This window comes from Amblyomma americanum, chromosome 1 (genome assembly GCF_052857255.1).
Source record: "Amblyomma americanum isolate KBUSLIRL-KWMA chromosome 1, ASM5285725v1, whole genome shotgun sequence".
In the NCBI taxonomy this organism is placed as follows: Eukaryota; Metazoa; Arthropoda; class Arachnida; order Ixodida; family Ixodidae; genus Amblyomma; species Amblyomma americanum.
In genome coordinates this window covers 398,144,178-398,288,356 of record NC_135497.1, presented here as the reverse complement: position 1 = coordinate 398,288,356, position 144,179 = coordinate 398,144,178, and the positions used below count along the sequence as shown (strand labels likewise).

At 47.6% G+C, this 144,179-nt stretch overlaps 2 protein-coding genes and 1 pseudogene across 3 annotated transcripts; 1 reads left to right on the top strand and 2 right to left on the bottom strand.

Moving 5' to 3' along the window:
• Nucleotides 1–44,609: 44,609 nt before the first annotated feature.
• Nucleotides 44,610–56,207, bottom strand: LOC144123559 (uncharacterized; annotated as a pseudogene).
• A 5,019-nt stretch (nucleotides 56,208–61,226) lies between these two features.
• LOC144102137 (anaphase-promoting complex subunit 10-like) lies at nucleotides 61,227–127,906 on the top strand. Of its 2 annotated transcripts, XM_077635451.1 has the most exons (5): nucleotides 61,227–61,242; nucleotides 61,304–61,449; nucleotides 118,150–118,256; nucleotides 118,344–118,506; nucleotides 127,534–127,906. In XM_077635451.1, the coding sequence occupies exons 3-5, from the start codon at nucleotides 118,154–118,156 to the stop codon at nucleotides 127,817–127,819; spliced, it is 552 nt and encodes a 183-aa protein (XP_077491577.1). In that variant the 5' UTR covers nucleotides 61,227–61,242; nucleotides 61,304–61,449; nucleotides 118,150–118,153; the 3' UTR covers nucleotides 127,820–127,906. The 2 variants fall into 2 exon arrangements, with proteins under 2 accessions (XP_077491577.1, XP_077491571.1); XM_077635445.1 differs by lacking the exons at nucleotides 61,227–61,242; nucleotides 61,304–61,449 and adding an exon at nucleotides 117,706–117,800.
• Nucleotides 85,433–94,478, bottom strand: LOC144123549 (uncharacterized; the record flags this gene model as incomplete). Its single annotated transcript, XM_077656369.1, has 6 exons — nucleotides 94,461–94,478; nucleotides 93,927–94,292; nucleotides 93,690–93,854; nucleotides 93,195–93,374; nucleotides 86,133–86,305; nucleotides 85,433–85,574 (listed from the first exon to the last, which is right to left on the bottom strand). Coding segments are annotated over exons 1-6 (1,044 nt in total), but the record flags the coding sequence as incomplete, so codon positions are not given.
• Nucleotides 127,907–144,179: the final 16,273 nt, after the last annotated feature.

Genomic DNA, 144,179 nt, shown 5'->3' with positions numbered 1-144,179 from the left:
CCTTGTGCCATAGCATCATTTTTTTATTCCTTGTAAGCTCTGCAGTGCCGGATGCTTCACACTGTTCATTTTCTTCCAGTTATGTAATTTAGGCTCTGCCAATTGTGGAAGCCTCCTATACTCTTTTATTTTCCATTCCTTTCAAATGTTTACCTGCAGCTGTGGCAGGTGCACAAGGTGCAATTTCTAGTGGTTGTTTTCTTTCATTGCAATATGTGGGGCAAAGTTGTTCTGAAGTGACTGTAGTTATGAAGGGCATCATAATATGGGTATTCTGGATACATTTTGAACACTTCGATTTTGTGCCTGTTAAATTTGTTCGCATGTTCCTGAGTCGTTTTTTTCGCATTACTTTTCCTGCGTTTCCGTACAGTGTCCATTGTGTGCATTGTAACATATTCTATGCTCAATAGACCCGAAGAAAAATGAGGCTTGCCAGCATTCGTCCAAAGTCACTTCTTAACTGGTGTTGAATGGTTGGTTTGGTTTATGGGGGTTTAACGTCCCAAAGCGACCCTGGCTATGAGAGACGCCGTAGTGAAGGGATCCGGAAATTTCGACCACCTGGGGTTCTTTAACGTGCACTGACATCGCACAGTACGCGGGCCTCTAGAATTTTGCCTTCATCGAAATTCGACCGCCGCAGCCGGGATCGAACCCGCGTCTTTCGGGCCAGCAGCCGAGCGCCATAACCACTCAGCCACCGCGGCGGCTAGGTGTTGAATGCAGACAAAAAAAAAAATTGGGAGACGCTTGAGCTCCGCCTTTAAAGGTATGATGCAACAATGTTAATGGCTCTCGTTTGTGGGTCCCTTTACAACTTCAAACGCAGCCATGTTGGCATCATCGTTTGTGATACTCGTGTGTCTAGTACACGTAACATGGTTTATTAGTCCAGTAAAATCTACGAAGAGCAGTCTTGTGTAGCACTTGCTGTGCATTCCACGAGTTATGTAATGTGTTTCAGCAAAGTGCAAACCAGGGCGACATCGGACCTACAAATATGCACAACATGCCAAACCTGTGATTATTAGCATTCAAGCTGGCAGTCAAGATGAAGCTTTTTTTAAGGGCAAACAGCGCGTAAGACAGACGGCAAGCAAAGAAAACATAGGACGAGCGCTCATCCTGTGTTTCATCTGATTTCCGGCTATGTCGTTCGCACTGTTCGCCTTAAAAATGTACAGCCAACTCGCCCGTTTGGCCACAGTGTAAGATACAACTGTTCTTGTGCAATCTCTGCGCAGCACTCGACAAGGCATATGCAAATCACTGTTGATGCTGCATGCTTTTGTTTCCCTGCTGTGTGTTATATTTGGGAAACTGGTATGAACAGCTGTGGCGAAAAAAATTATTGTGACCAATGAATAAACGTGGTGCAAAAACAAACGCTTTACTGGTGCCTAGCAGTCTCCACACCACACTTTTTCCTCGTGCACATTCATCAAACACATAGTGACTGCAAGCAACTGTTTGCCTAAATGGGCAGATCAACGTAAGCAACGGCGAAAGACGGTGTACGAGGATGCATTTCACTTGTTGGACGAGCTGTTTCGGCGTGTATTTTGACTTGAGAAGGAGAAAGTGCAGGAGCTCTGCGGCAAGCTTGCTGATGCACTGAAAGGCATACTGGTGACCACTGTCGGTGGAGGAGCAGTTGGTTTGTGCACTTCATATCTTGCCACTAGAGGCTTTCAAGCACACGTAAGAAAAAGTAATTTACAAATGCTGGATACTGGCTACCAGTGGCCAAGGGCATCATATCACACAGGGGCTCACGCACTAACACAGGGCAATGGCACTGCCCTTAGCAAGAGTGGGTGCGACAACTCGCCATGCCAGCACGGTGAGTCATTGCAGCCACAGCTGCCAGATTGTGTAGGGCTTACTGCCGGTGGTGCTGCTGTTACCGCTGCTGCTGCCGCTGCTGCTGTCGCTGCACCATCTGCAGGTGTGCTAGCCTCTGCGGACGGGTTGTGCCAATGATACGGTCTCGCATTGCTATACCACGCAGGTAGGTCATGCGGGATCCTGTCCTCGCCAAGTACCGGGCAAGAGGAGGTGGCCCATTGTCAGGGTCATCAGTAGTGTCGTCTTCGTCTCTACCCAGGGCTTCTTCAAGACAGATGTTGTGCAACGCAGCACGCGCTGCAATGATAACAACGCCCGCTCCGGCTCGTAGTGGAGTGTCCGGTACCTTTGAAGGCACCGGAAGTGGCTTTTGAGAACTCCAATGCAGCGTTCCACAACACATCGCATTGAGGCATGTGCTGCGTTGTACTGCCCTTCTGCAGTGTTTGCACCAGGATGCCCTGACACTGGTGTGAGCAGCCACGGCTCCAGTGGATATCCACTGTCTCCTGCACGACCAAAATTTGCAGTGAAGTGTGTTGTTGCCTATGTAATAAATGATTCATACCAAGCAGCTCAAAACCAGTATGCTGAACCAGAATTCATAGGCATGCAGAAGATTCATGACTAAGGGGTACCTCTGTAAGCACAGCCTTCTAGGTTAATGATGTACTGTGATATCCTACACGACAATAACGATATGCACACCTCTTTTGCCTTGGTGTTTTACGCTTGAAATACGATTCACTTGATAACAATGTTTCTTGTACCTCTGCACCAGCCGTAACAGTAAATACACCAAAATAAATACGATAAATCATACTGTTGCATGTTATATATGTCATAACCCGCCTCATTTTGGTATGAGCCGCTGCTGCAGCTTAATACGTGCTTTCGAAGTGGCCCGATGATCAATAGGCTGCTTATCCAGAAGAAACTCTCCATCCTCTAGCAGCCCGTGCTCCACCTTCCGACGCAGCCGTGAGTAGCGCCAAGAAAAGGCATCGTGACAAGACCCCGGGCAGCGAGGGTCGACCGCAAGAATCTTCATGTTTGCATTGCAGATCTGCGAGAAACACAGGCAGACAATCTTGGACGTGAACTTCCATTGTCGAGGTCGCGGCTTTCGATCCCATGCGGTCAGAAAACCAGTCTACTCACGATCATGGTGTTCATCGCGTAGTATCCTTTGCGGCTCCAGAATGCTGCCCGGTTTCCTGGGTCTCCCCGCGGCTCTTTTATGGCAATCAGCGTGCCGTCGACGCAGCCGACGACGCCGTGGATGGTGCCGCGGGGAAGGAAGGTCGCCTTCGCTGCCGCCTTTTCATCGGGGTGCACTGGAAACCGCACCCATCCCTACTGTGCGCGGACTTTGCAGATGGCCTCAGCCACACGCTGCACGCACTTGCTGAGCGTCGGTTGTGCGAGGCCGACGGTCTGCTCGTTGCCGACGCACACTTGAAAGCCCCCGGAGGCAAAAAAAAAACGGAGAGTGCACAGCACCTGCCGCCGCACCGACAAAGCGCTCGTCCGTACGCCTCGCAGTTCGTCTGCAAGTTCGCCGAACAACCACTCCACTTTCTTCTTATCGAGTTGAAATAACCGACGGAACAGCTCGTCCGGCAAGTCATACGCGTCCTCGTACACCGTCCTTCGTCGTTGCTGGCGCCAACGTTACCGCCTCCGCCACCAATAAATAGCAGACGCCGCCGCTGCCATTTTCCCTCTAAAACTCTTTAGACCGACTCTTCGCGGTCGCAAAAAACAGTCTAAAACCGCTGGTATAATTAGGTGTGCAACGTCATGCGTTTTTTCTTGTCCGCGACGCCATTGCAGCTTCCCGTGACGCAACTTTTCAAAATGGCGCCGGCGACCAATAGGAGCGGGCATTTTAGAGAGCGCTCAATTGTAGAGCGGTCGGAGCGAGTTCCGTAATCCGGGCCCAGGAGAGCATTTTGTTTTCTTTTCTTGTAACAGATAAAGGCATGCTCTGCTTACAGAATGTCATTCAATAACTTGCTCTGCTGAGCCTTTAGTTGAATACCCTCTTGGTAGGCTCCACGTAGTTACCGGGGTAAGGACGCAAGAAATCTTGCCTCAGCTGAAAAGCTTCATCCCCGACGAAGACGTGTGGCGCAACTATTTGGGTCTTTTGAAGGCGTGCTCATGCTGGCAAGTTCACAGCGTTGTGGGAGAGGTTTTTTCCAAACGTGCACTCCTTAAAGATGCCTCCATCGCTGTGTCGCCCACGAGCGCCAACGTGCAGCATCAAAAACCTGCAGTTTGCGTCAACTATAGCCATATGCACAATAGAGAATGTGCCCTGAAAAATGCATAACACAACATACGCATCGACAAACCCTGCATTCGTTACAGAGTCTGGACAAGTTATAATAATAACTAACTGCACTGAATGAACCGTACCTTATAGTTGAAAAATTGCTACTGGAAAGCGGTGGCGCTGTTAATTGTACATGCTTCCCGTCACTTGCACCAACACAGTTGGGAAAATTCCAGCGCCTGCCAAAATCATCCGCAGTGTCTTGCCATCGCTCGGGCCCTGGCTCCTAGATAGCAGAGAAAAAAAAGATTTGTGGAGGATCTAGTTTTGTATGCTAATGAAATGCCATAACTCGTTTTACTTTTCACACTATTTCATTTCAGTCACTAGAAAACTTTTCATGTGGCTCTTTAGAATGGCAGATTGAACTCAGCTTTCCGGAATGGATCATATATGCAATATTTTCTATTTAAGCTCCACAACAACGGGCACCAATAAAATATGCCAAGCAGCGCTCACTGGAACATACAGTAGATCCAAATACTTCAAGATAATTCTGCAAGTGTCATGGTTCACCTTTCTGCATGTCGATGGCACAACTCTAAACACCATGGCCACCTGTTTGATGGCCATTCCTGAGGAAAGGTACCTGCATACAATGAAAAATTATAATGTGCATAAGAACATAGGTGTTGTCACAAGCGCTGCAAGTACCTGAGAGTAATGGCTAGCCTTTCTTCAGATCAGAGAGGCTCCGTGCAAAGGTACTGGTGTTCCAAATCCCTTTGGATGAATCTATGCAGCTCATCGAACAGCTGCGGGGTCATTCTGTAGTATTTGAAGAACATCTGCGGGTCCGTCTTCATGAGTTTATACTGAAATCACGACAGAAAACAAAAGTAAACATGGCTTGACAATACACGAGTCAGGAAGAGGTACTGCTTGGCTTTCTAGGACTAAAAAGCAAGCAATTCAGGCGTTGAGTCTGATTAGACGCATTGTTCCTAAAACAGGCGGAGCCAGCTCTCAGGTTGCACGACAGTTGGTGCATGCGGGCGGTTGTGCAACCGCGCCTCGTTTACCAAGCCCAATTCCAGGATTTGACGAGGACTCAGTGGGATTATCTAGAAGCTTTTAATCGGGAGGCAATGAGGGTAATCAGTTACCTTCCCCGCATTACCCCGATCGTGGCGTTCCAAGAACATGCGCAGCTGAATACACTAGATGAGCTGGTGCAGCAACGACGAGATGCTCGCAGCCTAAAGTCAAGCCTTACACACACAACGCGTGCACTCAGGGCATATGCTTCATCGCACTCCATTCTACAGCCGCCCCCGCCAGTTCTTCTCTGGCGTTTTGTGCAGCTCAGCTACAACAAGCCAACTGATCTACGGCGGCCATCATCTATCCGCGCGGCATCGTCGTTTCGCGACCGAATTACAGAGCAAGACGCCAATCTGCCGCATGGCTCCATTGTTATGTACGTTTGCGCAAGCACCCAGACCTGCGAAACAACAACGGCAGTTTGCTGTCCTTGCCAGCCTTCTCTGAACAAAACGTCAAGGTTTCGCCTCTCAGAACCTCCTTCCTCCTTCTGTGAGGAGATACTTGCGGTTCCGGAGGCACTTTGCTCTGTGGCCGCCGTTCCCATGCTACCCACGGCCTGAATTGTCATTCGCACCGACGCCCTTCACGTCACACGCCTACTACGAAGAGTCAGTCGAACACAAGAAATCTTCCAAGACACCCATCGTCTAGCGGCACGCATCCCGCAGCAAATCCGTATTGATTGGGTCCCGCGTGACCTCCTGAGCGCGCAAAGCCGCGCAGATTCTGCGACCCGCCTTTCGACCCCAACCTCGTCTTTGCTTCGAGTCCTCACTCTGGATGACACCACCCTCCTTTTAACAAGAAAGGAACACATCTGGCTCCGCACACGTGCTCTAATCCCTCCGTTTGCAGTAGTCCTCCCCGTGGTCTTAACCGCGCAGAGGAGGTTGCGCTTCGGAGGATACGGGTCGGGGTTGCCCTAACTCCATCTGTGACACGCAAGTGGCCACATTTCAAAGATTTATATCCCCGCCCCGGGTGTCCAGCCTGCAAGATCAGAGTCTCTGAGGCGGATATCCACCACCTGTTGTGGGACTGCCCGGCGCTGAAGCCGGCGAGAATTCAGCACCTGGAGGAATGGGTCTCTCACCTGACCATCCGGACTCCTATATTGCCTGGACACAGGGTTCATATCATCGTTCAGTTCTTGATTTCATCAGATTAGCCCACCTTCTTTCATTTGTTTAGGCATCTCACCCATCTCTCACTTCATAGTTTTTACGCCCTGAGGCAATAAACATCGCTTCAAAAAAAGTAAACTTAATGCCCGTTTTTCTAAGGGTTGTACAGTTTCCCTTCACTACAAGCAAAACTTTTCCTTCCCTATTCTAGTTGTCAGTAGTGTGGTATCGGGAGCGGTGCGCAGCAAACACGTGAACACGTGGTGCTTGTTAAATAATAAACGCATTCCCGGAGAATCCTGAGCTCCCGACTGCGTTTCATGGCCCATGCGGAACGGAGGCGGAGGTTTACGTGACTGATTGTACTATGACGCTTGCGCGGCAATATTTCTTGATATACGTGGGACGACATCAGAATGGAATCGCTCAGGATGATGAACTAAAAGGACCCTTATTTAGAGCACAACCGCGGGCCACACGAGGCTACAATCGCATTTTTTAGGCCGACTTAAATGTAATCAACCTATGTTCACGACGTCCAGCTGGTACCCGGACCGTACAATTAATTGAAAACATGCTGCAAGAGCTGCCTGCTCTATGATGTTCTCCGAACAGTTGAAAATTTGATGCTCATGGCACGCGAAAGCAGGCAAAGGTAAATTTGTTTAGGCGGAGATATTCGCTATTTGAGGATTCCACCTGCACCGGAGCATATTGCGCGAGAAGCAGAAGAGAGGTCAATCGGTCAACCGCTAGCAATATTCAAAACGTACTTACCGAGGTGTGGTACTCGCCGTCCTTTTTTCGCGCCTCCCAAACGGGATGAGCCCAGAATCTCCTTTTTCTGCTCCTCTTCTCTTCAAGTTCTCTCATCTTCATGAGGAGTAGCTTCTTCTTCAGCTGAACTAGGCGACGGAGTACCCCTATGCAGAGACGAGTCTAAAGAGTAGCGAAAGGCTCAACCACAGGTCAAACAAAAACGAAGTCGACAGGACGAAGTATGAGCCCAAGAGCGGCTCGCATCTGTAACTCATTTACCTCGTCTGCACAGTGTAGCCATCCAAAGTGCGCGCTCCGCTTAAACTAGCACAAAAATACCGAGACATTCTAATAAGTTGCTAAAGTCAATCGTAAACAATTCTTTATAACGTTTCTTTTGTGTTTAGTTGCTATAAGCAAAGAAGAATGGTTTCTAAATCTCATTTGTTTATTTTCTTCTGGTGAAAATATTTTCATCTTGTCTGGCCACACTGAGGCGGCGTCCGCTGGTTCTTCGCTCCATGTATCCGCAACCAGCCAACTCTCTTCGCCGCGCAACCGCGGCACTTTCTGCCGCGCGTTTTTCGTAAACAAAATCGTCGCATGTATCCCGCCCATTAGGCTTGGCGTCGGGTCGTCGCTACGCCGGATTAAATGCCAACTCCAAGGGCCCTTTCTCGGCGTACGCGCCCAGCGTCGCCGCTCTTGGCGTACGCCGGAACAACGGGCGTCGAAAAGGGGGATGCATCTCCTTGTTCCTGATGATGGCTTCCGGGGAACCTGAAAGAGCTTCAAGCCATGAAGAAAAGTCACAGAGAGCCCCGCAATCTTCCGATTGTTATAAACCGGACCCCTCTTCCAACGGCGCATACACGAGTGCCCGTGCGCTGACGCCGATATCCAGCGCGGACTGATATCGGCGCCTCGCCGAGGCTCGCTGGAGGTTTCGGCACTGCGCATGCGCAGACCGGTTTTGGCGTACGCCAAGAGCGCCGACGCTGGGCGCGTACGCCCAGAAAGGGCCCTTGGAGTTGGCGCTTTAGGGAAGAACCTGCCTATTACACCGCGCGGCCTGCAGAGCGACTCGGCGCGGTCCTCCGAAGGGGAGCGAGGGGGCGTCAGAAACTGACGCTGTGGGACCTTCTCTCTCTTTCTCTCATCTCTTTTTGTTTTGTTTCCTTTGGCGAGAAGAGCAAGCGGCTTGAACACTCTGGTGGGAGATGTGGACGTGTTCGGAAGCTCTCGCGTCAACTCCCATTCTTTGTACATAACCTGTGAAAGCATATTACCTCCATGTAAATAAATGTAAATAAGCCCAATCCTTGCTGCTCTCAACAGCCCTAATCGTTTTCCCGCGCTTCGACGGAGAAATACAAAACTTCTAAAACACCAAGAAGTCACGAACATTCGTTCAACTCTCGCCAGCACTATACTCGCGGACATATTTTTGTGGCTGAGCAGTGGAAGCTAAGTGGGCGAGGCGGAAGGCTTTCGCAAGCGTGCGCTTATTACGCTGTCCCGAGGGAGAGAGATAGGTGTTTCAGATGGAGGTGCGTGCCCGTAGCTTCCGCAGCATAGCCACAAAAAGCTGTCCGCGAGTCGTCCACGTGCGCTGCAGTTTCAGTCGCGCAAGTGGCGCCATCTGGGAGGCGCAGCGGGAAAAAAGCGGCTGTTCCGATCAGACGCCGCCGCGGCAGCCGACGCTGTGCTCCTCTGACCTCGTCGTGACTCTTCGCAAGAACAAGCTGAAAATGTCCCATAAAACCCCCACCTCGTTCACTGTTCCGTTTATGGCCATCCCACACCTGAATTCAGGTACACTGCTTTTTATTTGGGCTGCGCATTTGTCATGTTTTTTCCGGGACTGCGCAGTCACAGCACGACCTATCGCATGAATTGAGCGCAGGGGAAGCAAAAAGAACCACCGAGCTGTAAATTCAGATGGAACTTTTAGAGTGAGACTGTTTTGCACACATGCCTAACTCGACGCATCAGGGCAAGTCTTCAGACATGACCCGCGTTAATGAGCGAACGCGACGTCTGTCCAGCCTGCTGAAACACTTTCCTTTGACCTGCTGACTGTTTCTATCACCGCTTCCTGCTGTTCTTAGCGTTTGCTTCTGGGAAGTTTATCCTGCCGTAGACGCACGCCACTAGTAGCAAAGCTCATAGCAACATTGCTTTCTTGCTTGCTTGCTAGGCGTTTGATCTGAATTCCCACAAGAACTAACAGAAAACGACCTTTGAAACAGGCATGTCGATTTACTGTTGCCTCGATAGGCGCCATAATAGCTGCAAAAATACCGTCGGGAAGCAGTTAAAGATTATGTTTTATCGTTTTTTCCTGGAAATCATACGTTTGCAAAACGAACAGCGCTGCCGAGAGCAGTACGGCGTGCAGGGTAAACAGGCCAGCGTGGAGAAGCGATAGAGAAAATTGTCAAGTGAGAGCTGTCTACACAAAAAGTAAACAAATCTGCGCCGCACGCACGAGTCTTTTTCACTGTCAGAGAGAGAGAGAGAGAGAGAGAAATCTTTATTTGGGTGCTTTCAAGGGCTTGGCGTCTCGAGGCCTCCGTCGTCTTCACTGCGCTGGCGACTTGAGGCCTCTTCTTAAGCAAGGTTGGGCCCCTATTCCAGGGCTCCAATGAGCCTAGCTACCTTACTTGCGTGCTGCACTAAAGCCCTTTGGGCCGTGAGCTCGCAGCTGGTGAGCCGACTCTCCCATTGCTCCGCACTCGAGTTATTGTGTTGGTGGAATGTTTGGTTTCGTTTACATTCCCATGTGATGTGGTAGAGTGTGGGTGTGGCCTCGCACCAGGGGCAGGTATCTCTGTACTGCGTCGGGTACATTTTTTTTAGGATGTATAAATTTGGGAAGGAGTTTGCAGTCTGCGCCAAAACGTTGCTTCCTCTTTCGTCACGGCTTTATGCGGTGGGGGGTATTTAGCTCTCGTCCCCCTGTGTAGGTTTAGGATGTCTGTATATCCTCCCTCACATGCGTGTGGGCGATACTCCGGGGCATGCGACAGCCCGGCTCGGAACGTGGTTTCTCGAGCTAGGCTGTCTGCCCTTTCGTTTCCCTCTATGCCTGCATGGGCCGGAATCCAGATTAACTTGTGTGCAATGCCTCTCCTGGCGAGCTTGACCCCGCCGAGGATTTTTAGGGCGGTTCTGCTTATCCTGCCCCTTGTGTAATTCCTGCACGCCTCCTTTGAGTCTGATAGGATGTTTAGAGGCCTGCCTGTTCAGTAACCTTCTGCTGCCGCCAGCGCCACGGCAATTTCCTCGGCCTCTGCGGTACTGGCGATTTTCACCGTCGCGCATGTGATTATGTTTCCTGTGCAATCTACCACCACCACTGTGGCCTCGCGGTCCTCTCCTCGCGGGTATGTGGCGGCATCCGTGTATACCGCATTGCTCAGTCGCGCTAGTGTGTTTTCCACATTTTCAGCCCGCGCCTGCCTCCTGCGCTCGTGGAGGTTAGGGTCCGTGTTATTGGGTAGCGGCCTAACGTTTATTGTTTTTCTTAGGTTGTCGGGTACGTCTGCGTATCTGTCTGCGTATCCGCTCGTATCTCTTCCCAACCTAGTCAGGAGCGCTCTCCCTGCAGCAGTGCTTCTGAGTCTGATCTGCGTTTCGAGCAAGGCTTCCGCCAGTTCGCTGAAGGTGTTGCTGATGCCTAGTTGGAGCAACCTCTCGTTCGACGTGTTTTTTGGCAGATGAAGGGCCGTCTTGTAGGCTTTCCTGAGTATCTTATCCGCCTGTTCCCTCTCTCCCTTGGTCATCGGGTGGTATGGTAGTGAGTAGATGACTCGGCTGACGACCAGGCTGCCTACGAGTTCCTTCTTTCATGCTGTATCTTTTTTGGGAAACCAACCGACCAGACAGGGAAACAGCGTCAGTCCAGACACGTGTCCCGACCTAACCCTTATCAGGGGCGCCAAGCAGGCAAAGTGGGAAAACCTCGAGAACCTAGGCAGCGACCACCACATTATAAGAGTCAGCACGGTGGCAGACAACGTCAAGAGGAAGATTGGCATAGCTCGGCTAACGGATTGGGACGCCTTTAGGGTGCACTGCCGGCAAATGAAGGGCGACATTACTTCGATAGAAGAGTGGAGCCAACAACTCAGACAGATCCAGGAAATGTACACGCAAGAAGTCGACTGAACCGAACAAACACTGGAGGTGGACAAGCGACTCCTCAAGCTATGGGAGGCTAGACGCGGGCTCACCAAAAGATGGAAGAGACAAAAGCTAAACAAGAAACTCCGAAAGAAAATAGCGGACATCACTAAACAAACGGAGGAATACGCGACGCAGCTGGCCAGAAAAGGGTGGCAACAGTTTAGCAACTCGCTAAACGGTACCCTCAGCACGGCCAAAACGTGGCCCATCCTCAAGGCCCTAATGGACCCCAGCAAGAACAAATCGAAGAGCGGCAAATCGATCCAAAGACTGGTCCACCAGTACGAGGGCTCTGACGAGCAGCTCCTGAAAGAAGTCCGAGAAAAGTGCTACGGGAAAGATCAAATCGAAAGCTACGAAGGGGAATACCTCGGCGAGGAAAATCCGAACATGGACAAACCCATCACGAGTGAGGAAGTTACCGAGGCCGTGAGAGCGGCCACGAAGAACACGGCGGCGGGAGCGGACAAGATTCGAACCTCGCTCATAAGAAATTTAAGCGACGAGGCCATCGATAAGCTGACATCGTACCTCAACACGCTTTGGCAAGAGGGGAAGGTCCCGGCGGAATGGAAACCCGCCGTTGTGGTCATGATACTCAAGCCGGGCAACAAACTACAAATCGAGAACCTCAGGCCAATTTCGCTCACGTCGTGCCTGGGAAAACTGTACGAGAGAGTAGTCACCAAAAGAATCCAGCAACACCTGGAGAACGGATGATGGTACTCCGACAGCATGTACGGCTTCAGGGCGAACCTCTCGACGCAGGACGTCCTCCTACAAATAAAAGAAGAGGTACTCGACACAATGCCTAAGGCGGGCGAAAAATTGTGATGGCGCTCGACATCAAAGGCGCCTTCGACAACGTCAGCCACGCTGCCATAATGGAAGACCTCAACAACACCAACTGTGGAAGGAAAGTACACGACTACGTCAAGGACTTCCTAACCAATAGAATGGCTACGGTAGGGCTGGGGGAGCTGAGAAGCGACACCTTCACCACCCCGTGCAAAGACACACCCCAAGGCTCCGTAATATTCCCCGTGCTGTTTAACGTGGCGATGATCGGCCTGGCAAAAAGACCCGGTGAGATTCAGGGCATCCAACACGCGATGTACGCGGACGACGTCGCGGTATTGGTCACCCGAGGATCGTTAGGAGAAAAGCAAGAGAGGCTCCAAGAGGCGGCGAGCTGCATCGAAAAATACACCAGAGAACCAACAGACGGTGAAGAAACGAGCCAGAAAAGAATTAAGCTCACCTCAAACCTGAGCCTGCACATAACTGGAAGGTGTCCGCGGACATTGCTGCACAGAAAGGTTCACTGCACGCATCATAAACAGGATTAGGGTCGCAGAACCTGCGACCGCGCACCAAACCGTTGTTTTTAAAAACGCGTCAACTTTTCCGTTCGTCCGAAAGCTACATCATCACGCGCTGATGATGTTAATTAAGCCGGTCATGCATGCTGTTCTTTCCGGAGACTGCGCTCAAGCGCGACCCCGCCGTCATTTGGACCGAGTGAGCGAGAAAGCAAAAGAACGGCGGTGGTGACCGAACCTGCTGGTGGATACCGACGACGCTTGCAGAGCGATGTTGTAGTAGCACATATGCCTTACCCGGCCTCTCAGGGCAGATCTTCAGATGCGACCCATGTTACTAAGAAAGTGTGTGGTCTGCCCGCCCCGCAAAAATTTTTTTGCAACACCTTTCCAATGGCTGTTTGGGTGCCAACTCCTCAAACGAAGCGCTGTCAGCAGAAGCGCTCGGGACAAGAAACGCACTCAACGCGCCGGCGTACAAAAAGCGCGCCTGGCCGAGAACGGGCTGTGACTTGCATTGCTTTGCTTTTAGTTTATTTTGCAACACAAACACGGTGTATGAGAATGAGCATGCGACGAAAACATAAAAGCGGAAGGAAGAAGCCCTGTTCTAACGCGCTGACGCTGTCGGGAAGCACGCATTTCACGGCTCCTTCCGCTGCCTCACACAACAGCGGACAGCCGCTTTCCGCGGTGGCGCCACTTGTTCTGGAGCAGTGGCGCCAGCCTACCAGCGCACGTGGCGGTAAGGAAAAAAAGGCGTCGCCATTGCATGCATGAACAAAAATATGGTTTGGATTATGGGGGTTTAACGTCCCAAAGCGACTCAGGCAAACAAATATAGAGTCTTCAACATTTCCGCGTTTCCTACATATGAAGGCATCTAATTAAGCCTGCCATAACACTATATGTACTTGAAAAAATGGTTTTCTCACTGCTCCGGCCACCAAAGTTAGTAGAACCACCTTCAGTTTAAAAGTTGGCAGTGTTGCGTGGCTTCGCCGCGGCACTCAAACCAGGCAACCGCATTCCGGCGCGTTGTCGCGCCGCTGCAGGTGTTTCAACTGCGAACGTTCTACGAGGCAACGTTTCTTCAGTGTCGTCTAGTAGCGCTGCCACTCGGCGTCTGCAGGAGAGAGCGATCAAACACATCACTGCATATTGTCACCGACAAACGTAGCAGGACGCGGGAAGCATAACCGTTTACTGGGGCGAGGCTTGCCGAACAACCACGCACATTCGAGAGAGACGTTCGGCCAGGCGCTGGGAGACAGGTTCGGCCACCAGGTGGCGCCGGCAGAATGTCAGCGCTGTGGCATTGCCCCCCTCTCTTCCAAGAGGCATCGACTCGATGCCGCACACGAGGGGGAAAATATACGTAAGACTTCGCGCGTGGAAAGGGGCTAACGGGAGTAATACGGCTTCATTCGCGCCACGTGTACAACTTCGGACGTCAGTTGTCGAGACGACCGGACAGTTCCTTGAGAGAGCACCTCGTAGGTCACCGCGCTGAGGCGGCGTAACACCTGGTATGGACCAAAGTAACGGCGAAGAAGCTTCTCAGACCGCCTTCGCAAACGGATCAGACTCCATACCTAGACTTGGCCACCTGGTGTTTAAATCACCTCCCCGCGGCGGAGGTTGTAGCGCTCGGCGTCGCGTTGTTGTTGGCACCGGATTCGCTGTCGAGCAACTTGGCGAGCGGCTTCGGCGTCACGAACGAATTGTTCAGCGTCCACGACAGAAGAGGGAGTAGGATCCGGAAGAAGCATGGCGTCCAGCATGGTCAAGGCTTCGCGACCGTGCACCAAATGGAACGGAGTTAAGCGTGTCGTTTCGTGGAGCGCAGTGTTGTACGCGAACGTGATGTAAGGCAGTATCCGGTCCCATTTCGCATGGTCATTGCCGACATGCATAGAAAGCATATCGGCAATTGTCTTGTTAAGCTGCTCAGTCAGTCCGTTTGTTTGCGGATGGTAAGCTGTAGTCTTGCGATGGCTGGTGCCACTGAGTCGAAGTACCTCGCTCGTAAGTGCCGACGTAAACGCGGTGCCCTTGTCAGTTAATACGACTGTTGGGGCTCCGTGACGAAGCACAATGTTGTGAATGAAAAAATGGGCAACTTCGGCGGCGGTGCCACGGGGAAGGGCCTTGGTCTCACAGTAACGCCTAAGATAGTCAGTGGCAGCAGCAATATACCTGTTACCCATGGAAGACGCCGGAAATGGGCCGAGTAAGTCTATGCCGACCTGTTGAAATGGGAGGCGCGGGGGATCGATAGGCTGCAAGAGCCCCGCTGGTTTAGTCGGCGGCGTCTTCCGGCGCTGGCACTCACGACAGGTTCGCACGTAGCGGTCGACAGCCGCAGCAAGCCTGGGCCAGTAGTACTTGGGGCGCATGCACGCTAACGTGCGGGAAAACTAAAGGTGGCCTGAGGGAAGGTCGTCGTGGCACGCACGCAGAACTTCGTCACGAAGCGTTGTAGGCACTACAAGCAGATAGACAGTGTTGTTGGGCCATAGTTCTTTTTGTAGAGGACACCATCGCGCAAGCAAAACGATGCCAGTCCGCGCTTGAAGAGTCGAGGTGGTGATGGAGCGGTTCCTTCGAGGTACTCGATGAGGGTCAGCATTTCGGAGTTGTCCATCTGTTGGCGGGCAAGGGTGGATGTGGCGACAGCACCGAGAAAAGCGGAATCGTAGTCGGACTCGTCCGTGGGGCTGGGAATAGGAGCGCGGGAGATACAGTAAGCATCACTGGCCGGACGTGTTCACGATGGTGACATCAAATTCTTGTAACCGAAGGCTCCATCAAGCAAGCCGCCCCGAGGGATCTTTCAGGTTCGCCAGCCAACACGGTGAATGATGGTCGCTCACGACCCGAAACGGGCGGCCATACAAGTACGGTCGAAATTTCGAAACTACCCACAGCACAGCCAGACATTCCTTTTCCGTGGTGGAATAATTGACTTCGGAACGGGAAAAAGTGCGACTGGCGTAAGCAATCACGCGTTCTAGACCATCTTGCCGCTGAACAAGGACCGCACCGAGACCAACGTTACTGGCATCAGTTTGCAGTTCCGTGTCGGCCTCTTCGTCGAAGTGACCAAGCACAGGCGCACATTCGAGACGGGACTTGAGTTCTGTGAAGGTTCTTTCCAGGTCCTGGCCCCTGAAAAAGGGTTCAGCGTCTTTCGTCAAGCGGATCAGAGGCTCTGCTAGCTTGGAGAAATTGCCAACAATCCGGCGCTAGTACTCGCAGAGGCCAAAAAAACGACGCAGGTTCCGTTTGTCGGTTGGCTTAGGAAAGGCAGTTACGGCGGCCGTCTTTTCTGGGTCTGGACTAACACCTCGAGCGCTGACAATATGACCAAGAAACTTTAACTCATGAAACAAAGTGACATTTATCTGGCTTGAGAGAGAGACCAGCGGAACCTATGGCCTCGAAAACAGCACGCAAACGTTTCAGGTGCTCATTGAACGTGTCAGAAAAGTTCATGACATCGTCGAGATATACGAGGCACGACTGCCACGTCAGGCCAGACAGCACGGTGTCCATCATTCGTTGGAATGTGGCAGGGGCCGAGCACAAGCCAAAAGGGAGCACCTTAAACTCGTACGAACCGTCAGTAGTAATAAAGGTGGTCTTCTCCCGGTCGCGTTCGTCGACCTCTATTTGCCAATCCACTGCGGAGGTCAAGGGGAGAAAAGTAGGTGGCATTGCGCAGGCGGTCTAGGGAGTCATCAATGCGTGGCAGAGGCTACAAATCCTTTTTCGTGACGTTATTGAGGCCTCTGTAATCCACGCAGAACCTGAGGGTGCCATAGTTCTTCGTGACGAGGACAACAGGCGATACCCAGGGGCTCGTGGACGGTTGTATGACGTCGTCCTGGAGCATTTGTGTAACTTGATGGCGGATGGCGTCACGTTCTTGTGAAGACACGCGACAAGGGTGCTGGCATATTCGTCTTTGGTCGTCAGCAACGATAATTCGGTGCTTGGTAAGCGGCGTCTGTCGCACCTTGGAAGTTTTTGCAAAACAGTCCCGGAAGGATGAGATGAGGTTTTCCACGCAGCGTTTCTGACTGGCGAAGAGGTGCGGGTTTACGTCGGTCGGAAAGGCTGTAGCCGTTGCATCGTCGATGTCTGACGTGGTGGACAAAGAGCACTGCCTGGAACACTCTCCAAGCTCGTAAAAATAAGCGATGACCGCTGTCTTCGTTAAATGCTGTGGTTCATGGATAAAGTTGGTGACTAAGATGTCAGTGCGATTGTTGGCAAGTTCTACTATAGGGCTCGAGCGGCACAAACTTGCCGAGTGAGTAGCAGTGACACGTTCGCTTCAGTGATGACAAAAGTGCCGGTTCTGTCATTACACTCGACTGTTGACGAACTTGCTGGCTCGCGAAGGGATTGTTATGTGGTCGTCACATACGCGCAACATTACCCTGCTGGGCTCGGTGTTGGTGTCGACGGCTCGCTGGCGGAAAAAGATACCATGAGCTCTGAAGGTCGATGACCGCACCATACTCTTGAAAAAAATCCCAAAATGAGATCTTTCGAACAGTCACGTAATACGGCAAATGAGCCAGTGAAAGTAAGACCGCGGATCTGGAGGCGACAGGTGCACACGCCGATCGGCGTCACTACATGGCCACCGGCGGTGCGGATCACGGTACCACACCAAGCCGTCAGAACATTACGGAGGGTTGTGGCGAGCTGCCTGGTCATCACAGAAAAATCAGCGCCGGTATCGACGAGTGCGGTCGCTTCATGACTGTCGGTGGTTACTAAAATTTCAGCAGCAACTAATCGTTCGCAGCACGTCGGATCGGGTCGTCGCCGCTCGGGCCGTCGCGTCAAATCGTCGGGTGGAGGCTGTTGACTCTGTGCAGTGGCGGCGGTCCTACCCCCGGAGGACGCCGTCTTCAGTTTTTCCGGCGAGGTGACGTGCCTCTGAACTGACCAGAGGAGGAGGGCCGACTGGGCGAAGCAAAGCGCCTCGGGGACGGCGATCGCAATTTGCGCCGCTGCAAGGTCAGGGGCAGCACCTGAGTGGCCAGGTAGTCCTCTATGTCCTGCGGCCTTTCACCATAGCGCGGTCGAGGTGCGTCCAGTGGGAATCCTCTGAAACCCATCCGCCGGTACGGGAAATTCCACAGAATATGGTCGGGTTCCCCGCAGTGGTAGCAGAGCGGGTGATTGTTGGATGTTCGCCATACGTGCGCTTTGTTGAAAGGAGGGCACAGGTCCTGCTGCTGCTCGACGGGACGCAGGTAACGATGTGGTGGTCGTGGTTCGGCAACGGGGCGAAACGCTTGCGGCGCGGGGGCAGGTCGGCGCAGGGCATCGCTGTAGGACATCACGTGCGGCTCCGATAGTAGTGCTGGTGGTGACTGCACCGCTCGCCGAATTTCGTCACTGATCACTGATGCAGCAGTTTGATTAAGGGTCGTTCTCATTGTATCCACGTTGGCCGAAGCGAAGGGGTACCACCGTTCGAAACTGGGCCTTCGCCCGCGAGGGGCGCAGCGGAGTTTGTGGAGCTTCTCCCAAGCGGACACCCCCAAAGCAAGCCGGGCGCCAGGCCGGGGGCCGCTCGTACCCATTTTTACCGGTGGGTGTCCGGCGGTGGGTTTCGAACCAACCACCTCCCGCAGCCGTGACGGGCACCCAACCCACTGGGCCACGGCTATGAATCGCGAAGGTATGCTTGCCTACGGAGCATCCAAGTGGAGGTGTCGCAATTCTTCGCGAACAGTGCTCCGCAAAAGCTCTCTCAGCGCCTCATCCCCGGGGCCTGGAAAGGACGTGCAGTAGTGAGCGTCTGCTACATTTGCCTCGCGGCCATGTTGGGAACTCCGTTCCTGCAATGAACGTTCCATGCTCGTAGCTTCATTGACGAAGGCGTCGACGATTCTGGGAGGATCGCGCATGAGGCCAGCAAACAGCTTCTCCTTTATCCCACTCATAAGGTGCCGCAGCTTTGTTGCTTCGGGCATGGCCGGGTCGGCCCGATTGAAGATGCGGGTCATGAACTCAATAAACATGGCCACGCTCTCGTTGGACTGCTGTGACCTGGAGCGAAGTGCAATTTCAGCATTTTCCTTTCGCTCGTTCGAGCTGAATGTGGCGAGCAGATAACGGCGAAAACTGCCGAGTTAGAAAAGAATGCCTCGTGGTTCTCGAACCACGTTGATACGGGTCCTATTTGGACCCAAGATATTAAACTTATTTTTGGAAACATTTGGGTATGTGCCATCTTTTGATAGGCTAACAACAACAACAACAACAGCTTCCGCTCGTCGTGCCATTGGTTGAACGCAGCAACACGGTCAAAACTGGCCAGCCAATCTTCAACATCCTCTAACCGGTCGCCGTGGAAGGATGGTGGCACCCGAGGTGCGAGAAGGACGAATGGCAGGGCACTGTCGGAGTACTAACCTTTCTGGCTGCCAGTGGTGGAAGTCATAGGTCGCACAGGCCTTGTCGGTGGCTCAAACTCGGGTTGCAGGCCTCGCAGGCGACGGCTGGCTTAGTGGACAGGTGTGACGTCTACGCGTCGGGGAGAAGCGTTAAGGATTTTGACGGGGTCAGGGTACATGGCATGGTACCCAGCACGGCTTCACGAAATGTCACCGACAAACGTAGCAGGACGCGGGAAGCACAACCGTTTACTGGGGCAATGCTTGCCGAACAACCGCGCACATTCGAGAGAAAGAAGACGTTCGGCCACGCGCTGGGAGACAGGTTCGGCCGCCAGGTGGCACCGGCGGAATGTCAGCAATGTGGCAATATGAAATAGCATCTCCACCCAATGGACCACCGATGTCCAAAGAATTCGCGAACAACGTCCACTGCTGGATATTCGGATGTGTGATGTACATCGAGTCTGATCTTGAATAGGAACTGCGGACATCCCTGAGACCATCCCGTGCAAAAAAGAATGTCAAAATGAACGTCCCACGTACGTCCATGGAGGACATTCCAACGTCCTTCGAACGACTGAATTATAATAGATTTTAAGTTACCAGAGAGGTTCATGGAACGTCCAAACCCGCATTTAACGTGCTAATCACATCCGCTAGTCACTAAGCGAAACAAGGAAAAAATGCACAATTCTGCTAGGCTACACGTGATCCGGAACTCCGTCTACGTGGGATTGCGCTATTCCTCAACTAGGCACTTCAATATTGGACAAGTCGCACGTGTGTGCTTTCCACTTTCATGTGCACGACTTCCTGAAAACGTGCACTCACATCGTCATTAGGAAGAAGGTGGAAATCTAAACGGGCAGCACTTGATTTCGAGCAATATATAGGAAACTCGTTTCAAGCGATGTGGTGCACACAGCTGGCTTTTTGAAATGAGCTGTTCCACACATACGCTATCTCCTAAAGCAATTGTGCGATTTAATAGCCTGAATGCGCGATGCAGAGGCGACGCCACGCAACATTGCCGAGTTTCTAAACTGACGGCGTCCTTCATGGAATGAGTTGCTTTGGGCCATTAAGTCCAATAAATTAATAAAGAAGCCACAATGCTGTCTCACTCTGTCCTGGCGTTTAACAAGCGTTTTGTTTCGTAATGAGAACCCCCGATCGCCATGTGGCTCGGGCGATGATGAATATCGTGCGAAAACGGCTCCCCCTCTTGCTTTCCCTGCTGCAAAAGCTGTCAAGCAAGTCAACGACCCATCCCTTCCTTGGCCGCCTGCCGATGATGACGCGCATCACGTGATCAGTAGGAGCGCATTGGCCTTCAACTCTAGTGGGCGTTGTTACCACCCTCAACAACAGCTGGGTCACGGAAACTGAGTTGCTGAATTTTTTTATATCATGCATCCCATGTAATCCTCACGCAATTTGCAAACATGGTTGGCACCGCCTGGTCATTGTCGAGCCAGGAGTGGGAAACTTCCATATACACCATTGTCCACCAAATATACAAATATCAGAGCCAATGAAGCCAACTATAGCGCTATATACCCAGCTAGCACAGAAACATCACGATAATGCTGCATTTTTGCGATTGTCAAATGTAACAATCAACGTGCTTAATGTCTTTTTTTCTATTGTTATTGTAATGTAATATATAAATGATAGAAAAAGCTTCTCCGAACATTAATGAAACATGTAAAGAACATAATTGTAACATAAATTTAACATTCTCGAAAATGGTGAAGTAGCCCTGCACAAGCATGCAGGCTTGCCAGTTGTTCTGGCACACAAATTACGACGCTTTGCAAGAGCCAGCAATGAGGGCGACACTTCAGTTCCACTATCCAGCACAACATGCAACTCCTATACTTATTCACCTCCTAACGGGTAATATGGAGTCAAGCTTTTTCCCCGTCACTGAAGGATGTCCCATGAATGATTGTGGCGATTGAGTAATAACCAAAGTTTTCTGACACAATAATGTGCCTCTGCATGCAGTCTATGGCGCGCACTATCTAAGAGATGTGGTTGTGAAGTGCTGCTAGTTGATAAACATGTTTACTGCGAAAACAGCGGGAAAATGTGTGAAAATTTGTGTTGGAAATATATTTGGAATGTTTTTCTATAGTTAGGACTGGAACATTACAATAAAGTTTCGAAGATTATATTCAAACACTGTTTCTTTACAGCGTTAAAAACTGGTTTCTAATTAACCCACGTTATAAGTAAATTTTAAGGATAATGTAACATTACTACACGAAGCTAACACTTCTTAACATTGACAACAAAAGACTTCACAAGAAAACAGTTTTTAAGAATTTTTATGCTTTTCACCCTCCTGTGCCCTAAAATAGTGTTATTTGAGGGCTGTAATACAAAGACGTGATAGGTTTTTGTCCCATTCTAATAGTTCTCAAAAACCCAAATAATTTACAATGTGAAGACCCTCAGTTTGTTCCCTGGGAAGTTTCCCTTAGCAGGTAACCAAGCATTTATGATATGTATTGTCAATCTGCTTCATGTGTTCTGTGCTGCAGGTGCCTATGGCATATGCTGGGTGGTCATTAAACAGCAGTCGTGAAGGGCGGCGTGCTGTACACTTTTTCAGAGTTATATGTAGATTTTTGCTATTTGTGTACTTTGCGAATACCTGTTTACATCTCAAATGCAGCTGACGACATTTTTTACACAGCTTTCTTTTGTATTTGCTACACTTCTTGCAACTGCATTTTGTCTTACCTGCCTTTTAGATGATCTGCTCAACACTTCTTCCCTGCCTTTCACAGATGTCCATTAATTCCCTTTATGCCCCTTTAATCTTTGTTGTTCAACCCTGAACTGTTTTTTTTCTCACCAAAAACATGGCCATGTAAGCACAACTCTCCACTCAGTTTCCGTGCAGTACCCTATTGAAAAATCTCGTATATATGTGTAAAATGTGTCTAATATATAAGCAATTATTGAATATGTGTCCACATATATGCTCGTATGTATACGTGCTCGTATGGCATACACGTTCCTCTCCACGTATGGCGAAACACATATATATGTGTGATATGTGCCTCATATATACGCTATTGGATATGTGTCACACCCGTCCCTCGTATATACGAGGGTCACGTAACCTTCGTACGGATACGAGGGCCTCGTCATGGGGATACAATGGCCTTGCAACACGTACTCTGGTGTACAGTTAATAGCTCTGAATGTGTAGGCTACCTTAATGAACTTGCAACCCTTCAGTGCAGCAAATGCTGCATCCCAGCACTAAATACCCGGCTGCAGTTAATGAAGTAATTTTTATTGCTGCCTTTACTTTATCATTTTTATCCGACTACAGTCATTGAGTACAGGGGCAGGTGCAGGCGATGATTACTTGATGTTCCTCAGCATGTCCACCAGGTAGCAATTCAACTGCTCTCCACATTTTCTCATCCTCGGCAGCTCATGCAGCTTTGATGTATGCATCAAATACATCTGAAAGAGTATTAATCATGACAAAATTGAAGACATGCAGGTGCTGTAAAATAAAGGTATTTAAGTCACGCACATTTAAATAAACGAATGCCTTTGTCAGTCAGGAAATGTACCTAAATAAAAGAGGCTTACTGCCCACAGCTGCTAGTTTTTCTGAACTCATCCGAGGCTTCTGGATGGCACCAGCCTTAAGGAATTGCCGGCATACTGAGCCGGTGATGTTCGTTCCCCGAACGCGCTTTCCCCCTAAGGCTCTTCGGGGAAGGAGCATCACCAGGAAGGAGCTTCACTTTTGTGGGGAACCCCACAAAAGTTTTGTGGCGTCCTTGCAAAACAGGAAGTCTCGGCCTTGGGAAAGAAGCCAGCGCCACCGCTCTGCACTGACAATTTCCGCTCCCGAGGTGGATCTTCAATAAAACAGCTGAACATATGCTTTGTATAAAGCCCTATAACAGATTGGGGAGAAAAGTATTTGCCACATTAAAACTGCTAAAATCCTATTCCTCAGGACTCCTATATGTAACATTAAGAAAATGGCAGTTTTCCTTGCAAACGCTACTAATGATAAAACTTGACACATCGCTCTCTTCTTCGGAGTGAGCAGCACGATGGGCCACCAGGTCACGTTTATGTGCAATCATATAAGCTGCCTTTGACAACATAGATGAGCCTTTTTATCTTTACTTCAGGCTCCACTGCACCCTGGCAACAGTAATGCTGCCAAATATTCGGAAGCACAGAACTAACAGATGAAAGATTGTGAATATTTAAAACACAGCAATTAAATCTTAGCACAAGAGGCTGTGCTAATTAGAACATGAAAGGTGAAAGGTTGTGGTCATGGCTTAGTGATCTAAGAGTTCATTAAGCAAAGCTGCCCTGAGCTGTCACAGGTTCAAATTGTGCCTGGGGCTCCTGTGCAGGCAATATTTTTCCACTCCACGCCATTTGGATGGAAAATTCCACGTGTCCGAGAGGTGTGCACTGATCCTCAGCCCTAAACGTTTTCACAGTTTCTAGATTGTTTGCCTGCAGTAACCAAGAACGAGAGCTAAAAGCATTTCAAGCTTACAAAATAGTTCTAAATATGAGAAGCCATCGTACCTGGCCATTGACCTCAGCAAGAGCACCTGGATTCCATGGCGCAGCAGGACTCATGCTAGTGGAAGCCTGGAAAGTGTGCAAAGTGTTCGCATTTGCAACAAGAGTAATGTACAGTGTCGGTGAAGTCTTAAGGCCAAAGGCTTTTCGCTTCAGCCGCATAACAGTGCCATTACGGCAATATTAAACACCAAGTGACCTTGAAATGCTAGCAGGTTTCTTCTTGCGATACAGAAGCTTCCTGCTTGACAACAGCTTCGAATGATCCGCTACATGAATTATTCTAGGAACATTGATATCACTGCAGCTGAATGCTGTAGCCTTAAGACTTTTGACTAAGACTGTACACGGTACATTAAAGGGACAGTGAGGAGAACTCAATCAAATTTCTTTTGTAAGCAAAATCTGATAGTTCAGCATTTCATGGCTTTGTTGCCGCTTGTCCGGGAGCGAAAGATGCATTTATTTCAAAGAAATTTGGATTCGAAATTGAAAAAGTTTTTCCCGCCACTCCGATTCAAACTCGGGAACTCTTATGACATCACGGCGCACTCTTGTGACGTTACAGGACGCAGTGACGTGACACGTGACGTAAACGCAGACTCCGTGATCTCTCGCGGCTAGGGGTGCGGTATAGCAGCAGCCAAAATGAAAGCTACCGCCGCCACACGTTGAAGGCATCTATCGGGGGTCGCTACGATTGCGTAATTTACAAGGCAACCTCAATTTCTCATCAGTGTCCCTTAATGCGCGTTTTTATAGCCTGGCGTAACGCGTGCGCGCGCTCTGCACTCCAACGTCACGTCTGCGAAAGCGAGACCCTCTATACTCCAACTGCGCTTGACCGGTGACGTGTTCGGCGCCTTAGGCGCACTCTGACCGCACTGGCGGAGACTTGGAGCATGTCTCTATTTCGCGCCGAGTGCGCCAGCTGTGAAGGCCAGACCAGACCGATTCGGTTCCGCGGCGAGGTGCGCATTGTGACATCATTCAATAGCTTCGGCAGTTGGGCGGTGCTGTTCTTTTCGAGCGCGCGGCTAATTTAATCCATTCACAGTACACATCTGAAGGTACATGTAAGTGGGCGAGAGAGCCCGATCCAGTAGACCCCGTACCGCCGGAAACGCGCGGAAGCCGTTGAAGCGTGGGCGTTACTTTCAAGCCGCCAACTTTAAACGCAAGCGCCCTTGAGCACTCATCCATGTTTTGTGCAAAAAATAAAATAAATAACCTGGCCCTTGCAACCATGGGAGACCTCGATGCCGCCTGCGGCAACGTGCAACCGCGCCGTTCAAGGAATCGCAATCCGTTCGACCCTAAGCCCCGGCCAGCCTCCAATGGGCGCGACTCACCGACCTTGTCCTGGCCCCTTGTGACTCCCCGCACTGGGGTTATGATATTTAATTTGCAATGGCTGCTCACGGCGGAAGAGGGAAACAACCCGCCGGCACCTAACCTAACCGTGCTCCCTCAAAAGCATCACACGCTCTGTGGGGCTGAGGTCGCTGAAATGCAGGCCGGAGCTTTTGCGAGAACTTCGTCGTCAGGTTCGGGAACGGGATCGATCATAACGCAGGCAAGACGCCAGTGCAAACGTAAACGAAGCGACAGCAGCGACCCCCGATAGATGCCTTCAACGTGCGGCGGCAGTAGCTTTCATTTCGGCTGCTAGACCATACCGCTAGCCGCGCGAAATCACGTCTGCGCTTACGTCACTGCGTCCTGTAACGTCATAAGAGTGCGCCGTGATGTCATAAAGGTCCCGAGTTTGAATCGAAGTGGCAAGAAAAACGTTTCCAACTTTGAATCCAAATTTTTTTGAAATAATTGCATCTTTCACTCCCGGACAGGCGGCAACAAAGTTTTGAAATGCCGAACTATAAGATTTTGCTAACGAAAATAATTTGATAGAGTTTTCCTAACTGCCCCTTTAACAGAGCCTGCGCTTATTCGCTAACCAACGTATTCGGTGGCGACATCTATGCGCGCCACTGAAACCCCCCGCCCACTCACTGAATAAAAAAAAAAAACCTATGCCGAGACTCGGAATCGAAACAGGGCCATTGTTGTTTGAGGCGGAGACTCTACCACTCCGCCACGATGGCTCAAGATTTAACCATGAATAAAGGCGAATCTAGTGAATGCACTCTTGTGATGCAGAAGTCTCCGCGCTTTCGCTACGTATATGCTGGCCTAACAGAGCTAGGCCATCAGCATATTTTTCTTAACTGCCTTGTACCTTGTCTCCCGTCTCTAACAAACAATTTTCGTTAAGTAGTTTGAAGTTGACTGGCACAGCCGGGAATGTTTCGCCGGGCGAGCGTGCGAAGACAAAAAGTGATCTTTATACTGCGAACTGCCTTGTACAATCACCGACGATCGTGCCATCATGGTTTTTCATCTACCACGGCAATCATCTGACCAGCCTTAACAGGCTTCTTCAAAGGTTAACTAGCACTTGAAGCGGCACTTGGATTTCCTCTGCTGTTCGGCACTTGTAAATCGAGGTGCATCAAAAACAAAACCACGGGGCACGCAAAGCTCATAGACGCGAAGCGCCATAACAAATCGAAACTCTCCTGGCGGCATGTGGCACCGCAAAGCATTGATTTTCTTTGGTTCCAACATTCAGGTTGTCTTGTCTGTCTTCCTGGCGTGATAAAAGTGCGCTATCGGTTTTAAAACAAAACTTACTTCTATATTGGACCGCACAACCTTATTTTGTCAGCCTCAGAGATTCGCAGCTTCCATGTAAAATGGAACATTCCTTTAAGGTGGCGTTTCTTGTCCTATGACGTCATCACGCTTGTACTTGCGAGATTGCCCTGTGGCGACGATAGCTGTATTTTGGTCCTTGCTATTTTATATTTCACAAGAGCTTTGTATTTCAGTAAGAGTGGCGTTTTTGTGATCAGGAGTTTATATTCTATCGATACAAGCCAACTTCAATTTCTCCTCAGTGTTCCTTTATTTGGCATCTCCAGGGGATTTTAAAGCACTTTGAGTTTACTATCACATTACAATTCTTGAACCTTGTCTCAGTTGCAAGAAATAATTCAACAACTAGAACACAAATAAAAACTGCATTTCGACCACAATGCCTTCGCTAAGCAAAGCTGCTCTGAGCTGCCACAGGTTAAAATTGTGCCTAGGGCTGCTCTGCAGGCAATTTTTTTTCTGCTTCATATCATTTGGACGGAAAATTTCCCATTTCCGAGAGGTGTGCAGTGATGCTCATTCCCATGTTTCCAGTTTCTAAATTGTTTGCCTGCATTTTTCAAGGATGAGAGCTAAAAGCATTTCAAGCTTCCAAAATCATTCTTGTAAGAACGACAATTGGGCTTTGATGCCCCAGTGCCCCGTGCTGAAGAAGGAGCAAAACACAAGCGGTAGACGAGGCTGACAAAGTCCAGTTTGGCGCACAGGAACGCTTGGCTACCCAAAGATTGCGGCGGTCGACACTTCTTGTTAGCACGGCGCACCCAGCCCCTCCACAAGTGCAAAGACGCAAATCAAACAAGTGCGGACGGCCACAATCTTTGTTAGCACAGCGCACCCCGGTAGCCAAGCGTTACTGAGCACCAAACTGAACTTTGGCAGCCTCGTCTTCCGTCAGTGTTTTGCTCCTTCGTCAGCACTGGCCGATGGGGCATCAAAGCCCACTTGTCTGTCTTGCATTCTAAATATGCGACACCTTCATACATGGCTGCTGACCTCAGCAAGATATCCGGGTTCTGAGGTGCAGCAGGATCCATGCTAGTGGAAGACTGCAAAGTATGAAAAGTGTTCACATTTGCTACAAAAGACTAATGTACAAGGTAAATTAAAGGGCAACCTCAGAGGATTTTCAAACATATTCAGTTTACTATCACATTACACTTCTTGAGCATAGTCAGAGTCCCGAGAAATAATTTTTCCAAATAAGGAGCAAAGAAATAATGAAATACCATTAACTAGAACACAAAAAATCTTCATTTCAATCAACAGATAAAAATAAGATGTTAAAGGGCTTGACTGGTAACACTGGTAATCCACATTCTGTAATGCACCAACTAGCTTTAAAGGAGTATAAACACCCATCTTTTGGGTGTGTGTTTTTGCTTTTTAATGAGGCATCAGGCATTATTATACATGGATTATCTTGTGGTATTCTCCTATTCTCAACAGTATAGCAAGAGAACAGCAGTTCACTATTGGTAGCGAGGTAAGGGAAGTGGTAAAGGAATACATCTATTTAAGGTAGGTATCAATAGTGACAACTGATCCGGATCAGGAGGGAATAACTAAAAGGATAAGATTACGATAGAGCGCATATGGCGGGGTTTCTCAGGTCATGAATGGCAGTTTACCAGTATTCCTCAAGAGAAAAGTGTACAACAGCTGTTTCTTACCAGTACCCACCTATGGGGCAGAAACGTGGAGGCTAACAAAAAGGGTTCAGCTTAATTTGAGGAAAACGCAGTGAGCCACGGAAAGAAAAATGATAGGCGTAACGTTAAAGCAGTATAACACCTTCCGTTTGGGTGCGTGTTTTCTTGTTTGTAATGATGCATAAGGCATTATTATACATAGAGTAGCAGCTAGTAATCTCTTTCGACCGCTTAATAATTTACAATAGCATTTCTTTTTCGTCCAGTTTCGGCTTCAACACTTGAACAAGGACAGTGACGTCAATGTGTGCTTACACGTCATGAGACATGAAAAAACAGCATTATAATCACTGCTTGCACATTAGTTGTCATTCCGGCAATCGAGGAAGGCTGATTTCAGAACTGCAGTAAATTAGAACAATCAAGCAGCGATTCTATGGACATTTTTCCATGGCTTACGTGAAGGAAAAGCCCTCTTTGACGTCAGAATCATCGTTCGGTTGTTCCGAAACTGAAACAGCATGACAGGAAAAAACAATTATAAATTATTTAGCGGTCGTAGGCAAACATCACATGGTGATTCATGCATAGTAGCGTCTTCTGCATCATCGAAGAAAAGAAAACATGCCTCCAAAATTAGGTGTCTACACTCCTTTAAAAGACCGGAAGCAGGAAGAGTGGTTGAGGGAACACACGCGGGTTAATGACATCCTAGCCAAAATCAAGAGGAAGAAATTGGCTTGAGCGGAGCATGTAATGCGAAGGTAAGATAGCTGTTGGTCCTTAAGGGACTCGAAGAGAAAGAAAGCATAGCAGGGGGCGGCAGAAGGTTAGGTGGGCGTATGAAATTAAGAAGTTTGCAGGCATTAGGTGGGAGCAGCTGGCAAGAGATGGTTAATTGGAGAGACATGGGAGAGGCCTTCACTCTGCAGTGGGTGTAATCAGGCTGATGATGATGGAGGTTCTCTAATGACTGCTAAATATTATCTATAATCGAATTTCTTTCTCGCGCTGTTTCAGTTTCAAGAGCTGAACGGGGATTATGACGTCAAAGTGAGCTTATAGGTCATGCGAGGCATGAAAAACTGGAATATAATCGGTGCTGCTACATTTGTCATTCCAACTATTGAGGAAGGCTGGCTTCAGCACTGTAGTGAATTAAAACGATCAAGTAGCAATTATATCGCATTTTTTCCATGCTTCACGTTACATATAATCTTCCTGATGTCACAGTCTTCACTCGGCTGTTGAAACCGAGACAGCATGACAGAAAAATTCGATTATAAATTATTTATAGGTCCCAGGCAAACACCACATGATGATTCATTCATAGTGGTGTCTTCTGAATCATTGTAGAGAAGAAAACATGCCATCAAAATTAGGTGTCTATATATCTTCAAATTATCATTTGGATTTTTCAAATTGCCGCGCTTGGAGAGCCTGGTCGCTGCCAGAAAATTCACTCCTGACAGGAAGGTGCATCATGCTCACATGAACTGGTCGCCGCCAGTACCAGCCTGCTGGCAATCATGGTGCCAAGGCCGTTCATGGATCACAGAAGGCGAGTGCCCTCTGCTGCTTTGCGTGCTGTTGCGTCTCATTGCTCGCATGCGTACGGTAGAAATCTGATCCTTGGGAGCGAAAGAAAGGACGTTAGTTATTCAGGGCAGCCACAGACTCATGCCCTCAGATGCATACATCGGCGGCAACAACACAAGTATATGTCCTTCAGTGCGTTGTGTGCTGTCGTGAAGTCTGCATGTAAGCTTCGAGATATCCTCAAAAGCATATGTGACGGGCAGTCGCACTCTAAAGACTTGCATTTGACACCACATAGGAGGGTTAATTGGACAGCGTTAATTGGAAAGACATGGGAGAGGCTTTTGCCCTGTGGGTGTAGTGAGGCTGATTATGATGAGGAGGAAGAGGGAAAACTGCGCATGCACTGCTCAAACAACATGCTGTAGTCTCAGATTATTGCATATTTGTTAACTACACACTAATTACTTGGGCGCCAATGATCGACCCTGCCTATACTGACTCTGCTGTGTTAGTTGCAATTTCTGTTTGTGAACTAATTCCTGTGGGCTGTAAGCAGAAAACAATCAGGATATGTTCCGCTCAACTGTAGTCTGCCGCCCTCCATCTGTTAATATTGCTGCCAGTAAGTAATGCACGCATAATTTTGACCAGCGTGCATATCAGCTGGCTGAACATTTTTCTGAAGTGCATGTACACGCACAAATTTAGCTGCACGTCGTGTCTGTATGCTATCGCATTTACTGCAGCGCTAGCACTCGAATGAAAGGTATTACAATATGGCCTTGCATGTCGGCCCCGCAATGTGTGTGCAGGCATGATGATCCACACTGGGAAATTTTTCTTTTTGATGAGTCAACTGCAAGGTGAAGTATGCATACGGTATTTCTCAGGTATTTTAAGCACTTGTGGCAGAAGACCCGAGCACCAAGCTTTATGGCAACGACCGAATCGGCACACGCAAGGTTAAGCTTCATCTTCAGCTGTCAAATGAAAATGACCTCCGTGGAGAATAAAAATTTTGAACAACAAATTTGGCTCAGCACACATGCACGCCAGCCGGCAGCCACTACTTAAAGGGCCCCGACCACTCTCTGGCTGAAAATGTCCTCTTCCAAGGTTTTTGTGAGACACCGTCCCCGGAACACACAACCGCAAACAATTCTTTAATAAAATACATTCTATTGGAGTTACATATATGGCAAACCAGCTACTTTTCCATACTCCTCTCCTTCCATTCCCTCTCAGTGGTTTTTCTCCTTTCCGCTTGGTCTACTAGATTTAGCCCTTCATCCCTGCTTGTTCTGTGTGGCTGCCGTTCCGTTTACAAGAGTAGAAAGCACCCCTTTTGTTTGAAAGTCAAATGGGGAGCTTTCGGTGGCGTCCGCGTTGGGCCTGTTATGAACGGAATGCACACCAGCCGAAGATGATTAAGTTGCAGATCCCATCGACAGGGATGACCACGGTGGCGCAGCAACAGCAGTGGCAATTTCGACAGCGTCATCAGGTGGCCGACGACTGCACAAAAAGAAAGAATGACTAGCTGGGAAGGAGCCTGTTCTTTCCACGCTCGGCTCGATGCAAATGACCTTCCCCCTCGGACTGGTTCCCTGCAAGAAGCGACCGACGATGGACAGATGACGGGAAGAGGGAAACGGTGACTTCCAGTAATTAATCGTGTCTTGACAAAAGCCGCCCCGACCGGAGAGAACCCACCGCAGTTGTAGCCCACAGTGCGGCACCGGTTTTTTCGATAGACACGCGCCGCTTGCAATACGGTTGCACCACGGTGCGATAGAGCAGCGGACCTGTGAATCCCCCTCACCCATTCCCACGAGTGCCTCCGCTTGCTAAGTGCTCTGTGCAAGTTTTCTCATCGTTGAGAAATGTGCCACATGTTGTATTGACCCCCGGCTGGTGAATGGGCGGAGCCTTAGGGTAACTAACAAGCGTCCTCTTTAACAAGGCTCATCCAGTTGGCTCAAAGCTATTACCTTTTTCATTTTTGACTGTTTGCTCTTTTCTAAATTATGTAAATGAGTTTCTTCAAAGTGCCAGTAAGTGTTCGCAGAAGTGTTCGCAGACTGCACCGCTCTACATCGAATTTTATTAAAGAACTGATAAACATCATCAACAATTGTAATGTGTTTGAAAGAAATCAGAATACGTTTAACTCATCACAAATTTTTTGTTTTATGGGTGTCGTTGATTCCAGCATTAAGTAGTCTGTGCGACAATGCATTTAGAAGGTCATGCGATCATTCACAGGGCCCTATTCGTAGTGCGTTGTAATAGCCTGCCACGCTGGTCGCTTTTTCTGGATCCGCTCTGATCCCCGATAATATAAAAGAGCGAAGCCAGCAGTCACCGAAACTGAGGTTGCGGATTGGCGCGTGGGTACCGCATTTCAATGGATGATGAAACGCAAGTATGCCTAAGGGCTGTGCAATGTGCGTGCATGTTAAAGACCCCTCGTGAATAATAATTATCAGAGGCCCTATCCGTGTCTCACGTGGCCCGATTCGCTTTGGTAAGCCGCATAACCGAAGAATAGCAGGGCTTATAAATTTCCAGCAATACATATATTTAACCAGCATCATGGCACTGAGAAAACAAGCCACCGAGTTGCAAGCCGAATATAAGAGAACGGGCTGCAATGAGAGAAGTGCGCTGTCCCGCAACGCCGTATCAGTGGGCTCGCTACAAAGCTCTCTTTTGCTGAAGGCAGCCTGGCTGCTCCCCCAAACAATAAATATTTTCATGCGGTTCTCTAGTGTCCTACGCAATCTTTTATAATGGTAGCATTTAAGCAATATATCTATACTACAATTCAAAGATCCGCTACAAAGCTCTCTGTTGCTCAAGGCAGCCTGGCTGCTTTAATTATTTTAGACACACACAGACAGAGACGCCTGTCTGGCTCCGAAGTATGCTACTATGTAATCTACATATTGCGACTGGTAAGCGTGCGAGTGGCAGTAGCAGAGACATCTGCAGTAAAACTTCGCTCAGTACATACATATATCTGTGCAACTGTTGTTGCTGGCTCAGACTTTTCAAAGTCCATCGCAGTGATTTTTCTCTTCGACATCATCTGAATAAGCTCCGCTTTTGTTACTGGAACACAATAAATGAGAGATAAAATAATGAAAGCGACAGCAAAAACAGGGCAAGCTACGGAAACGGATCAGTTAGTGTGTCGCGTTCATTGCTTTCCAAAAATCATATGATGCGAAAAATTAGCAGATCTGAACACAGCCGATTTCTCCCTGCCTCATGCAATTACTTGAATTCGTGAAAAAATCACGAAATATATTATTTCGCTCAGACTGACGCTTACGTCGAGACCTGCTACAACGCGACCACGCAGTTTTTCCCTTCTTTGGGAAGCGTGCGCTGGGCTGCTGTGCGCTCGGATCGCAAGCACAGAGGAAGTGGTATCGTTAGCGTTCTGTAAGTGCTCACAACAGTAAAAAAGCATGTGCGTCGACTTTATGTGAAACGCCACCAAGCTTTGCTAAAAGCGTTATGCTTGACTGTACACGCATCACACGTTTGGCACTTCTGAAATCTGACCACGTAGCGAAGTAACTGCAAAACTCACCTCAAGCTCCATTACTTGGGCGGAATAGAATGCCTTCTCATCTTTTCCGCCGCACCAGTAGACGTCCTTTTTTTCACCAGGTCGCTAACGCCAGTCGGTGAGGCATAATGGAAAGGTGTAGCACAAAGGAAACAAGGACGACATAGAGACGTGTACGATAGCTTTTGCGCCGTCGGTCGAAGTATTTCACGTACGCATAGCTCGCCGCAGCTGACGAACTCATAGTGGAAGTGTCACATGTGGCTGCAAAACACACAATCTAATAACTGTAACAACCACACACACCGACACAGTGCTGAGTGATGACGCAAACGTTGGGCGCAAACGACGGCAGACTTGGATTGGCTTGGCGACGCGGACAGCACAGGGCGCTGCATACGATGATGGTGGTGACCTTTTCGTTACAGACCAGAATAATAAATTCGTTTTATTCGGTCAGTTTCGTCTGTTTATTTCCTGCGGCAGAACTTGCGTCTCCGACCGTGATCGCAGCCTCCTCGTGCAGCGCATCCGGCAATCCGGTTGACTGCTGATTGACCGCGTGTAGTAGCAGACGACGCCTGGCTCTACACGCCATGAAATACTTATATTTGAAAAGTTGCAAATACTACTTTGAAGGGGAAATAGCTATGGGCGCCGTGCCAAGCCGTGCCACAGAGCGTTGGTCCAACATAAGCAGAACCAGCTGCAGAACCAACTAGCCCGTCAAATCGGTCTTTCACCTGTGACTGCCCATGGAGTGTGAATAGGGTGGCTTAGTGTAACTCCATGGGCTCTATCATGTATGAGCTTTATGGTACCGCTGTAACCTAAATGTCTGAAGTGTTCTGCGATTTTTGATCGCCACTGCTTTACACAAAGTAGTCGCTATGTGACAAATCGCCTTCGGTTTCGGTTTCATAGCTGGAAGCTTTAGTGGCGCGCGGTGCCTGATTGTGCTGTGCGCTTTTTACTTAGTGCTTTAAGCAGAAAATTTTGTGTGGCTTACGACAAACAGGAAGCACCTATAAAATCTGGGCCTAGTCGTCCGACGACGCTAGAACAATTTCAGTTTCAGTTTCGAAATATAAAAGCTCCTGTTGCGCAGCTCATGATCACAAATAAAGCTGGGCCCTTCCCTGTTCTCTGCGCTGTAAACAGCAACTTCTGTGTTATCTACTATAAAATGAACACTTCTTTTAGAACTCCTTTAAATGCAGCAAGTGCTTGAAAAGTCTGTAATTGCTGCAAAAAAGTATTTTCTGGCATGGTGCGTGGTATATATCATAAGTACTGTATTGCCACTGACCTGAAATCAGCGACTTAGGACCAGCAGAGGGGGAAATATAGATTGCAAAATAGGTAAATTGATGCACTGAAAAAATTTATGTTAAGAAATCAGAAGTGTGCAAGGTACGAGGAGGAAGAGGCTCACAAAAATAATCTGCTAGTGTGCGCTATAACAAGGAACTGTGTAGCTAACCGCGCCCTCGATCGAGGTGCTTCGATCGAGGTGATCGAGGAGTTCTATAATTTTAGTTTCGCAGGGTTCTCTGGCACACCGCTGTCGCGTCCGGGTCGTAATGGCAGCGGGTGAAGGTTTGGGCTATACTCGAGACAATTAGTATAGCCAGGGACTCCGGAACTCTTTTTTTTTAGCGGGAGGGCAGGACTTCGAGCTTATTTTGTTATTTATTTTTTAATGCTCATTTACATCATAAATTTTATATATATATTTTCAATGTTCAAAGCTCTATGCAAAGTATCACGTTGCGGTGACGACACTCCAGCTGTCAGGAAGACAACGAAAAGGCTTCCAAAATTAACTGTTTAAGGGGCTGACTCACGCCCACTAAGAACTGAATTACTCGGCGGCTGCAATAGGCTTAATTATGCGTGCTCGGCGGTCATCGACCTGAATTCCATGCAGTTCTTGGTCGTGCTGAACTTAAAGCTGGCAAGGAACCTTCGAGATAAAGAACCAAAAGCAGGAAGAATCTGGAAAAATGTGGAATCATTTGCACGTGGCCTTGATCAACGGCATAAGTCTGGTCGCACCTCGCATTCCAAAACAAAATGATAAAGCCGCGTGCCGGAGGTTCTGAGTGCGAACGAACAAACGGTGCAAAGATTCATGGCAATATAAAATTAATTGAAACGACGAGCTTATAGGTGGGAAGCTGTACGCACGAGGAGTGATCAATTCCATTAAAAAAGCCTGTGCATAGTTTGTTTAAATTCTGCTTATCATGATCATGTACACGGTCAGGTAGATATATAGTCGATCGAATTATGTAGGGACATGACCGTTTTAGGTTACTCATATACGAAATGCTTTACAACTGGCTACTAAGCCAAGCAGTTCATGCAGCCCCACTGTGCTTTGAATTAAAAGAGTCCTAGAACTAATATATGTTTCAATTTTCAGAAATCTGATCCAAGTAGAAGCAAATGGAGATTGGGGGGGTCGCTTCCCCCCCTGAAAAATGTGGGGGGGGGGGGGGGAGGCGGCCCCCCTTTTGCCACCCCCTGTTCCGTGGTTCTTGAGTATAGCCCACCTGAACTCGGGTAGGCGGCCCTATAGATACGTGATCGGCCCGCTGGAGTGGGTATAGCTCGCATATTGTGTATCTGATATTGGTTGCAAAGCCGATGTCTATTGGTAAACAAGTTTAAAATGTCCGAGGTGTTCTGAGAGATGTTCGATCTGACGAAGCATCCGGTCAGGAAAGATCTTTGAAGGCAGTTCGCAGTGTATACCGGATTGTTTTTTTTCCGAATATATAGCTTTCGTCGAACTTTAGGAGCTTTTTGGAATTCTTTTATTGACATATCTAAAATAAACCCTTCATTTCTGCAAGAAAAAAAAAACACACACGGGTAGGCGGCCCTATAGATACGTGATCGGCCCGCTGGAGTGGGTATATCTCGCATATTGTATATCTGATATTGGTCGCAAAGCCGATGTCTATTGGTAAACAAGTTTGAAACATCCGAGGTGTCCTGAGAGATGTTCGATCCGACGAAGCATTCGGTCAGGAAAGACTTTTGAAGGCAATTCGCAGTGCATATCGGATTGTTTTTTTTTCGAGTATATAGCTTTCGTCGAACTATAGGAACTTTTTGGAATTCTTTTATTGACATATCTCAAATAAACCCTTCATTTCTGCAAGAAAAAAACACACACGGGTAGGCGGCCCTATAGAAGCGTGATCGGCCCGCTGGAGTGGGTATAGCTGACATGCTGCATGTGACTTCAGGGGTTCCTCAAGGCAGTGTCTTGGGACCCCTGTTATTTTTAATCTATGTAAATGACCTAGTGGATATTGTTGAAAAGGATGTAGAGGTGAGGCTGTTTGCCGATGATTGTATAGTTTTTAAAGAGGTAGTAGGTGATTCTGACCACTTGTCACTTCAAAAAACTGTATTAGCAATTGCGGACTGGTGTGAGCGCTGGGGCATGGATATTAACCCAAACAAAACCGTACTATTAAGAATCACAAGGAAAAAAGTGCCCAGATTTCACAGTTATATACTTCACAATCATCCCATTTTAGAAGTAGAAAGCTATAAGTACCTCGGAGTAACCCTCACGAACAAACTTACTTGGTCCACTCATATCGCTGACATCTGCTCATCAGCAGTAAAGAAATTTTGGTTTATTAAAAGAAAACTCAGAAACTCTCCCGTGAGCACCAGAATCACTGCATACAAGGCTTGTGTTAGGTCCCGACTTGAATATGCGGCAGCAGTGTGGGACCCGCATAACAAGAAAGACATTGCTCAACTGGAGCGTGTTCAGCGAAAAGCAGTTCGTTTTATTTATGGGAAATATAGAAGGATAGACTGTCGAACTGCATTAATTCGAAAGAGTAATTTACAGTTCTTGGCAATAAGAAGAAAAGTTACCCGTCTAATACTGCTTCATAATTACATGTCTGGAAATCTGAAGGCAGATCTTCCTGATTGTGTGAAGCTGGCGAGCACTAGGAGAACACGTCATGTACATGAGCAGTCATTAGCACCAATTTTCGCGCGAACTAGTGGGTTTAAGAACAGTTTTTTTCCGAACACTGTCGCGGAGTGGAATGGCCTTCCTTCGGGTCTATGTAAGTCTAGGAATTTTGAGAAGGAGCTCAAGAACTTATTGTATGGCTCCCAGTATCTTGTTTGATGACTCTGGTTTTGTGTCCTGTTTACTGACTCGCGGTTTTGTAGCTGGTGCTCTTTAGAAATTTTTTTAGTTGTATGCCCCTCCTGCTTGGGCCAACTCTGGCTTGCAGTATACTGAAATAAATAAATATTGTATATCTGATATTGGTCACAAAGGCGATGTCTATTGGTAAACAAGTTTAAAACGTCCGAGGTGTTCTGAGAGATGTTCGATCCGACGAAGCATTCGGTCAGGCAAGATCTTTGATGGCAGTTCACAGTGTATACCGGATTGTTTTTTTTTCCGAATATATAGCTTTCGTCGAACTATAGGAACTTTTTTAAATTCTTTTATTGACATATCTCAAATAAACCCTTCATTTCTGCAAGAAAAAAACACACGAGTAAGCGGCCCTAGTAACAGAATGGTTAACAGAATAACAGAATGATTAGAAAAGGCCAATGCAGCATATTTTACTAAGAACAGAAATTATGTGGACATGTCCTTAGTGTCCCTTTAAGAAGCAGTATTTTCTTTTGTGTGTTGTGTAAACTATAGTTGAATACAACTCAAGAATGAAGTGGCAAATGCTTCTCTATAATTCACTTCGCAAGTTGTTTGCATGGAAGGTACGACAACCTGAGCCAATCAGGATGGCGCACACTATATAATTGGGTTGCTGCATGCCTACCACACCCTTGTGACAGGTAGCTGTAGACAGGTTTAGGCTGCTTATTTCTTCAGCATGTGACACTTGATGTTTTTTTTATTTTTATGTTTGTTTTCAGATGGGTGGACATGTTCACACAGTGAAGAGGGCATATATGGCCCACTTTTCTTTTTGTCATTACCTGTCCATATTCAGTTCTTTCGTTGTCACGTCACAGTTGTTTGGATGGACATTTATTCACTCCATTGCGAGTCAAATCCAGGCGAGAGCAGCCACATGTTGATATAGGTGAAGTGGAAAACAAGCCTCTTTGCTGTGCTTTGTCAGCGCATATGCAGTTGAAGTTAATATGGAGCCCTCCACCATGGCGTCTACAATAGTTCGTTAGAGACATTGTCATTCTCATTTTTGCTAATCTCATTGTGGCAGTGCTCGATGTGCTCGGCTTGTATAGGCAGACGTTTAATGGATCACATTGGCCTGTTAACGGGCTCACATCTCATCGTCATCATCAAAACTCGCATGCACTGCTGGTTGTGTCTTCCTCCTTCATGCTCATTACAATGCCTGGTCCTTTGAGAGGCATCTGCCACTTCATTCTTAAGTTGTATTTGAGTATAGTAAATATGGAGAAATGTAACTTATATTGTATGTCACTTGCTGCTGTGTTGTTCGTGTGGTATGTGCACAAAACTCTTACTCTTGTGCCATGATATAGTATGTAGTGTTTTTGTGTATTATGTAGGGTTGTTTCATTGAACAGATGGCATTGGTGGATTCGGTTTATACGAGGGGTGATCAGTATAATTTTTACCTCCTGGTCTGCAACACATTTATTACCTCATGAAAGGGAAAGACGTTACAATGAAAAGAATGTTTGATGTTCCCACTTTTCATGATATTTTCATTTTGCACATGGCACAACTGATATTGAAGTAGTCACAAGGGAAATGTTAGCATACATCAGTGTAAGGTTATAACAGTTTTTCGAAACAAAATTTTGGATGGCAGAAGGTGTTCTCCATATCATTATACACCATCGAATGAGTCCAATTTATGGTAATGGGTATGTTATGTTTCCAGTCAGAAGTTGGGTACAAACTGTACGTACATGCAAGATCCAGCTGTGTTGAGTGTGAAATACAAGGAGTGCAGTGGATTCCCACTGTCTGCATCTCGCATCTGAGTTCGTGGCACATGTGGATGAATTTATTTGTGATGATTGTCACATTAAGCAGACGGTTATTGCGACCATTCTTGAACTTGAGGATGCTGAAGGACCGTGCACTTTTATTTAAAGTTTGTCCTAAACAAATCCATCATTTAACGTGACAATACTTGGCATGACAACAAGTTAGGTGGCAATACCGCCGTGTTGAATAAGCTGCAGTTTCGGGATGTTCTGCATCACCCACCAATAGTTCTGACCTAGTGCCTTGTAGCTACTGGCTATTCCGTAGCTGAAGAAATATTTGAAGACCTTTAGTGTCCAGTTGGGGCCATCAGCTTCATTCTTCTCTGAAGGCATGTAAACAATAGTGCATCGATGACGCAAGGGCATCAGTGTTAAGGGGCGATGATATCAAAAAATGAATTACACCTTTGAAAAAAAAACACATCTGAAGCTTTGTTTATAATAATATCTTTCACTTTCAGTAATTAGCATGTTATAGACAAGGAGGCAAATTATTCAACACACCTGTCAAGCTTAGGATATATGTATGGGAAATTTTTGCAACTGTATAGTCACTTCTATATTATTGGAAGTTACTTGAGTCATTTATCCCATGGACCAATGTTTTGTGGCCTCATTATCTATTATGTTTTAGATGGTGTCCTTGGCTTCACTTTACTTCTTTTCCTGAGGGTTTTCTAAAATTGTTTTCGAATGTGTGCGCTACAGCTGAGATGTAGCTTTGAAACAGGACAGTATTGGAATGCCATATGCTTGTTCACACATGTGCTAAGCTGATACAGCGTAAAATGGTACTATACTTGAGATTTAACATCCCACCACGTTAGAGGGATGTAGTTTGATCACCTGTGTTCTTTATTTATGAGCTCAAGTGCGCCGCGTGAAAGACAAGATGAAATGTAATCCATTTAATTTCATAAGAGCCATATAAAAGGCACACATATTGTTACGTGACGGCAAGCTGGTGAAAGAGTACTGCATAACAGATGGCGATGGAATGATTTAATGGCGGTGGGCCTAGCGCGAGCGCTCCGTGCCGCGCCACTGCCAACTTTGTCGTCTTCGAGTCCGTGACACTACCCGGGGCTGCCGAGCGATCGTCCCGATCGCGCGAACTGAAAGACCGGCAGTGAAGACGAAACGCAGGGCGTGACGATGAGCGTGACAGGACGGATGAACACAGAAGAGAAGAATATGCAGGGTTTGCCGTCACGATGAAATAGATGAACAGATGATGATCAGATGAGCGCTGGTCCAGGAAGCTTCCGGGCCGTAGCTAGCTAGGTCACCTTGAGCCGACGGCCGAGGCCCATGAACACACCGAACGACATGAGCAGGGGCTGTGCTCGAATATGTTGGCGGCTTCTAGGGTCGGTGTGGTCATTGGTTCGAGTTGCGGCGTCGTCAAGTTGTCGTGTCTTCTGGTCGGGGCAGGGGACGGGGCTGGGGCGAACGGCATTGTCGGTTCTGGTCTGGCGGGCTGGGGCACTACCGGGCGGTGCGGGCAGAGACACACGACCGACGACCACGGTACACGCAGGACGCTGAAGCTCCAGGACCAGGATGGAGATGAACTCCGCAACTCAAGCCAAATGTTACGTGACAGCAAGCAGGTGAAGACAGTACTACATAACAGATGGCGATGGAATGATTTAATGGCGGTGGGCCTAGCGCGAGCGTTCCGTGCCGCGCCACTGCCAACTTTGTCGTCTTCGAGTCCGTGACAATATGAGCGGACTGAGAGACGCAGTTCACCCATATGAGTGATACGAGAGCTGCCTATTGGCTCACATGAGTGATACGAAAGACACATCGGCCCATTTGGGTGATATGAGATCCATATTTCGGCTCAAACAACTGATACGATAGACGCGTATCAGCACATATGAGGGACACATATGCCCATTCGAGGCATACGAATGACACTTATTAGCCCATACGAGGGATACGAAGGACACATACGCCCATTAGAGGGATAGGAGGGACACAAATCAGCCCACACGAGACACATATTGCGTTTTACGAGACACATATAAATTCATACGAGAGACATATGCATCCATATGAGATTTTTCGGTGGGGTATGCATGCAGGCACACTTCATATTTTCATATTTAATGTTCACAGATCAAAGGAGTACTTCACAGAATGTTAATGAGGTGTGTCCTACTCAGATTAAGGAAATGCCAGCACAGAGAAAGATACACTGCTACTCTCAGCGCGCATTTAGCTTTGCCTGTTTTTTTTTCTTGTTCATAACTGCAAAAAAACATCCCCATGTTTTGCTTTTTCATTTGGTACTTTTGACAGTAAGGCATTACACGCTTGAGAGCGCTGTACTTGACGCGTTTCACAGTCACGTTCTGTGTGCGCCGGCACTTGCAAACGTAACCAAGGACTGCGTTAAATTTCATGCACTTCGATGCCCAAAATGTACACCGGATTCCTGTGCTCAGCATGGCATTTCGCAGCCAACACTCGCTGTCTACGTCCCCGCTTGTGGAGACCTATCGCGCACATTACACCGCTCCAGCCCGCTCACTACACCGTGCAAGCCGACACGTAGAGGATAAGCTTTAACTTGCTGACACGATGGCAAAAGCACGGCTCTTTGAAAACTGGGCTGCGGCAGCCATTTTCCAATACCAGTGATGCGGTGAGAATACAACTGCCGACAGCCAGTCATTTCTCTGCCTGTTCTTCTCTCTGTGGCTCTAATCGCATATCGCAAGTATGGAGTCGCTGCATGTGGCGATAGCAGCGGCAATTCGAGGCAACAAGCCGCGCGATGATGTTAGGGCGGCTCCCGAGAAGAATTGCTTGTGACAATCGCTTCATCAGTATCTATAAATCTAAACAGTTAAGTGACAGTCTGGTAGGAGCTGTGGAGCAGAAGAGGGCATTGTATACACGGTTTTCTCGTTTACATACTTTGGTGCTGATGGTGTGATGCTTATTTACCAACAAACATTGGTGCTGATGGTGTGACACTAAGTAATTACCCCAAAGCTTTTCCAGGATCAGTGGCGAAGCATTTGAAAACATTTCCACCTGTGCAGGCGGCACTTCTCGAACGGGTTTTGATAAGGCAGCGCGGCATGCGAAGCATCCCCCGCAGCGTTTGATAAGGCGCCCGTGAAGGTGGCACACCAGCTTTCGATGCTGCTTTTTCCCTGGAGTAAGCGTTGGCTCAAAAATGCGCCATCTTCAAACAGGAAGTGTTCTCAGTCTAAATCACAGTAATGCCATAACAGAAAAATTTCGGAAAAACCGCCGTGTATATGCGGCTTTGTCGAACGTTTTTTCTTTGTTCTGGCAATACTACGATTTAACCCGACAACACTTCCTGTTTGAAGAATTTTGACAGACGCGTTTTTCGATCACGCAATAGCCCCAGGAAAAAAAAATAACGAAGCTCTCCCGTCACCTGCGCCTTCTTCGCTTGCCGTGCTGTCTTATCAAAACCAACGCGGCAGGCGTCATCTGCATCAACGCAAATCTTTTCAAACGCCGCGCCATTGATGCCAGTTATAGGCGCTTTGGGGCTAAATTTTGTTTTGTGTTTTAGAGACTGTAACGTCCCAAAGCGACTCAGGGTATGAGGGACGCCGGGACGGAAGACTGCGGATAATTTTGACCACCAGTGGTTCTTTAGCGTGCACTGCCATCGCACAATACATGGAGCTCCAGCATTTCAGCTCCATCTGAACGCTGTCGGGATCGAACCTGCGTCTTTCAGGTCAGCAGCCGAGCACAATAAAAAAAGGCGTTTGCTTGTGAGGTCTTCTGCCTGTCTCGTTAAGCATCCTCAGCGACCGTGACTTCTGGAGAGAAGAATGGCATCCCGTCCTCAATCCTCTCAGGCTTTGGACTACTAGATAAGCTAGGGAGCCCTGCTAAACAGCTGAGAAGCAAACGCTTTGGGTTGTACACTTTCCCCGGTGGCTGTACATTCTGTTCGCAAAATTCCAGAAAAAGGGAGGGGCCAACAGCAATCCAAACTTAACTACGGCACTGTCCGCCATTTTATGCCTAGGCACCGAAGCTAGCCTAGGAGGGTATGCAAGCGCTGTGTTTGTGGCGAGCTTTCGTCGAAGAAAATAGCCAAAAATAACGTGCGTGTTTGAACGTGCACAGGAAGGTAGCTTTACAGAAGCCGAGTTTAACATGCGTCTAAGGAAGGACTGTATGGGCGAGTGCAAATGCACAGTGTGTTGCAGTTCTGGTCAGCAGCAGATCTGCAGCTGTGCCCTGCAGCTCGCTGTTCCGCAGCTTTTGTGTACTGCCAGAGTTTATTTTATAAAACCAGCATAAGCCAAATGAAAATCGTCTTTCAGGCGCTGAGGTACAGAACATGTCCCATTTCGTTATGTCGGAGATATGTAATGTTCGGTGTGAGATTGTTTTGATGGAACTATTTATTTATTCAGCTTAAGTGTCCGCTCATCTCTAGCATGCCTCACTTGATAACACCACAAAGTATGCCAGTGAGTTTTTTTTGTTTTATTCAAGGCTTTCCCTGCTGGGCAGTGAAAAGAAGTGGGCTGTCTTTGCTTAGTGTGCAGTGAAACAGTGATAGGACATTTATCACTCGATTGGTCTTCGTGAACAAACCCGCGAGGCAGGCACGTAGCCAGAAATTTTTTTCGGGAGGGGCCTCAGGCAGTTGTATAGAGTGAAGCCTGGAGGGGGCAGGAGGGCTGCAGGGCCCATGCCTAACGAGAACATTGCTGGGGAAAGGGGGGGGGGCACTCGGGCACCCCCTTGAATACGCGCCTGCCGCGAGGTATGTACTTCATTCATTATTTTGAAGGGGTCGTGAAGTGTTCTCCGAAAATTTTTAACGTGTGTATTTGGAAATCTGACCCTTCATTCTATACCGTACAGTCATTCGTTTCATCGTTTGATTTGATCGAATAGCGAAAAAAAGTAAATCTCGATTTCCCGGCACGCGTCCTCCTCAACTCAACAGCAAACGTCATCTTAAGAAGCCAATCAGAAACTTCTGTCGGCGATACAACATGGCGGCTTAGCGAGGCCTGTTCGCTCATAGTTGACCGATGTCAGAGCACTATATGTACTCAAATGTGTCATCAAAATGACGTCACGCCGCGTCAGCAACACAAGCCAGGTAATTTAAAAATGACCGATCTTCCCGAGCTGCGTAGCTTGCTGGAAAGGAGTCGGCTGTTGGGGTTTGAGCCGTACGGCGGCACACCTTTGCGGGTGCAAGATCGGCCGTCGTCAGCGGACGACAGCGGTGGCATTGACAATGGCTGCGAAGACGGAGCGAGTGACCGGCAACTAGCGGTCGTAGCCCGCGGCACAACCGCTACTTTCTGAAGCCCCGACCGTGAGCCTCCCGAACCCGGTCGTGTCGGGAATACACACTGGTATGTCCGAGTCTTGCTGCTTACGTTGAGCAGTTTGCGAGAGAGTGCGATCGCTAACCGAAGCATTCGAAAAGGTGTGTCTGCAGGCGGTGCGTGTCGATGCCCACTGCACTCGAGAGCAACTGCTGCCGCGAGATCCGGGCAGCGACTGTGATGCAGCCGTCCGGGTGCATCTCGGAGCACCCCCACTTTATATTCTTTGCCTCGACCAGGTGGTGCTTACCGTGGCACTGCAAATGCTTCTGGACCATGGGCTACACGTCGAGTACACAAGGTAAGAACAACGCTCAAAGGGAGACGCAGCATGAACAAGCGACCGCCTTTTTTGCTCTTTTCTCACATGCGAAGTGTTGTAATCAAGCTGGGAGCCAGTGCTCATCAAAGACTTTAACTTAGCGATAACTTCTGGGATCACATCGTTCCCTAAGAAAATGCGTGAAAGCGCCGATGTTGTGTTTGCACAAGGTGCCACGGTGTGTACACACATCGCGGCACATCAGTGCGAACGCGGCATTGGTGGTCTTATTTTTCTTTTTTCATATGCGTGAACGAGCACGATGTATTGCTACTCAGGTGGTAAAATATTCTCGAGTAAACGAGCAAAGCAGATGAGACGTGTCTTCTGTCATGTGTGAACTTGGATAATGCGGTTGGAGATCATACACATAGTTGTAAGGTATATAGATACTGGCCATACATATTTCTTTTTTATTGGCTGGGTATACATCTTTAACACGTGCAGCCCTAGAGAAGCCGATTGCAACGGAAATGATTGTCAGAACAGCAGTAAAATCAGTACAAAACAAAAAATCCTTTATTTCGCAGGAGACTGTACAAAATGGAATTCCATATAGCAAAGTAACCTAGCACTACTCACTGCCAGGACAATCACCATCCCAGCACTGTCCTAACTGCTATCCTTTTTTGCCAACGCGCATCAAGTGGTAACGTTCAATAGTGTTCCATACAAATTGTTTCGATTAAAAAGCATTTGCTGATAGACTTCATTTCAGCCATCATCACTTCTACTAATGAGTGGATGCTTGTGGCACAGCATCGTGTATAAAATCCGCATCTTCGGCAGTCACACAGTAAACCTGTCTTTCATGTGTCGACACTGGCATCAGAATGTGCTGGGGAGCGAGGCATTCCTATTTGAAACTCCCAGCTGTTCCTCAGCTACACCCACCAGCTCTAAAATTGTAAAGTCATAGGGTCGACCAGCTCACAGAAGAGGTGGTATTACAAAATCAAACAGAATTATTTAATTACACAAATAGTCTTTCATTGATGAACACCGCACAAAAAGTGCTTGACTTGGTATCGATGACAGTTGATTTCCTTCATTTGTAAGTCATAATAAGCCCCTCATTTTCCTCACTTATTTGCTCACCAGCTTCAGAAGAGGTCCTAGTAATGTTGATGCTACAGGTAGCATATTGAGAGTTCTCTCACAGCTTCTGCCCTCGTCACTCAATCACATTCCTACGTGACACTTTTAGTAACCGCCATGGATGAGGGTGGCACTGATGAACTCTCTCAAGGTTAGGTTACATGCAACATAAAAACCACCTATAGCAGAAGACTGGTCAGCTGCTACCATAGCTAATTGGGTAGAGCATGGGGCGCAAAATTTGGAGGTTGAGAGTTCAGACTCACCTGCAACATGTCGTTGTTTTTCTTCTGCTTTCTGATTCATGACCTAATTACACTAATAATTTTGCATTGATAAACTGCACGAAAAAATAGAAACATTCCACTATTTTTGCTTTGGTTTCGATGAATGTTGGCTTCCTTAATTTGAAAGTTTCAACTTGCCATGCGAAATCTGTGAAACACTTCACTCAATAAAGACAGATTCTTCAGAAGACCTGCACAGCAACTGGGTGCAGCAACCTTGACTGTCGCCCAATATGTGCTCTTACCAGCCACGGCAGTAATGTTCGTTCCTGTTCACTCTTCCAATATTTACACGGGCACCCGCCACTTGCTTTTTGAGCCAGATGTGAACAACGCTGCGAAACAGAATGTCCTCGTGCCACGGGTCGTTCTTACCGTAGATGACGGTTGCGCACAAGTGTGAACACAGTGAATGCCTCATCAGAACCTGTTTTGATCTCGTTATGGCTTAAACTCGCTTGATTTGATGCGTATGACACTTTTACTATCTGATCCATGTCTAAGTGCGAGCATTCCAGTCGAGCCACAGACTTCGCCGTCAATATCGATCGCATGATTAACAAGTCGCTTTTGTCGTCCGAACTGCTTGCATTACAGACTGTTCTTAGCCAGTATGCGTCAGTGTTTGATTTTGCTCAGCCAGCCACTTCCTCTCCGCTGCCAATTTATGGCATGCAACACTAGATTAACACTGGTACCACTCTGCCCATCAGACAGAAGCTTTGTTGCGTGTCCCAGGCCGAATGGACTAGCCGAATGGCCGAATGGGCTCGCATAGCCTTCCTCAAACGCTGCCATCACAATACTGTCTAACTTGCTTGAGGACAACCTTCAACTGACCTGGGGCGAAAGGCTAAGCCGCACTATAGTGCTTTGTGAACATGATGACGAACTCGATGGGCGCAAAAATGAGCTATGGTGCTCGCCGCGGACCATTCAGTGACGTTCCCAATCCCCGCTTTGGCTTTGTAAATAAACGCTTTCCTGTCCTCGCAACTTCGTATGAATATAATAGTTCAGCAACATTTGCCGGTGTAGCATGTGGAGAACCGTGGCACCATGAACAAAAAGTTTGAATGCTGCCACGAAATTGTGGTTAGGCCACTGTTGCATTTTTGTTGTCTACCATTCTCTCTCAGTAACTTCAAAATATTGTAATAGAATTCAGAGTTCACAATGCTGCCAGGAAGAACACACAGTGACAATCACATGATCTAACTTGCAAACAATGACGTTGGAACTAACTGTACAGACACTGGTAACATGATTAACTTTCAGCACTGTAAAATCCTTAAACTGAACATTCGTTTTGCTATGCTGAAAAAAAATGGTGACTAGTTTTTCTCTTGTCAACAGGAGGTACAGCTACATCAGCTACAGCCAGCTTGCACACAGGCTTTGGAGACGCCTGGGCAGACACCACAGGAAGGTTCTCCCTGCTTGTGCTGTACACCAAATAAGAGAGAGGTTTCCAGTATGCACAAGGGTTGTAGAAGTTTTTCAGCAATGCTTGTGAAGTTGCAGTCATGCCTTGTTAACATGGACACCCTGCTATAAGGACAATTTTCAAGGACTGATCTCTTCCTGTTCCATTCGGCCTTGGTAATATAGAAACTCTGCCTGGATTATGGACGGGCTATCTGGGAACCAAAAACAAGAACAGATGCATTTTGTCTCAGATTTGTAGACATTGCTTTGGTCCTCTGGGACCACGCTCATATGGCTATAATGTGCAGTTGAAAATTGGTTGTTCGGGAAAGGAAATGGCTCAGTATCTGTCTCACGTCTCGGTGGGCACCTGAACCACGCAGTAAGGGAAGGGTTAAAGGAGGGACCGAGGCAATAAAGACAGAAAGAGGTGCCATGGTGGCTGGCTCCAGAATAATGTGGACCCCCTGGGGATCTTGAACGTGCACTGACATCGCACAGCCCACGGGCGCCTTTTGCGTTTCGCCTCCATCGAAACGCAACCGCCGCGGCCAGGTTCGAACACGGGTACTCCGGCTCAGTACCAGAGTTTTTACTTTCATTCGTTATTTTTGACCACTCACATTACAAAATAAATTTTCTGGGAACAAAGTTGTCCGCATTAATCGCACATCGTTGTATTATGAAATTCAACAAGTGCTGAAGACGGGAATGCACCTCTGGGACAAGCGACTTCAAATTGTGAAAAGTTTCGCTGCAGATGAGAACATTTGGAAGAAGTAGCACCCCCTAGGTGTTCATTAATTTTGTGAAAGGGTTGCTTTTAAAAATTGTGTATTTGTATCCGCACATTTCTGAAGAATATTTTTATAAAGTTTCATCTGCATTCACTTTGTTATGTTATTTTCAATGTGCTGATGTTGCATACAAGGCATAGGTAGGGACAAATTGATTGCATTTTCGCACTCTATCCCAACCTTTGCTTTAAAGAGATGGATAGCATTTCTTTTTTTTTGTCTGAGTGTGTGACGATTCACACTTCGGCCTCTGCCATGCTTCATGACAGAGGTCATGGAATTACCGCACTTGCAGTCGGGGACAAAAAGAGGACACACAAACAGCTGCGCAGTTTTGCATGTCTGCTGTGTGTCCTCGTATGCAAGCGTTGCGAATCCACGATGTCTGATCAAAAACAACTCGCCCTGCATAAATTCATGGTAGAGGATGAACATGTGATCAATCTATTTTTTATTTTGAAAGTAATGAGCCTATTCTTCAACATCGATTTGGCAATTTTAGGGAATACACACCTGTACTAGACAGTGGTACTCCCCATGCTACTGACAAACCTATACCTTCTTGCTGCCACGAGTTCATTCTTAGAAGGCCTCAGGAAAGAGTGACTCATGGGGGTGGAACAGTCGAAAGATTTTCCGCAAAACCTACCTTGAAAGACGAGCACTGTTCATAGCAATGAACTGTCTCCTTCAGAAGCAGGCCAACATAATGTAGAAAACAAGCGTGCATATAGTAACATCAACCTTATTAGTGCCAACATTCCTGACACTAACCAGTCATACAAAAAGAGCGTACTAAAGAGGGTATAGAAAATGCTCCTTTGTTCATGCCCATATTTTAGGTTTTCTTGGAAACACCTACAACAGAACTTGGTGGCTTCAATTGAACACAACCTTTGTCCGTAACGCTCCTAGACTGAGCCCATTAAAAATGCGTTTAACATTGAAATCATTTCTACAGAACCCCTTCGAAATAGTCTCCCTTGCAGTCTATACACGGCTTCCAACGCTTCTTGAGGTGTTAGAAACAGTTGGAAATGCATGTTTTGGCAGGGCTGTCAGCTCCTTCGTCGTGGCTTCTTGAATGGCATCCACGCTCCCCATCCAGCGACCTTTTACGGCTCTCTTCACGCGAGGAAAAAGAAAAAAAATCACATCAGGAGAGGTCAGGAAATTATGGCGGATGGGGAAGTACTGTCTTGCTGTGCTTGGAAAGAAATTTTATCACGCTGAGAGCAGTGTGTGGCCTTGCGCCATCGTGGAGAAGGCGCCATTGCTAATAAGTCAGGGCGACGGCGTCGCAGTGCATCACGCCTGTGTTGGAGCACGCGGATATAAAACTCCTGATTCACCGTATGCCCTTGTGGGACGAACTGATGGTGCATGACACCTCTGGCATAAAAAAACTGTCAGAATCGTCTTTGTTTTGGTCTTCTGTCGCCGCACTTTTCTCCACGCCGGAGAGCTTGTGGACCACCATTCGGCGCCCTGCCTCTGTATGAGGATCGTATTGAAAACACCATGTTTCGTCTTCAGCGATGATGCTGTCGACTAATGCAACATTATTTTCTGCCTCGAAGAGCAAATAAGCGCTCACTGATGCCCACATATCTTTCTAGTCCTGCGTGAGGCAGTGCGGCACAAGTCTGGCATTCAGCTTTCATTTCCCCAAGTTCTCACGCAAAATTTGGTGGCATGTTGTCTTACTAATGTCGAGAGCATCTGACAGCATGCGGACTGTAATGGTGAGGTCTGGCTGTACGATTTCCCTGATCCGAGCAATGTTGTTTTCAGTCCGTGAGGTTGAAGGGCGCCCCTGCCTTGTGTCGTCTTCCTCCAACGTTCTCCTCTAAACGAACCTCTTGTGCCACACGAAAACTTGCGCCCGCAAAAATTTCTAGTTGCTGTAAGCGTCACGAAGGAGCTCATACGTCTGTGTGGCTGTCTTGCCAAGCTTCACACAGAATTTTATGTTTACACGCTGTTCGAAGTGGGCGTCCATCTCTCCACATTCACTCACAGTAGAATGCACAGACGACCAGTGACAACGTATTTTCCTACATGTAAATTGCTAAGGTTAGCCCAAAAATGTGGTGCATACACACCAACATTTCTTTTCGGGAATCATTTCTAGAAAAGTAAATAAATCAGTCTTGAAACTTAGCGGACAAAGGTTGTATTTTGATTGCTGGTTTGAATATGCCACCAAAATGCTGGCCAAGCCTATATTCTAAATAAAAAATGGAGAGTTATATGCTGGTACACGTGTGAAAGATTGCAGTAAAATTTTAATGTATTTACGTAAAGGGAGGCCCGTAAGGTACTCCATATAGCAGCATGGCCAATGGCCATTTTCAAGTTTGGTGTCATTAGGGGTTGTCTGGTTCCAGGCTGCATCAATCCACGATATTGTATTGCACTGACACGACCAGGTGGCTTAGAGCGGTCATGCCCATATATGATGAATATCCTGAGGTACGCCGTGCTTGATTATATGGTTTCACAATGGTTTGGAGCATATAGACCGAAAAATTAAGCAAAAGAATTTGTTGCCGATATTATAAGTAGCACTTCAGTTATTTCTGTTTTTATTTTCTTCGCCCAAATTTTGTTTTGTATCTCTTTGAGGTCTTGGACTTCAACAATTTACAAAAAATTGTTTTTGTAATGCCAAGTAAACAACTTACCATATGTAGGCTCCGCTTTCACGGGAGTACTCTTTCAGCTGTGGTGGCCTGCCCTTTGCGGGCATTATCATTGAAATGGAGTATTGCCAGTTGTGTTCTGAAAAACCAGACAAATAATTCGAGCGGGTCATCAAGTGTAAATTTTCGCATATCATTCACTACTTACCTTGCACGCATGTCGTCAGGTGAGAAGCATACAGACTTTGGTGCAAAGCCTATCAGTACACTGTGGAAAGCCTCCAAGCTGAAGGTGTGTGTACAAGGAGCGATTTGCCTAATGTCTTTTAGGAGACAAGGTGAGTTCACAACCTCTACAAACCTGTTGTGTGCGGTTGTTCCTGCATTGACAAATCAATTTCCCCGAAAAGCCTTCTCCGAAAAAAGCCTTCTCCATCCTTTTAGGTGGGCATAGCTTCCAAAACTATGAATAAACAACTTTTGTATTCATTGACAACAATAAATAGTTATTTGGGAAAGGTTCAAAACTAGCTGGATGCCAGCAACTCGGCTGTTTCACGAAGCATGTCTCAAGCCATGCTTCATCACAAAAAAATTGATTGTAATGTGGAAAGCAAATAAACATTTAGGGAACAAATTCAGGGTTCTGCAAAAAGCATATCTTCCTTTCAAATAGTTATATTTACTCGCCAGGAACCAGCCATTCTCTCTCTCCAAGGTCATCGTGTGCACAATGCGTGAAGAGTCCTGGATGTCCCGTGTGCATATTTGGAACGTGCCGCTTCATGTTTTCCACATGTCTGTCAGTAGCTCTGCGTTGCCATCGCTGAGGGCTGCACACCAATATAGGTGATTATTGGCTGGCTGAATCCATATTTCCAGTACACTGCATCCAGCTCGTTTTGCATGGACAGGCAGCTTCTTCCCGATGCCTGGAATGGAGGTGTAATAATTAATTAAGATTAATCCTTCATTCATTATAAGTTAATCTGGCTCTTGAGCTTCAACCTCAAAACACCCGCCTTCCCTCCTCTCGCCTCCAAAAGTCAAGGAATCTGCTTTCACACCACAGTGCTTATCCTCAACCTGTGCATGCATGGCTGGCCTTTCCCTCATAGTCATTCACATAAAAAACAGCCAAAAAGGACAGCAAACAGATAAAACTTTCCCTCATCTTTTTGCCCCATCAAATTCAGGAACCTCTCACACTACTTCCCTATGTTTACTTGAATTTTGCTGTCTGCCCCGCTTCTCTTGTAGTAAAGTCTGCTAGGAACAACGAAATTTAGTCTAAAATTTCGCCGCATTCTACAAAACATCACGCAGGAAGCACTCTTATCTGCGAAGCGTGGCAATCAGTGTCAGACATGTTCATTCGGTGCTACCTTTCGAGATATGCCTACAATCAAAGTAGGGCCGGATGGTGGGCTTCTGCGCCCGCATGTACTTAGTGACTTGGCCGTGCCGGTCAGTTGTCACTGACACCTCAAGTCCCCGCTCCTTCACCATGTTGAGGCTCTTCACAAAGGCGAACTTCTCCATGGAGGTGCTTGGTTTTATATCTGCACACTTTGGTCGGGAAAAAAAAGCTAAGTTACATCACAAAGCCACTTCATTAAAAAGCTGTGACCTACCTCCCCGACTTGCACTTGCTCGAAGTGAAGAATTTTGTTGAGCTGGGCAACGGGTAGAGAGTAGGTTAAAAATTTTGCACTGAATCTTGGAGAATTGCAGCGCCCATCGCCAGGCAAGTTCACAGTACAAGCTTCCAACTAGTGAAACAACTTCTCCTGTTTTTGCTGCAAGATCTACTACGACAAAGGTGCAGTTTTTAAACATCACATCAAACACAGAACACTATTAGGCTGCTTCTTCGCTTCTGTCCTTGACAGGTACCATGAAACGATTTCGAGAACTTCTTTTCAGAACTCTTCATTATTTAAAACTTGAGGGTGAAGAAACATTGCAATTCGTAACCAGAAGCAATTGATGTGTTATACAGAGTTGAATAAAATGGGACATACAGAAATGTCTGGACAGTACTGTACGCATGCGTGAACAACTTTAATTGCTTCAGTTGCTTTGCAGCAGATGTTGCTGACAGCGTTGCTCTTTTATTTTGATTATTGTGCTAATCTGGTGCCACCTACGTTCCGCATGTGCACTGTCGACTTCAGGACATGTCACTGTAATGACGGCTAGGGCCGCATTATTCACTAGAGAGTTCAGGAGAAAAGGCATCTGGAATTTTCTACCCTTTTTTTTCTTCAAAATTGAGTGCAGTGGATCGAAAATGAATGGGTGTTGCTGCGTCTTTTGGAAAATCAAGCTGCTTTGACGTCACTGTAAGAAAATCATTTAATGAAGCTTTTATGTAAATTCGCGATCAAAATATTATGGAACACGTGTTCTCGAAAAAAAGCTCTCTTTCGTGAGCCAGCCGCGTGGTATTGTTGCCAGGGTATACAGCATACTTGCCCCCACCTACCGTGACACATTGCAGGCGACCGAATTACGCGACAGAGTCGCAATTTTTTTTTCCACATACTCGCGTCCCGTGTCCACATACTCGCGTCCGCATACATACTTTTGATCGCTATAGTATGTGGACCCTCCAGAACACATGCCTCACAGACCAGATATTACATCAACACATACAGATATAACGTTTTGTCTTTTAAACCGAGAGGGGTTTTGATACTGACAGGGACATGGGCAGACCCAGGGTCTTCACCAGAGAGGAGGATCAGCTCATGAGAGGTTGTTCGATATTATTAAAAACGAGGTAGAGTGATCAAGTTTCTCAGTGCTTTCACTCAAAATGATGACTTACTGGATGACTTACTGCTCTAACTGAAGTAACTAATTGTGAAATATTGGTTCAGCAATTCTTCATTTTGCAATGCACAACCTTTCTCCTACCTTGTCGATTGCAGGAAGCAGGTAGCCTCGTTGATATTTGTAAAACGTTCGTGATGTGAACACCTGCACGTTCACATAGTTGAACATCCGGAGCACTGAGGTGGGACTGGTGCCAGCGAACAACATAGCTGCTGACATCATCACGTTGCCTGCCGCTTTGCCGCTGATCATAGGTTGGCTTGACCATGTGAGCAAGTGGTGGTCTGCACTCAGTGTCTGTATTTGCAGCCAAGTCTCAGACACTCGACTCACACTTTTGCAAGCGGCAAAGCACTTGCGGCACACTTGAAATAGTTCCATCAGGCAACCTTCAAATATGATAAATTTTCTATCATCCTGTGGAAGGACTTTCTCAGTGCTGGAGTCAACTCTGAAACAATGTAAAGTGAGTTGCAATGGTTAAATTGTCATGTGATGCTGCCGAGATAACTGGAAGCCAGAATTTAACAGCAATAAAGAGAAGTAAATGTAATGGTTGTCCACACCGACACTGCGTCTTCGGTGTTGTAGTGCACATTTTTGCATGCTGTGCATTTTTTTGCTTGCAAGTAATGTCATGACAGGTTTGCAAAGCTCGCAGCTTTTTTGTCTCAATGATGCTGCATGAGCAGGCTTGTGGCATTGAATATTTCGAAAGCATTTCAGTGGATCAAGAGCTGCTCTATGAATATTCATGGGATGCGAAGTTGGCCAGCTGTAGAGAGGCATGTGCACCACCACAATGCAATTATACGAGCGCAGACTGTACGATACTCATACCTGCCCCTGCCCAAGAAATGGTAGGACATCCTTATGTGATCTTCCACCTACTAAATGACTGATCTGATTTTTAGCCACGCCATCATAATGACACGGCATTCAGTGCACATGCTAAAGGGGTACGTATTAAGTCGTAATTATAACCCAGGAAGGTCTCGTTAAGTTATGAAAAAAACTCCGAGTTCTGCAGAGTGTTATTCTCCTCTTCTTAACAGTCTGTGGCGTCGGATTCTATGGGACTGGATGACTGTCGTAGAGCGAATGAGATGGGAGACGGTGCACGACCATCAATGGCTATTGAGGGGACTGTTTTGGAGGAAGAGGGTGGTAGAGGAGAAGAAACAGGTGGTGCTGTGGAGGTTGGAGCAGCGCTTGCATTGGTGCAAGCTTCACAGTGCGTGCTGGTGGTCTGCCCGGCATCTGTCTGCACGTGCACATCCTTTCTCAGGGAAATGTGGAGGTTCACCTGTGTATCTGAAAGTTAATGAAGAAAATGAAACTCATGCAATGCCAAGAGCTCTTTGTTTATACAACGTTAATATCGCATAGTTATGGACGCCTCATTATCGACTAATACGCATGTGACTGCCAAACTTGATGTCGGCTATACTATCACTACCTGCATGTGAAATAATGATGGCCTCCTTCGGAGACCCAAAAAATGATATTATACATTATCCCAGCACTTCCCCAGAATGGAAGTGAAAAAACACGAATGCCTCCCCCAGAATTTGTAAAGCATTCATTGGTACCAGTGAATAATGAATGCATCTACCAGTGCTCCTTCCCTCTTCCTAAACCGTGACAAAATTATTGCGAAACAATTTATTCTTGTGGAATGTGGGTAGAACACGAACGCGCCACTGCTACAAGGAAAATCTTACATAGTGTTCGCACATCACGGCCGTCAGTCTGGAAGGCAAAAATGAAGATATTTCTTGGGGTCTTTGTGCAGCTGTCAACCATTTGAGGCGGAGTTTGCGCGCCTTCGGCTGTCAAAACTACTTCCACATCCTGCGGTTCGGGTAGTTGTTAAAAAGAAAAAGGTGTTAGCAACCGAAAGAAAGGACAATAAATTGTAATAAAGTTGATCATTGTCATCTCACGAACTTACCTCGGACCTTCTCCGCTTTTTTGGTGGTGCGCCGGGCGAGAGGTTTTGCGTCGGTACGCCGTCTCGCTTGAGGCAAGTGTTCTTCAAATCCATACCGAGGCTTCGAATGACATCCAGGTTTGTTTCGTAGTCGCCCGGTAGGAAGTGCTCGGAGCACACGAACCTGCTCTGGCTGCCCGTATCGAGGTTAATTGCTCGAAGCCAGACGGCTTTTCGCTGCGGGTCTCCGGGCAACTTGTGAAATCTGACATTGCTTCCATTCTGGCAAGTCTTGCGGCACTGTCTCACAAAGCACACAGTTGGCATGGCGTGCACTGAAACGCAGATAACACGCTGAAAACCACAGCCTAGAGCTGCCACGACACAAAGAGCAGCGAGCTACTGTAGCGAGCAGCCGGAGGTATGGGTTGGATCGAGTTTTCTGGTCACAAACCGGTTATTGTGTTCGTGCAAACGCCGCGAGTGGTGTTGGACTGGACTCGACCTGTCCACTCCGCCCAAGGGTGCGTCGACAAGCAGCCCCCTCCGCAAAATACATATAATCATTCACGCTTAGGTTTCCGACAACATTTTTTCTGCAGGTGAGGACAGAAGTTGGAGCCGGTTGACCACTCGTGTAGTAGCACCTCGCAGGGCGCGCCACGAGAGTTGACCCATTCGTCTCGAGCGCATGTAAACAGAGAGTCGTAAGTTTGGCCGGCCTTGCTCAACTCGATGCCCTGACTGAACCCCCCTCTATCGAGTTCATGTAAACGAAAGACCCCACGGAGGCCGGAGAAGCGTAACCAAAACCGAAAGTTATCCCAGATCAATGACCGGTCTAGGATCAGGTGCTGTTCTTTTCCGAGTAAAATTCTGTGTGCAAATTGCCACACTTTTTTCGCTTTCTAACTTTCATGTGGATCTAATATTTTGAGGTAAACGAAACTGAAGGATATATCTAAGTTTCTAAGCGTCTTAAGGTGACGTAGTTGGGTAGTGCTTATGTCAGCCGACGGCGTCGCATGGTCGTTTTACGAGCGCAAAAAGGCAACGATTTCCAACGGGCTTTAATAAATGTAGACTCAATATTGCACTGAAATATTTCGGAATCGCCATGTCCAATACTTATTGAATCAATGAAAATCACAACCGGGTGGCTTCATTTTCTTTTCAGAACCCCTTTAACACTGAAGCCTCTGTGAAAGGCCTTGGCCAAAGAAGTCATCATGAAAAAAGTAAACAAGTACAAAGCAATGCATCAACAAAAAATGCAAATCATTGAAATTGACACATATATAATAGTACTGTCAGTAAAAAATCATGATTGTGGCTGGTTTCACTGAGTTGCGTGGTTCTAACTCGTGGCCCGAGTAAAAAAAATAATTTATAATTTGTTCTCAACATGTATTGTGTTACATTCTGTGGTCCTATCACTTGGTCATTTTTATCGAACAATGTGGCCTATTGTGACTTCGAATGACATGTTTATTTGTCCAGACATTTATTTGCAAACCTTAAGGGTGTTTTCGACAAGCGGGCAAAGGGACAGGACTAATAACTTGGCGCAAAAACGGGCTATGCGATGGCGGCCTCGAAATGAACTGGGCTGAGTGGAGAACAGCACTTGTGTTAAAGAATGTTGGGGCAGATGTGATAATTCAAACCCGAAATGCATTCTGGACTTTGGATAGGCTACAGTTTTCAAGTACGGCAATTAAGCAAGTTAAGATAAGCTTGGAAATATTTTTTTTATTTAAACACCCTTGTTCTGCAAAGAATTGCACCCTATCAACTAGAGTATACAGTAAGGAAACAAAGTCGCATAAAAAATTTTTATTGCTACATGTGCTTAAGCATCATCTCAAGATATAGGAGGCATTCACAAAAAATATTACAAAAAGGAAAAACCATGGCACATAATCAGAGCGAAATGCCAAAGGAAGTCACACAATACAAAGGATAAAAACACTTGCTAAGACTGTACAAGCCAGGATGTAACACGTACACCATAAATGTGACCCCCAGACAACAGATGTGAAAGCGAGGAGGCTGATGTACATTGTGATGAGACCTGAGTTCAGATTACCAATATTCAAGGTTATTTCAGAAATATGTGCATTTTTCTTACCTAATTTGCAGCTGTAGGCTCAATATTTCCTCCTCTACAAGTTTCCCCATGATCTGCATTAGTACAACCGCAGCGGTGGCCAAGTGGTTGAGCATCCGCCTCGCATGCGGGAGGTGCGGGGTTCGATCCCCAGTGCCGCCGGGTACCCACCGGTGATACAATGGGTACAAGCTTTCCCCTGGTCTGGTGCTCGGCTTATTTAGGGTGAAATGCTTCGGAAATGGGTCTTCGACCCCACCTTGAGAATTTGAAAAATACCTTGTGCCATGGCGCTCTTTGGCCATAGATGCCCTTGCGCCATAAAAATCCATCATCATCATGCATTAGTACACATGCCTGACCAAATGCGTGTTTAAATAGAGTTACATATTAATACCATGGTAAAGTACAAGAAAGTAAGTATTTTGGACATCCCAGCTGTGGCTTAGTGGTTTCAGCATCCGCCTCACATGCAGGAGGTGTGGGGTTCGATCCCCTGTGCTGCCTGGTACCCACCGGGGATACAATGGGCTAAAGCTTTCGCCATGGTTGGAGCTCGGCTTCTTTAGGATGAAGTGCTTGGGAAATGGTTTTTTCCCCACCTAGAGAAGATCAAAACACCTTGCGCCATGGTACGCCCTGGCCCGAGATGCACTTGCACCATAAAATTCACAATCGACTCTTTTGGCATGGGTCACAAGAAAATGATTTTGACAAGCGAATTTGTAAGGCTACGTAAAGGGGTCATGACACCATTTTTCAGATCAGCTGTGTACTGTATGTTGTTCGCTATCCATCTCAGAACAAATGGACAAGATATGAGCTCATTTGGTGTAGCGAGTAACCTTCAATTGAGTTTTTAAAGTTGTCCTGAACCCTGTGGAAGTCAGGCAACACTGGCACGCTCGTGGTTCACGACGACATAGACTGACAGTCACGTGCTTGCTCGCTACTGAACTGAACTGCAGTTAATAAGCGTAGGGGAATGAGTTGTTCTTTAATCAGGCTTGGGGGATGGTGTGGCGATGCGGGCAAGTTGGAGAGGGACAAAGGCAACAAACACCTGTCCTCCCTTTTCTGAGCAGCTACTTCTGCCCCGTGTCAGCAACTTTACCGTACAGTGTCACAGAAGGACTCGAGTAGGCGCGGGCACTCCGTTTTGTAGCAGACGACGCTCCCTGTCTATGACGTCACTCAGGCTGCTTCAAAATTGCCGTTGCTGCTATGGGGAGGGGCTTAGAGCCGATAACTTCAATTCCTAGCTGAAATGCACACGGAGAACCTTACTTGTTTTTTAATACACTTAATAACGTCATGGCTAGAAGCTTCAACGTAAAACTACGATTTGTTGATAGACCTTGTCATGACCCCTTTTAAGGGCCCATGTTGTCGCTCAATTTTTGAAAAGCTGGCAGGTTGTTGCTGTAATGGCTTGCTTGACAATTCTGAAAAAAATTTTCTGCGGTTTAACTACTGCTGAAGCTGGTTAGAGAACGAAAGGTGTGGTGTATCGGGCAAGTAGACGCGGCTTGGCGTCTGCAACGTTGAGTGCCTTCCGCAAACTGGACAGGCAGCGCGCCCACCCTGCCACCCTGGCAGGTGGCAGTTAATGGTTGATCGCGAGAGTTTGGTCACCCAATGAACGCTGCGGCCTATTGCTGCAGTGCTGTGTGTGCCACAACGTTGGCACCGCTAATGCATGCAGCCCACACTTCTGATCAACGCCACGTGCCTCAAATCGCGATTGAGGCTTGCACTGTCCCAGGCAGCCAGTTATGCGCCCTTCCTTTCCTAAAAATCATCGGATCCTGGAACGTGGTCAACGCCAACGCTGATTAACGCAATCAATGCTGACGGCCGATAAAAAACAGAGGCGAGCGCTCGGTTTCGGCGGTGGCTGGGTGACCTCATAGCTGTCTTGTGGTTTCTCCCCGGTTCAAGGTCGAACTCGCGCATACGGCGTAGAAGCTACGGAGGGGAGTAGGACGGCTTTCGATTTAAAGGCCCATTTTTAAATATTGTGTAAAGGCTTAGGTGAAACACCCTGCACGGTCCTCTAAAAAGGTGTCAAAATGCTCAGAATGAAAATCCAATGATTGATGATGCAAATTAAGAAACTTGAGAGTGTGTAATCGATCAATGAATTGATTGAAACAATTAAAAAAGTTGAAAATGCTTTCAACGGTGTCAGACTGCTCCGAATGGAAAGCAGGTAACGAGTCAAGGAACCTAAAGAGTCGCACCTGCATCAGAGGACGCACCAAACGGCGTACGCTGTCGCGTCAGGTCGTAAGCGTAGCACAAGAGTTCTCCAACGTTTAACTCAGTAATATCGGTAGAAGTTGCCGACTGGAAAAAAAACTGTTAGAACAAAACCTATTAGCGGGGGTGAGGGTGGGTCGATGATGTGAGGATGACGGTGAGGGAGGGCCAGCAAATTTGGGAAGTCAAGGTGAGAGAGGGCCGTAGAATTTTTCAAAATAAGGAGAGGATGAGGGAGAACGATGTATTCTTAAGTGAGGGTGAGGAAGGAGAAATAAAAATGAGGGCATTTGCCCACCTGGGGTCACAAAAGCAATTATCGCAAGAAGTTGAAAAGTGTTTTCTCCATGGATGCTGGAAAAGGGAGGTATAGGCTGGGAGAACCTTCATATGGGCTGCGTGCCGCGGTAGGCAGAAGCCGATCGGCGGCCGCACGTGACACGTGGTCTTGTACTGTCTGAGTGTCATGTTGTCCGCGGAGTTTTATTTCCACGTATGACGGAAGCAGACGTTGGGTCTCGTCTCTCAATCGAGCGCGGGATGCACGGTGTCGGTTCACGTCATAGGAACGGCACCCAAGAGGCGCCGGGATTACGACAGAAAGGGTGTTGTGGGATATCCTAACTTTGGGCTGCTTCTGAACAGAGAAGAGACACTTTTTAGGGGAAAAGAAAGCAAATAAACGAAAGTATTACCGAAATGAGTGCATGAAAGTTCCTTACAGGATGTTCAACAATTCTCTTCTGCTCGGATTCGACGCTTGTAAGCTGTCTTGCTTTTTTTCCTCTTGCCGTCGGCGCCGGCCTCTTCCGCTCAGATCGTCTAGCGCCGGAGCCATCTCGTATTCGCAGCGGACATGCCATGTACCTCCGTGTGGTGTCTATGGGGAGACTCGCTTTGGTTCCCTCCATGTAAGGAGATACTCTTTCTGTTCTAGGCGACTTCCGAATGGCGCCGCGAGTTCTCACCAGGCTGCATCCCGTGACGAGGGTGAGGAGACAGCCGAGCGATGTGTTTGCATCTGTTTTTTTTTTTGCCTGTTCTTTTGCAGGTGTGTCGCTCCGGCAGAACCGCACCACTGCGCGCAGCTAAGGAGCGCCGAAGGAAGCGCGGCTCTCTCCGAAAGATCCTCCAGCGTGGAAACGGCTACATTCACTACGACACCCGTGGAAAAGCGCCGTGACGTCGAAGGAAATAGTAAGGACTCCTCCGTTTACATGCATGCAACGCTATCTTTCCATAAAAGTTGAGAATTACCAACGTGCTAACGCGATTATGAGTTTACGGCACGCGATTGTGCAGAATTTTTTTTTTTAGAACTCACGTAGTTCAGTCGCCTGAAATGTGTATAGCAATCCCGCGAGGCTGGGTTGCGAGGCAAATCGATAATTTTTTTTCAAAAACGCGTGTCCAGTAATCATTCGGTGCTGGTCCTTCCGGAAACAGGACAAACGCGTCGTCGTGTGCTCTGTCTGGTATGTGCTCGCGGTAGGTTGATGTAGGCAGTCGTTACTTTCCGCGATGTCATCAATGATGGCTCAGATATGTTTTTTTTCTTCACGCACCAGTGGCGGATATCAGCTGCCACGTTTGTTCACTGGCGCTAATCAAACCCGGCCTACCTTTTTGGTAGCATTGCTAGGAATATCTGTGACTTCCGAGTGCAGCTCGCGGCCCACTGTGCTCGCTGTCACGAGTGTGATCCCCAGCTCACATCCTGATGGGACCGAAGTGAAAACAGCCTGTACTATCGCTCTCAGTATGACCTGCAACACGCAAACTGTGGCCAGGACTCAATTCTTCAAGCACTGCGAGCACAGTGCTCCCTAAAATGTCACCATCTAGCCGTTGATCAAGAAAAATCGTGGAATGCATGTTTGTGCAAGTTGGGTGCTCTGTATGTAAGTCGTCGCAAGCTTCGCGTGTATGCGCTATAGCCACCAGTCGTTGTCTGTTGCACTTCCAGCCATCGCGTCTCCGCTGCAGCAAATATCTCTAACGAGTTGGCTAAGCCCCAGATTTCCCTGCGGTTCTAATTTTCAAAGTTTTTACTTTACACAACACAGCGAATCCGTCTGTTCTGCGGTTACGATAAAAATATGCGCACGCAGCCCAATGGGAGGAAAGCGCGAGCCCCTTCCGTTCCGGCTAGTTCAAAGAAACTCCTCACATTAGGCGGATGGATACAGAACGAGAGGGTTCTTAAAGGAGGGAAGGGCTGGCTCTCAATCTATCCCTTTTTAATTTTCGACTTGCGTGACCGTTTGTTATCTCGGGTGCTGTCACCTTATTTGCGATGCCGGTCATTTTGGCGCTGTGTTCCTTCGTGTGTTCGTGAGGTCGGTGTAGCGACAGAGAGCTACGGTGGTGTTTGGTTTTGTGCTCGTGACCTTCTAAATGGCGACGAGTGCAGCAAGACCATCAGGGATGCAGCGAGCACTGCTACCAGAGCACGCTTTCTCAGACGCCTCCGCTAGATTCAGCGATTATTAAACGTCATTTAGTCACTGCTGTTGATGAAACAATCATCGTTTTTGGCCTGAAAAAAAGAGGCGCCACAATTCGCAAATCGATTATAGAACTGCGTTTTGGTAGCATGGACAGTGATCGCCTTGCGTGATATTGGTTTGTTTTCGTGTGTTTGCATAAATACTAAACAATTTCTACAATTACCTACGATTGCAAACAACATCGTGTATGCATTCAATTGCTTACATTACACTCGGCATGCGCGGTATGATCATTCATCTATTTGCTGGAACTCAGTGTGAACGAAAGGACATTCTGAAAATGTCAGCTGCACCATTTCAGAATTACATCACACCCCTGCTGCGTCCACACACGTTTATATCTGTACTGCACCGAATGCTCCAACGTAGACATGTAGCATGTTTCAAGAAGCAATACATCTTTTCGACTGACAGTTGCGGGAAGGATGCGTCAATAAAAACATACAAAATGCGTTCTCTGCTCTCGCTACATTGGTTTAGCGGTGCGGTTGTCGTTGCTGACCGGCAGCACGGCCAATTTTAAAATGCTACAACAGTAAGGAAAGGGTGTACGAAAGCTCATGCAAGAAAAGCGCGGCGCGCGCCGAGTAGTCCAACAACGATACACTCGCCCACCTCCCTATAGAGGGGCCAGATTTCAGGCCAGTCCTGGCATGAAGCAGATGCCATGCGAACACCCCTCACGCCCGCAAGTTTCGGGCGTCTGTTGTCATGGAGATTAATACGCCGTTATTACGTCCATCATCTGCTATGAACATCACTGAAGGAGAAATGGGCGCTAGAGTCTGTAATATACGTTGGCCAACGCGAGTTATAGGAGTTTGCAGAGCGATGCTTAACCTGCATAAGCTTAGCTGTAAGGTAGAGCAGCGCCAGGTTTTGGCTTCTGGGGAATCAATGCATTCCAGTGGCAGAAAAATTCAGGGGCGGTCAAATGTAGCGATGCGGACAAAATGCGATAGCAATGCAATCTCCTATCCCACTCCTCATTTTATGCCAATTTCTGCTTCCATTGTAATATTGATACTCTTCTGATACTGATCTCTTCATTTATTCATTTTTGCTTCTTGCGCCTTAGCCATTTTCATACGAGCTGAGTTATTCTTACTCCAGCGTCTCTCTCCTCTCGTACAAAAATGCAAAGGGAGAGCGTGGAGGTGAGAGGAGGAAAGTTGGCATGTGTGACGACGGCGGCCGCCGGGTTTTCGCTCCAACGAGGCCCCTATGCTATCGCGTAACAAGAAATATGATGCCTGGCTCCAGCGCGTTGTCGGGTACGGAAGCACTCGGCACTTTATTTGCCTCCAAGGAAAATGCTCTCGGCTGCTCGACTCATCCGTATTCGATGAACCATGCTGAACAGTTCAGAGACTGCCCGCAACCTGGGGCGGATGGGTAAGTGGCCGCCGATGTGGTCCAGCGGATGTCTCTTCAAGGCATGGCAAATAATGGCCGCATCCAAACCTGGCGCTGCTTGGGTATGTTTTCTTCAAGGCTGTGCCAGGGCAGACATCACAGGAGGTCCAAGGTTGCAGCAACCCTACTTCAGTATCAGAGGCGTGGCCTGCCGGTATAGTGGGGTGTAGAGTGACTATGTAGGCTTTGCCAGAGTTGCGCGAAGGTGTCGCCATAGGCAACCAAGTTGGGCAGTCAAGCCGTGCGCCATTTCTGCAGGAGTCAAGCAGCGAGAGTAGCAGGAGAGTCGTGAAGCTATTACGGGCTGCAATCAAAATAATTTACAGCTGCTGCACCTGAAGTGTGCATACAACTGCACCTACTGAAAGACTCGAGAAGTCAATGCCCTCATGCAATCCGGTAATTTTCCCTAATACAGCGAAAATATACACAGCAGTGCTGCGCATTTAAATCGCGCAATACCTCGCTTACACTTACACCAGAAACGTTAATTTGCTTGCCGATCGTTGTAACGCATGCGAGAAAATAAGTTATCGCCATGATGGAAGAAAGATATGTACGCTGTGGCTTGTGCATTCCACGCCGCTAGGAATTCAGCGCGTGCGGTCGTTCGCGTGCATTTAGAAGATTATATTATAGTTACACATATTATAGGTTTGCGCCTAAGCACTGAGAATCAAAAGTAGTCTCAAGCAACCCGTGTCATTTTTTTTGTTGTTGTTCTCGCTTCGGTTGTCTTGTTGAAACTTTCAACGATATACTTTCATGCACATAAAACTGGCGCATGCCTTATCTAAGCAACTAAGTTACCTCCCATATCCTTGCGCCTTTTGAAATTGGCTTTTCGCGACTCATGCGCTGAAACCATTTAAGACGGCGGCGAACCACGGATCTTCCGCATGGGATTGAATGAAACGGTTTGCAAATCTGCGAGCGGTTGCCGCAGTTCGGAGCAGAACACCCTGTCATATTGGCTGCGATGATATCAGCGAGAAGCAAGACATGCATGAAAACTCACTGCAGCAGACGGACACAGCGTATCAAAACAGAAATGTGAGCGAGTTACTCTCAGCGCGGCACGCTGCCGCCACGAGAGTTGTCGCAATGGGGCCGGCGTGCCCTGTAGGGTTGGCTACACGGTGCTAGGCGGTTTCTTGGCAGTCACATGATTACGCTGCGGCGATAGAAAGCAAACGCGAAACTGGAAAAGCCTATGCAGTAACTCTAGTGAGATGCTCTCTGCACTGCCCTCTATCGCAGTGCGTTGTCTGACGTTCTCCTGTATTCAGAAAACAATGTGCAGAATTTTTGTAAAAGGTCCAGGAGGAGGCTCTGACCAGCTGCATTTAAATTCTTGCAAAACGTCGTCGTCGTCATCTTCTGCAACGGCAAATACGCATCATGTGATCTCACAGAAAGTCCACCCCCCCCCCTTCCCGGCTTCTCGTTGACTACAAGACTGCTGACACCCTGGTCCAAAGCTGGTCATTAGTGCTGAATGTCATCAGCACACAGTGATAAGTGTCAGCGTTGAACGGGCAAGTGGTGGCAAGTGTACGCTGGTGGCTGTATAGTGTGTCCAAGCTAATTTTAGGCATGGTTTTTAAATATGCCGAGGCACCCAAGACGTCGCGACCAAATGCATGTTGCTGGCTATTGTATGGAGCAAGTCACACTATTTTTGTATTCGTAAAGCCATAATTAATCGAGATCAATTAACCAGCTTCGCATGAAACCAAGTTTGGCAAAAATTTTATTTAGAAGGTCTAAGAACGGTCCACAAAACGTCCGATTGAACAGATCCCCGCGAAATACAAAAAATAAATGCCACGTAACATGCCTGCTTCCACGTCGCAATTGCAGGGCTCTCTAACGTTCCGCGTACAAGCGATCCGATCGTTCAGCTGGGTGTGCTGCCGCTTAAAAGATGACAGGGCAGGGACGCAGGCGCTGGCTGTGTGATTTACTCCAGCCCAAGCGATAAGCGTCTGCTTATCGTTATCATGAACCCCTGTGAGGGAAGAATGTCGCTGGCGTAAATTGAAGAGCCAACGCCTGCGTCGCTGCCCTTTCAAGCAGGAGCTTACCCGGATATTTGTTTGTCCGTTTGTAAGCGAACCGTTTGGCAGCATTGCCACTGCGGCGTGCCAGCGGACATGTCATGTGGTATTTTTTGTATTTGGCCAGAATCTGCAATAGGCAAAAAAAAAAACGCAATGAATAGAAAGTTACAAAGTTTCGTTTATTTGGTTTATGGGGGTTTAACGTCCCAAAGTGACTCAGGCTATGAGAGACGCAGTAGTGAAGGGCTCCGGAAATTTCGACCACCTGGGGTTCTTTAACGTGCACTGACAGCGCACAGTACTCGGGCCTCTAGAATTTCGCCTCCATCGAAATTCGACCGCCGCGGCCGGGATCGAACCCGCGCCTTTCGGGCCGGCAGCCGAGCGCCGTAACCACTCAGCCACAGCGGCGGAAAGAAAGTTACAAAGTGCTCAATATGACGTATTGAGGAGCGTTCTACAACTTTCCCATTGGAATTTTTTAGCCAACTTCTTCGCTTGTGAAGTTGGTAAATTAATCTTGACTAATTTGCAATTAAGCAGAATAGAAAAACACTGCGACTTGCTCCATACATTACCCAACCAGATCCATGGGTTCTCGTCTTTTTAGGGCGCCTCGACATAATTATAAACTCTGGCTACAGGTAGCTGGGACGCCCTGTATATGCTATTCTTTTTTATATTGCGACCTTAATAAAGAGAATTATGTACATTCGGTGAAGTACACGGAGCTGATAAGAAAAAACAAGTTTCCGCTTGGTAACGCATGCTAGTCGACTGAAAAGCTTGGTAAAGTGCGGGGCATGCGTGCTCCGTGCACTGCAGGACATTACCCACTCCCTGGGTCGCAAGGCAGATGAATGTTCTAGGCTTGCAACACAAAGCGTACTACTCGACTCATTTATGTCGCTTCTTATGTTATGCCTGCGCTTAATTTCTGTGAGAATATTAACTTCGCACTTATAACACTTGTGGCACGAATGTGGCGTTCCGTGTGAGGGGCGCCGAACCAGCTGGTTTATAAGCGCCGTGTTGCATCGCGAATGAGACATCCGAAGATAGCAACTGTCAGAGAACCGTGAAATTTGCAGCATGATTTACAGGTTATACTGAAATGACAAAGTGGAAAGACAAAGCAGCTAAACAAAAAGGTGCAATCCGTTGACATTACAAGCCACTCTCTCTCGATGCAATTAAACATGCAGTATTGTCGACACGTAAACCGCATGGAGCCGAGCACTTAACAACATAATAAAAACAGTGCATCACTTATTGAACCTCATTTTGAAGGGACAACACAGCGCCTGCGGGGTCAGTCGAAGATGGACGAAGTATGCAAACGCTGTCCCCCGTGCACTGTCCCAACTCGCGCTGTGTTATCCTTTCAAAACGAACGCCCCCCTAGTAGACTATCTTGCCACCCTACTTATTAAACCGCATTGGCACTTGTTTACTGGGAAATGAGGCAGAGCTGTTGTAGCGACGGCTTCGTCTGAGAAAATGTAGGGTACCAACACGCGATGCTGTTCTCTCCACGCAATCGAAACTCGACCTTTACGATACATCCTGCTGGTAGAAGGCAGCGAATGCGAGCAATAATTTTAGCGCCGTTGTCGCGTGCATGCCCTCCGGCAGTAGTTGAGTTGGTAGAGAGGAAAGAAAGCAAACAACTGCAACCGCCAGAGCAGAAAGCGAGATAAAACCACCGGCAAATGCTTGATTGTTATTGCAGTAACCCACGCTTTTCGCCGTTCTTTTTGGCAGCTCTTGGCCGGGAATCGGTGCAGTTGCACCAGTGCATCTCATTCTTCAGTGTTCGGTGCAGTGTTGTGGCAGCACACGACACTCCGTACCTAAGCCTTGTTCCGCCAGAACCACTTCTGTCATCGTGAAAATACCGCGTCGCGCAATCTCCCTTCGCACACGACCCTAGCCGAGCGGCTGCTCCGGTGGCGCCCCGACATGTCCCGGTTGACATGTCCAGAGGATAACAGCCCCGCTGACGTCACGCGACCAAACTTGCGTTTCGGTTCGCTATACTTGATCACGCTTAAGCGCTGGTTGCGCGGCTCATGATTCCAGGTCTTTGAAACAAGTGCATAGCCAGCAGGCCGCAGCGTGCAGACGCATGCGCTGCCGGCGACTTGCTGTCGACCTTTAGTACCGGTTGCTGGTGCGGTGCTTCAACACGCACACCTGCGCGAAAAAAAGAAATGGAGTGGGCAACGACAGCTTCTCTTTAAACGCTTGCACTCTCGCGGCAGCAGCCAGACGTTCTAAAAAATAATGGCTGCCGGCTTTGCATTGCTCGACACGGAATATTGCGCGAAAGCACGGTGTTCAGCCGACGGACACCACCGCCACGTACTTCAAAGCGGCGTTGAAGTGTCTACTGACCCAGGGAGCCATTTATGCGTCTTTCCTGTGTGCTTGCGTGCGTGCTCCGACGGAAGAGCAGGTTTTTAAAAAGTGAAATACAAATGTAGTTGGCGTTTTATGAAGCGGCACATATATGCACGTGGTTCGGGGTTGACAACAGCGCGTGTATTTGTCGAGTGTTTAGCGTGCGCGTTCAGAACGTTATCCTCTAGGTACTAATGCTCAGTGATTCTATTGTTTAGAACAAAGTGCAGCGTGGGAAAATGAAAATTACGACAATGCCCTTTGCGTGGCCCGGGCCGATGACTAGTGTGTAAAAACCACCTCAGTGGTGTCTTACCACAGGGTGACACGACTTTGAGCCGTTTCCGGTGCTTCTTGTTTAGATTCTGGGCATCCGCAGCCGGAAAACACAACGGAAAGATCCCCAGGTGGTCGAAATTATTCCGGATCCCTCCACTACGGCACCTCTTCTTCCTTTCTTCTTTCACTCCCTCCTTTATTCCTTCTCATACGGCGCGGTTCAGGTGTCCAACGATATATGAGACAGATACTGCGCCATTTCCTTTCCCCAAAAACCAATTATTATTATTAAGATTTTTTGCAACGCTTCTGACCAAAAACTTGTAGTGACTGCCCAATTTTATGTAGTCCCTACAGACAAATAGTTACAAAACAACAGAAAAATTGTCGTTGCCCCAACACTACAAAATATATTTTGTCATATTTCTGACACGGTTCTGTTGTTTTTTCCGACTGCGCCGTGTTATTTTCGCCAATGCCGCTTGTATTCAAAGCTCTGACACTAATACGCCTGTCACACAGCGATTTTCAATGGCCATCGAGTCGAGGGTCTTCGAAATTCTGAATCGCCATCGAACTCGAAGGAGTTGTGTCGCTGCTACACGGCAAATCCCAATGGCCATTGAAATGGTTCTCGTGTCTTACGCCAAGCTTGTGTGGCGCCACAATCGCTACTTTGGATTTTGCAGAAATAACAAAAATATTTGATAAATGTATACTAAATGCTGAAATACACGCATACGCGCATGTCGCTTAAAACCCTTTTAATTGCACGTACGCGACGGACAGATGCAGAGACTGCTGTAGCCGAGTACTCTAATACAAGACGAGCTAAAAGCAAACCAGTCCACCTGCGTCATAGCGCTGCTTCGTCAGCCTTAACACCTCGAAAATTGCCTTAATATCTGAAAGACAAGAGCTATTTGTCCCTTGAAACTCTATGCGAGGGTAAGAAGGGGCAAATCGAAGGCGAATACAGCAGCTTAGAACACGATATTGCTTTGAGGGATTAGCGACGAAGCTGTTATCGCTGTGAAGCGGGTGGGCAGGCCGCCGCCATGTTGTCAACGCTAAGTAGGCAAGCAACGCAAAGACCGCAACGCAAAATTAAGGCGCTTCACGCGCTTAAAACCAGTCTGATACAAATTTAAAATAGTGTACAGACTGCTTGCATTAAAGTTTAGGCGAATAATGTTTGTTCATGCTTTTGTACCCCGAATGTGTCGTCTACGAAAGTGCGCTTGGCACCGCTCGAGTCAATGCTAGAAACCTTCGGCAGCGCTCGAAGGCCCTCGAAATCTTGATGGAGTTCCGCGCTGCTCCGTTGACTCCTATTGACTCGATGGCCATTGAAACTGCCCGCGTATCAGCGCTCGATCACCTTTGAGTCGATAGACTATCGGTTCGAGGGCCTTTGAAATGCCCGTGTGACAGGGGTATAACTCTGAATCATTCCATCATTCCCGGCCTATGCTTTACATACAGAAAACTGCCTACCGGCTGTGGTAGAAGCCAGTGCCTCACCGAAAACAGCTATAACAACTTGCCAGCTTGATGAAGTGCAATATTTCAGCAGTTCTGCGGCCCGTGACGCCAAAAACAGTGAAATCTTGTATAGCTTTGGCTGCCATGAAGCGCATTTCGCGCTTGTTTTGTGGCCGCGACAACTTTTCGATCATGACAAAATCTCTGACACTTGAAACAGCGACGCTTGAAATGTATGGGTCGACATTTATATTCAGGTATCGAAATTCAATTGAGTCTGTAAGTGTGCTACAGTTTAAGGTAGGGACTAGATGATCTGTTGAGATTTTTTTGCTGTCCTTACGGATTTTATTCTGTGAATATAAGTGACATCTTGGTCACTAAGCCCTTTCACGAAGTAAAAAAAAATTAGGAGCAATGAATTGGATTGGCGCCGAGGAAATACGATAGCATTCTTCTTTAACTCGCCAGATTACTTCCATTCTTATTCCTCATTAGCCCCCGCAAGCCTCATTTGTGTACATATAGTTCTTCGGAAGGCTCTTGATTGTACACGCAAACGTATACTGCTGTCCGAGAAATTGGTCTTTTTCTGGAAGAGGTTCCTGTTTACTACCCCCCTTTTATCATTTATAGTTGTAAACTCCAGCTGTCGTAATTACGCAAAGCGTTTCACAATGACGATCGCGGCGAGCTCTCATACCCGTACCGGCGCAGCGGTCAAGAGATGCGCCACTGCCCTGGCAGGTGGCTGTTTCAAACACAGCCACCCGCGGGGCTTGTTAGACCCAGGTTGCACATTACGAGCAGTTTGGACAAGAAACAGCTCATGCAAGACTCATTTTTTCACAGATAGCTCTTCCGGAGGCTGCCTATTTTGCACGTAAGGCGTGCTGCTGTCAGAGTCATTTTCATTTTTGCTGAGTCACTCTTAGTCTGGCGTCTCCTTCCTCTGTCCTACAAGTGGAGAGGGGGACGGCTGGAGGGCGACAGGTGGAAAGAGAGAAATCAACCTAAACACCACCCGCCACTGTTGGTAGGTGGAGGCTTATTCACACAGACACCGCCACCGACGTCTGACAGTTTTCGCCTTCGTGGCGAGCCTAATGCTACCGCATTAAAAGGCATAGACACGCTCAACTATAAGTGATAGCCCCATCACCTCTAGGTCTCCGTTTGACGCAACACTCGCATAATTATGCGCACTTTTCAACCAAAACAAAATAAACACTAATGTCAGAGTTCAGATGGAAACAAGATTCACCAATGAAGAGAAATTAATCAACTACCTTGCAAAATGCCTAAAACAAAGCAGAACATAAAACATTAAGCATTAGAAGGAAATCACATCTTCCTGGCATATCTGGTAGAGCGATTGTGACTCAGCTCGTGCGTGACGTCATTAAGTAAACATGTCACGCACGTGACTTTGGTGTGACGTCGTTACCTTGACACGTAACCTTTTTAAGTGTGTTGTCACGTGACGCAATAATTGCTTCGCTTAATTTGGCAAGTTAATTATTAATGACGTCATCAATTTTTATTTCGTTATTTTCACCTTTACAGATTAAGTTGTTTTTTAAATCCCACTGAATAATTTTTTAAATGCTTTACTAATTATCAGTATGACGACATCAATCTTCATCATGATATATAACACAATAAATTTATTCCAATTACCAATAAACTTTTACATACTCAATCATCTGGAGTGAAGTCGTCATGTGTACACAGTGTTGCAAATGGGTCGCAAGCCCCAAGGGTAGCGTTGTCCTGGCGGCCTGGGGCGCAGCTGGAAACATCCGAAGGTCCTGGCAAAGGATGAGTCGACTGCCAACAGAACAACTTGTTTATTCTAGCATCGCAAAAGAGCAGCCGGTCAGGGCGACCACGTTACTCGACGGAAGAAATCGAAGCCTCTCTCTTGGCGTCCGGGGCAGCTGCCTTTATACCCTCGGAGTCGAGGGCAAGAAGGAACGGCTCGGGATGAGGCGCACGAGACGGCGACGCACGGACACGTTGAGACGTGACGTGACGCGTCCGCCGGGCCGGCGCCGGTCAGACCTCCTCGCCTCCCAGTTGGGGAGCTCCTCTCCCTGGCTGCCGCGCTTTGACAAGCGTGGGCACCAACATGCACACACACACACACACGCACACACGAAGACACGTGGCATTGAAACCTGCCTGGACGCGCTTGGCGGGAGGCGTTGCGGCAGCGCTGAACGGGCCAAAATGACCGCCACTTTGAACGAAGCCCCGGCGTCCGTTGCATCCGCGCCGGCTATACCGCGCGTCGTAGGCAAAACGTAACAACAGTTTGCGGACAAGTTTTGCGGGCACAACTGAGCCATGCAATGCTTTCGCATTAATAACGAAAGAGAAATGTCGATTCGTGGTTGCGAAGTGCTTCATTTGTGTCTATGCACGCCATTTGAACCGCTGTACTTCTGCTTTAAACCTACATCAGCTCATTGGAGAAGTATATGCAGGCAACATAACATGTTTTACTCTTAACATCAATGCCTATCATAAATGTGTGACCGGGCTATGCCCAAACAACGTACGGGCTTCGTAACTTAGGATTTTGCAGCGATAGCCACATTACGATAGCACTTCGAGCCTTCATCGTGGCGGTGGCACGTGACGGTGGCGGCGCCGCAACCGCCACGTGGTTGGTAACGTGACCAGCCGCGTGGTGCGGAGCAGCTGCTGCCGCCAAAGGCGTGGCGCGCCGGCGAAACCTAGAGTTCCTGTATATGCTCCCGCAGGAGCATATACAGGAACACTAGCGAAACCAGCGCATCCTCAATTTGTACAATGCCAGCCGCAACGCCGGCTTCGCAATGGAAGCCATCGGTACGCTTCAGTTCACTTAGTTGCCGTAGTGTGGCGCTACCCGGATGGTAGGACTGCTTGCATCATGCTTACTTATAGACCTTCACCCCGCGACGTCACGAAGATGCGGTGGCGCTGATGTCAGCAGCGAGTTTCGCATGGAAGGCAAAACAGGTTCCGCCTGCCTGTGCTAACCGCAGCTACCGGCGGCTACACCATGCTAACGTGAAAAAAAACCAGCGAGAAAAGACGCAAGACCAGAGGAAGACGCACACAGACTGTCGACGGACTTTCAACTGAATTTATTAAGGTTCCACCACATATTTGTAGCCACTACTTGCGCAGGCGCACATACATGCCACATTCAACAAAATCCGGACGTCATTACTAGCCAGATAAAAAATATCAATAAAAAAATAAAAAAAATAAAAAAAATATACAGAGGCAAGGCATCTGCATAGGATCGAGTGTAGCGCCTTTACTGTGCAACGTTTTTTTTGGCCAAGTTCGATTCGTCGCTGCAGAAAGCACTTCAAGACAAGCGTGTTGTAAAAATTTTTCGATATGTGGATGACTTCTTAATCATTTTAAACTTATCATCAACTGACCAGCTAACCTCTGTGGCGGACCAGATTTTAAATGTTTTTAGTGCCTGTTCAAAGAACATGGTCTTCACCAAAGATTTACCCCCTGACAACATCATTAGGTTTCTAGATTTAGAACTCAAATTTTTAGCTGACGAACACGTTTGCTGGAAGTATGCCCCTCGGTCTAAAAGGCGCTTTTGCCTTATGCTTCCGCTCACTCGAAGCTGGTAAAACGTGGCATTGCCAACCTGTGTTTCTCACATGCACTGAGAAAAAGTTGCCCGCATGCAATGCAGCAGAGTCTTGCCTAGCAGGTGGTTCGACTAGAGGCCTCTGGGTTTCATCCTCTTTGCTGTTGACGGTCGCTGAAACCTTGGGCAAGAAAATGAAGAAGCCTGCTGCCAATACCGAGCACCCAACAGAGAGGACAAAGAACTTTGAGGTGATTCCCTACTATCATGGAATTTCGCATGGATTGAAAAAGGTTTCCCAAAAATTTGGAGTGAATTTGGTATTTTCGGCCCCCCTGAAAGCTTTCCAGCCTTTGCGTCCGTATCTACGGCTCCAAGCGAGAACCTGCCTGCAAAACTAAGCACCAAACAAAGTTCACGAAGTGTGCTTTGGGGGTAGTATATTCTATCCCTACTTCTTGTGGGAAAATTTACATTGGGCAGACGGGCTAATGTTTGAAAGAGCGACTCAGGGAACATGGCAGAACGCTGCGCTTAGGTACAGGGAGCAACCTGGCCATACATGTCAAGGAGTGCCAAAATTGCTCAGCTTTGCTGAACAATGCTACCATTATCGGCCACGGGAAGTCCAGGCACGAGCGCGAGCTGTTAGGAGCGTTTTTAATAAAAAAGAACGAGCGTGTTTGTATCAGCGACCCATCTGTCATTCTCACTGACAAAGAATGGAATTTTTTATCTGGCTAGTAATGACGTCCGGACTTTGTTGAATGTGGCATGTATGTGCGCCTGCACAAGTAGCGGCTATAAATATGTGATGGAACCTTAATAAATTCAGTTGAAAGTCCGGTGACAGTCTGTGTGCGTCTTCCTCGGGTCTTGCGTCTTTTCTCGCTGGTTTTCTTCACGCCAACATGTACCAACTCGCCCAACAATCCACGCTTCTGAGCTACACTATGCCTGTGCACTGCAGAAGCAGCATGTATTGACCAGCTGCGTCACTGCTGGGTCCGCGTAGTAGCATAAAAAGAAATTGAAATTAGCCTCGATAGGTTTCTCGCACATAAATACCGCATTAGGAAACTGGCTAACAGGCAATGGGCCACGGTAGTAAAACGTGAAGTCTGGGAGTCGATCAGCACTGCCACTCAATGCACTTAATAGCATGTAGGTTACTGCGTTCATTCACCTGAACATCAGGATAGTAGGCTGATAATTGCGCAAGGAAAAAAAGCACATACGTAGCTGCACACATTTACCAACTTGAGCCGGTCTGCACGGGGTGCCGGCAGGTTCACTCAGCCCCAAGGAATGCGTTCTTTTGTTAATAGCACAGCATATTTTAATGGGGCATTTTGTGGCATTTGATATTTACTTGCAACTGTTTCTTGATATGACCAACGGAATTATTTGATTCGAGTTGAAAGAAGTCAGGTAAGTCGTGCCAACTTTGCGCGGTCGCGTTGGCGTGCTTAGAATAGTGTACCTTAAGTGTGCTAAACGTCATGTCATATGTAACGAAACTTAGTTTATGGTTTATCGGGGTTTAACGTTCAAAGCGACTCACGCTATGAGGGACGGCGTAGTGACGGGCTCCGGAAATTTCGACCACCTGTTGTTCTTTCACGTGCACTGACATTGCACAGTACACGGGTATCTAGAATTTCGCCTCCATCGAAATTCAACCGCCGCGGCCGGGATTGAACACGCGTATTTCGGGCCACCAGCCGAGCGCCGTAACCACTCAGCCACCGCGGCGGCGGAACTAACTAAACTTGGTGCAAATATGAAATTGCTACGCTAGTTTCAGTAATGCCTTTTATTTTTAGCTATACCTGGTGCAGTTCTGGGTAATTTTTAATTTACGCCCTCGTCAAGTCACGCCAAGGTCTTAGATAATTGAATAGAAAGTGCGCAAATTTTGTTATGCCAGCATGTGCACAAAGCCCAATTCTGTATGATGAGTGATGACGCGATAACTTTTTTTTGACGATCAGTACTTATGCATGCATAGTTGCATGAAAACGTTTCTTACAAAAATAACTAACATGGTACTGCACGTGTAGGAAAAAAATCGAGAGATTTATTACGCTCCTCAACGTCTCATGAATAGTTTTAGACAAATAGAATCATTTTATTTTCATGCGTTACGGAATTACGAAGGTGTAAGTTATGCCAGTCAAAGAAAATGCGAGAGGACAGAAAACTAACCTTTAAGTTTATTCCCTCGTTTATGGCCTCTTCGCTTTTGTTTTGGTCAAAGAAATACGGCACTAAAATCAATGAAATTACCTCAAAATTTTCGACGACCACACATCTAAAAAGCGTGATTTAGAAATTTGTACTGAATATTTTGCTATAATTTTTCGTCACGCGAAACAAGACTCCAGGGCTAGGAAAGAAAATAATTCCAGAAAGAAAAAATAAATTCAGCAAATCGACCAGTTTCACAAGCGGACAAGTCGGCCCTGCTGGTGCGTAATCATGCGGCTAAAAACAGCGCTTAAGCGAGACAGAGGAGATCGGGGACACGACGCTGTCCCCACTTTTCGCACAGCGCGACACGTATGCCGATGAGCGCACGTCTGCTCCGACGAAGCAACGCCAGAACTTCCCCTCACTACTGTGCCGAAGTAAAATGATTCCGGCTAGTCATCATCATCCTAGTAGAGTTCCTCCATGGCGCCCGATGCGGACGCATGTGCGCGCTGCTCCCAGCCCATTCGTGGTAGGCAGCAGTTTTTGCCGTGCGCGTCTTGCAGTCAGCGTTTTCACTGCAAATGCATCAACATACAGGTCGAGGAATACAACCTCCTCATGGAATCCGGTGCCAGCAAGTACAAATGTGTTCATTGCGTGAAGCGGCGTGATCCTTCGGCGGCAGAGCTTATCGGCGGAGCCGGCGACAAAGAAACGCCCCCCGAAGTGCAGCGCTCTTCCCTGGATTTTCAAGACTCAGATTCCATCAGTGCTTCCCCGAGTGTTGTTTTAATGCTACAAGAAATGGCTAGTCGAATGGATGCGTTAACTGATGAGGTGCGACAGCTCCGTGCGGAAAACGCGCTCCTGCGTGAGGCTTTGAATGGCCTGAGTGCGTCTGTTCGTACCGTCAGCCAGAGTGAGTGCTCGCATTTTGACTGCTCGGAATCTCCCAGCTACGCTTCAGCCGTGGCGGCAAATCCGCCTGCTGGAATGTCGGCCCCTCCATCGAAGCATCCTGCTCAGGACCAGAGTACTCATCTGCAACGCCCGTCGAAAGCGGTGAGCCAACCACCTCGGCCTCGAGCAACGTTTGGCACAGCTAAGCAGTCCATGCTTAAAGTAGCGCCCAGACTACCGGCGAAGAAAAGCTTATTTGTTTCTCGTCTGGACCCGACAACAACGGCGTCGGACATACAGGAACTTTTGGCGGACACAGTAGGTGACAAGGTTGTTACTTGCACAAAACTGAAAACTAAGTACGATATATATTGCTCCTTTCACGTTTCTATGGATGAGCATTTATTTGAACTTGTGAGCAAACCGGAAGTGTGGCCTGATGGTTGCGTATTTCGCCCTTTTTATGGAAAGCTGAGGTCTTCACGGCGCTTTGATGACACTAATGGTGCTCTAACTACATCCGAAAATGGCTCAGGAAATTAAGCTGTATTACCAAAACACGAGAGGGCTGCGAACTAAAAGGGAAGCTCTCTTCGCGAATGCATACGAATGTGAGTACGACATTATGTGCCTGACGGAAACGTGGCTAAACTCATCATGTCCAAGTGTGTGTTATTTCTCAGATGAATACTGTTTTCAGGGCCGATAGGGTGTTCTCTGACAAGATTAAATACGGGGGCGGAGTTCTGATAGCCTGCCGTTCTGTGCTAAATGCATTTAGGAGACCAGACCTAGAGACATACGAAGAATGTGTGTGGTTAGAAATTCCAACGTGTGACAAATCGCAATATCTAGTCGGCTGTTACTACTTTCCACCAAATTCTGCTCCTAACGTTTTTACCGATTATTTTTTGGATATTAGGGAAAAAATTGATTTTTTGAAGTACAAGGTTCACATCTACGGGGACTTTAATCTTCCTAAGGTCGATTGGTCCACTGGTTTGGTCACTAGTGACTGCACAGCAACTCGAGAAAAAGCCGAATGTTTAATTGATTTTAGTAATTTTCATGGTTTATATCAATTTAATACAATGAAGAACTGTGCTGGAAACATTTTAGACCTAATTTTATCAAATGTGCCTCTTTTTGGCGTGCAAGCGGTGCGCGATCCTCTTGTTCTAGTAGACAAATATCATTGCCCGTTTACCTTGTCGTTCTTCTTGTCGTTTCGTGCAGTGCGTGAGATGGTGCCAGAAAAATTTAGATACGCGTATGGCAATTACCTTAGGCTGTACAATTATCTTCTGGCCTACGACTGGTCAGAACTGCTTGAGACTGAGGATGTAAACACAGGCGTTGAGCTACTTACATCAACTGTACAAGGTATAATGAAAAAATGTATACCTCACCGTAAATAGAAGAAGTGTAGATTTCCATGCTGGTTTTCGCACGATTTGAGACATTACTTGAAGAAAAAACAGAAGTATCACAAACTCTACGTGAAATCAGAAAGTGAATATTGGTACCAAAGATATTCATTGTGCAGAAAAATTGTGAAAAAACTGATGCACGTGATGAAGCCGACTACCACAGACTTCTCGAACAGAACTTTAAAAAGGAACCAAGCAGTTTTGGGGATTTTGTGCGCAAGCAAAGAAATGATAAGGTTAGTGCTGCTGTGATAAAGACGCGCGATGGCATCTGTTTTAAACATCAAGATGTGTGCCAAGCTTTTGCTGATCACTTCAACTCTTGTTTTGTGCGTCATGATAACACAACTGCTGTTATCACTCTTGAAGACAGCGCTGACTGTTTAGCTTATGATATTGTCACCGAGCATGAGGTTCTTTCGGCAATTCAGAAACTTAAGCCAAAACTTTCAACAGGAATTGATGAAATTCCCAGCTTCATAATCAAAGGATGCGCTGACATTTTCGGCCCTGTTTTGGCGCATTTGTTCAACTTATCGTTGCGAACTGGTGTTTTCCCTCGTCATTGGAAGTTGTCAGTAGTTGTTCCTGTATTCAAGTCTGGCGATGCTTGTGATGTAAACTACTTTCGTCCTGTGTAACTAATTTGTTCTTTTGCGAAAGTTTTTGAAATGATTATGTGCGAACGCATGGGCTCATACTTCAAACAGAAGATCTCGATTCTGCAGCACGGTTTTTTGAAAGGTCGCTCTGTGGAAACGAATTTATGCAGCTTTCTTGATTATACTGGGCCACATGTATTTAATCGTGGTCAGGAAGATGCAGTCTACTTTGACATGACTAAAGCTTTCGATATGGTTTCCCATGAGGTACTTCTGATGAAGATGGAAAGATACGGACTTTGCCCCATATACTGCAGGTGGCTCAAAAGCTACCTTGGCAGCCGCCGTAACATGGTGCGATTTTCCGGCTGTGTGTCCAACGAATTTCTGTCATCTTCGGGAGTGCCTCAGGGCTCCAACTTAGGACCGCTGTTGTTTTTAGTGTTTATTAATGATTTGCCGTTACATGTGAAGAACTCGAGAATTTTGCTCTTCGCAGATGATTTCAAATTATTCCGTAATATTGGAGATATTGAGGACTGCCGCCAATTGCAAGCTGACATTAACAACGTTGAGAATTGGTGTTTGATGAATCGCTTAAAACTGAATATTAAGAAGACTTCCGTTCTGTCTCTAACTAGGAAACGCGACACAGTTACGTTTGATTACACACTTTTGGCGGGTGAGATTTCACGCGTGGCTCATGTACGAGACCTTGGTGTTGTTGTTGATTCAAAGCTTGATTTTAGACTGCATGTATATTCAATTGTGTTACGCGCATTGCGGCATATTGGTCTTATCTCTAGATTAACAAAAAAATTTCGACGGCACGAATGTCTACGCACTCTATACTGTGCCCTTGTGAGACCGCGTCTTGAGTTCGCGTCAGTAGCCTGGAATAGCGTATCTGTCGCCTATTGCACGAAAATTGAAAATGTCCAGCGTAAGTTGATACGCATCTATTATGATAGATATATTGGTCGCCGTCGTTTCTACGACTATGATTCTCTCTTGGCAGACCTCAATATGTCTACCCTTGGCGACAGGCGACGCATACGTGACATGCAGTTTCTGCAAAACGTCGTGCGCGGTTACATTAACTGTGGGACCTTACTGATGTCGCTGAATTTTCGTGTGCCGCATGCAAAAGCTGCAAAATGTTTCGACACATTTTATCCCGATTTGCACGCCATCTGTCCAATGACTCGTTTACAAATCTTATATAACAAAACGTTTAATGACATGGACATATTTGCCTAATTGTTGTTTTCGTGCCTGCTTTTAAATCTTTTGAAGTTGTGTTTTTGATGTATCTGACCTAGTGTGCGCTCGTTTAGGCCACTTGGCTGTTGAGGCACACTCAAATAAACATATCTATCTATCTATCATCATCAGCCTGACTACACCCACTGCAGGGCAAAGGCATCTCCCATGTCTCTCCAATTAACCCTATCCTTTGCCAGCTGCATCCACCCTTTGACTGCAAACTTCTTAATCTCATCCGCCCACCTAACCTTCTGCCGCCCCCTGCCACGCTTACTTTCTCTTGGAACCCACTCCGTTACCCTTAAAGGGAGACTGAAGCACTTTTTGCAAGAATTGTGCTTGCGACGGCCCCTTAGAGTTTTTGATGCTGCAAACTCGAATATCGAACTAAAATTGGGTAAAAACAAGCACTAATTGTCGTTTTTAGCAGAAATACGCAGCCGGCGCCTCGGGGCACATCGCGGGTCGCGCCGCCGCCTCTGATTGGCCACGAAGACGTGACATTTCGAGGACCGGCGAAGCTGCCGATATGGCTCCAGTGCTGCGTAGGCTGCGTAGCGTGCTGATTGCAGCTCTTCGCGGTGTTGTAAAAGCGATTATAGGACACTTTTGACACTCACGTGAACATCGGTGCTTCACTGTATGTGTTCGTACCAGTTGCGCACACAAACAACGCAGCATCTCCGTGGCGGGGAGCAAAGAGCAGCCGGGAACGTCTACCGGCGTTGGAAACTTGCTCTGGTACGTAGTACGTCATTTTTCGAAGTTGCATGTCGTTATTGGCAGAAGCTTGACGACTGTCCGATAACTTTCTCGCGATAAACCACTTCGCACAATGCCTTTCGGACTTTGAGGAAGAATCGGAAGGTCGTGACAGTGCGCCTGTAGCCCACAGAAACGACAAGACCGGAATGTGTTTGCTTTCGCTTGCCCTACGATGTGTTCTTGATCGTGCCGTGGCATGGTGTGTGAAAAGACCCGCGACCACATTTTGCTTGCCTGGCAATAACACAACGTACAAAGCGTTGCATGGAGTAGAAATTATGTTGCTGCACAATTAATTGATTGTGCGTGATCTGAGTGCGTTCGCCTGCTGCGATGTGATTCGCAATATTGATTTGGTTACGCCCGAGAGCGGCAGTTATACCCGAAGCTTGATGCCACGGAAAGGCGAGTTCGCTAGCTCACATGTACTGCGCCTAGACTTGCTGCCGTCGATAGGGGCCTCCCTTTCGAAAGGAGCCGTCCACAGTGCTCTCGTAGTTAGTTGTGCATGCGCCGGCCGGCACCATTCGCGAAAAAATTTCCGGTACGTGTCTGATGCCAGTACGCGATTTTTTCGCATGTAGGGTGGCACCCAGTTGTGCATAACCGTATTTTCGTTGTGGCTGCATTATTGCTCGTTCATAGCAGGTGTTTGTATGCATGCACAGAATGGAAGATGAGTACATCTGCTGAATTTATTACCAAGTGCCAGAAATCGCTAGCAGAGACCTGCTCTGTGCGGCTACTGCGAAATTTATGATAGCCTGTGGTTTAACACAACAATTCTTGAAAAAAAAAAATAAACAGCAAATGCTCCACTAATGAGTGAGAAATTTGTATCAACCCTGGGGGAAATTTTAGCACTTTTCATTCACAGGCTATACCGAAATGCAGTGTACTTGCTGTTTGGCTCATCTGAAAACAAATGAGAAACAGTCGACGCTTTCTACCAGGTTGTCTCCTGGATAAAGTCTGACAAAACCACCTTTTTTCTGTGTTCCTGCAGAGAGAGGTTTCTACAGAGGTGTGTGTTTTTTTTTACTGCTTGAGGTTTTTGCAAAGTGAGAGCAAGAAAAAGGGCTGTTTGGAGTGAGGACTAATTTAAATTAGCTGGGTCTGAAGAGTTTTGGCAGGTTTTCTTGCAATTACTGTGCAGGAACCTGGCACTAATGTTATTGACATGAAGAAACCACATGGCAAAAAACCAGAATTTTATTCCGCTTTGAAGCCAGGAAAAAGTATTTGTGGTCCTCTAAAAATGTTAATAAGGTGCATTAATTTGTGAAGATTGGCAGAACATCTCTTACCCTTCAGCGAGGTCACACAAGATAATTGTGTCCCAATACCAACCTGCAAGATAAGACAGCAGGGATTACACAAGTTGTAACTTCAGTCAGTGACCATTGCCATTGAGCAGTCATGTACAAGCTGGCCGAGCGTTGTTCTGCTATAGGTAGTAGGCGACAGCCTCCTGGCATCCAGCATTTCAGTGACTGCTTGTGATGATCCACTACGCCAGCAGGAACAAAACAGTTAGGCACATGTTGAACCAATATCAAGTTGCATTTTACTACACTGAATAGCTGTATTGTGGCATTTATTGCCGCCGGTGCCGAACAAGTATGTCTGAGTTAGCAAAACTTCATTCCTTTATGGGGAGTTGATGACGCTGCCCTAAAATTCTGGATCACTTGAGGCTCTTCAGTATGACAGAAAAAATAAAGCAGTTAGGCTGAACTAACACAAACTTGAAAGATGCAGCTGCAGGGATTAAACAAATCGTAGCTTCTACAGCTGATTGAGTTCGCAAGTCCACTTCAAATAAGATTTTACGTCAGCTAAATTAATTTTTTAAATCTTGGGCATCAATGCAAATATGAGGGTTCCATGCCCTACCATATATCAGCCGTCATAGCTAGCTGAGTTGCTAGAGCGCCTGTCCCGGTGAGGCGGTGATCCCGGTCTTGAACCCTGGACAAGGACAATTTTCTCTTATATATCATGCCTCTGTAGAAGTTGTATGGTTTTCCTCTATACCCGTGCGACCACGCTTGGGTGGATGCTCATGAGTACTTAATCTTTTTGTCCAAGTATACTGCGGCTTGGGGGTTCTCCCTGAAACTGAATACACATCGTTCCCAATCCGATTAGATCGCTTTTGCCTTTCATAGGCTAGCTGTCCCGGTTAGCTCGGCTGGTAGAGCGACTGGCCCGGTGAAGCGCAGTTAGGCTGAACTAACACCAACTTGAAAGATGCAGCTGCAGGTATTAAACAAATCGTAGCTTCTACAGCTGAGTGAGTTCGCAAATCCACTTCAAATAAGATTTTACGTCAGCTAAATTATTTTTTTAAATCTTGGGCATCAATGCAAATATGAGGGCTTCATGCAGTAATTATACGCTAGCAGCATATGGATGCATGCACAGTAGACACTTGTTCAGGGAACTGAAATAAGAGAGAAGGTCAGTTTGGCTTATCGAACGCTTAGAAGGGCAAGCTAAAGCAATAAAACTCTAATCATGTCAGAATTGCTACTGCGAATAATAAAATAAACACTGTCACAGAAAAAATAAAAACCATGTTGGAAGCTTGTTGGCAATGCAAAACCTACTTGTGTCAAGGACGAAAAATCACCTCTGAAGATCTGTAATTGGGGTGAAACTTTCCTTTGTAGACTGCCCTGGCATCTAGCTGTCTCCCTAGTATGGCTTTGGATTGAGGTAGTTGGTCTGTTTGCAGTTCGTGCATGGTTAAATGGTTGGACATAGACATCCAACACTGGATACAATATCGTTCAACTAAATTTTGTGAAAGATTGAGCTACGTCTACAGTCTGGTGGAAAGTGTCATAGTCGAGGGCCAACACACTGAACTCCTAGCTATAAATGTGCCTTGTGTCCAATTCTTCACCATCATTGCCCTTCCAATCAATAAGGCCCCAAAAATTGCAACATGCTTACCGCAAAAATGCAGAGCAGGAAGGTGGCAAGAAAAAAAGTTTTTTTTATGCTTACCAAATGGCTATTCAATGAAGCACACTAAGCAAAATGATTAAGTCTTCTTTCGTGCTAGCCTGCAAATTGTCGAGAAATGCAGAAGCATAGCGCTTTTAAGATCATGCAGATACTGTCGTATACCGTATGGTGTGTTCACCACAGTCTGTCGCTAGTAATAATTTCTAGAAGACAGCAATGGTTGCTAAATATGTGGTAGTAGTGCATTGGTTCTTCTTTCGTAATGGCAGATAAGAAGTATGGGAGATTTCAATCTTAAAAAAAAATAAAATGAAGGGAGAGCCTCAGTCCAGCGACCAACGTTCCAACAAGAGGACTTGTCTTTGTCAGGTCAAGTGCGGTCATCATTGGCGGGGGTTATATAGGCCCTTCACTCTAAGGAGGATGGACTGGGGTTATGGTGGGGAGTGGAGTGAGGAGAGTGGGAAGATGGCGCACTTGGTCTTCAAACAGCTCTTGTCTGGCCATGGAGGCTATCACTTACAGGTAGGAGAGAAGCAGGTTAATAGCCATACTGACATGAAAAGAATGCAAAAACAGACCCCCCCCCTTTCAAAAAATATGCAACAGAATGAAAATGAACAATGGCAATAAAACAGCAAATGGTAAAAAAAACTAAAGGAAAAAATGCTATAAAGGAAAGGATAGAGGCGTTAAAGTGGTTATCAAGTTTGCATTCTTTTCCTTTATAATCTACGCAATCCCCAGCATATAGTGCACAGTGGTCTACATACTTTCTAGTGGCTGCATGATTTTTCCTACTCTGCCTTCTTCTGTTTAGTAATATCTGTTTTTCTTTTTTTTTTTGACGAACCAAACATTTTGGTAACTAGTTTTTCCTAATTAAAGTATACGGTGCATGTCATCACATCCTTTGCTGTACATTTTTACCTGTCACAATGGCTATCAAGCCACATTCAAATTTGGGACATGCGGTAAACCCCATACTAACGAGTATTTTCTCTGCAGATGGTAAGAAACTGATCATTGTCTGTTGAACCTTGACTTTCTTTTCTCGACCAGGTTCTCTTTTGGGGCCTTTGGAAAACTGCTGCTGAGTGGTGGAAGAGATTTTGGAGCAGTTTTCCTCTCCTGAGGCTGCATGCTCTCAGCCATGGCCACAACCTTGTCGAGGAGGCGTTTGACGTAGCCTGTGTGAGCATTTCATCTTGTAGCTTGTGCAATATTCACTTTCTTCGTGATCAAATAAACTAGGTGGTGCAAGCTTACCATGAGTGGGTGGCTCCTTTACTGGACAAGCTGTTGGGTCACCATCTGCTGCCTTTGGGTAGCGCACACACCATCGAAGTGTGCCACCCATTGTGCGTGCCTGACCACGTGCACTGTTCTCGTTGTAGTGAAGTACAGCAAGTTGCGTCCTGAAAAAGTTGCATAGGACAGTGTGAAAAGGTGTTACCTTGTAACATATGTAAACAGTCCAACTGTAAAGATCGTGTGACAAAAGAAGGCCACTGATGGGCTTTGAGCACAACACCATGTTAGCAATTAGTGCTTGAAAGCACCATGAGCACGCGTGATGAAAATAGTGGAGAAGCAAAGTACTACTTCTGAAGAGCTATGAGAACAAAGCATCGCCTCAGTTGCCGGGCGGATTGAAAATGAAAATGCAGTGCTTGCATGGTGAACACAGCCGAAACTCTAAATGCCCACAAAGTGTCGGCATGTAAAATCCCTTCCGATTCGGTTGACTGCGTTTTTAATTTCTGTTTAGATGACATAAGAAATGATGCAACTATTGACAATTTCAGTAAGTGTAATTTAAGATGGGCACCTGTTCAGATAGTTGTGGCACGTGCCTACATGCCTTTCACTTTTTCTACAGATGCATGTCTAACATTTGTTTTCTTTAACACAATTGTTTTGTGATATCGATGGCTTCTGACTGTAAAAGTAGAGAATAGAAGACAACAGCTTACCTGGCCCTCATTCCCAAATACGAATAATGGTAGGTCTTCGGTGCAAAATGCACTAGAAGGCTATGAAAATCCTCTAATCCATAGGTTTGATGTCTAGTAGATAGCCGCGGCATGTCTTGCAGAAGGGCCTTAGAATTTGCAATGTCTTGAAGCTTCTGGAAAGCCTTTGATTCTAAAAAGAAACGGCCATTATCATCTCTTTGTAAAGCTCTAAGTGTGCGGCTTGCTGTATGCTTTGCATCAACCAGTTAAAAAGTGTTTCAGTACACCTGTAAATAAACTTGTGTTCAGTAATGCACATCTTATAAGTTTCGATAGTTTTAATAAAAATTGGTATTTGAGGTGCACTGCAATAAATGGTATGGAAGAAACTGAAACAGCCATTATTTACTTAGCTCATGAAGCTTTTCATTGAAATCCTGCTGCACTGCACAGGTTGCTGAAATCTTGGAATCCTGTCTATTATCTCAACAACCATAGGTTTCCAGCCTCTCCATTGCATTCCCTGCCATTTCCTCTTGATTTCTACCAGGATATCATTAACTCGTTTGTTCACTTACCCACTCTGCTCTCTTCATATCATAATGTTACACTTTTCAGTTTCACAGCTTGCAACATTGTACTCAATCTAAGTTCAACTTTTTTTGCTAATTTTGTTTCTGCACCATAAGTGAGTACTGGTAAGATACAGCTGTTGTACAATTGCCTCTTGAGCGATACTGGTAAATTACCATTCATGATTTCAGCATACTTGTTAAATGCACTGGTCCTTATTCTTATCTTGTTTCTTTCACTCTCATGGTCTGGATATGCGGTCATTACCTACACTAATTAGACCTCTTCTCTTCCCACTTTTAATGATTCGCTGCCCATCATAAACCACTGCTCGCTTCAGAGACTGTTGGACGTTTCTTAAGTTCTATGCATAAAGTTTTTACACCCACTGTTCTGCTTTGCCTGTCGAGGTCATCGATAATGCTTTGCAGTTTGTTCCGAGTTCATTTTTCGAAAGCGCTAAAACAAAACGGACAAAGAAGGAACACACATGGACAAGCGCTCATCCCTGTCTGTTCCTTCTTTGTCCATGTTGTTTTAGCGCTTTCGAAAAATGACAAACATGCACCAACTAGCCCGATTCGCCACTGTTCTGGAGTTCCGAGTTCTTTAGCAAGGCAACGTGATGACCAAATTTCATTAACTCTTATCGCCAGTTCTTCTCATTTGAGGTCTGTGAATACCTCCTGTAAACACGCAGTGAATAGTACTCTAGAGATTATGTCTCCCTACCTGAAACCCTCTCTTATTGGAATTTTATTACTTTATATTGTAACGGAAAACAGGGAGACAGGTCGCTAACCAGCAGAATACAGCAAGCAGCCAGCCAGCCAGCGAGAGACACTTCAACGTCTTCGAAGACACTTCAGCGCCACCTGAGAACACCAGGTGGCATTACTCCCCCTCCAAAAAAAAAGAAAAACAAAAGCGGGGTTGCAGTATGGGCAGTGGAAAGAGAAAAAAAAACAGCACAAGCACACAAAAATGTACAAGGGAGGTGGGCGAAGGTGTCCCACGCGAAAACTAGCAGAACACTGAGCGTACTATCCATTACCGCGTGAAGTAGGGTTTCATGCGGACAACGTGCACAACCTCAGAGCGGGGTGGACGACGCTGAGGCTGCACAGTCCCGTCAGGAAGAACTTCGTAGGTCACTTCGGTGACGCGGCGCAAAACTCGGTACGGTCCAAAGTAACGGCACATCAGTTTTTCTGACAAGCCTGGGCGGCGTACCGGGGTCCACACCCAAACTTGGTCTCCCGGATGGTATTCGACGTGCCGATGACGGAGGTTGTAGCGGCGTGCATCCGTGCCCTGCTGCCGCTGAATGTGAAGACGGGCAAGTTGACGTGCTTCCTCGGCGCGCTGAGCGAACTGCTCGGCGTCTGGCGTGAGTGGGTGGTCATCAGTGCTGCATGGAAGCATTGCATCCAGCATCGTCTGAACATCACGTCCGTAGACCAGACGAAATGGTGTAAATCGGGTCGTCTCCTGGGTGGCCGTGTTGTAAGCGTATGTGACGTACGGGAGAATCTCGTCCCAGGTTTTGTGCTGCGAGTCTATGTACATTGCGATCATGTCGGCGATCGTTCTGTTGAGTCTCTCTGTGAGCCCGTTCGTCTGTGGGTGATAGGCAGTAGTTTTGCGATGGTTCGTGTGACTGAGCTCGAACACGTCGCGCATGAGCTGTGCCGTAAACGCCGTACCTCGATCAGTGATTACGTGGGACGGTGCGCCATGACGCAGCACGATTTGTTGCATAAAAAACTGGGCGATCTCAGATGACGTACCTTGCTGCACCGCTTTAGTTTCCGCATACCTTGTTAAATAGTCGGTCGCGACTATGATCCATTTATGACCGTCCGATGACACAGGGAATGGGCCCAGAAGATCGATGCCGACTTGATCAAAAGGCGTCCGAGGGGGTTCAATAGGTTGGAGCAAGCCCGCTGGCTTGAGAGGAGGCGCCTTACGACGTTGGCAATCGCGGCAGCCTCTGACGTAACGCTGGACGGCGTGAGAAAGTTTGGGCCAATAATACGCCTGGCGCACGCGTGCAAGTGTGCGGGCAAAGCCCAAGTGGCCGGAGGTCGGCTCATCGTGACAAGCAAGAAGGATATCGGCGCGGAGATCTGCCGGAACGACGAGGAGGTGCGCTCGGTCAACAGTGCTGGAGTTTTTCTTAAACAAAATGCCGTTCCGGAGACAGAAGGCCGGCAGGTTTCTAGAAAATTGTCGGGGTACGACAGAAGCTCGGCCCTCCAGATAATCAATGATAGGTCGCAGGTCTGGGTCAGCTCGCTGGCGGGTCATTAGGTCTAAGGCGCTGACAACTCCAATAAAACCCCTCTCGTCCTCTATGCTATCATCCGCTAACCCGACGGGCGCGCGAGAGAGTGCGTCAGCGTCTTCGTGCGTCTGGCCAGATTTGTGCACAATGGTGTAATCGAATTCTTGGAGGCGGAGGCTCCATCGGGCTAGGCGCCCCGATGGGTCGCGAAGATTTGCAAGCCAGCACAACGAATGGTGGTCGGTAACTACTTTGAACGGGCGGCCGTAGAGGTACGGACGAAATTTCATGGTTGCCCACATAACCGCAAGGCATTCTTTTTCTGTGGTCGAATAGTTTGTTTCAGCGCGAGAAAGCGTGCGGCTTGCATACGCGATGACCCTTTCCACGCCACCTTGGTGTTGGACGAGTACGGCGCCGAGGCCGACGTTGCTCGCGTCGGTGTGGACTTCGGTTTCAGCCTCTTCATCAAAGTGCGCAAGAACAGGGGATGTTAGCAGTCGTCTGCGCAGCTCGGCAAAAGCCTCCTGCTGCTCGGCAGCCCACACGAACTGTGTATCATTGCGCGTGAGGTGGTACAGGGGTGCGGCAATCTTTGAAAAGTCGGCGATGAAGCGGCGGTAATATGCGCACAGACCCAAAAAACGTTGCACACTTTTCTTTGTTGCAGGAACAGGAAAGTTGGCGACGGCAGCAGTTTTCTCGGGGTCGGGCTTAACGCCATCGGCACTCACGAGGTGACCGAGAAACTTCAACTCTTTGTACCCAAAGTGGCACTTCTCGGGCTTTAGCGTTAAGTCGGCCGATCGGAGGGCATCTAATACTGTCCTCAGGCGTTCAAGGTGTTCGGCAAAGGTTTCGGAAAATACGACATCATCGAGATAAACCAAACAAGTTTGCCATTTTAGTCCAGCGAGAACGGTATCCATCATCCGCTGGAAAGTTGCCGGCGCTGAACATAGCCCAAAAGGTAGCACTTTAAATTCGTACAGTCCGTCGGGTGTCACGAACGCCGTTTTTTCGCGGTCCCGCTCGTCGACCTCTATCTGCCAGTACCCACTCTTTAAATCAATGGAGGAGAAGTACTGGGCGCGACGAAGTCTGTCGAGCGAGTCGTCGATACGAGGCAGCGGGTAGACGTCTTTTTTGGTGATGTTGTTCAGTTTCCGATAATCCACGCAGAAGCGGAGTGTCCCATCCTTTTTCTTCACCAGCACGACAGGTGAAGACCAGGGGCTGCTGGAAGGTTGAATGATTCCATCTGAAAGCATCTCCTTCACCTGCGTTTGGATCGCCTCACGCTCCTTCGGTGAGATACGGTACGGCTGCTGATGGATGGGGCGGGCATCGTCGGGCGTAATGATGCGGTGCTTGAGAAGAGCCGTTTGCCGGACTTTCGACGAAGAAGCGAAACAGGAGGAGTATTCAAGTAGGAGGGCACGTAGTTCTCGCTGTTGAGTCACCGAAAGGTCCGGGCTGATGTCAAGGGATGGGCGCACAGGTCTAACAGCTTCGAACGCGAAACATTCAGAAACCTCCGCTAAGGGGTCGGCGAATGCGATGGCAGTAGCACGAAAAAGGTGCCGGGGCTCGTTAGAGAAGTTAGTCACCAGGAGCTCAGAGCAGCCGTCGCGGAGATGGATGAGACCTCGCGCTGAGCAGATGCCGTGGGTGAGCAAAAGGGACAGGTTGCCCTCTGCGACCGCTGTCCCTTCACGTAGTCCGTCGCAGTGAACACTCACAAAAACGCTGGCGCGTGGCGGAATCCAAACGCTCTCGGCGGATATTCTAAGGGCGGCGCGGCGTGGACAGTCCTCGGAGTAAACATCAGCTTTCTCGGTAGAAAATGTGACAGTGCGCTTTCGGAGGTCAATAATAGCTCCATACTCTCGGAGAAAATCAACGCCAAGGATACAGTCACGGGAGCAGTTCGGTAGAACTAGGCAGCTGACAACAAATGTGGAGCTGCGAATTTGGACTCTTGCTGTGCATAGGCCAAGCGGAGTTACGACATGTCCGCCAGCCGTGCGAATCTGCGTGCCGGACCATGGTGTCATTACTTTTTTAAGAAGCGCCGCTAGCTTTCCGCTTAAAATCGAGAAATCAGCGCCAGTGTCCACCAAAGCACTAACCTTATAGCCATCGAGAAGCACGGGTATATCCAACGAGAATCGATCTCCGAGTTCAGGTACTGCAGTCGTTGCCTTTAAATCGCGGTCGGTCGCTGTTCGCGTTGTCGGGGGGTCTTGTTCGTATCGATTGCCAGCGGCCTCGCCCCCTGAGGTCGCTCTCTTTAGTTTTCCCGGCGGGGACTTGGCGACCGTCTCTGCGCCATCCAGGAGGAGCTTTGGGGCTGTGGCGAAGGTCGGCGTGGTGATGGAGACCGAGACTGCCGCTGGGGAATTGTCGCCATGCGCTGCTGGGCTACGTAGTCCTCGATCTCCCGGGGTCGTTGACCTCTTGGTGGACGGGGCATGTCGATAGGGAACCCCTGCAGCCCAAGCTGTCGATACGGGCACTGGCGATACAGATGACCGGGTTCCCCGCAGTGAAAGCAGAGACGCCGCCGATCCGGAGCACGCCACAGGTCCGTCTTCCGCTGGGGTGATCGTCGATTGTCGATGTAGTACGTGTCGGGGTGTGCGGAAAACAGCGAGCCTTGATTGGACGGAGGAAACTGCGCCGAAGAGGGCGCTGGACGTTGCAAGGCTTCAGCGTACGTTGGACGACGGCACTCCGTTGGTAAAGGCGGCGGGTCAACGGACGGGAACGAAGGTCTCAAGGCTTGAACCTCTTCGCGGACCAGGCTAGCGAGAGAGCCGGCCGTCGGCAGGGGAGCACCGAAAAGCGCCTGGAGCTCTTCGCGCACAACGGAGCGGATCAGGTCGCGGAGAAGACCAGGGTTAGCCCCGAAGGCAGGAAGCGGCTCTGTAAGTGAAGCGGCGAGTACCGGCCGGTCGTAGGTGGTAGACCGCCGCAAGAGCATCTTCTCCATCGTGACCGCCTCCGAGAGAAACTCAGCAACAGTCCCAGGTGGACTGCGCACGAGGCCAGCGAAAAGTTGCTCTTTAACGCCGCGCATGAGATGGCGCACCTTTTTATCTTCGGGCATGGCCGGGTCAGCTCGCCGGAAGAGCCGAGTCATATCCTCCACGTACATGCTTACAGTCTCATTCGGCATCTGAATGCGAGACTGCAAAGCCCGTTCAGCCCGTTCTCGACGATCCGTGCTGGTGTAGGTCTCCAGCAGGCGTCGGCGGAACTCGTGCCATGATGTTAGGGCGTCTTCTCGGTTTTCGTACCAGGTACGTGCACCATCCTCGAGACTAAAGAAGACGTTTCGAAGTTTAGCGGCGTCGTCCCACTGGTTGAATGAGGCCACGCGTTCAAACTCGAGAAGCCAGTCCTCTACGTCTTCGAGCTGACTGCCGTGGAATGGTTTGGGCAGTCGCGGATTCTGCAAGGTGTAGTAGGCAGCAGCTGGCATGACAGGTCGATGGGTGGGTGCTCTGGCAGACTCCAAAAGCCCGTGTTCGGGAGGTAGGCCTTGATTTCTCCGGCTAGCGCGGTGCACGGGGGTGTCCACTAGCGAAGGACTGGAGCCCAGGGTATCCGGAGGAGTATGAGACATATACAGGGATCTTTACCCAGCGCCTACACCAAAATATGTAACGGAAAACAGGGAGACAGGTCGCTAACCAGCAGAATACAGCAAGCAGCCAGCCAGCCAGCGAGAGACACTTCAACGTCTTCGAAGACACTTCAGCGCCACCTGAGAACACCAGGTGGCAATATATCAAACCTAGATGTGCCTAATTATGCTTCGCTAGGGCCTTTCACATATTTTCATTACAAAATGTAACATACCTTCTCTGAGCCACTGCTTCGATTCAATGTCACCGTGCAAGCACGTGGGGAACGATGTCTGGTCGTGTGTGTGGATGTCCCTTATGTGGTTAAGAAGTTACAGCCATTTGGGCACAATGAGTTCTGCTTTGCCTTCGCTGGATGCTGCCGCCCAATACAGATGGTTGCACACAGACTTAATCCAGGGTGCAAGTTCCTTGCAGTTATTTTGTTTTGCAGCTGTGTGCAGTTTCTTGGTGATACCTAAAATGCATTAAAAAAAATAGAACTAATGTAATATATTCCATGAATATTCTAAAAATGACATTTTATCAGCAACCGTAAAGCCGCAGCTGCTAGATACCTTTTGCCATGTGCCACACGTCGAACTCATGGGTGATTGCAGCTTTGTTGTTGCGGAGAAAGCACTTGATCTGTGTATGACGGTCGGTCACCAGCACTGCTACCTTGATGCTCTCACTCTCCAGAAAAGCAAGGCCTTGTTTCAGGCCTTCTAACTCCATGCGACAGCTGCCGCCAGCATCATTGGACTGTAGAATGATAAGTGCAAAGGATATTGAGTGATGTGCAGCGTGTCTACCAATTAAAAAAGAAGTCTGCATGTATTGAAGTCTCTCCTTCCCAGCTGTAAACATTTTTGAGAAAATAAATCTTTATATTTCTAACAATGGTAGTGCTGTGCTGATGCTTCATCTACCAGCACGGGGATTCAAGGCTAAGCCAATGATAATGCATGTGCTGCAGAAAGAAGTCATGATATTTAAATGTTGCATTACAGTTCATTTGGCGGCATTAGTGAGCTATAGAAATTTACAGAACGTTGTTGTAGCAAAGTGGAAACGCACCTGCACGACTTCAAAATGCAAGACTTTGTGGCGTTCAACGTCCAGCAGAGTATACGTGCCATATTTAGCACTAAATCCTGGTGAATCAGCCCGTCCATCTCCAGCAAGGTTCACCTGTTGGCCTTGCAGCTCTTGCAGCAGACTTTTCTGCTCTTCTTTCCAAACCTGAAAAAACAGTGCACATTGAACCTTGACCATGCAAAGAAAGCTGGAAACTTCTTCACAATGACTCCTTACCCTGTCAATTGCAGGCCACAGGTATGAACGCTGAGTTGCAAAAAATGTCCTGTTGCTCACAACCGGTACACCAATTGAAGCCAGCATTCTCAGTGTAGCTGTTGGGTTGCATCCAGAGAAGAGAACTGCTGCGCAAAGCTGCAGGTTGAGGATCGGCTGCTGTTTTTCGACGTACTGATTACACCAGTAAACGAAATGGCCAGATGCACACTCCCCATAAACTTCTAGAAGTGTGCCTTCACACTCGAATCTGACTGTACGAGGTGCGAGGCACTCTGTGCACAGCTGGAAAAGCTTCCAAAGGTACTTCTCCTGCACCAAAAATATTTTGTTGCCGGGTTCATCTGGGGAGTTTCCGACATAATCCTGCGTGGAAGAGAATGGGCAAATTTTCAATCGCCCTGGACAGCCTAAGCACGCTACCTTGCACGAAAAACATTACGAGTGAATGTTTATGGCACCAGATTAAAAGTAAGGCAAACAGGTTTTTATCATACTGTTAATAAATCGCATACTTCTCTTCAAATTCTTCACATGGACTGTAGTCCTCATCATCGTAGTTCTCATCTCCACCTTCGTCTTCTGTGCTGTCATCATTTTCAATGGCCTCTCTTTGGATTGGCATGGTCGTTTGAGTGGCTACATTTATCATGGGGCTGCCAACCTGAATGCCTAAAAATCATGTGATATGTGCAGCTGCATTTAGTAGTTACCACTGCACGCAACATAGAATATGCGGAAATTTTAGTACAACTGAAAACCTCTATAACGCTTTGCCCCCTTCCCCGTCATTATTGTACAAATGCATGCATCAAAAATGTACGCTGATTTTGGAGGCACATACCGATAGATACAGTGTGTGGTTTTGTCTGAGAGTGGTGTGATGTCATGCTTCTTTTCACACATGCCTGTACAGCTGTGCTTTTTGACGCTGGCCGCATCGTTGCTTGGACAGACTTGTGTCTTCCCTCACAAGGCTCTGTCAGTTTGACCTCCAGCGTTGCATCATGTGCTGAATCTGCAATAATGAGCAGGTTATTATATAATGTGTAAGGCGTCAATGCCTTGCATTACTCTGCTTGCTGAAGATTGGTCATTACCAGTGAGAGTAAGGATACTTAGTGAATTTTTCATGCCGAAGTTTTCATGTGGCATTGCACAGAGATCTGCTCCAGCTTCTGTAGTGACATCTGCAGCACAGACAGACATAATTTGATGCACAGTATAGGCATGCACAACTAAATGTTCAGACTTAATGTACCGTCATTACCTGTTGAGCTACCAGAGGGACTGCCCAATTTTGGATCAAGTTTTTCCACGCTTGATCCTTCTCCAAGCAGTTCTGCAAGGACCTGAAAGGATAAAAAGCGTACTGGATTACTGAATTGCTCTTTACTGAAATTTTTTCTATCAAAGCAAGAAAACCGCGTACGCGAAGTCTTTCTCGGCTGTTAGGTGATCATCGAAATGTATGTTTACATCGTAAGAATACTATGACGCCTGCCGACTTGTCGCATTTGCATAACCACATCAGAATTGGACAGATTTAAAAACTGTGAAGCTATCGGTTAGGGACATAGGGGAACAGCGAGGCGCCAGTGCGCATGCGCAGGACCATTACCATTATAATTGCCCGTCCCGTCTGCACGCGAGGAATAATCAGCAGTGTTTCATTGATGAGTTAACCTTGTGTTTGGCGCATGATGGCCTTAGTTGCCTATGTGCCATAAAACACAACACAACACACTCATTGATGAGTTAAGTGACGTTTAGCGCAAGGGTCTCTATAGCATATCCCCTTGCGCGAGAAAAGGAAACCCGAGTACAGCCGCGCGGCGCTGTGCGTGTACCATCGCGGGATCGCTCTCCGCGTGCGCTACTCGCGGTCAACGCTTCATGCAAAGCTCCACACGCAAATGAGACCAGAATTGACGCAGAGTAATGAATTTAAAATCGGAAGTAGAAGCACTCACCTCATGTTTCCTACTTTTAGCAAATGCACTTCTTGGCGGTGGTGACATGCTTCTTTTGTGCAAAAATAGTGAAGGAACCGCGTCATGGTTCAGCCGTGCCCCTTTGACAGAAATCCCTAGCGATCGCATAGGGACAAGCTCTGCATGTAGTCGCTGTCACGAAAGTGCTTCGAGCAGAGTACGCTTGCTTTGGTCGGCTTGAAATTCTCCCTCTTCACAGCAACGACCCACTGCGCTGCGAGGTTTTGATCTTTCGGGAAAGTGTGGAAGACGACATCGTCGCGGCCGTAGGTGCTCGTACACCCGAACGCACAGCAGTACCTCATGTTAGATCGGCTGCACGTGGTCGGATGCTCAAAACTTGGCTGAAACACTTTGGGATTACGACCACAACGCAGGCAACACGAGGAACAACGCGCGCTGAAAGCACGTTCGGGTCACTCAGAGGGTCTCCGGCTCCTCAGATTGACGTCACAAGGGCCGACAAGGAGGAGGTTTTCCTCTCTGCTGTTCTCTCCTGCGCTCTCTCGGGACGCGGGAGATTTGAACGGCGCGCATTCAATCTATGATTGTGGCGGTGCTTTTGCAACAACTGAAAAAATAACTTTACAAGCATGATCAACAATGAGTATACTTCAAAAGCCTAGAAGGTTAGCAGATTTGAAATCCGCCTCAGTCTCCCGTCTCCCTTTAAAGGGAGACTGAGGTTATCTTGCCTTCGCATTACATGGCCTGCCCAAGCCCATTTCTTTCTCTTGATTTCGACTAGGATATCATTCACCCGCGTTTGTTCCCTCACCCACTCTGCTCGCTTCCGGTCTCTTAACGTTACACCTATCATTTTTTTTTTCCGTGGCTCGCTGCGTTGTCCTTAACTTAAGCTGAACTCTTCGTTAGCCTCCACTTTCTGCCCCGTAGGTGGGTACCGGTAAGATAAAGCTGTTGTACACTTTCCTCTTGAGCGAAATTGGTAAGCTGCCACTCATGATCTGCGAGAATTTTCCATATGCGCTCCACCCCATTCTTGTCCTTCTAGTTATCTCCCTCTCATGATCCGTGTCAGCTGTCACTACCTGCCCTAAGTAGACGTATTCCGTCATAACTTCTAGGCTCTCGCTGCCAATTGCGAACTGTTGTTCCCTTGCTAGGCTTTTGAACATTACCTTGGTTTTCTGCATGTTAATTTTGAAACCCAACAATCTGCTCTGGCTGTCTAACTCATTGATCATGGTTTTCAGTTCACCTCCTGAGTGACTCAGCAAGGCAATGTCATCAGCGAATCGCAGATTATTTAGGTATTCTCTATTTATTCTTATTCCCAACTGTTCCCAATTCAGGCCTAGAAATACCTCCAGGAGGTATTTAAGGCTAGTGCAGAGTATCAAAACTTATTTTATGCAATGCCAAGGGTATAAATCAACAGCAGAAATGCTTCCTGCATGTTTACTACTAACCTTATATGTAATACATAGTGGCAAACTATTTCTCTGAATACGCCGCACGGTGCCAATGCGAGCTCGTGTATTTCGAGAAATTACTAAGCAGCGAGCATCAATCATTGCTGTGATTCGCAGAAACTGGAAACGCGCCTACAGGCCTTGAAAACCCGCGCTCCACACCTCTCCGCGACGCCACTCCCTGGCCTTTTGCCCAGCGCGAGCACGGTAGCGACTGCAGCACCACATCGTTTGTTTGCAAACATGCAGGAGGTCTATCTAGATAGTGCTATCTAGAGGATAGGACTATCTATCTAGAGGTCTATCTAGATAGATAGTCCTCGTGCGGTAGAAGCTCATTTGTGGCCCCTTTTTTCCAGGTGGGATCAAAGACCCATTTCCCAAGCATTTCACCCTAAATACGCCGAGAACCAGACCAGGGGAAAGCTTGTACCCATTCTATCACCGGTGGGTACCCGGCGGTACTGGGGATCGAACACCGCACCTCCCGCATGCGAGGCGGATGCTCAACCACTTGCCACAATGGGCTTCTACCGCACGAGGCGGATTTAAGGTTGTTGACGGCGGAACTTATCGCTGATCCGTCAGAGCAACTGTGGTCAAGACGCTTTTCCCAAGCATCTCACCCAGAAGAGCCGAGCACCAAGCCGGGAGACATCTTGTACCCATTAAAAACCGGTGGGTGCCCGGCGGCACTGGGGATCGAACTAGGCACCTCCCGAATGCGAGGCGGATGCTCTACAACAATGCTATGCCCGTGGTAGGCAAAAGGTCGGTGAGTGGCGTTGCGGATAGGTAGGTGTTGAGCGCGGGTTTTCAAGGGTTGTAGGTGCGTTTCCAGTTTCTGCGAATCTTAGCAATGGTTGATGCTTCCAACTTAGTAATTTGTCGAAGTACACGAGCTCGCGTTGGCCACGTGCGACGTATTCAGAGAAATAGTTTGCCACTGTGTATTGTATATATGGTTAGCAGTAAAGATGCAGAAAGCGTTTCTGCTGTTGATTTATACGCTAGGCATTGAATAAAATACGTTTTGACACTCTGCACTAGCCGGATAGATTTTACTTCGGGACAGTAGTGAGGGGAAGTGCTGGCGTTGCTTCGTCGGAGCTGACGTGCGCTCATCGTCTGTTGACATGCGTGTCGCGCTGTGCGAAAAGTGGGGTCAGCGTCGTGTCTCTGATCTCCTCTGTCTCGCTTAGCGCTGTTTCTAGCCGCATGACCACGCACCAGCCAGGCCGACTTCTCCCCTTCTTGAAAAAGTCGATTTGGTGAAAAGTTTTGATTTCTAGAAGTATTTTCTTTCCTAGCCCTGGAGTCTTGTTTTGTGAAGAAAAATTATAGCAAAATATTGAGTACAAATTTATAAATTACACTTTTTAGATGTGTGGTCATCAAAAATTGTGAGGTAATTTCTTTGATTTCAGTGCCGCATTTCTTTGACCAAAGCGAAAGCGAAGAGTTCACAAACGAGGGAATAAACTTTAAGGTTCATTTTCTGACCTCTCAAATTTTCTGCGACAGGATCGCTCACCTTCGTAATTCGCATGAAAATCAAATGATTCCATTTGTCGCAAACTATTCATGAGACGTTGAGGAGCGTAATAAATCTCTCGATTTTTTTTCCTACACGTGGAGTACTGTGTTAGTTATTTTTTGTAAGAAACGTTTTCATGTACCTATGCATGCATAAGTACTGATCATCTAGAAAAAGAAGTAATCGCGACATCATACTGAAAAGGGCTTTGTGTACATGCTGGCATAAAACAAACTGGGCACTATCTAATCAGTTGTTTAATACCTTGAGGTGACTTGACTAGGGTGTTAATTATAATTACCCAGATCTGCACCAGGTATAGCTGTAAATAAAAGGAATTACTGAAACTAGCGTAGGAATTTCATATTTGCACCAAGTTTAGTTACATATCGCATGCATAAATAACGAAAACACTTTTCATTCCCGCGTCCCCTCTCAATCTCACCACGTTTCTGTTAGTAGCACGCCTGCGGCTGCTTCTTTCCAAACAAGCTTCGCGATCATGTACTACCTCACGAAACATGACACATGCATGATGCAATGAAAAAGCATATGGTGGTTAGCACACTTAAGGTACGCTATTCTAAGCACACCAACGCGACCGCGCATGATTGACACAACTTACCAGACTTCTTTGTACTCGAATCAAATAAATACGTCGGTCATATCAAGAAACAGTTTCAAGTAAATATTAAATGCCATAAAACGCGCCATTAAAACATGCTGTGCTGTTAACAAAAGAAAACATTCGTTGGGGGCGAGTGAACCTGCCGGCGCCCCGTGCACTCCGGCTCAAGGTGATGAGTACGTGTGCAGCTACATATGCCTTTTTTTTTTCCTTGAGCAATTATAAGCCTACTATCCTGATGTTCAGGTGAATGAACACAGTAACTTGCATGCTATTAAGTGCATTGAGTGGCTGTGTCTATCGACTCCCAGACTTCGGGCTTTACTACCGTGGCCCAATGACTGTTAGCCAGTTTCCGAATGCGGCATTTATGTGCGAGAAACCTATAGAGGCTAATTTAATTTTTTTGTGCTACTCCGCGGATCCAGCAGTGACGCAGCTGGTCAATACATGCTGCTTCTGCAGTGCACAGGCTTGAAGCAGCCGCCGGTAGCTGCGGTAGGCACGGGCGCCCCCATACAAAAATGTCATATGGCCGGCTATAGAATTTTGGCCCAAATAGCTATAGACCTTTAATATTTCTGTCTATAGCTGTCTATACAGGGTGATATATTTTTCTACAGAGAGCTTAAGACAATTGTATGGTTCCAAAGCTATAGCTTTAGTGGCATAGATTTTTCAATAGCTGGCAATAAGCACCTCTATGGGTGCTTACAGACGTTCATAAAAGGCCATAGACGGACATAGCATTTTCCATAAACGCCCATAGGACTTTTTTGTATGGGCGTAAGCGGAACCTGTTTTGCCTACCATGCGAAAGTCGCTGCTAACATCAGCGCCACCGCATCTTCGTGACGTTGCGGGGTGAAGGAGGTCTATAGGGGCGCGCTGTTGGCACACAAGCGTTTGCGGGTAGGTAGGCTGGAAACGCTGATTGGTAAAAAAAATGCGACGTCATGCCTGCAACGTCATGGTCACGTGACATTTAATGGCGGCATGTCCGGTTGGGTAAAGACACATTTTCTCTAGATTTTTCTCGGAATTCCCAACGTTTTTTACAGCGCGGGCGGGATAAAAAAAAAGCGCATCTTTACCCCGTCCCACCCCACCCCACCCCTATCTTCCTAGTTCGACCACCTTGCCGAGCGGGGTGCTATTGAAGAACCCTTGCCTAAATGCTCCCGCCATTCACATTTACCCCCCACATGACGATTTCCCGAACTCGGAAGTTTTGCAGCCTTTTTTCTTTTTCTTTTTGTGTGTTCGTGTTTTCATGCACAGTGCACGTGTCTCTAGTTAAGCTAACTGCGCCGCTGATTCCGCATTGACTATTCCTGCCGAAGAGGCTCCAGGGAAGTCTGCCCTGTCTGCGTTTGATTCTGTTTATTTGTTTACTCGTGTTGGCCAGCGGCACGCGAGTACATGCATCTATCATTCTTATCTGTTCCGCGAATCCGCCACCGTCTGTTTCTGTACACGCCGCCGCTCTGCCTTGAGTGGTGCCTATTCTCCCCTCCCGTTCCTCGTTTTCTTTTCTTTTTTTTCTTTCCCGCGGGGAGCAGCCCGCGGCTGCTCGGTGGACAGGGGGCGACAGCGCGCTTTTCTTTTTTTCTCTTTATGTATCTTTCCCCCTTTTCTATTATTTTTCTTTCGTGCCAATCTTTCCAGCATCCGATTGCTTGTTGCTCTGTTGATGTGGCGGACATGTGTGCCAATTCCAACTCCTTAAGAAGGGGAGATGGCTGTAGCTTCAGTCTTGAGAAATGACAGGCTCTGTCATCTCTCTGAATGAAGCGTTTCTGAACTTTATATATATATATATATATATATATATATATATATATATATATATATATATATATATATATATATATATATATATATATATATATACACAAGGAGTAGAACTCCTGAATCAAATATTTTTTTTCTGCAGCTTTATAAGTAATTTACTTTAGGCGATTTATTAACTGATGCATTATTATTCAACTGAAAAGCACAACACATTAAAAAAAATAACGTTCCCCTATGCACCTTGGTTTTGGTGAGTGTTAGCTCCCTTCATGGGTTTGTCAAACGGGCCCCTCATTTCGTTTACCTTGTCTGCTAATAGCTTAACGAGAGTCTCGGTTCTGGCAGTCTTGATGCCATAGGTAGCATAAGAGGGCTCTCGCACAGTTTCCGCCCTCACCATTAGATGACGTTCTACGTCACGCTCGCGGTATTACAGGACGTGCTACGTCCGCCGCTATGGTCGAGGGTGGCGCTGGTGAACACTCTCAAGGCTCGCTTACACCCAGTAAACATAAATACTAACGAGAGCAGTAGATTGGACAGCCGTCGCCGTAGCTTAGTTGGTAAGAGCACCGGACGCGATATTCGGAGGTCGTGAGTTCGGATCCCACCGGCGGCATGGTTGTTTTTTCTGCTGCTTTATAAGTAATTTTCTTTAAACGATTTATTAATCTAAGTATTATTATCCCACTGATAAGCATAACACATTAATAAAAAAAAAGAAAATTAACGTTCCCCTATGCACCTTGGTTTCGGTGACTGTTGGCTCCCTTCATAAATTTATCAAACGGGCCCCTCGTTTCCTGTAACTTGTCTGCTAATAGCTTAACGAGGGTCTCGGTTCTGGCAGTCTTGATGCCATAGGTAGCATAAGAGGGCTCTCGCACAGTTTCCGCCCTCACCGTTAGATGACGTTCTACGTCACGCTCGCGGTATTACAGGACGTGCTACGTCCGCCGCTATGGTCGAGGGTGGCGCTGGTAAACACTCTCAAGGCTCGCTTACACCCAGTAAACATAAATACCGACGAGAGCAGCAGATTGGACAGCCGTCGCCGTAGGTCAGTTGGTAAGAGCACCGGACGCGATATTCGGAGGTCGTGGGTTCGGATCCCACCGGCGGCCTGGTTGTTTTTTCTGCTCATTATAAGTAATTTTCTTTAAGCGATTTATTAATCTAAGTATTATTATCCCGCTGATAAGCATAACACATTAATAAAAAAAAATAACGTTCTCCTATGCACCTTGCACCTTGGTTTCGGTGACTGTTGGCTCCCTTCATAAATTTGTCAAACGGGCCCCTCATTTCCTTTAACTTGTCTGATATATATATATATATATATATATATATATATATATATAGAGAGAGAGAGAGAGAGAGAGAGAGAGCCTGTCCTTTTTAAGACTGAAGTTACAGCGATCTCCCTCCCCCTCTTAAGGAGTTGGAATTGGCAAACATGTCCGCCACATGAACAGAGCAAGAAGCAATCAGATGCTGGAAAGATGGGCACAAAAGAAAAATACTAGAAAAGGGAGAAAGAGAAAGAAAGAAAAAAACGAAAACGCGCTGTCGCCCCCTGTCCACCGAGCAGCCGCGGGGACTGGTCAGGAATTGTCGAAGTCGCAATTCTTCGCAAGTTCGCGTAAGTGAGCAATATAAACCTCTGACAGGCTCACCAGGGTTCTGTAAACATATCTTGAACCGCGGTGGCGTTCCGTCGTGGCTTAGAAGAGACGGTCGCAAGAGCTGAGCGCGGTTTGAAACGCATCTTCGCCTTTCGTAACTTCACTTAATTGAGGTCCCTGCTCCTTGGTTTTAAAATTGCGCTCGTGGCGGGAGGCGTTCCGGAACGACGCTGACCTTCGACGCCGCGGGAATGCAGTAGCATAGCTTTGCGCCGGGATGCAGCAAACTCAGGCGACAGACGCCTCTAAGTAGGTAGAAAACAGTGCCTTCCACTGGTTCTATGGTATTTGTGGCTGGCCCGGGGTTTCCAGCAATGTACGAGGGGGCGTAAGATCCCGTGAAACTCATAGCAAAGGTTTACCTCGTCGGCACATTGTTGTATTGTAGATGCAAGATCGAACGACACACCGGAGCGAGCGATGTCATGCTGACGCCAAGTTTCAGCCAACCCCCCCGCCCCCTCTACTTTTCCTACGCCACGTATACGTGGTATCAAGCAACATGCATGTGGCCTGAACTGAAACTCTGAAGAAGCGGAACTGAAAGTAAGAGAACCGAAACTGAAAATAGGAGAAGTGAAACTGAAACTGCCGCACAGTTCATTACCCGATGGACACAACAGGATTAAGTATTACTTAACGTCTTCATAAAACCGCTGTTTTTTCTTCTATGGGATAAGCTGCATTAGTCTATGTTTGCTATTAATGACATCCAGGTAATGAACATGATTTACCAACTTAAGTATTATTGGTTCTGGTGTAACACACGAATAATCTATAGGCATGCCTTTGTGTATACGTCAGAATCAGGTTGTGAAGCAATCCTTGAAACTGCTTGTGCATCTTTCATAAAAAAGGATAAAATTATCTTGCTTTCATAGCATGCGTGTCATCTATATCAGATGTGACTGACATCTTGAGCTATAACTTGAAATGACCCGTGCTGGCTGCCATCAAAAATCACTTTTTTTAATTATTCAACAAACCTCATAACTCATTTCTGTCACGAAAGGAATGAAATGCTTCACTTATATCTCATTGCTTTGGTACAGTCATGGTTCATTATGCAATGTAAAATCTTATTCAGGAATAAATTTGTTACTTGTTGCACGGTTTGTTCCTGAAATTCAGCACATACACCAGTGTTGCGTTCCCGCGTGGTTTTCTTTGTTATTAATTGACTACAGGTGAATATCCACCGGATTCTTGGCCGATCGCCCAGTGCGGGTATGTGCCAGCTTTTGATAGGCTAACAACATCAACAACATTCGTATTTCACTTCCAATCATACATGTGCTGCACTATACTGTTTCTTCTACTTTGTATTGATTCCATCCATAATGATGTCAGAGATTAAAGCCAAATCTTCAGTGCTTGCAGACCTTTACTATGTGCCCAACTTTCGTTATTGCGACAATGATGGCACAATGTGTAATGAAGAAGGTATTATAGTTCACCACTTGAGTTCGCAAAAAGACTATGAGAGAGAAAGGCCAAAACACTCACAGCCAAAGTACCTTTCCCATGCTTCTAAGCAGGGCAGATAAAATGACTAAAAAAGTAATTTTCCCTAAACTTATTCCATACTACGGCCGGTTTTCAGCCCAGTTGCGAGAAATGTCTGTGTAAGCATGGCTAAAGGGGCGAGCCGGAATTCTGTCATTATTCATGGAAGAAAAAGACAGTAGGCATGGGAGGCATTGACCACGCTATCAGCTTCCCCAAGTTAGGTTCACGCAAGCTCCGCTTCAGGTTGATCTGATCTCCTTGGAACGAGTTGCTGATATGCAGGCTGACCCCGTCTTCTATTACGACCATATTTACCCGTCCCATGCGAAACATATCCCCGCAAATATCCTAAATGATCTTCTTTCTGAACACCTACGGAATTCTCCTCATCATACTGTTCACTCAATTGATGTCTCCGGCAGCTGTTAGAAGGCGGCGATTGGGATATATTCGCAGGATCTGGTTTGGAACTATTCGGTTCGTATGCCTGATTATACTCCTATATTCTTCGTAGAGTTTTTGGCTATTGGTATGGCTCTTCTCAAAACTCCGAGACATGTTTCACGGGTTTTTATTCTTGCAGACTGCCCTTCAGTTCCAGTCTCTCTCCAAAATTCCGGAAAATCTTTCTTCAATCGCTCGCTTAGGCTTTTTGTTCCCTGCACATTGCGTGAGATCCGCTTTGTCCGGGTACCTGCACACAAACGGGTGTCTATTTTAACGAGGTGGCTGATTTATTGGCAAGGTCAGCTCTCAGCGCTCCTGTAATCTATCCCGTCCCTGACCTCATTCTGTTAGAAACTTCACGTTTCAAGCGGTTCCAACATATTTCAGCCAGCTTGAGTGATCCGTTGCTCAATACCGTGCATTTTCACCGCTTTAAGTACCCATGGAATGTTCGGTGGTGTAAATCAAGGCGTTGTGAGGTGTCAATGACGTTTCTGCAATGCAGAATCCTTCACTAAAATTTGTACTTACGCAGATGCGGGTTCGCTGCGACAAACCTTTGTGTCTCATGTGGGCAAGTTGAAACATTAGATCATTTTCTTCTCTCTTGCTGGCGGTTCGCAGTTCAAGGAAAGCAGTATTTGGAGGTCCCTCTTTCGAGGTTAGGACTGCCTTTGTCTCTTCCAGTTCTCTCGTTTGGTGCGAGCGCCAAGGAATTCCCGTTAAGCAGCGTTTGTGGCTACCTTCATGCTTACCTAAGTGCGACTGATCGGTGTATACAAAATTTCTGTCGCATGTCCAAAAATGCTTGATTCTTATCCTGGTAATTCATGTTTCTTAAATTTAATTTATTTTTCTATTCTTATCTTAATTCAGTCTTCTATGCCGCCGACTCACGTCCTTTTTTTCACCGTGCAAACACTTCATTGGCATCTCCACTGTACCTTGGCCAATCCCTCCGCGTGGGTATGTGCCATATTTACTGAGGTGAAGCAGAAGAGTGTGGACTACAAACACTATCTGTACTTGTGCTCTGTATGTTTTTTTGTCTTTTTGCATTGCAAGCCATTAATAGGTAGAAAGGCATGCACGTAATGGGCATACCCTGTGCACATGAATGCGGAAAGCTGGCCATGGTTGTCCAAGCATTGTCAACAAAGCAATGGGACCTTCAAGAAGCGGGGTATGGTTGTGACCCTTCACATGCAATGATTTTCACACAATTTGAAAATGTGGCAAGTTACAGAAGTTCCTTGGTTATGTTGCTGCAAAATAAGCTAGCTCATTTATGCGGAAACATTTTTAGAGGCTGCCAAAAAGGAACATGTCAAAAAGTTACACATAGCATCCTGTTTCATTGATGTTTATATGTGTGGTAAACGATATGAACAAGCATCTGTTTGTTGGTTAACTGCTCTGCAATCCACGCACTGTCATGCAGTACATGCACAATCACAGCCCAGTGCCTGCAGAGCGGCAACCTGTAACTTGCAAAAAAACTATACTATGCTGCAAGCTTCTTTGCACGGTATTTGTTACATTCATTGAACAATCACATGGAATTCATATGGCTATTTCTACACAGTGCATTTCTTAAAGACTCCTTTCTGCCATACTGTACTTTTTACCCAAAAAGTTTCCTACAGAGTCATTTAAATTCCTACGTATAAAGAGGTTTGTAGCAGGCCAAATAAAAAAAAATGTTTTTATTTTTCTTAATTCTTCAGTATTCCTGATTATCACGACATGGGCATTTATATGTTGGTACAACTTTTTTTCATTGCACAACTGATGCACCGATGTGTTTGGTACACATTCATCTTCAGACATATGTCTGCTGGGTCAAAAAAATACACAATAATAGTTGACTGCATTAGTTCTGAGATAACTAGCATCACACAGCATGCTCTTGAAATTCCTCTAGCTGTTGTACAGAAGTCTGTAATTGGCTTCATTATATAGCTTCATACTTGTTTCATTTAAACTCTGCACACGGCTCTTTTCACCGCACATGGCGACATGGCACGCGGAGCCCCGTGGGAATGGGCGAAGAGGATTCGGAGGTCCGCTTTTACTTCGCTGGAATCCAAACTCAGCTATGCACCTCTAAGTCACGGTTAATTTCGGAAAGGCGGCTTTGCCCTCTTCCTTTGGTCGTCTTGTCCATCGTGCGTCGCGTCTCGCGGCGAACCCGACAAAGGGAGGGAGGCTATCACCCCCACCCCCACCCCCTCCCCTCCTGGGAAAGTTTCCGAAAATAGTTTCCCAGGGACACCCTTTTTTTTCATGGGGTCAATGAGGGGTCAAACGACCGGCCCAAGCAGTGTGGGGCAACGTTCTCTGTTCATTCTAGAGACATAAGCTTACACTGCAAAGTGAAACCTTGTCTTTCTCTTCCTAATGCAATTAACTAGAAGTCCTGTCCAAAACCCTTTCAGCTTATTATCTGGGTATCCCCAGCAATTTTTATTTGTGCGTAACTCCAGCCCTTCTTCACCTCTGTCATTGTAGCCGCTATTGTTTCTCAAGTACCATGCACGAGCGCCCGTCCTGTCTGGTTTTCTGTGTGGTTTGTGTAAAAATTAGCGCTGTTTTTACTCTTGTTACACAATGTTACACAAACTAGCTCAGAAAGAGGTACTGTTAAACTGTACAGAGGTGTTCTGCTAAAGATTAGTGTGAGGGAGAAAAATTATTTTTAGCGCAACACAGCGCTTATCTTGATCTTTCTACAAAATGCACTGTGTTCTGTATTGCGAAAAAAAATTTTCCACCCTGAAACATGAACGAATTAACTAGCCGTCAAATTACCACCGCTAAACTCAGTTTGTGACATGACTTTAAATGATTCAGTGAAATTTTAAGGCAATTCATCACATATAGTGCATGCGTCAAGGTACCTAATTGCAAACAATAATTCCGATGCTGCGTAAATAAAATTGCATTGGTGGAAATAACAATTGTGCTATTAATTGTTGTATGTATGATTCTTCCAATAACTTGTGTATAAAAAAAACAGCGCCCGTCCTGTCTGGTCTTTCTGTGTGGTTTGTGTAAAAATTGGCGCTGTTTTTACTTTTGTTACACCTCTGTTCAGCTTGTGCTCACCTTCTTTTTGTGCTTTCCCAATGCAGTTCACGCTGAAGTAGCTGCCTCCATTAGTTTCCGTTTGTGCCAAAAGACCTTTCGCCAATTCGAACGATACCGACGACACTTGTACTGCTCCGCAACAAATCGGAATGCTAGCTGCCCTCCTTAGAATATCTTCCGCTTGTTGGAATGACACAATATTGATTTCTTTTGCTAGCTTGCCCAAAAGATGCACCTTGCACCTCATGGTGCTTTCGGCCACAGTGTCAAAAAACACTGCTCTTGCGACTGTAATTTCATTCGTCGCAGCATTTAATACACAGCATACGTAGCACACTCCGCTAAACCCGCAGAGAATTAACTCATGCAGCGCCCAGGATTTCGAAGGAGGTGTGAGTCCACGCAGGTCGGCGACACTAACAGTTACTTTGTCCGTTGAGGCAACACCTTCGCATTCTTCGTTGCCCACTGCAGCGTCCGCACCATGATCTCTCTCTTGATCGCGGTCCATGTAGCGAACTTTACATCTGGTATCACATGGCTCCTCTTGCTGCCGTCTTTTTCTTCGGAGCCTTGGAGTCGGAGTGGTCTTGCTCAAGTAGGCGGGCAAGTTCGGGAGAAGGGTTGGAACTGCATTAGGGGCGAGCTTTGCGATGCCCCTCGGGTATCTGACTTCTTTTCCATCTATAACGTGGACATAATCCCTCAAAATGAGGTGCGATTCAAAGTGGAGTTCGCAAACTGCACAATCGGGGCCAAGCGGCCTGTCAAGCCTGCGCAGATTTCGCTGCCAAACAAGCCTTTGGGCTTCATCTTCGGGAGCGTTGAAAAGAGATAACTTCCGCTCTTGGACTAATCTTGCGTACCCAGTTGTGCAGCCTGGCGCGTAACAGTGGTTTAACCGCCGCTTGGGCGGCATCATCAAGACACTGACGCAGAATTAGGCACGAAAGAGGCGAGGTGCCACGACGAAAGGAATGCGAAGCGATGTGCAGTAGCAGACGAAGAGCGCGCTCGCTTCAAGTGCTGGCGACGACAGCGCCGCCGCTACTTTCTCCCGAAGGAGGCACGCGGCGACCGATGTGTTGGGCCTCCGATCGAGCCACTGTAAAGGTTCTAGTTCACTGTACCTGCTCGGCAGGCATTGTAAAAACAGAGGAGGCGCTGGCGAAACCGAGCTGCAACAGCTGCGCGCGTGCGCCGTGTGAAGTGGGACGAAGATGAAGAAGGAACGCCCAGCGAAACGTAGCGGCAAAGAATGAGGGTAACAACAACAACTTAGCGGCGAAAGACTGACTTTGAAAATCAAGTGACCAAGGTCCACTCGGCCAGCTGTAGCTATCGCATCACTGCAGGTTTGACCAGAGCTAAACCACCGCCAATTTTTTTCGTGTCCACACTAACTTGTGCGCAGCGGTGAACTATCGAGATGTATGCTCGGTTCCCATTCTAGAGATCGTGAGTACGAATACTGTTATATTCATGCTTGGCAATTCCTGTTTCGTTTTCAGTCAGTCATGCACGTAGCTACCCAGGCAAATCAAATACCAGGACAGGAGTGACAGGCAGTCCAGGAGGATTGGATTGGAAAACATTTAATTCGTCAGAAAAGGCAGAATGCAGACGATCCGTGCTAGGTGGCTATCAGTCCACTGCTGACAGCGACCTGGGTAGCCCATTCAATGACCTGGGTTTGAACTCCCAAGTCTGAGCTGACCAACACGGCCTCCCACTGCTCGAGAGTAGGAAACTGTATTAGAGATTTCGGGGGCGGCTCCACTTTACAATTCCACAATAGGTGATCATAAGTGGCTAAATCAACACATAATGTTCATGCAGGGTCGTATTCACCGGGGTAGAATTTTGACAACAGGTAAGGCGTCATGAAGGATCGCGTCTGGAGTCGCCTCCAAGTGGTCTCCTGCTCCTTATTAAAGGCTTTGTCTGGAGGAGGGAATATCCTCCTTTCAAGTTTAAAATGATTAGTAATATCGTGAAAAGATGATAGGCCGTCCTTCGAAAAACTCTCAGCAACGACAGCGTCCCCTGCTCGGCTGACGAATCTTCGAGCTGTTATGTGTGCCGCTTCGTTACCATGGTTCCCCGAGTGAGCCGGGACACATATCAATTCAATAATTCTGTCTAAGTCTTTGGTTTGACCCAATACGCTCATTGCTGCCTGAGAAATTCTGCCCCTCGCTTAATTGCGTATGGAAAATTTAGAGTCGCTGAGTATGGTAGTAGCTTCTGTGTTAATGATAGCAAGGGAGATTGTCGCCTCTTCTGCCGTTTCCGAGGATTTCGTTATGGTAGTGCCGGAGACTATCAGTCTACCTTGCGTATCCACCGCCGTTGGTGCGAACGCTTGTTTCTGGGGATATTCTGCGGCATCTACATATACTGCATGTTCATCTTGGTAGTATATGTTGTGTAGAGCTTTTGCCCTAGCCCTTCTTCTACCCTCGTGGTGAGCAGGATGCATATTCTTAGCTAGTGGCTTAACTCTTATTACCTTAGCGATGCGTTTAGGTATGTGTGTTTTGGTATCTTGGGGTGGCAACTGTATGCCTAGTCCTAAACGATCAATTATGGTTCTTCCTGCTTTGGTGCGGGAAAGCCGGCCTCTCTGCATAGTTAAGTGTGCCTCTGTAAGCTCGTCTAAGGTGTTGTGTACTCCCAAGCCCCGAAACCTTTCGGTGGAGGTACAGTTTGGTAGCCCTAATGCTACCTTGTATGCTGTTCTAATCATAGTCTCTACTTTGGCTTTTTCACTACTGTCTAATTTTAAGTATGGGAGTGCGTAGACAAGCCTGCTTATTACAAATGCTTGTACTATTTTGCAAAGTTCTGTCTCCTTCACTCCCTTCCTTTTGCTTGCAATTCGTCTAATTAGTCTTACCGTCATATTGACGGTTGTGTGGAGTTTTTCTAGTGTTTCCTTGTCCTTCCGGTTCGACTGAAGGAAGAGTCCTAGGATTCTTATAGTTTGAACTTCCTTTACAGGGAGCCCTTCCACCCAGATTTTCAGTGGAGGCGGAGGTTTGCAATTTTTTGCTCGAGGGCCCCTTGGTTTGTATCTGATTAGAAATAATTCGGACTTGGAGGGCGAGCAGGTTAGCCCTGCTTTACCCGCCAGGTCTTGTATTATGTCTACAGCTTGTTGCAGGGTATCCTCTATCGGACCATCGCTGCCAGTTGTGGTCCATAAAGTGATATCATCTGCGTAGAATGTGTGTTGCAGCCCCGGGATGGCTGCTAATTTAGAAGGAATTTTAATTAGTGAGAGATTAAAAAGGAAGGGTGACAGGACTGAGTCCTGTGGCGTTCCTTTACCTCCAAGTGAGATAGAGTCTGTTTTAATCTCTCCCACTGCTATCTCTGCCGTTCTGTTACTGAGAAATGACTTGATGTACTGGAAAGTTCTTTCCCCTGGGTTGATGTCCAAGAGATTCCTTAAGATAGCATCGTGCGTGACATTATCAAACGCCTTGTTCAAATCCAAGCCTAATATGGCTTTAGTTCCTCTGCTGCGTTCCATGTCTATTATGTCCGCCTTGAGTTGCAGCATAACATCTTGGGTAGAAAGATTAGCCCTGAAGCCTTGCATGGAGTTAGGGAGTAAGTTATTGTCCTCAGCGTATTCTTGTAGCCGATTGAGAATTATTTGTTCCATTAACTTTCCTAAGCAGGATGTTAAAGAGATTGGGCGTAGATTCTCTATACACAATTTCTTGCCTGGCTTTGGAATGAATGTAATCTTTGCATGTTTCCATTCTTGGGGAATGTTTCCGTCTGTCCAGTATTTGTTCATGAGATCAGTGAGTGCTGTCACTGACCCTGCGTCCAAGTTTCGAAGTGCTTTGTTAGTAACACCGTCAGGCCCGGCTGCAGACGTGGTGCGTAGTTGCCCCATAGCAAGCCACACTTCCGACTCCGTAATCTCAGCGTCCAGGTCCTCGTTTGGTGTTCCCTGATAGTTTGGCAGTGGTCCATCTGGGGTTGTGTTTAAGTATCGATCTCGTAGTTCCGTTAAGAACTCCTCTGTGGTGCCTTGATACTGATGCACTAATCTCATAAGTTGACCTCGTTTAGTTGATTTAGCCTCTGTGGGGTCAAGAAGGTGCCTTAGCAGATGCCAAGTTTTCCTGCAATCGAGCTTGCCATTCATGCGGTCGCAAATTTGCTCCCATTGTTTGTGTTGAAGCTCTAGAGTATAGTTTTCAATTAGTCTCTGCAACTGCGCAATTCTCTTTTTAAGATTTTTGTTGTGTTTGTTCCTCTTCCAGCGGTTTTGCAAGCTGAAATGTGCTTCCCACATATGCAATAACCTAGAGTCAGTGACTTGTCCTTCTTCCATGCGGATTTCGGCTGTGGTAGCCTTAATGTCCATTTTTAGTGAATCCACCCAGTCGCTGAGATGTTCAATTACTGGGTCTGTGCTTTCATGCTTTCATCTTTTTGTCTTTGTTCTCTTATTACCCTGAACTTGTCCCAGTCCGTAATTTTTACTTTGTTGAAGACTGATTTATGCTTTGCTGTCTCAAAGGTGGTAGATATAATGTAATGGTCACTGCTAGCGTGTGTCCTGTGTTAGTCCATGTTCGGTTTTGTATGTTCTTTGCCAGGGTTAGGTCTGGCGACGTGTCTTTACATATACTGTTGTCTAGTCTCGTTTTTTCTTGGGGGTTGTTCAGGACAGTTAGGCCTAGATTTTGGACCACGTGCCATACCCTGTTGCCTTTGGGACCGGCTCTAGTGTATCCCCATTCCGGGTGTGGTGCGTTAAAGTCCCCTGCTATTAATAGCTGGGCTTTAGTAGCTAGTTTCAGAGTCTTGATAAGTAATTCCGGTATACCGGTACCCTTATCTTTGGGTGGGCTATATACATTAAGCAGAAACAAATTTGTATCTCCTCGTTTCTTGGGTAAAATCTCAAGGAGGACGTAGCCTTCCTTTGAACTTTCTATGGAGTGCTGTAGAGCAGTAATATTGCGTTGCAATAATACGGCGGTGGACACGCCCGTAATTGAGCCGGCATCATATCCTGGCGGAAGGAACGCCTTATAGCCCGGTAATTTGACCGCGCCACTAGCTTCTTGTAGAGCAATAATGTCTGGTGGATGTTGTTGTGCTTGAATGTGAAACTGCAGATTCCCCCGTTTGCGCCGGAAGCCTCTGCAATTCCACTGCCATACCTCAATTTGTTGCGACGGGGCCATATTGGTGATCCGCTCTTTGCTGTAATGATGTTAAGCTGTTCTCCAATGCGGTCAGCTTCTCCATCACTTGTTTTAACATAGACATTACTTGAGTTTGGAACGGTCTGAATTCCACTGCTAAGGCATCTATCTAAGCCTCTAAGGTTCCTACTCTAACCTCTAGGCTGTCTACCTTGTTCTGAATGCTATCTACTCTTGTAGTGATTGCATTAGGGTCAGCTCTTAATGGAGCGGGCGTAGCCGGCTGCGGTACATCGCCTGCAGAGGCTTCGGCAGCTCGTTTGTTTTAGGTATTCTCCGCGGGGGGAGAGGGTCTTTTAACTGCTGTGCGTTTGTCTGATTCCATAGCCTCGCATGCGGCAATGGGTGCTTTAAGAGGGGCTTGCACAGGTGTTTGCTGTGACTGTGCTCTTTGCTCTCTCGAGGCCATGACAAGTCGACGAAGCTCCGCCATTTCTTTCTTTAGTCTGGCGTTTTTCTCGTCACGCGCCTTAAACTCTTTGTGGAATTGTTCTATAAGTTCCTTCTCCCGAGCGCTCATCTGTTGGGAGGCCGGATTTGACCAGCTCACCTTTTGTTGGTTCGGCTGCTGCTTCTGCCGCGGTCTGAACTGGTGCTCTTCTCTCCATCAGCCGCCCCACTCAGCGGCGGGAAGGAACTGGATCTATCTCTGCCCTTGTTCCATGTTTGGTTCCTCGCCCGGCTCGAAGATCGGTGCCTGGATTTCGGGTGATGCTCCACGTGATGTTGGGCCGCACCTTCCACGTGATGCTGGGCCGCACCCTCGTTAAGCCTATGTGGTTGTTGTCTCCGGACCACGAGGCGGTGCTTGCAAATCCGGCTCCCGGTGTGGTGTGCCCCATGGCACACGATGCAGTCGGGTTTACATGTGAGTGGCTCCCCATCAGGAGGTGCAGGATGGTTCTCGCCCCATCGGTGGCACAGGTTGGCTTTGGGTCTGTAGCAGACGTCGGCTCTATGTTCGACTCTCCTGCAGTTGTAGCAGGTTTCGACTTGTTCCCGGTAAGGGTGCACATGGAATACGGATCCCCAATAGTAGATCTGGTTCGGAACTTTGTTCCCTTGGAATGTTATCTGGATCGTTTTTGAACGACCCATCTGACGAGCGTCGAGGATCATGACACCCGGGTTGCGATTAATGAAGCCTTGTCGGACTTCCTCCGGTGAGCTTCCGTCGTAGGCTTGATAAATGACACCTCTGTCTGAGTCGTCTGGCGCTGCTACATACGTCGCCACTTCATAAGTGTGATCTCCAAGCTGAAATGCTTTGCCTTCGGAGTACATTGCAGCTCGCTGGCGTGCCGTGGTGCTTAGAGTGAGCGTGTTGTTATTAGAATTAACACGCATGGTGTCTTCAGTTAGTGCGGCCTGAAGAGGAACCTTGGCTGCCGCGCACATGGCGAGTTCGAGTTGGCGTGGCGCAAAGTCGTTTAAGTTCCAGCCTCGCGGACGGCAGACTATTTTGTAGTCGCTCTTTGGGAGTTGCGGTAGCGGCACTCGCCTTTTGATAGCGGGCGGCTTCCGTTTCTTCTTGGCAGGAACGCCGGAGTCATCGTTGGCGGCGTCTTGCTGCAGGCGCCGGGCGCGGTCTTGTAGGCGAAGAACGGTTTCCCATTCTCCGGACGCCAGCTCCGCGGGCGATATGTCATCCCCCTCGACGGTGTAGTTCATAGTTGAGGTCGTGTGAGCGGCCGGCTGGCTCGAACAAGCGAGCGCAGGGCACAGGGCCCTGAGGGCACGGCAGCGTGTAGAGAAGTCCGGGAGGCACACAGAAAAGGGAGTTGACTTGCCAGAACTGCTGTTCGCGGGTACGGGGCAATGCTCCGAAGATTTCCCAAAAACAGCAGCTCAGAGAATGCAGTATTTTCGCCAAAAGTTGGCTGTGAAGCGAGAGCCCATGTAGAATACGTCCACACAGCTCGGTGTCTCGCAGTCCAGGAGGACTGTTCAAAGAAAGCCCATATTTGAATATCCCGCTTCTTCAGTGATCGCGTTTCCAGGACGACTGTACTTGACCTCGCGAACGAAATGACATGCATGGAAAGCCTTGCGCATCGTTCTTTCTTTGTTCGGGCTACGGGCAGCAAACGATGGCGAATCGGTTGTGAAACGGACGGCTTTCGCTTCCCCGAGCGCCGGCATTTTTCGCGCCGCGAGAGGGCCCAATAGCCCCTAGATAGATAATCTAGTGGGCGTTGGAGGGGCAGGTTGGCAACCGATAGGGAGAAAGGGGGAAGTCACACTGCGAAAATTCTGTCAATTTTCAGTCGCTTTACTTCAAGAGTGAACTAACCCCCGTTCGTGCAACCCGACCCAGAAGAAAGGTTTGTCACCCATCGACAGCGGAAGGCTCCTCGTGCAAAGCGTAGTTAGCGTCAACGGCTTGGTAGCGACCAGCGGCGATCGCGCATGCGCTGAGCTGGCTAACTAGTTTAATTGGCGGCAACTGGCACTCAGCCAATCCGCTAAGACAGCGAGCGACGACGAGGCTACTTGAAGGCTGGAAGGCCGCGAACCCTCGCCTCCGTACGGACTGCTGTCGCTGCCTGTGCCGAAAGCCGCACGCTGCGACGCTCGCCTATCATTCCGGCTCAGCGGTGTACCACGCTTTGCAACTGAATGGAGAGATGAGCAGAACATTTTGCAAGTCTGCTCAGAGTTTAGACGAGCCCGTGTAAACTTCGTAGTTCTTTCGGAGTCTGCGTGAAAATGTTAAATCCTGTATCAGCATCTTGTTTTCGACACTTGTGTAAAGTGCTAGCTTTGTATAACAATTTGTGCAGCCTTTATACCTACTGTCAGTATAGGACACAAACTTGGAGGCTAATGAAAAGACGAAATTAAGTTGAGGGCAGCGTAGCAAACTATGGAAGGAAAAATGATGCGAGTAATGTTAGACAGGAAAACAGCACAGTGGGTCTGGGAACAAACTGTAGTTAGTGATACCCTAGTCGAAATCAAAAAGAAAAAATTGGCATGGGCAGGCTATGTGTTGCGAGGGCAAGGTGAACGGTGGTCCTTCAGGTGACGGAGTGGAATCCAAGAGAGGGCAAGCGTGGCAGGGCGCCGCGGAGTGCGAGGTGGAGGGATGAGGTAAGGCAGTCTTCGAGGTAGGGTGACCGCAGCTGGCACGGAAGATGCCCAATGGAAGGCTAAGAGAGAGACCCTGCAGTGGACGTAGTTAAGTTGATGATGATGATGGTGAAAGGAATTTTGACATTGTCATTTTTTTAACGCAAAGCGTTTGTGCCAGCGCGTTTATCCCGAGACTTAATACCTCGCGGACAAGTTAAATCTTAGCAGTATGAACAAATTTAATTCGCGCTTGAAACAAGAATATTTAAGAAGTCTTTAAAAAACATTCTTGCTATCGCTTTCAAACCTTATTTGTCACTCCAGAACAAACTTTACACCTGCTTTGATTTTTGACTAATATGGCAGTTTCACCAAAATGTGTTTACGAGCGTTCACTGTTCGCTGCGGCAGCCAGTGCTGCAAGGCTGAAAGGCGAGCGACCAAAAAGAATTGTCTTGGGGGCGTGACGCGATGAGAGTAGTTTGCACACGCGAAATGGTTAGGTTCTGGTGAACTTCTGAATGTGGCGAGCAAGCAAACTGAATGTTTTCTTTTTCTGAGACACTGGATGTTATGTGCTGCTTTTGCATGGCTACGCGATTATGAGTCATCATGCCTCAGAGGTATAAGGTATATTCGTTCAAGTGTGTTTGTTGTGCTTTGAATCTGCTAAAATATCAGAATCCAATTTTTCGACGTGAATAGACGTTCACACGCTGTGGCTGTAGTCGGATACAAATTAAGTCTGCACTGACCACCGCGCAGAATTTCTCCATGAGGAAAGGTAGTTCGCTGTTAAAGCCCTGTTTGTCAACTGAACAGAAGGCTAACCACAAGACGAAATTTTAAGCTAAAGAATTTTGATGTCTGTGGTTTGTTTGGTAGAGTAAAGCATTAAAAACACTGTTTTACTTTAATGTTGTCAGCGGAGTAATACAGGACGCCGCGAACAGTGGCCCAATATTGCCAGCTGCTGCTTTTCAACTTGTATCCTGCTTGGAATGGATACGTCGTGCGACTGTGCGCAAAGAGGCGATCGACTGCTTTCAGTGAAATTCGGACTAATTCGCAGAAGTCACAGCGTTTATAAATTCCGAATAAATTGTGTGCTTGTAGTACTATTTTTGGTAATGGTAGAAAAATAAATCGGTTGCGCTGAAGGATATGTGTTGCGCATGGATTTTTTTAAGAAGTTCTGTTCTAAAATAAATTCTGTGCCCGGAAGAGCCACCGAAGCCAACAATAGTGACCGAGAATTACCTTGTTATGCAATCCCTTACCCGCCTGAATATTGCCACCGACGAACGGTTGACGAACGGAGGGCTGGTTTACTTATACGCGCAAGACGCTGTTGGAACGCGCAAGGCAGCAGGCAGCTCGAGAGATGAAGACGAGGAAACATCTAGCCTCGAGATGGCTCAAGGCTTGCCAACTGCCAGGTAACACAGTTTAGACGCGATACGGTGCCACTATAGGGGTTAGTAGTGTGGCAATATTGCCTGCCTGCGGACAGTCCACGTTGCCGTTTTGCGCGCTGTTGTTGTGCGTGGTTTGAGTTGTCTGTCATGACTTTTCCCACTGCGGCCGCGAGTAATCCATTTGCGTCTGTTCACTGTAACGGTAACCGCTCTGCAAGCAAGACCTTCCCACCTGCATGTCAAGTGAATCTGCTCATCCGTGTAATCCTGACTATAGTGCCGGCATTTAAGGCGGGCGCTAGGGAGACTAGGAACTTGCTCCTAGATAACCTTACCTCTTTCCTTCCTCCTCTCTCTCTCGTCTTATTAGGACCATGAACGCTTCCTCTGCTCAAGACCTCTCGACTTTGGAGAGGCAGGGTGATGTCCGCGAGGTGGGAGCCGAGGCTGTGTGGTCGCTGTCTTCCTGCAAGCCCGGTAAGCTATGAGGCTCCTCCCGACCGTCACGAACGGCGAATCCTGACTGGGCGTTCTGAGGCATCTTGTCAACGCGCGTTTTTGCAGGATTTGGCGTCGATCAGCTGCGAGACAACTGCCTGAATACGTACTGGCGATCGGATGGGCTTCTACCGCACGAAGTCAATATTCAGTTTCACCGCAAAACGGCAATACAGGCGGTCTGTATCTACGTCGATTACGAACGCGACGAGAGCTACGCACCTAAAAGGTACTTGATTTTCCCCCTCTCATCGACATTTCGTGCAGTTCCACAGAGCGCAGAAAAGACCGTCGCGGTGGCTCAGTGGATATATGGCACAAGGCTGCTGACCCGAAAGGCGCGGGTTCGATACCTGCAGCGGCGGTAGCATTTCTGGGGAGGCAAAATGTTAGAGATCCCTGTACTGTGCAGTGTTAGTGCACGGTAAAGATCATCAGGTGGTACAAATTTCCGAAGCCTTTCACTACAGCGTCCCTCATAGCCTGAGTCGCTTAGAGACGTTAAACCCGCGTAAACTATGAATCACAAATTTTTTCGAAACCACGTGAGCTTCGAGATGGGCTTTTTAGTGTCGAGCGCACGTTTGCCGTGTCTATTTTGTGCCCGCAAAGGTTCTCGTCCAGGAGGCCGGGTGCGGGTTTCTGTGTCATTTACTTGGAGTCCAAACGCGATGCCGATCTGAATCATCACGATGCGTCGTTTCACTAACAAACGTTTAGTGAACGTCAGCGCCTCATCGGAATGCCGTTTTCCTTTCGTATTTCTGCGCCTCTGCGTTGCGTGCCATATCTTTGCCCCTGGAATCGTATCCAGTGGAGAAAAGGCGTCATGTGCGAATTGTCAGGCTAGCACCTGCAGGCACAAACCGATGCGCCACGAAAAGCTGTGCTTTTCGGTTAACGCGCGTGTCGCCCGGAAACTTTCGACTCCGTCTGCAAGCGCGCTGTAGCACGTTCCAAGTCACAGCTACTGCATTCTTCCGCATCCTACAATGTCTGTCAGCATAGCTTTCACCAGGAAACTGCTGGGGGTCTTGCGCCCGCATCCAGCCTGCGTGAAGATGCCCGGCGCTACGTGCGGTGACCGAGCTGTGTGTACCTGCTGCCATGGGTGTCAACTGACGTTAAAATGAGGAGTTTTAGCGGGATACTTAGATACGCGAGCATGCGTACCACTGTACAAGAGATGAGCGTGAGACTGTGTCTGGAAAAGAAAAAAAATGGTTACCGCTGTGGTTGGCGTAAGATTTAAACATGTAACGTATCCTAATGTCTGCTGTCCCCCCCCCCCCCTTTTTTTTCTTTTTTTTTCCACCGCGGCGGCTCAGTCGCTTTGACGTTCGGCTGCTTATATCAAGGTCGCGCTATGGAATCCGGCGGCCGCATTTTGCGCGAGTCCGAATGGAAATCCAGCAGTGCGCTCTTCATGTCACTCCATGTTGAAGAAGCCAGGGAGTAGGAATTGTTCGGTAGCCCTCCACTATGGCGTCTCACGAAGGCCACGTGCAGCGGCGGGACGTGAGACACCACATACTGCGCCATTGTTGAGGCAATTTAGTCGCGCAGTCGTATCCTGTCTCCTCGTGACCACATGGTCACGAAGCATGCTCAGCTAGGCTCGTGTTTTTTCCTTCCCTCACTCGGTAAATCTATCGCATCGTCTGTTTTTCCAGTCTCTGCTTGGCTTCCACCTTTCCCATGATCAACGCCTTTCTCTAATTAATCCTGCCCTCTCATTATGAGGCGAATGTGCTGATGCTTTTTCTCGAGCGAGAATGCTACCAATACTGAGAGACATTATATTTTAGATCTCTTTGCCGAGTATAGGAGAATTCAGTTTCAACTGTACGTCCAACCACTCGAAAATAATGCGGCCAATTTGGTTGCCACCTCATATAACCATTACCGAAAATCGTCGCAATGTTTCGTCACCATCGGCACGAAACAAGCATTTCTGCAGCAGATTGAAACATCAAATGTTACCACTTCGGCTGCCTCATCGGCGTCAAAAAATCACCGTGTCTGATGTTATGTATACAAAAATAAAAACCACATGCTTGATTTGCCACGCAGGGCTCCAAGTACATGATAGAAAAAGGAACCTCTGTAGTTACCTAAAAGCACGCTTCGTTTTCGCGTTGTTTTCCGGCTTCAGCCTAGATTGAGCAGTTCAAGAGCCGGGCCAAGTAGGTCACGCTCTTTGCTTTGGCAATGGAAGGCTCTGCTGGTTCTGAGACCGGTCCAATAAATAAATTATGACAGAGCAGTGCTCTACAAAACACACATCCGGACACAAAAAAAACTACGCGTCCACTGCAGTGCTCGAGATCCAACATTACTCTAGCTATTGCTGAGAAGCGGCCAGTCATTGTTTCAGCAGCAAGCATTGGAACTCTGCGTACATGAGCTCGAGCCGCGTAGGAGGCGTGGCAAGAGGCATTTACGTTTCTAGCAGTGGCAATGCGAAATTCTATCTAAGGATCTGACAACCCGTAGCGGCTCATTGCACCAGCGAAGAGCCTGCGCTCATGCCAACAGTGAACTAGTAAGGCAAACAGCAACGAAATATTGCCATTCCCATGCCATCAGAATCGCCTGCTTCGGGCGTCCAAAGACTCTGCCGTCGCGAAACACACAGCGGACACCGTCGACGCGAAACACAAGCTGCAAACTTCGAAGTCGCGTATATTCCCTACTCGCTTCCACTCGCCACTCACGTCCACTCCCGTCCACTCACGTCAACTCGCAGCCACTCATGTGCACTCACTACCCATCTCCCCTCACACTCACTTCCACTCATGGCCACTCCCACTAATATCCATTCATTTGCACTCAGACTCATCTCCACTTACGTCCAGTCACATCCGCTCACTCGCACTCACGTCCACCCACACACACGACCAGCCACTCACACCCGCAGACGTTAGTGCGAGTGAGGTGGTATGAGTCCACTCATTAGTGGGTGTGACTACCTAAGCTCCTGGGAATTTACAGCGCTGAGACGAGGGACAAAGAAAGAAGAAGACAACAAGACCGGCGCTGTTATTCAGGGCTGTTATTCGCAGTAGTATGTACCAACTCGCTCAACTCTCCGTTTTATTGAAGTCTACCTAAGCTTACCACAGCACAGCGCCCCTGTTCTTTACTGCGGCCGTACTGCGCTGTCTAAGCAAAGCACCAAAGCAGCACAGCGCACGGTAAACCGACTCTGGCAGGAAATTTACGCGCTAAGCAACAAAGTTTATCAATGCCTGTCTTTTTATTGGAAAATGCGACTGCATTACATGAAAGTGAAAAGCATTGACTGACATCCGTCTTCAACAGCCTGAAAGATAGTACCAGAATTATCACCATCCCTCGTGGCGAAGTGACAACTGTTGTATTCATTCGCGTGCACAGGTCTCTCTATAAGGGGAGGGGGGGCGAAGTGCATATTGTAACGCCTTTTCTTGATTTCTGGGTAGAAGAGATCAACATGGGGCAAATTTTCCGCCCCTATTATAGGACGGCCAATGCCTCCCTTGCTCCGCTCATTTGTGCCCGCCTAGCTGTGTTGCGACGGATAACGGCCCTAAATGGCGTGAGCAAAACTATCAAGTTTATTGTCACCGCTCGTTTACAACCTCGTGTCCCAGCTACATCCCATATTGTGCGCAAGTCAATGACAAAAGTAGAAAATTCGCTTTCAACGTGTAACTTGGCTTTATACCAAGCTTTGTCCTACCTGTGCTTACGTAGGTTCCCTATTATTTCACAGTCCTCGCATAAAGAACAAATACATCGTAACAAATGCCTCACGTCCTGAAAGCACATTCTCTGCCACGTGTTGCCTCTATCGTCGCTTAGCAGACGCGGGCGCCAACAGCGACAGGGATTGTTCGTGCATTTGAGAAGAGCTTAGCGGACAACGTTCGTGCTGACGTGAGCTCTCTGCGCACGCGCCTATTCTGGTTGCTTCTGCCGGCCCGCGCCGCGATAAGGCGTTGATGTATCACCCGGTCTACGGTCCCACGATACTCCAAGATAATTGGTCGGTTGCACGTAACTGTCACAATGTTACTATAGAGCCCTATTGTCTGTCGCACACGTCGCACACAAGATTAAATTCACTGGCTACAAATAACTCGCATTCGCCGCTTTTTGGAGCTGCCGCCGTCTCGCTAATACAGTCATTGCGTCACCTGTTCTTGCCGCCGGATGCGCCTTCGGGATCGGTTCGGGGCGCGGCCTGTGCAGATTGCCAGTCTTGCTGGCGCTCTTGTTCGGACTGCGTCGCTCGTTCAACATGCTATACGGCGCACAATTGCCCTCGCGTGCTGCAGGGTTTTTGTAGCTAGGCGGCTGTTACGTTAAACATGATGATTGCGTGCTGTTTAAGCTTTCCATTATGTTCCGTTTGAGTAGGATAGGATAGGATAGGAAAACTTTTAATATCCAACAGAAAGAGGGTAGCCAGAGGGCTACCCGCCTAGACGACGGCCGAAAGGTCTTGACTCTCGGCGGCGGCTTCGGCCAGTCGGACGAGTTGTAACTGAGTCGCCGGGTCGGAGCTCAGTAGTAAGGTCTCCCATTGATCTTTTGTGTTAATTCCTCGTCCCTCCCGGGGAGCATGAGGACATTCCCATAGTATGTGGTCCAAGGTGGCCCTAAGTTCGCAGTTCGCGCATTTTTCTGAAAATTGCCCTGGGTACATAAGACTCCAGAGGGCCGGGTTTGGAAATGTGTAAGTTTGTAACCGGCGCCAGTTGATGGCTTGGTATCTGGACAAGGATCTATCCGCTGGAGGAAGTCTAGCTCGTTGCAAACGATAGTGTTGTGTAATTTCTCTGTAGGTCACCATGCGATCCCTGTCTGTAAAGACCACCTCGCTCGGGTCCGCCCGGAAAGAAAAGCCTCGGGCGAACTCGTGGGCCGTCTCATTACCAGGCAGGGATGCATGTGCTGGTGTCCAGACTAGCGTAATTTTCCGGTCTATTACATGACGGCTTAGAATTGTATTCGTAAGAGGGGAGACCCGGCCCCTGCTGAAATTTAGTATGGCAACTTTGGAGTCACTGATGATGTATCTCGCTTTTGTGCCTACACAAGCCAGTGCTATGGCAGCTTCCTCTGCAGTCTCTGGGTTACCCGAGAGTATGGAGGCACTTATTTTGAGGAGTTGTTTATTATTGACGACCGCGACGGTCATCGTGTTCTTACCATACTCAGCGGCATCCACGTAGACCACGTCCTCGTCTTTGTAGGAGCGGAAGCGTTTCTCTAGCGCCTCTGCCCGCTTGGCCCGGCGCACTGAGTGATGAATAGGATGCATATTCCTGGGTAATGGGGGTACAACTATATTGTCTCGAATTTTTCCGAGCATGTCAACTTTGGCGGTTGTTCTGTTATCTCGGCTAAGATTGAGTTTTTCTAGAATGGCCCTGCCGGTTGTGGTCCCGGCTAAGCGTTCGATTTGGGACGTTCTCACTGCTTCCGTAATTTCTTCCAGGGTATTATGCATTCCCAGCTCTAGGAGGCGGTGAGTGGATGTACGGATGGGCAATCCTAGAGCTTGTTTCGTGCATCGCCTGATAATTCCATTTATTTTTTCCTTTTCTGAAACTTTAAGATCAAGGAAGGGGGCAGCATACGAGATACGGCTTACTACGAACGCCTGTACCAGCCGTAGGAGATTATGCTCTTTCATGCCGTGTCTTCTGTTGGCAATCCGCTGTATGAGCCGCATAGTTTGTTGCGCGCAGTTTTCCATCTTAGTTATTGCATCACCGTTATACCCGTTGCTTTGTATAATCATTCCTAAAATTCTGATTTTTTCAACATGAGGAATCTCCGCCCCTTGAGTTTGTAATTTGATGTTAGGGATGGTTCTAGTTTGTCTTTGATGCAGAGGTCTATAAAAAAGAAGTTCAGACTTCTGCGGCGAGCATTGCAAGCCCCTACGGCTGACATAGTTTTCGACCTCATTTATGGCCGTCTGTAGCGTACTTTCGATGTGCGCGTCGTGGCCACGGGTCATCCACATGGTGATATCGTCCGCATACATGCAGAAATTCAAGCCATCTATCCCCTCCAGTCTCTTCGGGAGCCGTATCATGGCCACGTTGAAGAGAATAGGGGAAAGTACCGAACCCTGAGGGGTGCCTATGCTGCCCAAGTGTATGTCTTGAGACTGACTTTCACCAAAGTGGATGCGCGCTATCCTGTCCGAAAGGAAATTGGCAATGTAGTTGTATGTGCGCTCCCCGACGTTTAAAAGAGCCAGGTTTTCTAGTATCGCCTCGTGTTTTACATTATCGAAAGCTTTAGTGAGATCAAGTCCCACTATTACTTTCGCATCCAGCGACTTAGTGTCTAATATGTCATGTGTGAGCTGTATCATGACATCTTGCGTGGACAAATGCGATCTAAAACCTATCATCGAATGGGGGTATAAGTCGTTGTCTTCCATGAAATTGTTTAGTCGCGTTTGTATGACATGTTCCATCAGTTTTCCAACGCAAGAGGTGAGGGATATAGGCCTTAGATTTTCTAGATTGAGCGGTTTCCCTGGCTTAGGTATGAAAATTACCTTAGCGGTTTTCCATTGTTGGGGAATCTCACCCTTCTCCCAGCATTCTTGCATGAAATTGGTCAGCGCCGTTATAGATTTGTCATCTAGGTTTCTAAGCATTTTGTTGGTTACACCATCGGGTCCGGGGGCTGATTTGGTTTTCAGTTTTAGTATTTCTGCTCGAACCTCGAATTCGTGAATAGGGGCGTCTAGGTCGCTGTTGGATTTACCCTCTTAGCGCGGTAAGGTAGTTTTGGTGGCGGAGCCTATATATCGACAACGAATTGCATCGAGGAGTTCCTGCTCCGAACCTTCAAATTTATAACCTAATTTCTGTAAATTTTGTCGCTGTGTTAATTTGCTACCTTCTGGATCGAGGAGGTGCCGAAGGAGGTTCCATGTTTTGGCGACGCCGATATTGCCCTCAAGCTTGTCGCACATTGTTTCCCAGTTCTGATCGCAGAGTCTAAGTGCATATGCCTCAATCTCTTTGTTGTGGCGCGCTAGGCGTCTTCTGAGATTGCGATTCCACTTTTGTCTCTTTAAACGCTTTTCCATACTAGCTTTGGCCTCCCACATATGAAGAAGGCGGCTGTCTAGTACTTCAAGTTCCGCGTTGTCGTCGAGCGTTTTAGTCGCATTCTTGGCGTCCCTGCGGAGTTCCTCCGCCCATTGTTCTATGTTTGTGATTTCTGCCTTTCTCCCGTCCTGGTTACGAGCGTCGCGGAAAGCGTCCCATTCGATAATATGCGGGGAGCGCGTTTGGCGCTTGGCAGGGCCAACGTCAGTTTCCGTGACAAGTATGTAATGGTCACTGCCTAGGTTTAGCAAGGAGTTGGACCAATTAGCTGTACCCGCATTCTTCACCAGGGTGAGGTCTGGGGACGTGTCAGCGCACACGCTGTTACCCATTCTTGTGGGGGTAAGAGGATCCGTGAGCAGGGTGAAGCCCATTTGCTGTATGTCTAGCCATAGCTCTCTCCCCTTCGTACAGGGCCGCGGGTAGCCCCACGCAGGGTGGTGGGCATTGAAGTCACCTAGAATAACCAGTGCGTGCTTGTTGCTTATACGCATCACTTTCCTGAAGAGGGAGTCGAATTTAACTTTCTTTTGACGTGGAGTGCTATAAATATTCAGAATGAAAAGACTGCGTTGAGTCTTTGTAGCCGGAACAAGTTCGACGAGGACGTGCTCTATGTGGCGGATGCCCGTGTCATGTTCAATGGCCGTAATGTTCCTTCTAACGAATGTGGTAACATTAGGTTTGTCGCCTGTGGCGTTAAAAGCTTGATAACCAATTAATTTTGACGCGCCTCCAGTCTCCTGGAGGGCGATAACCTCTGGGTGGACCTTCAGAGACGCAAGGAGCTGCTGGAGGATCGGCCTTTTCCGCCGATACCCCCGGCAGTTCCATTGCCACAGCAAGTAGTTGTTATTCTTTGTGTATATGACCATGTTGAATTTGCTGAATGGTATGTTCCACAGTTTGCTGCCATATATTGATGGCTAAGAGCTCATTCCTGTGTCCTTGTGTTACGTCTGTAAGTCCCTGTATTGCGGAGAGAATCGACTGAATTTGGTTTTGCATGTTAGTTTCCAATGCCTGAAATTGCGCTTGTATTTTGGTATCCAGGGCCTGAATCTGGGTCTGAATGTTGGTCTCCAGTTTATGGCAGACTTCCTCCAGCGTAATTTCGGGTTGTGCGCCCTCCAACGTTTTTCTCTTGCTGGGTGATGGTAGGGATTTCTCCACCACCATCGTACTCTCCTGGGTATTATGTGGAGGTTTTTCGGCTTCCTGTCGTTTCCTATCTATCTGGATCTTAAGCGTCAGCTGCTTCCTAAGTTCCGCGTTTTCATTTTGAAGGGCCGTAACCGCCCCGGTTAATTTTTCCACCATGCGTTTAAGTTGTAAGATGTCCTCAGACCCACCGGGTGGATGAGTATGGGAGACCTTATCTACAAAGCTCACCCTCTTGTGGTCATCCGGCACGTTGGTCTTGTCCGTGGGCGGCGTTGACCCTTGCTGATGACACTCAGAGCGTCCCTCGATTTGAGTAACACCTCCACGAGCGCTGAGCGTCGCACCTTATATTGGGTGCATGCAACCCACGGCACACGCAGCGCCTCGGCGCGTTTGTTTCTTACAGCCGATTATGTTCTTTAGGCATGGCGCCTTCAGGTGGAATTATTCGTTTTATTTTATTCAAACCTCCCTACGCACTTCATTCTCGGTTCTCTTGCTCGGCAGAACACGCAAGGAAACATGAACACAATGCATAGAGCAACGCACTGCACCCCGTGATGAGAATTTTTCTCCCACGCCGCAGATTATGCTCCGGTATGGTTATGCCCCTCTTGTCTCCGCTGCTCACGTCACTAGGCCATCAATCTTCATTTCGCCCTCTCGCACTCCTACGTAGGTGTTATGCCCAAGAGTGCAGTGCGGTTCACGTGGTCGCTGCGTGATATCCACACACAGGCCACTCCTTTCGCCCCATCACCCACCCTCATGACACTCCTCCGCAACTGCGCAGAATGCTCCACATTCGAACCACGAACGGATGGTTAGGCTAAACATGCTGCCTTAATCAGCTAACGCCGGTCAAATTCAGTATGCGTCCCACATTGCTGATTCATGTAGCCCCATGAACGAAAGTGCCCGCATGGTACAGTGTTAACATTTGGTCTGACCTTTGCTTTCAGAATTGCCGTGAAAGTGGGAAGCACTTTCCACGACCTGCGGGTGGTCAATACTGTTGACCTGAATGAGCCAACGGGATGGGTGCACATTGCAACTCAAGACTCGGCAGGCCGCCCTGTCCGCGCCTTCCATGTGCAGATTGCAGTGTTGACCAACCACAAGGATGGCCTGGACACCCGCCTGCGGCAGATCAAGTTGTACTCTCCTGTTAAGCGAGCCAGCTTCGGCGTCTTGCCCGGTCTCAACTTTACGAGTGCGGAATGCATTGCCTTCAGCACCATCCGCTGAGAGATCAGCATTAAAGCATTCTCTACCGCATGCACAAGATACCTTGATGACTTTTTTTACTGATTTAAGCTGCTTAAAGTGATTCGTTTCTGCACCAGTGTCGTGTTTTGATACCTTATCTTCAAAATTAGGCTATTCTTATCTCTACTCTTCCTCAAGGTCAAGCATAATTGACTGCACGGAAGAACCTAAAGCAGCTGTTACGTCGTTACTAATCGCACAAATCTCCGCTGGGGGGCGTCTGCAGCTTGCGGGCGTTGGTGAGTGGCGGCACCACGGGTTCCCGAGCATCCGCAGGGACATCCCCGCAGGGGGATGATGGTGAACAGTGCATCACCACGGACCCGAGCACCCACGCTTTGCCGTGCGTGGCATCGCCATGTCCGGAGAAAAGGCGATCCTGGTGGTTGAGCCGATGCTGAGCGTTTGGACCTTTAAGGCCCCTCGGCGGAAGCAACACACCACTTTGGCCCCAGCTTCCTGTAGACGGCACCCCTGGCTTGACCCGACCGGGGGAAATCGGCAGTCGCCTTTTGCTGTCCTCCCCTCCATCTTTCACTTTCCTGTCATCTTTCTTAGAACTTTCCTGCCTCCTTCTTCCTTCTCGGTTTTTTCACTTTTCATAGGCGGCGAGGGTTAACCTTGTGTAGCCAACCACCCTGAGTTGCGTCATATTTGGTTCTAGTAGTGGTGTACAGCTGGCGTGGGCAGGGCTTGTTTTAAAGTTCCTGTCTCGTCCCCTTGTTGGGCTTCATGGTGGGTGGCTGGCACCATGGCCGAATAACAAAATTTTTTATGGCTTCCTCACTGCTTACTAATGATCGCCCTCTGAAAAGGGGGCGGACCGATGTCACATCCCAGTTTTTCAACAAAAAGAAGACTACTTTCCCTAAGTACCACATCGTCCACAGTAAAAAAACAGAAAAGCCAGCCAGACAAATATCCCCGCTCCTTGTTTCAAGAGTTCTTACAGATTGCTTCGGCCTTCAGTACAAAGTCACAAAGTTGGCTAGTGGTGACCTTCTGCTCGAACTGCTCGACATTACTCAAATATCAAAACTTGCAAACATTGAAACTTTTGGCGATATTCCTGTCTCTGTCACACCACACAGATCATTGAACACAGTACGTGGTGTCATCTCAGAGAATGACTCTCGGCACCTAAAAAAGGAAGAGATGCTTGAAGGACTTTCCCCGCAAAATGTAACCAACGTCCATAGAATTACAATCCGCAAAGACAACAAAGAAATTCCAACAAAACACCTGGTCCTGACGTTTGCCTCTTGCACCCTGCCCGAGTAAATCGAGGTAGGCTATGCAAAAATCTCCGTTCGCCCATATATACCCAACCCTAGACGCTGTATCAAATGCCAGAAGTTCGGTCACGGCTCACAAAGCTGCCGCGGCCGCAACACCTGTGCTAAATGTGCCTCAAATGACCACCAATCAGACGACTGCGATGACGCGCCATGCTGCGCAAACTGCGAAGGCGACCACGCTACTTATTCAAGGTCTTGTCCTGCGTGGAAGAAAGAAAAAGAAATAATTACAATAAAGACAAAAGATGATATCACATTTAAAGAGGCAAGAAGGCGTTATGCGATATCACATGGCACTTTCTCCATCACTCCTCACACAAACTTCGCCGATGTGGTGCGCGGGCGCGGCGCATCACAGCTCACACGAAGTGAGGTTGAGGCAGGGCCATCCGCACCCCTGGCAGATGCAGCGAAAGCTGCTATGCCACCCCCGCAAACGGGCCCGCCGGCCACCATGTCGGCAGCCCGCAAGGCTTCTCCCGTTCGGGAGAAGTCCACCACCACCCTGCCCGTGGGTTCCCCGCGGAACTCCAGCGCCTCCACTGAGGCGATGGATACAACTCGGGGCTCGCCTCGGCCGCAACGACGGCGGGGCTCCCTTGACCGAAAAAAAGAAAAAATCATGATAACAGGCCCTCAAAAAGGAGGGACCTGAGGTTCAGAATACATCCCCTTAAACATTTATAATGGCTTTTCTTATCCACTGGAACTGCCGTGGAATTTAAAAAAAACTATGGTGATTCAACAGATCTCTTACATTCTCTGTCTTCTGTGGCACTGTGCCTTCAGGAGACCAATTTGGGACCTTTACACAAAAATATTTTTAAAAAGTATAAAGTCTTTCGCCATGACCGTGATCAGGCGAATAGGCTCTCCGGAGGCGTTGCTGTCGTAGTTCATAGCGGTGTTGCAACGCATAAAATCAAGATCCAGACGAATTATGAAGCCGTTGCAGTCACTGTCATTAGCTTTAAAACAATTACCATATGCACAGTGTATCTCCAACCACAAATCACAGTAACACTCCATGACCTAGAAGCACTTTTTAATCAGTTACCGGAGCCATATCTGGTAGTCGGCGATTTTAATGCGCACTCCCCATTTTGTGGAAGTGAACAGAGCGACACTAGAGGCCGGGTTTTAGAAGATTTTATTCTGTGCAACAACGTCAGCGTGCTCAATACAGGCAAACCCACATATTATTATTCATCCTCAGGTAAAATGAGTTGCATAGACTTGTCTTTTAGCTCTCCATCTATTTTTACAGATTTTAAGTGGAATATTCTTGATAACCCGTACGGAAGTGATCACTTTCCAGTGATAACTTTTCATCACAACCACGAATATTTCCAACTAAACCACGCCGTTGGAAACTGCACTTAGCAGACTGACCACTATTTCAAGAAAAGGCCTGTCTGGAGATAATATTTTCAGGTGATCTTAGCAATGACGAAATAAATGAAATTTTTACATGTATAATTTCGCCTGCACGTCTAGCTATTCCGCAGTCGTCAGGTGTAGTACGCCGAAACCACAAGGTTTGGTATAACCAAGATTGCAGAGAAGCAAAAAGGAATGAAAACAAAGCCTGGGGAACTTTCCGAAGATACCCCACACACGACAACCTCAAATTTTAAAAAGGCGAGAGCAAAAGCACGACATATCCGTCACAATGCTGAAAAAACTTCGTTGCAAAACTACGTATCGTCAATAAATAGTTCAGTTACATCAAAACAAATGTGGGCACAAGTCCGCAAACTTAATGGCAGCTTTTCCCCTTCACAATACCTTTCCTAACATCTCCGGATAGACAAACAAGCATTAGCGAACAGGCCGACAAACTAGGGGAACACTTCGCCACAGTTTCCAGCTCCTCACACTGCACACAATCATTTTTAAAATACAAGAACACAACTGAAAAACAACAATTGCCGGCCAGTGGCAGTGCAAATGAACATTACAATAAATTAATTACACTAGAAGAAATCCGTACAGTACTTCCGGCCGGCAAACAGACAGCACCAGGCCCAGATGAAATCCATTATGAAATGCTTGCACACCTCTCTGATGATGCTGTAGAAGCTCTTGTGAAATTTTTCAATAAAATATGGCAGTCTGGAAAAATGCCAGAGGCGTGGAAAAACGCCGTGGTTGTGCCATTTCTTAAATCAGGAAAACCGCCAACCTCGGCTGGAAGTTACAGGCCAATGGCCCTTAGGAGTTGTCTTGCCAAAAGTTTTGAAAGTGTGTTAAATATTAGGTTAATGTTCACCCTAGAATCGCGAAAACTTCTTTATATACACCAATGTGGATTTAGAAAAGCATGCTGTACAATCGACCATCTCGTCCGCCTTGAAAACACAGTCTCTGAAGCATTCATACAAAAACAGCATTGTCTAGCAATATTTTTTGACTTGGAAAAAGCTTATGATACCACCTGGAGGTTTGGGATTCTTTGTGACCTCGCGGATCTTGGTATCCGTGGCAGGATGCTAATCTGTCTGAAAGACTTCCTCTCTGACCGTTCCATTCGTGTACGTCTAGGCTGCACGCTTTCGAAAAAATTCATCCAAGTAAACGGCGTAGCGCAGTGGTGTATTCTAAGTACCACACTCTTTATTGTAAAAATGAACTCAATATCGGGAATAATTCCAAAGACCATCATGTATTCCGTATATGTTGACGACCTTCAAATTTCATGTACATCTTCCAGTTTATCGACATGCGAAAGACAGATAGAGCTTGCGCTGAACAAACTAGCGACTTGGGCAGACCAAAATGGATCTCTCCACAAAAACAATTGCCGTCCTTTTCTCACTGAAAAAGGGCGTGTAGATTGATCCCACCCTGCACATGAATGAAACTGTTCTACAAGTAAAACAAGAGCACAAATTCCTAGGCATAACTTTTGATAGAAAGCTCGCATTCCTACCTCACATAAACACCCTCAAAAAGAAAGCTTCCCGATCGCTAAATATACTGAAGATACTCTCACAGAAACATTGGGGGTCAGATAGGTTGTGCCATTTACAGATCTACCGCTCCGTAGTACGGTCCACTTTGGACTATGGATGCATTGTGTATGGGTCTGCAAGACCATAATACCTCAAAAAACTGGATCCTATACAAAACCTGGGTCTCTGTTTATCAACTGGTGCAGACAGAACATCCCCATTAAACAGTCTACATGTAGAAACAAATGAACAATCTCTTGCAAACAGAAGAGCAATGCTTACCAGTGCGTATGTGCTAAAAAAAGGATCCGTACCAAAACACCTTTGTTTCCCCATAATTACCAAGTGCACATCTAGAAGACTGTTCAATAATAAACCACATCAATCAGACCTTTGCTATTACGCTTTGAAGACGCATGTCATGAACTGTGAATACTAGATGCTCTACCTAAAATTGCCCAAAGACACGATCCATTGCCACCATGGCACTGCCCTCACACTGCATGTGACTTCACGCTTACACAGTTTTGTAAAAAGCAAACACCACATAAACACCTACTACAAGAATACTTGGCTTTGAAAGAGAAATATTCTAGCGGAGTTTTACACACATGGCTCCAAAACAGGGATGCATGTTGGAAGTGCTGTAGTACAGGGAAAATGGGAAAAAATAGTAAGATTACCAAATTATTTACCAATTTTTACTGCGGAATGCTATGCAGTTCGTATGGCCGTGGACAAAATAATACATGAGAACATCAATAACAGCATAATATACACCGATTCTCTGAGCCTACTCACAGCGCTGCAGTCAAGAAATGCAATTGAACCCTTAGTGGGCAGCATCATACACAGAATAGAAAATTTCACAACAAAAGGACATACGATAAGATTCTTCTGGGTCCCGAGCCACGTCGGCATAGAGGGTAACGAGAGAGCAGACGCTGCAGCCGTACGAGCTCAAAATAGTGAAATAAAAAATGTGGACATACCTTTTAAAGACTGCATGAAGTTGATACATAACACATTAAAGAACAAACGGCAGAAAGAGTGGGATAATGAACTCAACAACAAACTACACTTCATGAAGCCACTCTTGGGGGAATAGAAGTCATGCAGACATCAGGAACGTTTCACTGAAGTAATCTTATGTCGTCTTCGCATATGACACACACACACACCTGACACACAACTACTTACTTACAAAAGAAGACAAACCAGTTTGTGAAAGATGCGGAGATGAGCTCACACTAAACCATATTTTATTCGCGTGTTCAAACCTAGAAAAACTAAGGAAAAAGTATTTTAGTCAATTTTATAATCAATGCATTCCATTTCACCAAGCACTACTCTTGAGCGATAATGCAATTGTTGACATTTCTTATGTTTTTACTTTTTACGAGAGTTTGGTTGTCTTAAGGAACTTTAAATGCCTCACCTTTATGTGATACACCTCAGCCACTTTTTCATACCTGAGAAGATGCTGAGGTGTGCATTTCATTGGTTGGGGGCCTCGACATCATTCCTCTGCAAAGGATGGCCGCTGACATTACCTCACCTTTTTAAAGATTTTACCATTGCCCATTTCGAAAAATTCTGCCTTTTACCTGCACTAGATGGTGAGAAATAACATTTTAGGCTCGTTACACCACCGCTTCATTTCTGGCATATAAAATCCGGCACAAGACAATTTTCTATACCTTGCGTTTGGCGCATGATGGCCTTAGCTGCCTGTGTGCCATAAAACCCAGCACAACCCAACACAACTCAACTAATCGCAGAATGGGAACAAGTAACTCCTAGACGTCAATAGTAGTTGTACACAAACGGCTACCTAATGTCATATGACATGTTGGGTTGCTCCAAGTATTGTTCGTCAACCTCTGTGCGTTCAGATATGCCCGATATCGTGAGCGCACCACGAAGTTTTAACGAATATTATAAGGGAAAGTGAACTGCTATGCTTGTTGTGCTGAAGACAGCGTTATAGTATCGTGTGTGTGTGTAGTAGCCAGACCAAAACAGTGAAACAGGACTTCGCAACACAGCATCATCTTCAATGTTATCTTGTATTGCACATAAGGACCAGAGGGGAAACGGAAGCGCCGGTCGAGCCAACACTGCTGCTCTGCCTTCATAGTTCAAAGCACGACTCGCGAGTACAACGTCAACTGGAGGGCGAGCTGGTCAGACATGGTTCTTGTAACAAAGCGCAACGGCTCGAAGCCAAACGACTAATGTACGAAAAACAGCGCTACGTAATAACATAACATAACGGTTTTATTCAGAACATCAGTGCTTAAGTACACGCTGGTATCGCGAAAAAAACACAAAAATGTAGAGAAAACATAGAGTTCCACAAGGCAAATCATTATGACCGTACAGAAGTTTCTCGATGCAGGTGATGTTGGCTGAAAAGTATTCGTACTTTTTCTTCCGACATAGGAACAGAAGGGGTGCTTGTGCATTGCGCACCTAGCCTCCTAATGTCTGACACCCCAATTATTTCTCTGGTGAGCTGGTCTTTGCTTTTTACTAGAATTTGGCTCTTCGTGAAAATTGGTCGGCATGAACAAATACGACAGTGGATCCCAATATGGCGGACGGCATTCTTCACATTATTGTTGGGCTCCTTATGTCTCTCATTGAAACAACGACCAGCTTGGCGGACATACGAGCCACCAGAGGACAAAGGAATCGAATAAACTATGTTAACTCGGCGCTTCACATATTTCTTCTTGTGCTTCTTGGGGCACACAGGAACATCGGGACATGTTTTTTCAAGTCGATTTACACACGCGCATAAACACCCTAATTTAACAGGGGTTGAAGAAACAAACTCCAGCATGTTTCTTGTTCTTTTCAGATTGTGAGGTAGAACATCAATGTATGGAATTACAGACGCATTCTTTTCTCAGCTGTCTATTGGCAGTATCGGCAACATTCAAATTTTCCAGCATACACTCCGCCAAAAAGTTGATAGTTGGCGCTACTGTTAACCAAGGCTGGTCGTTTGAATAAGAAGCTTACGGAGCCCAATAAAATTTTGAAGGCCATCCGCCATATCGGGAGGAATTATAGTAATTATATATGCAGACCGATTTTCGATAAGAACCAAATTCTAGTAAAAAACAGAGCCCAGCTCACCAGAAAAATAATTCAGGCTAGGTGCACAATTCATAAGCACCCCTTCTGTTGCTATCTCGGAAGAAAAAGCACGAGTACTTGCAATCCTAGATTGCTTGCATTGACAAACTTCAGCGACACTAGCGTATACATATAAGCACTGGTGCTTAGTACACATTCTGTTGTTAGTCAGCGCTGTGTTTTGTCCGTTCCTCGTTTGGCTTCGAGCCGTTGCTCTGCGTCACAAGAACCATGGCTCGCAAGGCAGCCGCTTAGCAGGGCACGAACACTCGCTGGGGCCGATGCAGCAGTTTCTCTCAAAATGCTTCCGCTGCCACATCTGCGAACAGAAATAAAGGGAATTGCACAGAAACGCCACACCTTAACCGCTTCAATGGTATGCAGTCTTCGGCAATTAGCAGGCGCTAGAACAGCGCGAAGAAGACGGGGGTGGTCGCCATTTTGGCCGGAAATATGCTCCGTACAATGACCAGAGGGTGCGGCGGAGCAGCACCGCTTTCAGCGCCGCCGTGGCGGGTATGATGATACTGGGTTGGAGCACGCGCTCGCCGCACTACCTTCTCGCAAGTCCTCGCTGCGTTTTTAATACGACCGCCGGAGATGTTCTTGCGTTGCATCATGCGCTATGCTTTTTAATGTCGCAAGTTGCCTTTTTCTGGTTTTATTCCCATTATGGGCATATAGCAATGCGGTGTTCCCGCCGCTTTGAAGGGCTTAATTCAGTTGCGTTCTATTTTATTGCGGAAATTAACTCTTCGGCATCACTGGAACGTGGAACTTCAATGAGTAGTGCATACAATGGTTGTTATGGGCCGGTGATGGTGCATAAAATACGTCAGATACCTTTCATCTCTTGAAGGCCTCTTGGTTGCAGAGACTTTGATTCCGTTTAGTTCTGATTCCTAGAGTACGTACGTGTTTCAGATGGTCACAAAAAAACAATGAAACTAAAGCAAGGCGAGAAGTTGCACAAAGGTCAAAGTGCGGTCAGATGCCCGCAGTTAGAAAGTCGCTCTAGCGCTATCAAAATTCTAAATACACGCCGCAGGAGTTCTAGCACGTACGTAATTGGAAAATGTAGCTTTAAATGCATGTCACTACGACTGACGTTGAATGCGACAGAGGTTGTCGACTTGACTGCCCGGTCTGCTACAATCCGCTTCTCGGTGTGGCAGCCTACCCGAAAACTTGCACATTTTTATGCCAAGCTTTCAGCCCAGCTACGATAATTCGGAACGCAGCATAACCGGCAGTGGTGTATTTTGCTTCCTGGAATTTCTTAGGTCATTTTCTCTAGTACTTGCTATCGTTGCAGTGCCGTGAAAGCATCCGAAAGCCTGCTGCAGCACGCCGCGCTTCCGCTCCCGCCGACCCAAAATTTCGTGAAAGCTGCGATAGGTGGTGCAGGGCTCGTGACCAAACTTGATTGTACGGAGTCTGTAAGGATACTTACATTACTCAATTCTGAAGTCGCACTCAATGCCTTGTGGTCGGTGAATAGAAGAACGATTACTTTTGCGACGCGAGGTTTTGATGTTTAATCTTTTTGGACAGTCTTTCCTACCTTGTCAACTAAGCCGCTTGTGCTCTGACTCCTCACAGGGATCGTCCCTGTTTCATGCATGCTGTATGAAACCAACAGCCTACGAGACTCTCCTCCGTATTTTGTTGCTTGCATCAGTTTGCCTCTATTGGGACGCCGACTAGGTCGTAGGCCACGCATGCTATACGAGACCAGCAGTGTACCAGCTCTAGTAAGGGGCTCGACGATGAGTGCGCGAGGCAGAACGTCGGATACTGCGACATGATAATTTATCCTAACAGCTGTGACTCGAGAATAGCTAGCCGCCGCGTTGGCTCAGTGGTTATGGTGTTGGGCTGCTGACTCGAAAGTCGTAGGCTCGATGCCGGCCGCGGCGGTTGCATTTCGATGGCGGCTAAATGATAGAGACCTGTGTACTGTGCAATTTCGGTGCACCTTAAAGGATTAAAGGACCCCATGTGGTCGAAATTATCCGAAGTACTCCACTACGGCCTCTCTCATAGCCTGAGCCGCTTTGAGACGATAAACCCCCATAAACCAACCAACCATCAGGAGAAAGCTATTGCTGGTCTCAACGAGGACAGCAGTCACCACTGCACCCAACGCTTTTTTGAGGATTGCATTCGTCGGCGACACATAGTCACCCGAGGTACCATGAATGTGAATGAATCATAAACATCGCCACTATAAGCCAGCACACTGAGCTGCCATCCAGGAGTTGGTATACACCCCAATTAGGCACCTTGAGTCTCAGGGTGATGGTGCTTGGTACCACCACGGACCCTTAGCCTCGATATCGAAACTGTCATCCGCACCGTGGCGAAAGGTTGTAAGGTGGAGAATAGAAACCATGAATGGTGGTCATCGGGGTTGTGGTCATACCCCGCCCACGGGCTCCCGGGATGTCTATCAGGTGGGGCACTCCGGCACCTTCCCGTGCATAAGACGGTGAAACACAGGTAACCTACTAGGAGCCGTCAACATACACATCGCATAGACAAACGAGCATCAAATAAAAATAATCGGTACCTAAACAGGTCCGGCACCGATGTACCTCTGCATAAGACTTGCAGTGACTGTGAATATTTTCCACACTTTCTCATTGTACACTCCCTGAATGACATTGCTCCAGTAGCCTCAATGTCTGTCTTCCTGATTGTGAACACTCTGTAAAAATTCATCGGGAAAAACTACGAAGCCAGAAAACTCTCCTCTGGTGTCCTACTTTTTGAAGTTTCGAAGAAAGAGCACACTAAGACCCTCCTGAAACAGCAGCAGTTTTCCGACCTACATGTGACAATAACTCCACAACCCGTAGCCTAAACACCGTCCAAGGTGTGATATATGAGCGTAACCTCCTCCGCGAAACCGAGTCCGACCTCCTCAAAGGCTTCTACGACCAAGGTGTCATCGCCCTTCGCCACACCACAATAAGACGAAACCGTGAAGAGGTAACAACACATCACATTGTCCTCACGTTTAATAGGGCACGACTTTTACAATTGGTGAACGCGGAATTGATTCATTGTAAACTCAGACCGTATGTCTCGGATACACGCAGTTTCAAGTGCCAAAAGTACAGGCACGGCTCAAGTACCTGTCGCGGGAAGCTCTCTTGTGCAAAGTGCGGTGTACACAAGCACCCCATCGAAAACTGCAGTGCTGCCCAGACAGAATGCGCCAGCTGTCGCAGGCCACAGGCTGCTTACTCAAGGAGTTGTGAATTTTTCAAGAATGAGAAGCGCATCCTGCAACTAAAGGTAACGAAAACATCACATTTGCTGAAAGCCGGAAGAAGCTTTCGCTCCTCTAGGTCCTCAAGATCAAGGCACGCAGTGCAGCTTTGCTGATGCGCGTCTATCTCGGCACCCCACCAAGCAGCCACCGGCTGCATCAATCTTCACCATCCCAGAGGTCAACTTCTCACAGACCTCTGGGACAACAAAGAATACTGAGAGGGAGTCTTTTCCTCGTGAGATGTCCCCAATCGCCTCTGGGTCTTTACCAGAGGCGATGGATGCAAGTTCAAACTCCTCAGTGTCTAAGACATTTAAAGATTTACACAAAGAGAGGCAGTCATCTGAGCCACCTCAAGCCGAAAAAAAACATAATCCAGTCAACCCGCTCATAAAGATGGCGATGTCTAAACAGCCCCCTCTTTTGTCTTCCTCACAAGCAATCATGACTGCGAAGAGCATCATCCGTTAGAACTGCCGAGGGTTACTTAAGAACCTGGGTGACATATATGAAATACTTGCACAGTACCAATCAAACATAGTTTGCCTACAGGAAAAACACTTAAACGCAAAACACGCGTATTTCCTGAAAAATTAGATTGTTTTCCGGAAGGACAGACAAGGCAGTGCGCACTCATCAGGGGCCGTTGCCATTGTGACCCAGAAACAACCTGCCTGTCAAAGCCTTTCGCTGGTTACCGATTTAGAGACGGTGGCAATACGAGGCCTAATTTTTTGGGAAAACAGTAGCAGTATGCTTTCTGTATATCCCACCCGATCAGCGCCTATCTAGGCACGGGTTTGAACAACTCATTGACAAGCTTGCGGAACCGATCTTGCTGGTTGGAGATTTCAATGCACATCATCCAATGGGGGGATGCAGAAGAGCTGATTGCAGAGTTGCGCTAATCGGAAGATTTCTGTTGTCCTTTAAATCCTATATATTTAACCAAAAAGATCCTGTACACTTTAACACAGCGCACAACTCAAATACGGCAAAAGAGACTATGCTATCGGCTCTCCGTCTCTTTTGGCAACCATTGTCTATATGGCAGTGACCACTCTACTATGTCTTTGAAAATATAGGAGAAATATATTCAAGTATATATAACCCCAGGAAGTGTAAAGAACAGGCGGATGACTAGGAAATGTTCAGAGAACTCACAGAGTTGCCTCCTTTGACAGTTTCACTCTTAGACCGTAAAAATTGCAACCCTACATTACACTGCAGATGATCGGCGCTGCAGAAAAATGCATTCCACAGACATCTGGCAAAACACAAAACAAACGTAGACAATGGTAGAATCCAAAATGCAACGAAGCTCGTGAGAATCAAACTAATGCATGGTCAAAATTTCGCAGGTGTCCAAGAGTCGACAACTTGATAAACGTTAAGCAGGCAAAAGCCAAGCGCAGACGCATCCGCCATGAGTCGAAAAGAGAAAGTTGGAAATCCTTAATCCTTTCTGTCATCAATAACTCTTATACAGACATACATAAAGTGCACCACAGAACAAGAGCGCTTAAAAGCCATAGTGCATACCCAACACCTCCTGTCAACACTGCTAGTGATTCACTTGGGCATCAAGCAAATGCAATACGACAGCATTTTGAATAGTGTCACCTAGTGGTGACGGTAGTCGAAGCAGCGATGAACACGGACGAAAGGGTCTTCTAAAAAAAAACTGTTTATTGGGCTGACTTGCACCCAACATGGACTGAATCACTTGGCGGCGGCGACGCGACAAGCGTGCTCGGTGGTCGTCGAACAGAATGCCCGCCGCTGTCGGCCGTGCTCAATTTAAAGCTGATAGCGAACTTTCGAGATGAAGCATGCAAAGTTACTAGAACATTCTGGAACAACGTAGAATGAGCTCTGCCTAGCTGCGATCAATCGAGATAAATCTAGTCGCGTCTTGCGTCGCAAAGAAAGCGATACGGTGGTGTGGCGGCAGATTTGAAAAACGAACAAACATCGCCAATATTCGCGGCATTACTCCCCTCTCAAAGAAGCATCGACCCGATGCATTAAAACAAATAATGCGACTAGTAAGAGAAAAAAAAACGGATCTTGCGAAAATAGAGCATGGAAATGCAGCGGCCTTTATCGCGCATAATACGGCTTCAGACGGACGACATGGACTTCTGGTCGTACGCGGCGTCGCTGGGATACAGTCATTGCGTCAGGGATGACTTCATAATCCAGTTCACCAAGCCGACGAAGAACCTTGTACGGGCCGAAATAGCGGCCCAAAAGCTTTTCACTCAATCCGCGGTGGCGAATGGGCGTCCACACCCAGACTTGGTCTCCTGGCTTGTATTCCGCGTTGCGTCTTCTTAGGTTGTAGCGTCTGGCGTCGGACCGCTGCTGATCTTTGATCCGTAATCGTACAAGCCTTCGAGCTTCTTCTGCGCGTTTAAGGTAGGCGGCAACGTCGACGTTCTCTTCTTCTGTAACGTTGGGCAGCATGGCGTCTAGCGTGGTCGTGGCCTCCCTGCCATGGACGAGTCTAAAAGTCGTCATCTGGGTGGTCTCCTGCACTGCGGTGTTGTAGGCGAGGACGACGTAAGGCAGGATGACATCCTAGGTTTTGTGTTCGGCATCGACATACATGGCGAGCATATCGGCGATGGTTTTGTTCAGGCGCTCGGTCAGTCCGTTGGTCTGCGGATGGTATGCAGTTGTCCTCCGGTGGCTGGTTTGGCTGTAGCGCAGGATGGCTTGCGTTAGTTCCGCCGTGAATGCTGTTCCTCTGTCCGTGATGAGCACATCGGGGGCGCCGTGTCGAAAAAGAATGCACTCCACAAAAAATTTGGCGACTTCTGCTGCTGTTCCGTTCGGTAGGGCTTTCGCCTTGGCGTAGCGGGTCAGGTAGTCGGTCACTATGATGATCCACTTATTTCCAGATGTTGACGTTGGAAAAGGGCCAAGCAAGTCCATGCCAATCTGCTGAAAGGGCCTTGAGGGAGGTTCAATGGGGTTCAGCAATCCTGCTGGTCGTGTGGGAGGAGTCTTTCTTCGCAAACAATCTCGGCAGGTTTTCACATAGTGTGCGACATCGACAAACAGTCGGGGCCAGTAATACTTGTCTTGAATGCGGCGGAGGGTGCGAGTAAACCCGAGATGTCCAGCTGTCGGCTCGTCGTGTGAAGCCTGTAGAACTTCTTCGCGGAGACAAGTAGGTACAACAAGGAGGTAGGTTGTTTTGTTCGCTGTAAAGTTCTTCACAAGGACCTCATTCTGCACACACAAGGAAGACAGTCCTCGCTTGAAAGAAGCGGGGGGTGAAGAAACCTTGCCTTCAAGGTACTCAATGAGGCCTTTTAGGTCGGGGTCCGAGCGTTGCTGCTGAGCAAAAGAGCTGGGGCTGATGGGTCCCAGGAAGGCGTCCTCATCGTCGTCCGGCGGCGGTGCATCTACAGGGGCTCGTGAGAGGCAATCGGCGTCAGAGTGCTTGCGTCAGGACTTGTAAACGACGGTGACGTAGAACTCCTGGAGACGCAGACTCCATCGAGCGAGTCGGCCAGAGGGGTCCTTCAAATTGGCAAGCCAGCAGAGCGCGTGGTGGTCGCTGACCACCTTGAACGGCCGTCCGTAGAGGTAGGGGAGGAATTTCGACGTAGCCCAGATGATGGCAAGGCACTCCTTCTCAGTGGTCGAATAGTTAACCTCGGCCTTGGAAAGGGAACGGCTAGCGTATCCGATGACTTTCTGCAGCCTGTCACTTTTCTGAACGAGGACGGCGCCTAGTCCCACGCTGCTTGCGTCGGCATGAACTTCAGTATCGGCGTCTTCATCAAAATTCGCAAGGATCGGTGGGGACTGTAAACGACGCTGAAGTTTCTTGAAGGCTTCTGCTTGCGGCGCTTCCCATTTAAACGGCACGTCTCTTTTAGTCACTTGGGTCAGGGGCTCGGCGATGCGCGAAAAGTTTTTCACAAATCGTCGGTAATATGCGCACAGTCCCAGAAATCTGCGCACTGCTTTCTTATCGGCCGGCGGTGAAAACTGTTCAATAGCAGCTGTTTTCTCCGGGTCTGGGCGTACTCCTTCCTTGCTAACGATGTGGCCTGGAAACAGCAGCTCTTCGTAGGCAAAGTGGCATTTCTCTGCTTTTAAGGTTAGGCCAGACGACTTGGTTGCGTCTAGTACTGTTCGAAGTCTTTTGAGGTGCTCTTCAAAGTTCGAGGCGAAGACAACGACGTCATCTAAATATACCAGACAAATTTGCCACTTCAGGCCTGCCAGCACTGTATCCATTACTCGCTGAAACGTCGCTGGTGCGGAACAGAGACGAAATGGCATCACCTTGAACTCAAACAGCCCATCCGGAGTTATGAATGCTGTCTTCTCGCGATCTCTTTCGTCGACCTCAATTCGCCAGTAGCCGCTCTTGAGGTCTATCGATGAGAAATATTTGGCGTTGCAGAGGTGGTCCAGTGTGTCGTCGATGCGGGGGAAGGAGTAGACGTCCTTCTTTGTTATGCTGTTCAAGTGGCGGTAATCCACGCAGAATCGAAGTGCGTCGCCTTTCTTTCTCACTAGAACAACCGGTGCCGCCCATGGGCTGTTTGAAGGCTGGATGACGTCGTCGCGAAGCATTTCTCCGACTTGGTTCCGGATGGCTTGTCGTTCTCGCGGTAACACACGGTAGGGGCTTTGACGGAGAGGTCGGACGTGTTGATCCGTGATAATGCGATGCTTGGCAATTGGCGTCTGTCGCACCTTCGGCGATGTCGAAAAACACTTACTGTAGCTTTGAAGCAGATTGCAGATCTGGTCTTGTCTGTTCCGGTGCAGGGCTGGGTTGATGTCGAAAGTGGGCGAGTTCTCTTGGTCAGGCGAATCTTCTGGGGAGGGGTCGGAGAGAGCGATTGAGTCTCGTACGTCACATATTTCGCCGAAGAAAGCAATAGCCGTTCCTCGGTTAATGTGCCGGTATTCGCTGAAGTTACTCAGCAGTACTTCGGCCTGGCCATTGCGGAAATGTGCGATGCCTCTTGCGATGCTGATTTCTCGGTCTAGAAGCAACTGCATGTTCCCCTCGATGATGGCTTCAGCGTTAATGGCTTTCGTGGCGCCTACGGCCACGATAACGCTTGATCGGGGTGGGACGCTTACTTATTCCTCCAGGACACTCAGGGAAACGTGATTTTCCCCAGTTTTCATCGAAGCGATAACTTTGTCCGTCGAAAGCGTGATCTGCTTGGATCGGAGGTCGATGATCGCCTGATGCTCATTAAGAAAATCCATAACTAAGATCACTTCGCGGGAGCATTGCGGTAGCACAACAAAGGTGGCAGGATAGGTATGTCCTTTGACAGTCACTCGCGCTGTGCATCGTCCTGATGGCATAATGAGGTGGCCCCCTGCGGTGCGAATTTGTGGGCCGTCCCAAGCCGTTGTGACTTTTTAAGCTGCGCAGCGAATGTTCCATTCATCACCGAGTAATCGGCTCCTGTGTCGACTAGACCGGTAACTTTCCGGCCGTCGATAGTCACTTCTAAGTTGGAGGTCCTGGCTCTTGCATTGCATGTCGCTCTCGGCGTCGGGTCACGGCTTCGTCGCGTACGCGAGTCGCGGGTGTGGCGTGTGGTCGAAGCTCTTCTGGGTGGCGGCGTCGTTTTCAAGGCAGCCTGCGTCGTGGTCGGGGTTCTCAT

Excerpts from the sequence above, each read along its gene's own strand:
- LOC144102137 (XM_077635445.1), top strand. The coding sequence starts at position 117,775 with ATGGCTCAAGGCTTGCCAACTGCCAG. Across the intron at positions 117,801-118,149 it reads CAAGGCTTGCCAACTGCCAG|GACCATGAACGCTTCCTCTG; the intron begins GTAACACAGTTT and ends TCGTCTTATTAG. Across the intron at positions 118,257-118,343 it reads GCTGTCTTCCTGCAAGCCCG|GATTTGGCGTCGATCAGCTG; the intron begins GTAAGCTATGAG and ends GCGTTTTTGCAG.